This window comes from Xenopus laevis, chromosome 1S (genome assembly GCF_017654675.1).
Source record: "Xenopus laevis strain J_2021 chromosome 1S, Xenopus_laevis_v10.1, whole genome shotgun sequence".
In the NCBI taxonomy this organism is placed as follows: Eukaryota; Metazoa; Chordata; class Amphibia; order Anura; family Pipidae; genus Xenopus; species Xenopus laevis.
Window position 1 is genome coordinate 183,690,020 of NC_054372.1, and position 142,932 is coordinate 183,832,951.

Below are 142,932 nucleotides of genomic sequence, written 5' to 3' on the forward strand. Positions count from 1 at the left end.
TTCTGATTTAGTTACACACTTAATTCACTTACAGCCAGCAGGAGTATTGAATTTTCACAGACGAAGGCAGGAAAACAGCAGCCAGTAAAAAAGAGAAAAGCCCCCTGAGTACACAAAGTACTAGAGAATAATGGAACCATTTCTTCCCTGATAGAAAAATAACAATTACAGCACAATTGCTCCATAAAGAAAGTGGGGCAGCAGACAGGCAAGAACACTCGCTCCTGAATCTATATAATATGGTGAAGCAGAGACAATAACACAATGGTTTGGAAGGAATTTTAACATAACATGTTTGCATCCTTTTTGTAAATTTCCTGCAGAATAACTATGCTGCCTGAGAGGAAGCCAGGAGGAGCTGACTGTAGCAAATCTATAGGGAGCTCCAATAAAGTGGCCATTTTTAAAGATGATATTAAAATTTAGCCTAAAAACAGCGCCATTTATTATTTATAATTACTTACAAGATTTTCTTTATTTTCTTATATGTTTCCTTTAGTGTTTCTATTGGAAAGACACAAAAATAAAATAAAAAGCTTCAGTTACCCTTTAAAAGAAGTCATGAAAACTCACAATTAAGGAATTTGTATAATTTGTACGACATGTTTTGCAAAGTGTTTAATTTAGTATTCTAATTAGAAGCTATGCAGCACATCTCATTCACATCAGTCCCTGTCCCAGTGGAGCTTACACTCCAAAGAGTGAAGTTCCGCCACTAGAGTGAAATTCCGCCACTCTCCATTCATTTCTACGGGATTTTGAAAGGCGTATTTATCAATGGGTGAAAGTGAAAAATACGCCTATAAAAATCCCATAGAAATGAATGGAGAGTGGCGGAATTTCACTCTAGTGGCGGAACTTCACTCTTTGATAAATATACCCCTCAGGTTCCTATCACATTGACACAACATAAACACTAAGGTCTATTTAATTAAGATTCTGTGTGTTTTTGTGGTTCTAGCATCGTATTTTCTAGATACACTTTCATTAGAGAAGTTTCCCCCTGAAAAAAAAAAGGAGATTTTTTTATTTTATATTTGACGCTGCATTTCTGTGCCCTGGTAATGTGCGTGTATGCATAATTTTATTGATATACTGCTACTACATGTTACGCAATACTGCACAAACAGGGGTCAATACAATACAATAATAAAGTACAAATAAAAACAAAATACATTTACATTCAAAAAAACAAAGGAGGTCCCTGCCCCATAGAAATTACAATCTAAGTGGATGGCATCCCTATACTGCCCTAATGATCTATACGAGAACACATAGGGAGATTAAACCTGTTCTACTCTAAAGATTGTTTGTTATACTTATAATTAACAGTTAACATACTACACAATCCTGAAGTGATATAACTGTATATCTACACATTGGTGGGAACTGTAGACTTGTCTCTTCAACAGTACAGTATGTAGGTATCACTTCTGGTGCCCACCAAATCTTCCTTCTCAATATATGTCAGTTGTGCTGTACCAGTTCAGGGTCACTGCACCATTTAATGTATGCAGTTTCTTGATCTATTTTAGGATGAAAAAGTAAAGGGTAAAACTAAGTAAGCTTTATCAGAAAGGTTTATATAAATACACCAGTAAATCTTCAAAGTAATGCTGCTCTGAGTCCTCTGTCAAAAGAAACACAGCATTTCTTTCCTTCTATTGTGTACTCATAGGCTTCTGTATCAGACTTCCTGTTTTCAGCTTAAACCTCCAGGGCTAGGGCTTGAGCATGCTCAGTTTGTTCCTCTCCCTGCTGTAATCTTATATGGCAGCTGCTATTCTAAACAAACAGAGAGAGTTTCTGGAGCTGTTTACTCAGGTATGTTAAAGCATTCTGCACAATACAGTGTTGCACTAATCTATTGTCAATAAACTGTCTGTGGAGCATTCCTTCTTCTTTAAGGAGGCCACTGCAGAACTAAATGCACAGTGATAGTTTCAGTATAAATATCTATAAAAATCTGCTTGCCAGCGGGTTCTCTGGTGGGCAGGTTTTATGCAAATTTGTGCCACCAATGGTACTCCTCAAGCCTACTGGTGGGTATCTGGGCTGTATTCTGGTCTTATGTTGCCCTATGCACTGGACCTCTTCATGCCTATCGGAGAATGCACAGTGATGTTTCGGCAAAGGACTTCACGACCCTACCAGGGTCGCCATTGTAAGCTATAATTTTTCTGGGCCCATCCTTGACCCCACACCACAGTAAAAAAGCCGAAATGGACGTTAAAAACCCATTGGTGGCCACGCCCCCCTACAAGTTAAAATAAAAAATGTTGGTCATTTTCTGAAAGCACGCAAACAAAACAGGCTTTGCTCAAAATGCTTTTATTCTTGTTTAATAAATGTTCGACTTGTAACAATGACGACATCAATGTATGAATGTATATTTAAATCTGTGACGAGACTTCAATAAAAAAACAAATTTCAAAAAAAAAAAAAAAAAATGTTGGTCAGGGGCCCCCATAACAGTTAAAAAAAACTTCACAAGCTGGCTAGTAGTGATGGGTGAATTCCCTTCGCCACAAATTTTGCAAATTTCCCACGAAATTCACGAAAAAAACATTGGTGGTCAGATGACCCATAGAGAATGAAAGAAAATTGGTGGCCAGGCTCCGCCTTACAAGTGGTGTGTGGTCAGGGCATAATAGAAATTAAAAAAAAAAAATATTGGTGGCAATGGACCTATAGAGCATTAAAATATTACATTGGTGGCCCAGGGTTTAATAAAATTTTAAATAAAACACATTGATGTTCAGTGGAACTTACCTCAAGTTCTTCTTCCGTGTCCTTCTTACTTCGGCTCCTTTAGTGGCTTCTGGACTTCTTACCTCGGGACATCGGCGTCGGGTTCAGCTCGTGCGCTGTCAAGGGAGGCCCAGCTAATTCAGAAAGAGCAGCACAGTCGGGCCCGGTATATCAATACCCCCGGTGTCTCCGTGATGCCCCCTACCCCACCACTTCTGCAGCTGGATTTTGTGGGAATATATTCGGCAGCATTATATCTGGCTCATATCGAAAGGATGTGTAAGTACCAAGCTGAGAAATCTTTTTCCTACTGTGCAGTGGGTGTGGGACAAACGCAATGTGCTTTATCAGGTAAGAATATATACAATATTAGTTTCAATTAGAGAACTGCAGGGGTTGTTTTTTTGGTGACACACATGCCCAACATGACCCCCTTTACAAGTCCTAGTAAACTCCACCCGTCCCCAGTGTAAGCAGGCCCGGATTTGTGGATGTATCCCAGATATAGCCACACGTATCTGTCAGCAAACTAGGTGCTTAGTTATGGACCAACTTTTTGGCACTGCATTCCACCTTGGTGCTTGCATGTGTCTAAATAAATACAGACAGGTTTGGATTTGTGGCGAGGCGTAGGACGGCAAGATTTCCGCATTCTAAAGAGCACTGAGCGCATGGGCACGGGGATGGGGGGTGCGTGTGAAGGCAGGTGTGTAAGAACTGGCTGCATTTCTTCCTGCATTCGGATGTAGTGAAACAAAGGAGAAATCCACCATAGCATATGTATATGATTATACAGTAGAACCCCCATATTACATTTTTCAGGGGACCAGAGAAAAAAGGTGTAAAAGCCAGGAAAATGTAAAATCAGGGAAATGTAATATGCATAATATATAGGTGGGACCACAAAACAACAATGGTAAATGAAGGAAAACCTAAAATCAAGGGATGTAAAATTGAGGATTTACTGCAGGAGTGCCCATACTTTACTAATGCGGGGTCTACTTCTTATGATCTACTTCCATAATAGCATTTTTAACATTCTGTACCATGGAAAATATTACTTAAATAGTATATTGATTTATGAAAGAATTTACATTGGTATATTTATTAAACAACTATTTCTTATGTAACTTTAAAGGGGTTGTTCACCTTTGAGATAACTGTTAGTATGATGTAGAGGGTGATATTCTGAGATAATTTGCAATTGGTTTTCATTTTTATTATTATTGAAGGGTTTTGAGTTATTTAGCTTTTTATTCAGCAGCTCTTCAATTTGCATCTTAACCAATATGGTAACTAGGGTCCAAATTACCCTAGCAACTATGCATTGATATGAATTAGAGACTGGAATATGAATAGGAGAGGGCCTGAATAGAAGGATCAGTAATAAAAAAGTAACAATAACAATAATACATTTGTAACTTACAGAGCATTTGTTTTTGAAAAGGGAGTCAGGGACGCCCATTTGAAAGTTGCAAAGAGTCAGAAGAAAAAGACAAATAACTTTAAAACTATAAAAAAATAATAATGAAAACAAATTAAAAAGTTGCTTAGAATTGGCTGTTCTATAACATAATAAAAGTTACCTTAAAGGTGAACCACCCCTTTAACATAATAAATATCTGAATGAAAAGCTTAAAATAGGTGGGTGATTTAGACAAGCTGTTTGTTGAAAGTGTCTTGAGATCTACCCCTGATTTACTGTATATATAGTTGATACAAAGATATTTGTAACATTTTGTTCTTACAAGATTGATATGTAGTATTTTGTATTGAATAGTGTTAATTAATGTTTCTACTGAATTATCTGACACAATGCACTATATTTTCCGTTGTAGCGCATGATAATTGTGGGTGTGATGATTGAGAGTGGGGGTATTTAAGTTGGTTTAATGTTGTAGTTGCACATCCTGGTGACAGTCCCTAGTGGACCGAAACGCGTAGATATCTGAACCCGTTGATCTATAGTAAAGACTTGTTCTAATTTTACGTTTGCCGTGAGTGCTTTCATTTTCCTATGAATATTTTCGTTTTCGGTTAGCACCCGGCGATTATTCTGAAGGCGAGGTGAGTGCCGGTTCTCAGCATTGTTTATTTGGTAAATATATATTTACTATATTTACCAAATAAACACCCAAGGGCACATGTCTAGGCGTAGCTTTAGGTGCCTCTGATTTCTAGATGGTGCCAGCAAGGTACACGCTAAGAGGCATCGAAATTTAAAATACAAAAAAACTTTTCTATTTTTTTCCCCCTCTAAAGCAAGCTTATTTAGGTAAAAGAAAACTGGAACTGAGTAGTCGTTTTCCAGATCCATTTTAAAACCTGCTATATATATATATATATATATATATATATATATATATATATATATATATATATATATATATATATATATATATATATATAGCTGGGAGGGGTGGGAGCTACAACATGGAGCTGGTCACTGCTCCTGTATAACTATAACAAACAAGGGAAAGTTGTGCTCACCACTATTTTTTAAAACCATTAGGCGGGGGTGCAATGAGGCTGTGACCACAAAAGCTCCCACCCCTCCCAGCTATAGTCAGCTGATCCCACTGGTGTCTAATAAAAGGGCAGCCAAGTATGGGGGTTTACTTTGAAAGCAGCAAGTAAGTTGCAGGTAAAACTTAGTCCCTTTGTAAAATGTATAATGAAGCAATAGAATTCTTAATGAATCAGATAAAATTGAGCATAGGACTGGCCAGATATGGGATGACTTTGACGTAGTTGGCCAGCTTAAATATATTGCAATATATGGACAAACAATCCCTGTGTTGTTTAAAGGGTAAGGCATTTTTTAGTAGCAGTATGCACATAATGTCTCTGTCTTAAATATATTGATAATGGGTTGAGTGCAGAGGACTCTTGTAGTTGACTATATGTATTTTGTGGTCACAGCCTCATTGCACCCCCGCCTAATGGTTTTAAAAAATAGTGGTGAGCACAACTTTCCCTTGTTATATATATATATATATATATATATATATATATATATATATATATATTATATACCTTTTATATACCTTTTCATCAAGAAGAATGGCAATTGCCGCATGTAGAACACTTTGCATGCTATGATTTGGCTTCATTGCAGGAAAATCGATAAGAAGGCATTTTGCAGCAACTAGCACTTTACTTGTAGCAATCCCAATTCTTCTTGATAATCTGCAATATTTTGTCTTCCTAAAGGTCCTTGAAACAGTGCTTGTTAGATGAGAACTTGTTTTGGATTAGTCCCAGATAACAGATAAACATATTAAGAAGGGAGTTTGTCTGGGGATTAGCACAAGGGACAATCCTATTACATAGACTGGAGGCAGGTCCAAAGTTCTGCAACCGGAGCTAGCACTCTGATGAACTAGGATAATGCTAATGTGTGTGATCAGCAAACACAGACTTCTCCCTGGAGCTTAATAGCTAAAATATTCACCTTTGTTCAGCATAAAAGTGTATTACAGCACAAGCACCCTTGGCAGCAGTGTTTTTTGGACTTTTCTCTATTGCCCCTTATGGGGCACAACCTTTGGTCAGGCACCCTTAGTTCTTAACAAGGAGGAACTATGGCAAATAAGTGTAAGCTCCCTGATATTCATGTGCCTGTCATGCTCACCCTTTAGAAGTGTCAGAAAGCGAATATCTTGATTGTGAACATTACAGTTTCCTGGGATGAGTTATGAGATTCTTCCTGCTGCCTAATTCTACATTAGGGATGCACCGAAACACACTATTTTGGATTCAGCCAAACCCCCGAATCCTCTGCGAAGGATTCGTCCGAATACTACGGATGCACCGAATCAAGGATTTGGTTCGGGATTCGGCCTTTTTCAGCAGGATTCGGATTTGGCCGAACCGAATCCAAATCCTAATTTGCATATGCAAATTAGAGGCAGTAAGGTAAATTGCGTGACTTTTTGTCACAAAACAAGGAAGTAAAAATGTTTCCCCTTTTAGAAAAGACCGGCACTCAGGACTCCATGCAAGCAGGCCAAGCCCTGCGTGTTTAATGCAACATAACGTTTCAGGGGCGCCCCCGAAACTTTACGTTGCATTAAACACGCAGGGCTTGACCTGCTTGCATGGAGTCCTGAGTGCCGGTCTTTTCTTTTCTAACAGTGTTAATCAAGGGCTGCCGATCCCTTTTAAATGAGCACCGAACCAACTGTGTTTTGAGAGGCCAGGGTGTGCTGGTGGGTTTTTGGAGATTGAAATGTTTTCCCCTTCTCACCCCTAATTTGCATATGCAAATTAGGATTTGGTTCGGTATTCGGCTGAATCTTTTGCGAAGGATTCGGCCGAATCCAAAATAGTGGATTCGGTGCATCCCTTTCCGAATACCGAACCGAAGGGGAAAACATTCTTTACTTCCTTGTTTTGCGACAAAAAGTCACAAGATTTCCATTCTTGCCCCTAATTTGCATATGCAAATTAGGATTCGGTTCGGCCGGGCAGAAGGATTTGGCTGAATCCGAATCCTGCTGAAAAAGGCAGAATCCTGAACCAACACCTGGATTCGGTGCATTCCTACTCTACATCATTTACCCTTTATTTATAGATTGTGTCAGGTACATCAGTCTAATCCTACAATCACCATACCTCCCAACTGTCCCATTTTTAGAGGGGCAGTCCCTCTTTTGACAGCTCAACACGCAGTCCCTCATTTGTACTGGAAAGTCCCGTTTATCTCTGCACTAAACAGGCAGAAAAAGAAACAATGTTTCTAACTTAATTGGCTATTAACAGAGAGCCCAGAACAGCCAGAGCACAAGATAAGATACTTTTGTAATAATTTTGAGATAAGCAAATAAGTAAAGCTGGCCATCATCGTACGATCGGACTTTCCCATCTCCAGACCTGCCACTAACCATTCAGATCAAATAAAGTAGTAAAAGAACAGATCAGCCGATGTTCTGCCCCTGACAGCAATCGTACGAAAGTTATGTCTGACCAAAGCTGGTGACAGTCTCCCACTGAAAATCGTACGATCAGCAATACATGCAGAGAAATTATCGGCAGCCGACAGAAATGTTTTAATCTGGCCAAACAACCGATCTCCGCCGGACGAAAAACGTTGGGACTCTCCACACACGGTCCGAAAATCGTACGAATCCTCGATTCGTTCGATCAGATCTTTGCGTCTATGGTCAGCTTAATTGTAACAATTTAAGATAACAGATCCCTTGGGAAAGGTTAGACTCACAGCTTAAAGGGCAATTCACCTTCATTAGCAAAACTGTAATAACTGAAGAAAAACCCACAGAAATATGTTCAAACTTTCATAACCTGACAAATGTTGTAAAAATAACATGGTAATTAGGGGGTGTGGCCACAAAAAGGGGCGCGGTCAAAATGTCAACATGCTACGTGCGCCAACTTTTTTTTTTATTTCCAAAATATTGGGAGGTTTGCAATCACTGTATTATAAGGCCAGTTAAACTTCCTGTATAGTTTTAAGGTATAGGGGGCATTCAAATCACCCAACAGAAACCCACAAAATCACAGGGGAAACATACAAACTCCTTACATTCTGCCTGGGCTGGAATCAAACCTGGGACCCGGTACAGCACCATGATCTGCATTGTAGTTCTGCTTCATTAACATAGTACATAGTAACATAGTAACATAGTAAGTAAGGTTGAAAAAAGACACATGTCCATCAAGTTCAACCTTTTTTTTTTTTTTTTTTTTTTTTTTTATTAACTACCTATCTGCCAGTTGATCCAGAGGAAGGCAAAAAACCCATCTGAAGCCTCTCCAATTTGCCTTAGAGGGGGAAAAATTCCTTCCTGACTCCAAAATGGCAATCGGACTAGTCCCTGGATCAACTTGTACTATGAGCTATCTCCCATAACCCTGTATTCCCTCACTTGCTAAAAAGCCATCCAACCCCTTCTTAAAGCTATCTAATGTATCAGCCTGTACAACTGATTCAGGGAGACAATTCCACATCTTCACAGCTCTCACTGTAACAAACCCCTTCCGAATATTTAGGTGGAACCTCTTTTCTTCTAATCGGAATGGGTGACCTTGTGTCAGCTGGAAAGACCTACTGGTAAATAAAGCATTAGAGAGATTATTATATGATCCCCTTATATATTTATACATAGTTATCATATCACCCCTTAAGCGCCTCTTCTCCAGCGTGAACATTCCCAATTTGGCCAGTCTTTCCTCATAGCTAAGATTTTCCATACCTTTTACCAGCTAAGTTGCCCTTCTCTGTACCCTCTCTAATACAATAATGTCCTGTTTGAGTGATGGAGACCAAAACTGTACAGCATATTCTAGATGGGGCCTTACAAGTGCTCTATACAGTGGAAGAATGACCCCCTCCTCCCTTGACTCTATGCCCCTTTTAATACAACTCAAGAACTTATTTGCCCTTGATGCTGCTGACTGGCATTGCTTGCTACAGCCAAGTTTATCATCTACAAGGACTCCAAGGTCCTTTTCCATAATGGATTTGCCTAGTGCAGTCCCATTAAGGGTATAAGTGGCTTGGATATTTTTACATCCCAGGTGGAAAGAGCTATGGAAAAAAAAAGCATATCTTAATGGAAAAAAAGTGAACAGAATGTTGTATTACAGTTAGTTTCTGTATTTCTGTGGGTTTAATGACGCCTTACCTACAGGGGAGGGAGAACACATGTAGAAAAGTAATGACACTTTAATGCATTGTTCAGCCTGGCCCTGTAATAATGCATAATAACGCATGTATCACTCGTCATTTTAAAGGTTGCTTATATAGGAATAATAGGCATGACTAAATTACCATCATAGGCAAGTGGTAAATTCAAAGCCTCCCACGCATATTGTCACTTAAGGTGGCCATAGACGTAACAATTACGATCTTTCTTGGAAAAGATCTTTCCAAGAAAGATCGTTCATTTCAATACACACGTGTAGAGCTCAATTGTCAGATATACAGGTAGATAAACGGGAAGAAACAATAGAATTCTACCTGTATCTGACGATTCAGCACTGGGCGATGTTTGGGTCCCTTCAAAGGCACCCGATCAAAATTTTCCGTCCAGCCCAATCAAGGAGCCGACCGATATCTTAGTCTTCTGCCAATATCGGCTCTTTTTCCACCATAGACGCAACGAATATCGGACGAAAATTAGTTTCGTACGATATTATCTGTGAGTCTATGGCCACCTTAAGGCTGTGGGGGTTAACAAAAAGTCTAACCACGTCCAACCCTAATCCACCCTCTTCCATCCCGTTCCCAGCCTGACCTTATGGGAGACAGCAGGGGGTGTTCTCTACATTTCCATGGGTGATGTGCTGTTAGAAAGAAGATGACCCTAGCAGACGATCCTAACTGTCATCTTCAGTTCAACCCAGCAAACTGCCATTCCCTATATACCTGCACCCAGCCCATCTCACAACACTGGAGAGACGGTGCTATGTAATTGCAGGTAAATCTGTAATTATCCATCCTTTCCTCCCCTTCCTGAACCACTCAACCAGGGTTGGACTGGGCCGGTGGGACACCAGGAGAAAACCAATAGGGCCCTGCCAGCCAAGGTCTACTCCCCCATCCAGTTGTCTCCTTGAGGTTTAAAGGAGAAAAAAACCCTTATTAAAAAACCCCTACCCCCATAGACCCCCTCCCTCCCCCCCCAGCCTAGCTGCTACCCCTGGCAAGTGCCCCTAACTTATTACTTAACCCTCGGTGCAGATTCAAGGATCGGAGTTCACGGCAGACATCTTCCGGGTCTTCGGTAATCTGAGAATGAGACCGGCGAATCCGTGCATGCACAGCTGGAGCAATTTCTCGGCTCACTATAACTGCGCATGCGCCAAAATTGACAGAAATTCCAGAAGCGCTGGAAGACGGCTGCCGTGAACTCTGATACCCAATTCTGCACCTAGGGGTAAGTAAAAAGTTAGGGGCATTTGCCCGGGGTAGCAGCTAGGCTGGGGGGGGGAAGGAGGGAGGGGGCTCTATGTGGGGTAGGGTTTTTTTTAATAAGGGGTTTATTTCTCCTTAAAGAAGGAAGGAGTAAGCTGGACATGATGTGATAGGACGCACAGTTGTTGGGGAGATTTACATCGGGAGGTCCTGGTGGTTGTGAGCACGACCCTTAGTGTTGCAGCTTTGGTGGCCCCCAATCCTTAACTTTATTCCACACCTGAACCAGCCTTTTAAAGGAGAACTAAACCCTAAAGTTAAAAAAAACCTACCCTACATAGAGCCCCCCCTCCACCCCCCCCAGCCTAGCTGCCCCCCCCAGGCAAATACCCCTGAGTCTTTACTTACTCCTCTGTGCAGATTCTGTCCAGCAGAATTCATGGCAGCCATCTTCAGCCGCTTCGGTAATCTTCAGAATGAGACAGACCCTTCGACAATTTTGGTGAGTTTCGGCGCATGTGCAGGAGTAGGGGGTGCAAATGGGCCAGGGCCTGCACCCCCGCAGGGCCCCCCCGGAAGATCGTGCGCACTGCAGCCGGCTGGAGTCGGCTGCAGCGGCACAGAAAAATCGTGCACACGAGGGTGGGGGCGGGCGGTCTGCACGGCTCGCACCAGGGCCCGCCCCCACCAAGTTACGTTACTGGTAGGGTAAGTAAAGACTTAGGGGCATTTACCCGGGGGGGGGCAGCTAGGCTGGGGGGGAGGGTCTATGTAAGGTAGGGTTTTTTTTAACTTTGGGGTTGAATTCTCCTTTAAACCCTCAATCTCTGTTTCCCCACCCTGATTTGCCCACTCTCCAAACTTGTGATGCCACCAAAATAAGAACCATGCACATTGCTAAACAGAGCCTCCTGTAGGCTGCCTAAAAAAAGTCCATAATTATACCAGCATATGATGCAGTACAGAAGAGCCAGCTCTTCTGGTCAGAACTCAGCCGTGTACCTACATCTAAAAGAAAAAGGACACACGTTTGAAGACTGCCAAATCCAGATTCTAGACTGGGAGAGCGACTGATTCAAAAGAAGGTGTTAAAGAAGCCATATATGTAAATTGAGAAAGCCAGTTGGATAACTGGTGAAATGTCTTTAAGAAAAAAACACAGCAAGTCCAGTTAATTTGGCTAATCTCCCCGAACTGCCTTCCCACCAGCTACAATGTAAATTGCTGGAGGCATGGCACTTTAAGCACTTAGTAGTCGCCCGAAGTTGCCTCATGAGGAAACTTTGGACAACTTCAGAAAACAAAGCGCTCCAAGTGCCATGCCGCCGGTGATTTACATTCTTGCCGGCGGGAAGGCAGTTTGGGAAGATTAGTTGCCCCGAAGAGAAGATTTGTCGCCGGGCGACTAATCTCCCCGAATCTGATCGTGTATCTCTGCCCTTTAAAAACCTTGCACTTTGTTTTCCCCTCCCATCCTACAAAGACACCAACCCAGCAATTCTGCATTTCAGGTATAACTTGGCCACCCTTCATTACTCCTTGACCAGTCCTGTTCAAACACCTTTCTTGTCCAATGCTGTTTTTCAGGTTGGTATGTTAAACCTTTTCAGGTGTTAACTTTAATTTGGGTGAAAGTTACAAGGAGCAGATGGCTGTGCTGTTACTGCAGGTGACTTAGTGAGTGGGATGCAAAACAGAGTTCAGACAATTCCCATTAATACGACCAGTTCTAGAACAATAACATTCTAAAGCTAAGAAGGTCAAGTGTAACAAACTATTGCCATGTCCAGAAGCAAGAAGTCATTATTCCTTTCTTTGGATTTGCCATGATTTGTGTAGGTCAATAAGATACAGCAGACACATTTATAGTTCACTCTCTTGGTGTAAAGCCCCGGCCCTCCCCAGAAGTGATGATTTGGTTCACTCAAAACTTGCTGTGACCTGCGGGTTGACCACCATTTTGACCATCATTGGAGGTTAGGGGTTGGTGCAGGTCAGACAGGGGAAGTAAACTCCTCCCAAAGATTTCTTGTATTAGAACTAGAGGCGAGAAGACACAGGTACAGGTTGGGTGTGGGTTCAACAGTGGCAACATTTTGTAGGTTAGGGTCAGGTACAGGCTGAGTTTTTGCTGACCCACACATCACTAGTCTACTCCCCAGTCCAGCATGGTGGTAAGATGTTTAGATATGGGGAATGCATACAATTTTATTGTCACCTCAAGACTGAGCAACGCAAAGAGGGGTTTAAGGGAAATGACAAATTAGATTAGGGGTCATTCACCTTTGAGTTAAAGAGATACTGACATCAGAAAATAGATTTTTTTAATATTTATCATAGCATTATCTTTGAATGATATTTATAATTTTGCCTGATGCTTTTACATTACCTTTCTTACCCCCTTTTTTCCCTATGAGGGGGCTGCCATATTTGTGCAGCAGGAGTCTGTTAGCTTTAGAAACTCTAACTGACAAGTTGAGAAGGGACAGTCAGGTTGGCAAAACAGTCAGGTTTAGGAACTTCATGTAACAATTACTTACAAAAGAGAACTATCAGTGAAAAATGATCAACATGACTTAGGGGTAAATTTTCATGTAGATAAATATTTTGAAATTACATTTTTTGTGTCACTATCACTATCACTATGTTATAGAATGGGCAGTTCTAAGCAGCTTTTCAGATGGTCTTCATTATGTATTTTTTGTTTATAGTTTTAAAATTATTTTCCGTTTTCTTCTCTTTTTAGCTTTGAAATGGGGATCTCTGACCACATCTAAAAAATAAATGCTCTGCAAGGCTACAAATGTATTGCTATTGCTACGTTTTATGCCTTGTCTTTCTATTTAGACCCTCTCCTATTCAGTGGTTGCTGGGGTAATTTGGTCCCTAGCAACCAGATTGCAGATATTGCAAACTGAAGAGATGCTAAATAACTCAAAAACCACAAATAATAAAAACCAATTACAGATTGTCTCAGAGTATCACTTTTTACATCATACTTAAAGTTAACTCAAAGATGAACAAACCCTTTAACTTCCTCTAATATTCTCTTTCATGGAGTTGCCTGAAGTTTCCACATCTTTGGGCTACTTTGGTAAGTAGCTGTATATGTTTCCCCAGCTGAAAATTGCATGCTAGCCTCTGGGAAAGCATTTGGAGAAAATTAGTCGCCCACATTAGAGGGGATTAATCACAGGGCGACTAGTCTCATTATTTGTCCCTGCTCTAAAGGTGAAGGAAAGGCATAATTACTCGAGGGGGGGTGCCAAAATATAAGGCACCCCCAATGGTTATAGTCACTTACCTGAGAACAAGGGATGGTAGCCCGTTTGTCTGAAAACTGTACATTTCTGGGGTACTATGGTTGGAGCCCCATCATGGGGGATGCACAGAGAGGCGACCTAGTAAAAAGTGGAAACCCCCTGACATATACTATGTCCCACCATTTTGTTGTTTGCCAACCCACACCCAACCCTAATCCACAAAATGTTGCCATTGTAAGACCCACACCTGCATCTCCCCTCATTATGCTACTTCTGTACCCCTCTGGTTCCAAGACAGGGAATCACTGAGAGCAGACAAATTGATGATTGTACTCCCCCCTCAGTCAGTCTGTCCCACACGTGGACCCGCAATGGACGTCCAAAATTCAACCCAAACCAGGTTTCAGGTCAACACTAGCTTTGCCCCATTCCCTACCTGGTTGCTGTGTGGTGTGCTAGACTGGTACAGTGTCAGACTGGCCCACCCAGATACCAGGAAAACTCCCAGTGGGCCCAGGTGTCAGTGGCCCTTTTGCTTCTAACCATTTGGCCTATTTCATGGTCATTCCCTGTTTCTTCATGAGGAACAAATGTGTAATGATGGGATATAGTAAGTAGTAAACATTGGTGGCAGGGGCCTATAGAGTATTAAAATAATACATTAGTGGCCAAGGGGTTAAATATAAAAAAACATTGGTGTTCAGTAGAACTGAACTTGTGGCTTCTGGTCTTTAGCTTTGACTCCGTTCGTGGCTTTGGGACTTCAACTTTGGCACCTTTTGTGGTTTTGGGTCTTTTTGCAGCTTCAAGATTCAGCTTTGGCTCCTTTCGTGGCTTTGGGTCTTGTCGTGGCTTTGGGTCTTGTCATGGCTTCGGGTCTTTTCGTGGCTTCAGGACTTCAACTGCGGCTCCTTTCATGGCTTCGGCTCTGTTCGCGGCTTTGGGTCTTCAGCGCCTTGGGACTTCAGGTCTTCCGGACTTCAGCGGTTGAACACGACTTTGGCACTGTCAAGGGGGGCCCGGCCATTTCGAAAAGTGGAGAACTGTCAGGCCCCACTTTAGGCCCTGACCAACGGTACCTGTTCCCCCCTGGCCCCTAAGTCCGACGTGCAACTAGACTGGTTAGAGGGAGGGAAGAGTTAAATTATGAGGGGAGACTGTCAAGGTTGGGGTTGTTTTCTCTGGAAAAAAGGCGCTTGCGAGGGGACATGATTACACTTTACAAGTACATTAGAGGACATTATAGACAAATAGCAGGGGACCTTTTTACCCATAAAGTGGATCACCGTACCAGAGGCCTCCCCTTTAGACTAGAAGAAAAGAACTTTCATTTGAAGCAACGTAGGGGGTTCTTCACAGTCAGGACAGTGAGGTTGTGGAATGCACTGCCGGGTGATGATGTGATGCTGATTCAGTTAATGACTATAAGAGGGACTTGGATGATTTCTTGGACAGACATAATATCAAAGGCTATTGTGATACTAAGCTCTATAGTTAGTATAGGTATGGGTATATATAATTTAATTAAAAGTAGGGAGGGGTGTGTGTATGGATGCTGGGTTTTCATTTGGAGGGGTTGAACTTGATGGACTTTGTCTTTTTTCAACCTGATTTAACTATGTAACTGGATTGGGAGACAATGTGTGTGAGAGTGAGTGAGTGGCGAGAGAGTGAGAGAGAGTGGACACTGGGGCTCATTTATCAACACTGGGCAAATTTGCCCATGGGCTGTTACCTATAGTCACCAATCAGTGATTAGCTTTTTAAAGCCAGCTGCAAAAAGAACAATAAATGCAGCAATCTGATTGGATGCTATAGGTAACAGCCCATGGGCAAATTTGCCCAGCATTGATAAATGTACCCCACTGTGTCCCATGTTGTTTACACTTTCCAATAAAATGTGCATCAGATATTGCCAAAGATATTACCTTCCTGTCATAAAAGCGCTAACACCTAATAATTAGCCTCACCAACCTGCCCAGGGTGTATCTATAGAGGAGACAGACCAGACCATGCGGCAGCAGGGGGGTCCAAGAGATATAGGGGGTCCTATGAGGCCTCAATTATTGATCAATTTCAACACGTATTTGTAAAAAAGGCCACTGGATATGTCAGGGGCCCAACAATGAATTTGCTGTGGGCCCAGCAACATCTAGTCACACTACTGAACGTGCCATAATGAATCCTAATGACTAAAATGAAATACAACTGAAACTGGCGGTTACATTCATTTAAATGACGGATTATGACCAAATACAATAATCCCTTCGGTGCCACATAGCGAACCCCACCCTGGACATCACTATTCTTCTCATGACGGAGCTGAGCTCGTACTAAACTTTCTACACGGTCTGAAATAACCCGCTCCCAACAAACATCCACAACCCAAAGCCACAATCTCTTCGTTGCCAGGCAACCCCCTCACTCCTCCATTCCATTCGCTGCGGCGCTCGCAGCCTACCTCGCCAGGAATCGGACGCGCCTTCCTATTCGCTGCCTATACCACAGAGCTACTTATGATTGGTTAACGCTCTCTGGCCACCCGAACGTCACTTACTCACACCATTCTATAGAGGGATGTCGAGAGAGGGGCTCGGGTTGGCTATTGGGGAGCGCTGATGGGCGGAGTTTAGTTAAGGCGTGGTTTCCTATTGGCTGACAGGCTGACGGAGGCAAGCTAGTATCGCGTGGTGGCGCGGCAGGGCTGTACCGGGGTTGGTATAGTTATAAACCCTATAGCGCAAAGTGAAGGCACAATCTGGATTGGGGTTGTAGGAGCAGCACAGCCAGTAACAGCACCACCAAAAGGTCAGTGTCAAAGTGTTTGACGGGATTACCCTTTAACATCACCTGCTCAAATAATATCAGTGCCTGGGGGGTTGTTGACAACAGGATTCATGTGATACACTGGCCAAGCTAGTGGCTGTCTGATTAAGATTAAATGTAGCTGCTTGCTGATGGCTACACTTGTTTCTGTGCTGCCATGCATCATAATGAAATGCTCATCAACACTTCAGGGTTGTGATTGTATGTGCTGTGGTGTTGGAGAGTTCCTGGCACTGCTCACACTTTGTGAACTAACTGCCCATATGCTTCCTGCGCTGTTTAACCATCCTGATTGTTGCACTGATGGTGTAAGGGGCTCCTTAGTTTGTATATAATCATTGGCTTGTTTTTAATAGGCAGCTGTATTCATCTGTAGCCCAGAGCTTTGCACAATGTGGCCCTCCAGCTTTTAAACCTGTAGCATCTGGTTTGCTTGGACTAAAGCCTTAAAAGAGTTGCTCCTCTTTAGATTACCTTTAAGTATCTGTAGCGAGTAATAATTCTGAGACAATCTGCAGTTGGTTTTCATTTTTTACTATTTGTGGTTTATCCGTTATTCTGTTTTTTTTGTATTCAGCAGCTCTCTGGTTTGCAGTTTCAGCAGTCTGGTTGCTAAGGTCCAAAATACCCTAGAAACCATGAACTAATTTTGTATAAGAGACTGGAATATGAATAGGAGAGGCCTGAATAGAACGATGAGTAATAAAAAGTAGCAATAACAATACACGTGTAGCCTTACAGAGTATTTGTTTTGAAAGCTTTAAAGAGTCAGAAGAGGAAAACTTACCCCTCGGTGCAGATTCAGTTCACTGCGCCATCTTCAGCCACTTCAGTAATCTTCGGAGTGAGACTGCGATTTGGGAATTTTTGGTGAGTTTCAGTGCATGCGCTTGTTGCGAAACAGAAAAATGCTCCAACTGCGCATGCACCTCCATGCCGGTCTCATTCTGAAGATTACCAAAGAGAAGAAGATTGCGCCGGGGAACTCTGATGTCTAAATCTGCACCGAGGGGTAAATAAAACGTTAGGGGCAATTGCCCGGGGTAACGCTTATGCTGGAGGGAGGGGGGTCTGGCTTCTGCTACCTTTCAGAATCCAATTCAAACTAATGACCCTGACATTCAAAGCACTTCATAATTCTGCCCCAACCTACATCTCTGAACTCATCTCTATATACTCACCCAACCGCTTACTTACCGCTCCTCTACTGACCTGCTACTAAACTCTTCTCTCATTAGCTCCTCACATGCTCGCATTAAAGACTTTGCAAGGGCTGCACCCCTCCTCTGGAACTCTCTCCCACGGTCTGTCCGACTTTCTCCCAACCTTTCTGCTTTCAAGAGATCTCTGAAAACGAACTTCTTTCGAGAAGCCTACCCTCACTCTGCTTAACTACCAAACGCAACACCACATACAATACCACATTTCTCACCCACCCACTCCCACACCTTGTGTATTACTCCCTTCCCTTTAGAGTGTAAGCTCTTTCTGCATAGGGCCTTCCTTACCTTTTGTACCTGTATTGATTGTGATGTATGTAACTCCATATGTTCATATTTAGTTTTATAATCACATTTACTTTACAGTGCTACGCAATATGTTGGCGCTATATAAATACATAATAATAATAATATGTAGGGTAGGGTTTTTTTAACGTTAGGGTTGAATTCTCCTTTAATGTCTAGAGATGTGGGATTTTATCCTGCACACCCCCAATCCTCTTCCACCCACCGTCCTTTTACAGACCCCCGATGACATCACAAAAAAGGGCGGGGCAGACTGGCACATGCCTATAAAACCGGAAGTTGCGGCCTGGGATGACATGCAGAAGAGTTCAAACCACCTGCGACGCGCAAATTGGGAGTGAGGTTAGCCCGATCCCACCCGCACGTCACTATTAAAAGGGTTGTTCACCTTTAAATAAACCTTTAGTGTAATGTAGAGAGTGATATTCTGAGTCAACTGGTTTTCCTTTTTTATTATTTGTGGTTTTTGCGTTATTTAGCTTTTTATTCAGCAGCTCTCCAATTTTAGCAATCTGGTTGTTATGGTTCAATTTACCCGAGCAACCATGCACTGATTTGAATAAGAGACTGGCATATGAACAGGAGAGGCCTGAATAGAAAGATGAGTAATAAAAAGTAGCAATAACTATATTTGTAGCCTTACAGAGTGTCTGTTTTTTAGATGGGGTCAGTGACCCCAATTTGGAAGCTGGAAGAAAAAGAAGGGAAATATTTAAAAAAAAAAAACTGTAAAAAATAAATAATGAAGACCAATTGCTTAGAATTGGCCAATCTCCTCTGCCCTTCTGGTTCTGACTTGTAAAACAAAGCAGCAGAAACCACTGGTTAACTGGTTATCTGATACATTGTTTCTACAGTCAGAACCAAAGGAGAGAAATATGAAAACAAAAAGAAGTTTGGAAGCATTGGCCTGAATGAATAAGTGAATGTTCTATGGGAAGTGACTTGTTCATTAGGCAAAAATATGTTTTTTATATGGATAAAAGATAAGCGTTCCCTTATCTTTAAAATAAACATTGCCAAAGACAGACTGCAATTTTAGGAAATGAAAATGCTTTTAACTTTTGTCTCGTGACAATGGCCACTGGGCAAGTCTGAAAGGCTGGGGATTTGCTAGTCGCAGCACATTTGACGGCTCGCGCATGCGTGGTATGGAGCCTTACGCATCCTGACGTCGCTTCAAGGGTGGGGCGTTTTATAGGCTTCAGGAGCTGCCAAATGAGTAAGACCCTTCAGTCATCTTTGTTAATGGGCTTTCGAAAACGCGCATTTGGTAAAAAATGGGCATTGCAAACGCCTTACATTTGTCGGTTAAAATACTAACGAGGGTTGTCTGTTTTTTGGCGTGTTCGCCAAAGTTAGGGTCGATAGTATCTGCTGTGTGCCCATATTAAAGATGGCGGGCACGGACGTTCGCACTGCTTACAGATAGCGCAGTCGCTTTTGGAGCGCATGCGCGAGCGGTTTCTGTACCGCTGAGCTGTGTGTGTGACCTCTCTGGATACTGGAGCGCTGGCCTGGCTTTATCAGCGGTAAGAAAGAACCGCAAGGGTGGAGCAGGGCAGAGGGAATTTGCGGGGCCCCTTCCAATATGTCGGGGCACATTGGTTTGGCGAGTAAGGTATTTAAAATCATTTTGTATGTATGTAAGTGGCAACCTGTTGCTTTTTATCTGGTGGAGGTTCTGCTGGTTAGACTGCCAGATAGTGGCCCAGCCTTTCTCTATTACCTGGGGCCCCAGCCTTTCTCTGTTACCAGGGGCCCCCAGCCTTTCTCTGTTACCAGGGGCCCCCAGCCTTTCTCTGTTACCAGGGGCCCCCAGCCTTTCTCTGTTACCAGGGGCCCCCAGCCTTTCTCTGTAACCAGGGGCCCCCAGCCTTTCTCTGTAACCAGGGGCCCCCAGCCTTTCTCTGTTACCAGGGGCCCCCAGCCTTTCTCTGTTACCAGGGGCCCCCAGCCTTTCTCTGTAACCAGGGGCCCCCAGCCTTTCTCTGTTACCAGGGGCCCCAGCCTTTCTCTGTAACCAGGGGCCCCCAGCCTTTCTCTGTAACCAGGGGCCCCCAGCCTTTCTCTGTAACCAGGGGCCCCCAGCCTTTCTCTGTTACCAGGGGCCCCCAGCCTTTGTCTGTTACCAGGGGCCCCCAGCCTTTGTCTGTTACCAGGGGGACCCAGCCTTTTTTCTTTTTTACCAGGGGGGCCCAGCCTTTCTCTGTTACCAGGGGCCATTTTTTCCCCTCTCGTCATTATAGAAATGTCACTATTCGAACTGTTGCACATACCCAACCTGAGCCCCTGCTGTTTAAAGGGCATGTAAAGTCTAAAATAGAATAAGGCTAGAAATGCTTTATTTTGTATACTAAATATAAACATGAACTTACTGCACCACAAGCCTAATCAAACAAATGATTTATGCTTTCAAAGTTGGCTACAGGGGGTCACCATCTTGTAACTTTGTTAAACATCTTTGCAAGACTAAGACTGTGCACATGCTCAGTGTGGTCTGGGCTGCTTAGGGATCATCATAAACAAAGCTGCTTGAGTTCTGCATGGCTGGGAAGTAAGGCGGGGGCTCCCCCTGCTGTTCATAAGTATGATTGTTTCCCTGCTCAGCAGTTAGGGACCATCTGACAATTCCTATCCACAGCAGTAAATGAAGGGAGAATTTCACTGCATACAGTCAGGTTTCTAATAAAAACGGTACACATTTTTTAATTAAAGTATATTGGAGATGGGTTTCTTTTTCATTAAGGAAAGTAAAAATGGGATTTTATTTCTTTGCCTTTACATGCCCTTTAACTACAACCCCCAGCAGCCTCCCTACCTGCCTTTAAAAGGAAACTATTGCCACAATAAAAATTGAATACAGGTATGGGACCTGTTATCCAGAACGCTCAGGACCTGGGGTTTTCTGGATAACAGATCTTTCCATAATTTGTATCTTTATATCTTAAGTTAAATCTTTTTTTTTTTTTTTTTCCACTAAAATTTCAGATTTTATAGTACAGATCTTGGCATTCAAAACCGTTAGTGGAATGTCACATAAGTTGGCAGTGCTGGTAGGATGCTGCCAGTTATCATTAAGATCAATAGAGGGGGCAAATTGCTGCCCACGCTTCAAGTTAGAAATCACGTGGCCGGGTTCTAAGGCAGTGCTGAGAGCTTTAGTTTGCCAACAGCACGAGGACATTGGTGGATATGGCTCATTGCTAATGACATAGAGTTATTTGCTTTTTCATAGTATGATGACTAAATACTTCAATGCATCATTGAATCATAGGCAAGTATTGTGCTCAGAATACACTCATTGTACAGATGATTAAGAAGTTTACTCTTTATGCCTGGAAAGAATTTGGCAGCACTGCCTGTTCCAAAACATTTTCAATTTTTTTAAAGGGGTAGTTGACCTGTAAATTAAAATTAAGTTTGATAAGACAATTTGTAACTAGTCAGTTTTTTTTTGTAGTTTGTTTTGAACTATTTAGGTTTTTGTTCAGCTGCCCTTCAGTTTGAGATTTCAGCAGCTATCTGGTTACCAGATACAATTTACCCTAGCTACCAGGAATCGGTTTGGATGAGAGATTAAAGGAGAACTAAAGCTTAACTAAAGAAGTAGGCTAGAAATATTTTACATTATGTTTTGGGTTTATGTACCAGCCCAAGGCAACCACAGCCCTTTAGCAGTAAAGATCTGTGTCTCCAAAGATGCCCCAGTAGCTCCCCATCTTCTTTTCTACTGATTCACTGCACATACTCTGTGCTGCTGTCACTTACTGAGCTTAGGGACCCACTCACAATATACAGGACACATAGAATAGAAATGTCACAATATAAGGCTGATTAGTAATTAATACAGATAATTACTACATGGCAGCACAGAAACCAGTGCAATTGGCATCAGAATTTAATAATCAGCAAATCTGTAGCATCAGCTTATATTACAGGGGAAGCTCATTTTCTGCTGGATAATTAGTGACGAGCCCTAAGCTTAGCTTCTCAACAGCTGCTCAGAGCCCACTGAGCATGTGAGTGTCACAGACACTTTCCAAGATGGTGACCCCCTGTGACAAGTTTGAAGTCCTGGATCATTGCTGCTATTGACAAGCTCAAACTTTAGGCTGGTGCAGTAAGTTCAGTATATAAACTATGGCATTTTTAGCCCTATTCATTTTTAGGGTTTAATTCTCCTTTAAAGGGTCAGGGCACTCAGGGAGATTAGTCACCCAGCGTCAAATCTTCTTTTTCGGGGCAACTAATCTCCCCGAACTGCCTTCCGCCGGTTAATCAGAGCGATTCGTTTTCCGAAGTTGCCTCACAATGAAACTTCAGGCGACTTCAGAAAACGAATTGCTCCGAGTGCCATCCTGCCGGCGATTTACATTTTAGCCGACGGGGAGGCAGTTCGGGGAAATTAGTGGTCCCGAAGAAGGAGATTTGTTGCTGGGTGACTAATCTACCCGAAGCGGCCTGTGTGCCCTGACCCAAAAGTTGACTAGGAGAGGGCCTGAATAGAAGCTGTACACCAACCCAGTGCATCCCCATGGTTCCCTCTCTTGCAGCCTCTCTATGCAGTAGACTTGTGTTTTGTTGGAAGTCATTGATCCCCTATTTGCTTCTTATTTTCAAGGTCAGCCATCATGCCTGGATCCCTTCCTCCAAACGGTGAAAGCTCTTGGCCCAAAGACGTGGGTATTGTTGCCCTAGAGATTTACTTCCCGTCCCAGTATGTCGATCAAGAAGAGTTGGAGAAATTCGATGGGGTCAGTGCTGGAAAATACACCATCGGCTTGGGACAGTCCAAGATGGGCTTCTGCTCGGACAGAGAAGACATCAATTCTCTGTGTCTCACAGCGGTGCAAAGACTAATGGAGAGGAACAATCTGTCTTACGACTGCATAGGCCGACTGGAGGTGGGAACAGAGACAATCATTGACAAGTCCAAATCTGTAAAGACTGTCCTGATGCAGCTGTTTGAGGAATCGGGGAACACCGATGTGGAAGGCATCGATACAACAAACGCATGTTATGGAGGCACGGCCGCTCTCTTCAATGCCGTCAACTGGGTGGAATCGAGTTCTTGGGATGGTAAGCACTTTGGGGCTGAATTGAAAATTCAAATCTTTTTTTTCAAATTTTTTGTTTTATGGCCCCAACTGTCAAATTCGACTAGGGAATTTGATTTGTTTGTTTTTTTAAAAAATTTGAATTTGATTTTCAAGATTTAATCATACTCTGGCCATTTTAGAATTTCACTATTCGCCATCTTAAGGGTAAGGGCACACCTGGCGATTCGGGCAGATTTAGTCGCCTAGCGTCTAATCGCCTCTTCTTAGGGGGCTAATCTCCCCGAACGACTTCCCCCTGTCTTCCGCCGGCTAACAGTAGTTTTTTTTAAAAAAACTACTGTCATCCCTAACCGGAATGCGGGCTCTATTAGCAAGCACCTTTGGTTGGGGGGATAATATTTTTACCCAACAGGTGCCCTTTAAGGCACAAAATGTTTCAATGTGCACAATATATTGATAATGGGTTGAGTGCAGAGGATCTCATGTATTTGTCTATGTGAATGTTGTGGTCACAACCTCATTGCAAACCCACTTAATTTAGTGATGAGCACAACTTTACAAATAAACCTAGATTTAGTTACAGCCAACAGTTCATGGGGCTTAATGGTAATAGTATAGGCATACACAGTGTATTTAGCAGCTAAACCAATTACTGTTATAAAAGCTTTACTAGCTGCTGATTGGCCACAATGATTACGGGAGCAGTGCCAATATTGCTGGGTGGATCCCAGTCCCACTCTTGAGCGTCTGATGATTCTATTTGCACTTATTTCTTTTGCTGCTTTTTGTTTTCTTTCATTTTCCAATGCCTGTTTACCTTACTCTTTTGGCCTTAACCTTATGTCATGTCTTCTGCTTCTGGTCTTAGTGTGAGCAGGAGGCACATTGTGTAAACTTGTACATTTTATAGACTCCATGATCAAAGCAGACTCTAGAACCTGAGCATTTGAGAATTGCTTTAGTGATTACATGAGTAATTCTATGAAATACCCACAGACTGTCCATTTGTTTCATATGCAGCACAGGATCATTGTAAGCAGTGACTTATGATAGATTTAAACAAATCCTTGCTTTTTTTTATTCATAGGACGCTACGCGCTTGTGGTTGCTGGAGACATCGCTGTGTATGCCACGGGAAGTGCCAGGCCAACCGGAGGAGCCGGAGCCGTTGCCATGCTCGTGGGGCCAAATGCTACTTTGGTTTTTGAAAGAGGTTAGACCCCCTTCTCATTATATTTTATATTGCCTTTCAGATGTGGCTCAATTATGTGTGAAATATGCTAATTTAAACAGTAACTGTGTACTAGAACTAATCCTGGAACTATAAGTTTCAGACGATAGATAGATCGATAGATAGATAGATGGATAGATAAGAGAGATAGATAATATATAGGCAGATAGAGAGATGAGATAAGATATATAGAGAGAGATAGATGAGAGAGACATTGTAGGCAAACTATTCCAACTCGCAGAGACTGTACAGAAACCATTCCCCCGCTCCATGATAATACTGTCTTCCCTACTCCCAAGGAGGGATATACCCCATCACATTGTACAGAATATCATTGCAGAACTGGCAGCCAAAATCAGCTCCATACCAAACACACAGCTGGCACAGCATTCCCCCATAACCCCCCATCAGCTGTATCATGAGAAACATCTGAACAAACAAGGAGTGAGAGCCTTCTAGCAAAAGAAATAAAGGATATTGTCCTGAACAGACCTCACAGGCCTGGCACAAACCATATCAACCCCAACGCAGAACCAACAACTATAGTCAGAAGACCTCAAACCTTATCAATGACAACCCAAAACAGAAACAGTATCCAAAAGGGGTATCACAGAGATGGCATGAGTATAGAAAACCACCTCCCCAAAACTGGTCACAGAGGATCCCTCATGCTAGCAACATGGAGGAGATAAGACACCTCCTCAGCATATTCTGCAACAAACTTATGTGATTAAAATTTAAAATAACAAACCGACAGCAATAACCGGTTAGAATCCGATTTGACCCATGAAATTTAGCTCATTACAAGGTATACATGGATATATAATGAATTCACTCAAAATTAGTAGCTGGAACATCCAGGGTCTGAATGGTTCAGCCTTTGGATGAAAAGTAAATGATCCAGACTTTAAACAGAGACTTTATGGCATTGATATACAGATCCTCCTGGAAACATGGGCCCAGGCAGAGGATGAATCCTTGGTACCCACTGGCTACAGGGAGTTTTTGGTTCCTGCCCTGAAGAATAAAACCAACAAGGGAGGTTGCACACTTCCAGTCCCTGGGTCGAGTGATCATATATGGAGACCTCAATGGCAGAACAGGCAGAGAGAGACTACCTGACCCCTGCGGGGAATACTTACATACTGGGTTCTGCACAATGCTGCCAGGAATCAGTACTGACCCAAAGAAACCACTATGACAGCACAGTAAACAAAATGGGGAGTACTGGAGAAGTACAGCACAACATAGGCACTGCCCATTAACCCAAACAAAAGAAAGGTAATGGTTTTCCAAAAGAAGAATAAACAAAGCAAAAATCCCTCCTTCATGCTAAACAACTGCACACTGAATGGCACTGACAGCTATACCTATCTTGGCCTAGAAATCAGCCAATCAGGAAGCTTTAAACCAGCAATAGCTGCCCTAAAAGACAAGTTGTGCAGGACCTTCTATGCCATCAGAAAGACACCTGTACCACCTTAAACCACCGGTGAGAGTCTGGCTTAGAATCTTCAACAGTGTCATCACTCCAATCCTCCTCTATGTAAGCGAAGTGTGGGGTGCTGTCACTTACCCAGACCAATCCAAATGGGATTCTAGCCCAACAGAAATATTCCACCTGGAATTCTGTAAGCACCTTCTCCAGGTCCACAGGAGCACCTCAAACTCTGCCTGTTGCGCTGAGCTGGGCAGAATTCCCCGAATGTTTGCCATACAGAAGAGGGCGCTCTCATACTGGGCACACCTACAGAACAGCAGCCCCATGACCTACCACCATAAAGCCAGGCTGAACAACCAGACCCAGGGCAAACCATGTGCCCTTAAAACAACTCCTCAGTGCCCGGTCCACACAAGACTCCCACCAACTGACAAAAGGCCAAATAACACAAAAAATAAACAGTCAAAAGTCAGAGGAATACGTCTCTGACTGGAGGAACGAAATATCAAATTCCCAGAAACTTTCTATATACCAATCACTGGGGAGAGAGTACAGATTGGTCCCATATCTGGAAAGGCTACAGAACCTCAAAGACAGATCATGAGTATGTACAGACTGAGTGCCCACAACTTGGAGGTAGAACTGGGACGGCACAGACAGACCTACAGACCCAGAGACAACAGACTGTGCCAGTGATGTGACCAGGAGGCAGTGGTGGATGAGGCCCACATCTTGCTACAGTGCCACAAATACTCCGTACCGAGGGACACCCCCTTCCAGAGATTCTCCCGTCACATCCCAGACACATTCACATCCATAAAAGAAGAGAGGAAACTCCACTTCCTACTGGGAAAAGAGACACTGACAGTAACAATAGCTGCACAATATGTAAACTGAGAGACCAGACTTTCCCCAATTCCCATAAATTGCCCCCCTAACCCCACCCATTTCACCCCTCTATCTGCTTTGGCAATGCTTAATGTACTTGGTCCTGCCAATAAAGCTCATTAGATTTGATTTGACAGATAAGAGAGAGATATATAAGAGAGATATATAAGAGAGATAGATGAGAGATAGATGAGAGATAGGTAAGAGAGATAGGTAAGAGAGATAGGTAAGAGAGATAGGTAAGAGATGTGTGTGTGTGTGTGTGTGTGTGTGTGTGTGTATATGAGAAAGAGATAAGATATAGATAGAGAGAAAATATATAGATGGGGAGAGAGAGAATATAGAGATTAAGAGAGATAGAGATAGATAAGAGAGAGAGATGAGATATAGATAAAGAGATGCATACTATGCAATAATACAATTATTTTTTTTCACACTGAAGGACCCTTGGTGCTGACTTTTGATTTGTGTGTGTGTATATCTGAATGTATGTTTATGTAGAACTAGAGGTTTTTATTATCTTCACATTGCCATTTGATTTTTCTAGGTCTGCGTGGAACACACATGCAACATGCCTATGATTTTTATAAGCCAGATATGGAATCGGAATACCCCGTTGTTGATGGAAAGCTTTCAATACAGTGTTACCTCAGCGCATTAGACCACTGCTACTCTACGTACCGCAAGAAAATCCATGCCCAGTGGCAGAAAGGTCTGTTCCAAAGATCAATCGCTTCTTGCTCTCTCTCTTCATAAACCCCATTTAATCTCTCCATAACAAGATGTGTGCTGATGTATCATTTGCTTTCCTTATTCCAGAGGGAACTGAGAAACCCTTCACTTTGAATGACTTTGGATTCATGATCTTTCACTCGCCGTACTGCAAACTTGTCCAGAAATCCTTCGCTCGGTTGCTGGTGAATGACTTCATCAGTGATTCCAACCCAAATACTGAGAGTGGAGTGTACGTTGGCCTGGATTCATTTAGGTAAGAAATAGCATTTCTTGTATGTAGACCCTTAAATCTCGTTACAAAATTGGAATAACAAAAACACGTAGGCAGATTTAGAAAGCCCAGTTATCCTGAAATAAATTATGTATAATTTTCCTAGGTAAAATTAATCCCCTCCCCCAGAAATTCCAATTTGATGTCTGACTGACAGGTGTAGTAATAGCTAAAGACAAATTCAGAAAAATTAATTTAAAATGCCCCGCAAAAGACAAACTGTCCGTTTTAAAGACGAATTCAGAAAAGTGGATAGAGATAGATGTTTGAGAATTTGATGGGAAATCCAAAACTTTTATTTTGTCTCAATGTCACTACTTTTATGAATTCCCCCCAATATGGCTGTGGAGTTGAAACCCAGGAACTTCTCTGGAAGGGTTCAGAGAGAAATGCTTTATTTTGCATTATTATATTGGGATTTGTATCAGAAATATGTTTTATTATCTTAGATCAAGCGTCTAAATGCTGCTAAAACAAAAAAAAAAATTGCCTGGGAAGCTTTACTTTTCCTTTAGATAATATATTCACTCAATTTGCTTATATTGATTCATTCATTAAACTAAAACTAGTAATATATCACAAGAGTGAGTTAAAAACTTTTTAAATATCAAATTGTACAAAATACACTTATTTCGTTTTATTAATGAGGTTTTTACTAGGGATGCGCCGAATCCACTATTTTAGATTTGGCCAAACCCCCGAATCCTTTGCGAGCAATTCGGTCGAATACCGAACCGAATCGGAACCCTAATTTGCATGTGCAAATTAGGGGTGGGAAGCGGAAAACATTTTTTACTTACTTTTTTTTGTGACAAAAAGTAACGCAATTTCTCTCCCCCATCCTAATTTGGATTTGGTTTTGCCGGGCAGAAGGATTCGGCCAAATCCTGTTGAAAAAGGCAGAATCCCGAAACGATTCCTGGATTCGGTGCATCCCTAGGTTTTACACCTTTAGGGTTAGACAAAAACTTGTGCCCTGACTATAAAATGCTAATCCCTATTAATATGATAATAATTCCCCAATGGGGCACCTACAGGAGGTGTGAAGTGAAGATTGGGTGAACCAAATCAGAGCAGATTATATTACAATTGATCGGACACAGGGAAGAATTATACTGAGCTTTACTCTATTTTTAAAATGTCGGGAGAAAATGTCATTTAAAATGTCGTATTTGCTCCATTTTTATGTCGTTTGAAAGACCAATTCCTACAAGTGTCTGTAAACTGACTTTCACTAAAAACTGAAAAGTGGCGGTTGAGTCGGAATTTAGTCGGATTTCTGTCTGTGAATATGGAGAAAGTATTTTACTCCAGTTTACCGCCACTTTTACTCCAAAAATTATCTCTCTCCACTTTTGAGAATTCCCCCCCCCCATTGTGTTGATCTTATTTTTGTTCTATGTGACCAGATATTTCAATGTTGATTTTTTCACAGAGATTTAAAGCTGGAAGAGACTTATTTTGACAGAGATGTAGAAAAGGCATTCCTGAAGGCCAGCACAGAACTTTTCAATGAAAAGACTAAAACATCTCTGCTGGTGTCTAAGGAAAATGGGAATATGTACACACCGTCTGTGTATGGATGCCTTGCCTCTGTGCTTGCACAGTAAGTATATGTCTATATATAAAAAATACATTATGTTTAGGTAGTCAGGTTTTTGTTTACGTAGTGTGTGTGTATATAAATTAGGGATGCACTGAATCCACTATTTTGGATTCAGACGAACCTCCGAATCCTTTGCGAAAGATTCGGCCGAATACCAATCCGAATACTAATTTGCATATGCAAATTAGCGGTGGGAAGGGTAAAATATTTATACCTTCCTTGTTTTGTGACAAAAAGTCACGCAATTTCCCTCCCCACCCCTAATTTGCTTATGCGGATTTGGTTCAGTTTGGCAGAAGGATTCTCCGAATCCTAATCCTGCTGAAAAAGACCGAATCCTGGCCAAATCCCGAACTGAATCCTGGATTCGGAGCATCCCTAATATAAATTCATGGTTGACACAGGTTCAAGACAAGAGATGCAAAAGGGCAATATTTACTTAAGTATATATTCGTTTGGCAAGATTCTTTCATATGTCACTTAATTTGATATAAACTGTTATCTGTTGCTTAAGTGTTCATTTTTATATTATAAGATTATCCATTTCAGCATTTCCAATAAATTGTTTTTGTTACAAGGTTACAGTCATTATCCTCAAATATGCCGTTTCTCATATCCTAGTGCTTCCATTTGTTTTATCTCATTTTTTGCACGGCTGTTGAAAGCAGTGTCTTATCTATTTCTAGTCTCTGCCCTAATGGCTCAGACTGATACAATGTTGCAAAAGTCTTGGTTCCCCAGCAGCAAAGACACTAAGGGGCACATTTACGAAGGGTCGAATATCGAGGGAAAATAAACCCTCGAATTCAACCTTCGAGGTAAAATCCTACGAATTTGAATATTGTTCAAAGGATTTTAATCGATCGATCAAAGGATTTTTAAAAGTATGTAGTCTAACTTTTTTTTAAAGAGACAGTACTTCGACTATCGAATGGTCGAATAGTCAAACGATTTTTAGTTAGAATCGTTCGAGTCGAAGGTCGTAGTAGCCTATTCGATGTTCAAAGATTTACTTTGAATCCTTCACTCGAGCTTAGTTAATGTGCCCCAAAGTGCGTCAGCTGCCTTGTCTTACATTGTATCAACAGTCTGATCCACCAGGGCAGAGAATATAAAGGGACAGACGCACTGCTTTCAGTAGCAATACACATATAAATGATAAGGATAAGTAAACCTTTAAAATAATGAATTTAAAATTGATGAGGGGCTATTCTAAGCACTTTTGAAATTTACATTCATTATTTATTTTTCTATTATTCTAAGATATTAAGGGATACATGTACTGTTAATAAGAATGAATTTTGTTACAACAGCGCCACCTGCTGGTCATTTTCTGACCAGTCTGACCACCAAGTAGTCAAGGAAGTTGTTGAAAAAGGCTGCTCTGATGTTCTTCTGCTTAGAAATAAAATTAGAAACCCTTCTCAAATCTTTCCTAAGCAGAAGAACATCAGAGCAGCCTCTTTCTTTCTCCTGACAACTTCCTTCACTTCTGATCAGAATAGTCGGAAAATGACCAGCAGGCGGCAGAATACAGGCGCTGTATCCTTTAATATCTTGGAATTAAAGAAAAATAAATAATGAATGTACATTGCAAAAGTGCTTAGAATAACACTCTCATCAAATTTACATTCACTTATTTTAAAGGTTTCCTTATCCTTTAACAATCATAGAAAATGTGTAATGAATGTATATGGGAAAGTTGATTAGAATTGTGTTTTCTTTAATTGGGCAACGTTTTTTTTTTTGGTGGGGTTGACTTATCCTTTCAGTAACAACTGCATTTATAAATAACTTGGATAAATGTGCTGCTTAGAACTGTAATTTATTAGATGCATTTTTTTGATAAAAAGATATTTTAGGTGTTACAGCCTCTTTAATCTGTCAGACTAGCCTTGCTGTTGTCTGTATTATGTTTATTTCTCTAACTCGTTGCTTTTTAATCTCTTTTCCCCAGGTATTCGCCTCAGCAGTTGGCTGGACAAAGGATAGGTGTGTTCTCCTATGGCTCAGGCTTTGCTGCCACTTTGTATTCTCTGAGAGTTTCACAGGACGCTATGCCAGGTAAGAATTTACACTTGTAGCCATTATACACTGAATTAAATTTATTTTATGGTACCATTAGTAGCAATTAGTAATAAAATATATATATATGTGTCTTATTATTGTAAACCTGTCTGTGGTGTAACATCATTTATTATGTTGGGGCAGGTGGCATTCTAGAGTTATTCTGTGCCACCTTTTCTTATTACAAGCAAGGCCAAATAGAACAGTGGGGTACTTTTAGAAGGTGCACAGTAGATAACAGATAAGTACTACTATAGTTTATATACACAAGCTGCTGTGTAGCCATTGGGGCAGCCATTCAAGCACAGGATACACAGTAGATAACGGATAAGTTCTGAAGAATCCCATTGGATACTACAGCACATTATCTGTTATCTGCTGTGTATCCTGTGAATTTTTTCCTTTTTCAGCTTTGAATGGCTGTTCCCATGGCTACACAGCAGCTTGTTTATATAAACTATAGTAGTACTTATCTGTTATCTACTGTGTATCCTGTGCTTGAATGGCTGCCCCCATGGCTACACAGCAGCTTGTTTATATAAACTATAGTAGTACTTATCTGTTATCTACTGTGTATCCTGTGCTTGAATGGCTGCCCCCATGGCTACACAGCTTGTTTATATAAACTATAGTAGTGTTTCTGAAGCAAAACCACCAGTTTTTCCAGTTCAGCACAACAGTACATTATATTTTCATTACTTTAGGAAACTTTCATTTTATGGTGTTATTGTTCCTTCAACTCTGTTTTTGCATCTGTGCTCTCTTAATCAGTCGCAAATCTTTGGAATTTTGCACACTGTTTATATACATGTTTTTTTCCCCCTTTTTAGGTTCTTCCTTGGACAAGTTGACTTCCAGCTTGTCGGACCTTAAAGCAAGACTTGACTCCAGAAAAAACGTTTCACCCAGCATCTTTGCTGACAACATGAAGCTCCGGGAAGACACACATCATTTAGGTACAGATCAGACTTGCCAAGATAAGGCTCTCATGAGACCATATGCTTTCTTTCTTATTTTTTCATCCTTCCTGAAGTAGCGTTTGGAACACTGTTGTGCTAAAAGCCCTATTTATGTTCAGAACTGCAGCAAATGTTAAAGGAGAACTGAAGCTTAACTAAAGAAGTAGGTAGAAATGTTGTACATTATGTTTTGTGCTTCTGTACCAGCCCAAGGCAACCACAGCCCTTTAGCAGTAAAGATCTGTGTCTCCAAAGATGCCCCAGTAGCTCCCCATCTTCTTTTCTGCTGATTCACTGCACATGCTCTGTGCTGCTGTCACTTACTGAGCTTAGGGACCCACTCACAATATACAGTACACATAAAATAGAAATGTCACAATATAAGGCTGATTAGTAATTAATACAGGTAATTACTACACGGCAGCACAGAAACCAGTGCAATTAGCATCAGAATTTAATAATCGGCAAACCTGTAGCATCAGCTTATATTACAGGGGAAGCTCATTTTCTGCTGGATAATTAGTGACGAGCCCTAAGCTTAGCTTCTCAACAGCTGCTCAGAGCCCACTGAGCATGTGAGTGTCACAGACACTTTCCAAGATGGTGACCCCCTGTGACAAGTTTAAAAGTCCTGGTAAAAGGAGGATCAATCTACAAGCATATAGACTGGATCGATTAAAAAGGGGGTCTGACTTACGTCAGTATATGAAATGTATTAAGAAACAAAACTGGATGATTACCAGCACGTACTTGACTAAAAAATTAGAATTACTAATTAATATTATATCACCTAAAATTAATTTAGCAGCTTTATATCTTTGGTTTTTGTTCAATGTTAATTGAAAAGTGCTAGTGCAATAAGTTAATAAAAAATAATTACAATTCTGCTTTTGATAAAGTGCTTGTGTGCTGTACTATTAGTGAGAATCAGAGTTTACTAGAAAGCTTCTAAATCTGTAATTATTATTTCATATCTTAGAGAACTCCTTAAATTATATAAGGTTGTAACCCAGTGACAAATTAATAATTTTATAAAGTGCTAAAGTGCTAATATAATCAATATCAATTCATCCAGTAAAAATTCATAATATTGCTCCAATTGCTCAGAAAGTAGGAAAAGGAAAAAACTTAGATGGTGGAGAAGTCCCATTAAAAGTTTGAAGTCCTGGATCATTGCTGCTATTGACAAGCTGAAACTTTAGGCTGGAGCAATAAATTCAGTGTATAAAATATGGTATTTTGTCACATTCATTTTTAGGGTTTAGTTCTCCTTTAAGCCAATAAACACCAGCCCACTGTGGCTTACAAAAAAATAATCTACGTTACTAAACAAAATGTCTGATGACAAACAATGCTAAGCTGTACACATCGCTAAATATAGAACAGTCGGCTTCCTTATGAACCACCTATTTCCCATAAATTTTCTTCTCGGAAACCCTTGTGATGAAAGGGTCCTGAGTGAGGAAACTCCCAATACAGTGTCTTTGTAGCATGATCTCTAAAACTTCTATTGTTTTTTTCCCCCCCACAGCTAATTATGTTCCTCAGGGGTCGGTGGATGATCTGTTTCCAGGTACATGGTATCTGGTCCGTGTTGATGAGAAGCACAGGAGGTTCTATGGCCGCAGTTCACTCATGAGAGATGGACCTTTAGATGCTGCACCTGAATCTGTTCACTCAAGCACCGCTAATGAGGTACTAGTCTAACCCATCTCTTCTTCTCATTATTTGAGCCTTTCCTTGCCCTTTAAACAGGATATCTTATGCAATTTAAAAGAAAATAAGTTAAATAAATGTAATCTGCATTTGTAAAGGGAAGTGTTTGATCAATTCATATACATCATACCTGCATCTGTAAATAGATAGATAGATAGATAGATGAGAAAAAAGACCTTGGAGTGCGGTTTCATTTTGTTATTTGCATACCTGTATATAATCTCTACCTATCTATATTTATTTTTATTTTTTTTAACAATTATTTTTATTAAGCTTTGTTTACCAAATTAAACCAACAAGGAAAAGAAAAAAGAAAATAAAACTATATATATATATATATATATATATATATATATATATATATATATATATCTATCTATCTAGCCACAAACCGGTGCACTCAAAAATCCTCGTTGGTCACTGCCCAGGTGCTGGTTAGAAATAATACACAAAGCTGCAAAAGAACCGCACTCACAGGACTTGTCCAAAGTGTACAAAAATAGAAAATCTTTATTTCGACGTTTCGGCTCTAAACTCAAGCCTTCCTGAAGACGGCTTGAGTTTAGAGCCGAAACGTCGAAATAAAGATTTTCTATTTTTGTACACTTTGGACAAGTCCTGTGAGTGCGGTTCTTTTGCAGCTTTGTATATATGTATATATATATATATATATATATATATATATATATATATATATATATATATATATATATATATATATATATATATATATATATATATATATATATATATATATATATATATATATATATATATATATATATATATATATATATATAAAAATAGGCACTGTGATGTGAAAAATAAAAACATTTTGAATATTTGAGAAAACAGTGTGCTGGTCCTTTGCAAAATTCTTTTTGGATTGTCTGGTCCCCTTGCTAAAGGCTCAGGGCGGTGCACCTGGGCCTCTTCCCTCATGTGGCGAGTAATCACTTTTCTACCTGGAGACCCTAAACTTCAGATTTATTATTTGTATTTTTAACCTAATCATGACACTATTTTTAAAGAGGCAATATGAGCCCTAGGCTTCATCCTACTCTTTGTATATTAATACACTTTTAATAGTAATAGTCTTCATTGCCTCTTTTCCTTTTTAAAGGAATTGTTCAGTATAAAAATAACACTGGGTAAATAAATAGACTGTGCAAAATAAAAAATGTTTCTAATATAGTTAGTTAGCCAAAAATGTAATGTATAAAGGCTGGAGTGACTGGATGTTTAACATAATAGCCAGAACACTACTTCCTGCTTTCAGCTCTCTTGCTTTCCACTGATTGGTTACCAGGCAGTAACCAATCGGTACAATCCGACAAACAGTGATGCGGAAACGGCGGAGCTCACTCAAAATGCTCTCGCTTCTCCTCTTTGATCGCAGCTCTCGCGATAAACCGGCTACTTCTCTCCGACTGCGATCTCAAATACTCGCTCGCTTGTGAGAGCGCTGATCAAAGCATTTCTAGGAGAACGGTCAGATTAATAACAAGTTGGCTTTATTGAAGCTGAGCATGTAGGCACAAACATGTTATACAATTCATACGTGCGCTTCAATAAAGCCAACTTGTTATTAATCTGACCGTTCTCCAAGAAATGCTTTGATCAGCATACGGAGTAACCAATCAGTGACTTGAGGGGGGGGGGCACATGAGTCATATCTGTTGCTTTTGAATCTGAGCTGAACAGTTATGTCCCATGTGGCCCCCCTTCAAGTCGCTGACTAACTCAGAGTTAGAGAGCTGAAAAGCAAGAAGTAGTGTTCTGGCTATTATGTTACACATCCAGTCACTCCAGCCTTTATACATTACATTTTTGGCTAACTAACTATATTAGAAACATTTTTTATTTTGCACAGCCTATCTATTTACCCCGTTTTTATTTTTATACAGAACTGTTCCTTTAAAGGGCATGTAAAGGCAAAAAAATAAAATCCCATTTTTACTTTCTTTAATGAAAAAGAAACCTATCTCCAATATACTTTAATTAAAAAATGTGTACCGTTTTTACAAGAAACCTGACTGTATGCAGTGAAATTCTCCCTTCATTTACTGCTGTGGATAGGAATTGTCAGACGGTCCCTAACTGCTGAGCAGGGAAACAATCATACTAATGAACAGCAGGGGGAGACCTGCCTTACTTCCCAGCCATGCAGAACTCAAGCAGCTTTGTTTATGACGATCCCTAAGCAGCCCAGACCACACTGAGCATGTGCACAGTCTTAGTCTTGCAAAGATGTATAACAAAGTTACAAGATGGTGACCCCCTGTAGCCAACTTTGAAAGCATAAATCATTTGTTTGATTAGGCTTGTGGTGCAGTAAGTTCATGTTTATATTTAGTATACAAAATACAGCATTTCTAGCCTTATTCTATTTTAGACTTTACATGCCCTTTAAGTGTTACTGTACAGTCCTAAGGAAGTCACCCTAAGTTTTAGGAAGCGTCTAAGATAAACGTTACCTCTTGATATTTACATGTGTAATTTCCTTTTGTCCACGGCAGCATTTCCCAAGCCCTGCTAAGAAAGTCCCCAGAATCCCTCCGGCAGCAGAAGCCGAGCCCATCTCTGTTACCAACGGGGGGCACTGATCTTCCCTTTCAGAGGCCAAAATGGAAGCATCCACCTTTTTGCATTCGTGTAAATGGACTTTTCTTAATTGCAGACCTGAGAAACCTGTTGGGATTACATTGCCAGTGCAGAAAGGCTTTGATTTCTGCAAAATCTTTGCATTTTGATCTATTGAAAAGGGACAGCAAGATAGAAATGGAGATGTGTATTAAATTGTTTTAAAAAAAATCACCGTTTCAACTGGGTAAATGTTACTGTACCCAGCTGTAATTGGGTAACCACTATACTAATTTGCTGTCTGTGATTGGATGGCACTAAATACCTCTAAGACTTGATCTCTCACTCGGTTGCACTAGTGCAATTAGTTTGAGCCAATCATGTTCTGGATCACTGCAGCAATGGCCGACACACATGAATTAGTACATCATGGGGCACTAACTATGTACCTCTCACATTTCGTATTTATCACGGCTGCCTCGATGCTTGTTTAGTCTGTCGGCATGTACAGAGTTGTTCTATTTCATCCATCTGAAGCTTTTTAAGATCAAGTTGGTGCTAATGGTATGGGCTGAAGCCCAACTAATTTGTAAAGAAAAATGTAGAGAAAATAATATAAAATGTAAACTTTTTTTAAATTTATTTGTTAAAGTGTATAATTTTTTTTTTGTCTTTAGAAATCTAAAAGGAAATTTAAAGTGGGTTTATTAGCAGGTAACCTTTTTCTAGTGCCGAGCCAGTGATATCTACAACATACACTACAATGGAATGGGATTTTGGCACTTACAGTGGGGGGGACCCTGTTATTTTTTTTCCTGCGTTTGTAAAATACTTCTCCTCACGCCCTGCGACTTTTGTACAGTTACAGTTTTGCTAAGGAATTCTCTAAACAAATGTACGGTTAAATGATAGTATTGCGTCCTGAGGATTCGTGATGTCACGTGACCGGATGTGTGACAATGGTTCAGTCATTTAAGCCGATTCCTTCCATTCTGAAGGAACAAAATGAATTCTGTAAGTAATGGAAATGCTTTAAAAAAAAAATATATATAATAAAGTTTTCCTTATGGTGCAGAAAATTCCCTTGGTCATGTGTCTTCTTTGTTCTTTTAAAGATATATTTAATGTCTGGGTCCTTTCCAAGACTGCACCGTATTTAAGGTCTCACAGTGGTTTCCAGCTGGCTGCTCATCCGCCATATTGTCCCTGTCCGACAAGTGAAAACTAGTCAGAAAATCACACGAGGCTTACCCTTGTCTGATGAGTCTCCATAGTTCTGCTGTATGATCCAAATATGTCAGCCTTATTTGCCCCACAGGGGTAAGCAAATCAACCAGAGACCTTGTCCAAAGAGCAGATCTCACTGTATATGGCTTGATTTAAGGTGAGAATTAGGGCAAACTCTCCTAAATACAGCCCAAAGCCTATTTTAAATGTATTTTGGTATGAAGCTGTAAAACAGTGCTGTTCAACTTGTGTAGCCCCCCCCCCCCCCCCCCACACACACACACAGAGCCTGCTGTGACTGCTTCCCTTGTTAAAGCTTTCACAGGTGTCAGTACTGAGATCGACTGGCCCCTAAATTGTTTAACCTCAAATTCAGACTGTAATCTCTTGCATTCCCCACTGGAATACAGGTGCCTACAATGCAGGATTTTACAGTTTGAATTTGAGTTAAAACAATGTAGTGGGTATTGTTCACAGCTGTAACACCTCTACTGTTTACACCACTTAAGCCTGTACTGTTCATACCTCAGAGCCAATCTGTAAGCGCCCACATTGTTTGCCTGTTCGCACTCTCGGACAAACTGCTGGAGGGTCACCAACATTGTATTACTGTATGTAGCACAGTATGAACTGTTCATCAAAGCTTCCCGGTCTCCTGCTGTATTCTGCCTGCCGTATGCTCCCTGTGTGTCATTCTCTGCCTCCCCTATGCTCCCTGTGTGTGCCATACTCTGCCTCCCCTATGCTCCCTGTGTGTGCCATACTCTGTCTTCCCTATGCTCCCTGTGTGTGTCATACTCTGCCTTCCCTATGTTCCCTGTGTGTGCCATACTCTGTCTTCCCTATGCTCCCTGTGTGTGCCATACTCTGTCTTCCCTATGTTCCCTGTGTGTGCCATACTCTGCCTCCCCTATGCTCCCTGTGTGTGCCATACTCTGCCTTCCCTATACTTCCTGTGTGTGCCATACTCTGCCTTCCCTATACTTCCTGTGTGTGCGTGCCATACTCTGCCTTCCCTATACTCCGTGTGTGTGCCATACGCTGCCTTCCCTATTCTTCCTGTGTGTGCGCCATACTCTGCCTTCCCAATGCTCCGTGTGTGTGCCATACTCTGCCTTCCCTATGCTCCCACATCCTCTCTCACAACCTTCTCAATCCGTATCTGACAAAGCTCCAATAAGATTCAAATAAGGGAGGCCGCAATTTTGTCCCCGTACAGAGGCCACAAACCATCATAAATGAGGACTGAATAGAAATGGCAAGGCATTCCAGTCACTTGATTGTTCCCATTGGGTGAGCAGCCAGAATAACGCTGAATGGTATGGAGATAAATATATGAACCTTTTGCTGGAAAGGTGCGTTCCCCACCCCCTAGAATCCGTATTCCCAATCAAAGAACAGCTTGTCAATAATAACATGAGCCTCAAATTGTAGTAAAATAGTGATTTTATACAACATGTTCTTTAAAGAGAAAAATAACTGCAAGGCTCTCAATACAAACTGCATTCAGCTACAATAAGTGTCTTTATTGGAACCACCCAGCACTACGGCAAATACTCGGAGTTCTCAGGCGAAACGCAGAAGGGGTTCATACGTTATTATGTCACTATTCAATAGAAAACATGATCCTTCACAACAGAGGTGCCCAGGCCTTGGCCCCTGCAGTTATTCAGAACTACAATTGCCCATCATCCTCTGCAAGTCCGGGCTGGGAAAGCACAAGGCCAAGAGTAGAGGGGCATCAGAGTATTACAGGATCAGTGGGATAAATAACATACGTGCCATTACAAGAAGCTAGTGTTCTCCTATACAGTATGGGATAAGGAAATGACCGTAAGGAATAGGCCAAACTGCCATCGTTACCATTTAAAGGGTTTGTTCACCTTTAAATTAACTTTTAGTATGACGTAGATACTGATATTCTGAGACAATTTCCAATGGGTTTTAATTTTTTTCTATTATTTGTAGTTTTTGAGTTATTTTAGATTTTTATTCAGCAGCTCTCCAGTTTGCAATTTCAGCAGTCTGGTTGCTAGGGTCCAAATTCCCCTAGCAACCATGCAGTGATTTGAATAAAGACTGGAATATAAACAGGAGAGGCCTGAATAGAAAGACAAGTAATAAAAAGTAGCAATAACAATACATTTGTAGCCTTACAGAGCATTTGTTTTCTTTTTTAGATGGGGTCAGTGACCCCCATTTTAAAACTGAAAAGAGACAAAAAAGGGTAAAATTGAATTTAAAAACTATAAATAAAAATTGAAAATGAAGAATAACTGAAAAGTTGCTCAGAATTGGCCATTCTATAACATACGAAAAAGGAGCGGTTCACCTTCAAGTTAACTTTTAGTATGTTATAGAATGGTCAACTTTTCAATTGGTCTTCATTATTTATTTTGTATAGTTTTTTAATTATTTGCCTTCTTCTTCTGACTCTTTTCCTAAACCTCCAGCATCAGCTTCGCTCTTGGGGGCAGATTCACTAACAGGCCAGCGTCAGCTTTGCACCCCTCGCACCACTTTGCCAGGCGCAAATGCGCTACGTATACTCTTAATTCACTAAAATGCAAAGTTTCGTCACAGGCATCGAATGCAGGCGACTTTCTGCTAGCATTATTTCGGCAGTGCGAGCATTTCATAGAGAAGATGCGCTAGCATTCATTTGTGCCTAGCGAAAATTCGCTAGTGATCTTGCGCTTAGGTCAATTTGCATAGGGCAGGGAATTAAAAATTGTATGGAAGTCTTTATTATAAATGTTGCTGAAAATGTTTAAGTTATCGGTTTTTATTAAAAACCTTAAAGGACCTGTAACATCAAAATTATAAAAAAATTCTTCAGTATATATTGAAAAAAAAACACCAAGGCAAATTAAACTTTAAAATTGCAAAGTCTTTATTAAGAAATAACTTACTGAAACTCCGCTTGCGCTCCTCTTCAGAAAGCAATCGGGCGATCCATCGTGCAGCACTCGATTTCTCCTCCCTGCCTTCTTTATAGGAGATAGCCAGGGAGGAGAAATTGAGCGGCGCACAATGGATCACCGCTGTGTCGCCTTTTCTAAAGAGGAGCGCAAGCGGAGTTTCTGTAAATTATTTCTTTTTGCAATTTTAAAGTTTAATTTGTCTTGGTGGTTTTTTTTTTTCAATGTATACTAACAAATTTTTTTAAATTTTTTTTTAATGTTACTGGTCCTTTAATAAAGACAAGAGAGTTAATATAATGCCCTACACATGAGCCCACTGTAAAATGAATGTTCCATATGTTATGAAATGTCTGGAGAAAATCGGTTACCCAAAAAAGTAAGTTAGGACTTTTGCAGCCAATCCCACTTCAAAAAAAAAAAAGGAAAAGTCGCCAGCATTTTTTGGAATGTTAATGCATTTTCGGGAAACAGGATATGATGGAAGTGACAGAAGATTGAGGAAGATTTAGCTGCTTTTTAGCACTTCGCCTGGTCTAAGGTGGTCAATTTGGGTGAAAGAAGTAACGTCACTTTAGTGAATTTGCGGAGTAACAATCGTTCGCCAGAGCGAAAAGTCGCCAGGCGATAGAGTGTGAATGAATGCTAGTGATGGTTCCGTTCGCTAGGGAATTGTCGCCTGCGCCTGTAAGTGAATTGGCGATGTCCCTGCGGGTGGCAACGATCACAAAAAGTCGTTAGCGTTAGCCACTTTGCCCTTTAGTGAATCTGCCCCTTGGCTTCAGCGTTGCATTTAATTAGTCTCTTCTTTCCTATCATCCAGGATTTGGTGACTTTGAAATAAGGTGCCCCGGGAGTAGAAGAATGGCTCAGTCTAATGATGTAGTTAACTTTCCTTCTCTAGAATTTGGCAGGATATCGTCTGACACTGGAGGAAAGGAGGTTTCACCATCAGCAGAGTTATAGTTCTTTTTACTGTAAGGACAGTCAGATTATGAAGCTTCCTGCTTGTAGTAATGATAAAATATATACAGTACGTAACTGAGGAATGATGAAACCCTTGCGTTGAAGCGCAGGACATTTATACTGCCCCTCTGGTGTTGGGAGAGTCCCTGATGCTGTGCAACAAATGTTCAACATTAGAGATCATTTACATGAAGAATGAAGCCAAGATTCCTGGTGCAATTTCTGCTCCATAAGCCGAGCTCCAGATTCCCCCCTAGCACTCGCAGCTCCTCAGTAGCGTAGGTGCCTGCAATGCATTGCAAACCAGATATATTAATAGCATGCAGCATTAGCACTGACTCTATTCCCAAATAAGCACATGTGCAGTTATACGAAGGGTCCCAGCTTACATGGCAAAGCTCAGGGGATCAGCGAGACATTTAGAAGCAGCCTCTATTTAAACTGCACTTGTTTTGGTTATTTCGGCACCATTACACATATTGGCAGTCAAAACCGCATTGAATATCCTACATTTTTCCAAACATGCAAGTGCATTGCAAGCTACTGAAGCAACAGACGCCATGATGTCAGCCAGAAAATGCAGAATTCCAGATCTGTTCAGCTGGGTTATTGTTAAAGGGGAACTATCACGAAAATAAAAATGTAATATAAGCTTCATCATACTGAAATAAGAAACTTTCTAAATACAATTCTGCATTGTTTCTGAAATAATCAAGTTTATGTTCACTATTCCTCTCTCAGCATCTGTTTCTCTTCATTCTGTCTTCATGCAGCAGTTGGGTGTCAGATATTCATTGACAGTTAGATCTTATATATCTTATAGGGGGGCTTCCTTTCCTAGCAGATGTATTAGACTCACTCAAATACCTGATTCCAGTACAAACAAAATCTATCAAAATAACTGCTTTTGGCACAAATTCTGCATGTAGAGAGACATGATGTCTGGTGATTTTAATAGAGTGAGCTCTAATACATCTTCAATGTTAAGGAGCCCCCCTATAAGTTATATTGGATCTAACTGTCAATGAATATCTGACACCCAACTGCTGCATGAAGAGAGAATGAAGAGAAACAGATGCTGAGAGAGGAATAGTGAAAATAAACTTGATTATTTCAGAAACGGTACATTATTTTAAATTGATTGCATTTAAAAAAACTTATTTCAGTTATATTTCGTTTTCGTTTTCGCGATAGTTCCCCTTTAAAGGGGATATTCACCTTTAAATTACATTTTAGTATGATATAAAGAGTGATATTCTGAGACAGGTTGCCATTGGTCTCCATTTCTTTATCGTTTGTGGTTTTTGAATGATTTAGCTCTCTGTCCAGCTGCTTTTCGGTGGAATTTCAGCAGGTATCTGGTTGCTAGGGCCCACATTACCCTAGCAACCAGGCAGCCATGGGAATGAGATCCTGGAATATGAACAGGATAATAAATAGGAAATAATAAAAGTGCAGCCTCTCGGAGCAATGGTTTACAGGGCCAGTGAGCCCCATTTGAAAGCTGAAAAGATAATAAACTATAAAGAATAAAAAAATTAAGACCAATTGAAAAGTTGCTCAGAAATGGCAACATACTAAAAGTTAACTTGAAGGCGAATTACCACTTTAACTGGAGCCATTGGCCCTGCTGTAGCGACGGAGCAGAATATAACTTCAGATGAAGAAGCAGATAGTTCCAAGCGCTTTGTTAAAATGAGGGCTCCCTAACAGAACTTATAAATAAAGGAGCTCATTTTAACATTGTTATCTGAGCTAATAAGCAGGTATTTTTGCAAAGCAAACCAACCCCCCCCCCCTCAAAAAATCCCAACTAGAATGTGAAAAAGTCTCGGAAACAGGTAGAAAAAGTCAAAGGCAATTTATACATTTACGGCTAAATATATAAACTCTGATAACGTTGATAAAATCTCTTTTACCCAGTGGGTCTAATAATGAAAGGACTATTCATACTCTTTATAGAGTTTTCATAACCATCCGTCACTTTCAGACTAAAATTCTTGGGGTACAACCAGAGAACCTGAGAAAAGGGGCCAGAACTCTACATGTTTTTACTGCTCTGTTCTTACTTTGCATTCACCTCCTAACTCCCTAATTCCATTGTTCTGCCATATAATGTTTCTTCTCCCTCTTATATGCTCCATCTTTTTTGTCTTTCAACCATTCTCCGTTTTTCTTCCCATACTTTCATTTACGCCCTTCCCTTCTGCCTTTTCGACTCCTTCTGTGTTACTATTATTTTACCTTTTCCTCCCCCTCGTCTAAATCTTCCCTTCTTTCTTAAAGGGATACTGTCATGGAAAAACATGTTTTTTTCCAAAACACATCAGTTAATAGTTGGGGCTAGACATTTTGTCAGTTTCCCAGGTGCCCCCAGTTATGTGACTTGTGCCTGCACTTTAGGATAAAATTACTTTCTGGCAGGCTGTTATTTCTCCTATTTAATGTAACTGAATCAGTCTCAGTGGGGCTTGGCTTTTAGGGTAGGGACACACGGCGCGATTTCGCCGCGATTCTGCGCTGCGCGAGTTGTCGCTGCGGTTTTAAGCGGTTTTTAAGCCGAAATAGCTTTGTTAACTTTGGCGCTGGCGTCAATGCAAATCGCGGCGAAATCGCTGCGCTAATTCACATGCGGCGATTCTTTTTCTATTGTCGCCCGAAGTTGCCTCGCTGGGCGTTTCCGGGCGACAGTAGAAAAAGAATCGCCGCGTGTGAATTAGCGCAGCGATTTCGCCGCGATTTGCATTGACGCTAGCGCCAAAGTTAGCAAAGCTATTTCGGCTTAAAAAACGCAGCGACAACTCGCCCAGCGCAGAATCGCGGCGAAATCGCGCCGTGTGCCCCTAGCCTTACTATTGAGTGTTGTTCTTAGATCTACCAGGCAGCTGTTATCTTGTGTTAGGGAGCTGCTATCTGGTTACCTTCCCATTGTTCTGTTGTTAGGCTGCTAGGGGGGGGAGGAAGGGAGGGGGTAATATCACTCCAACTTGCAGTACAGCAGTAAAGAGTGATTGAAGTTTATCAGAGCTCAAGTCACATGACTGGAGGCAGCTGGGAAATTGACAAAATGTTTAGCCCCATGTCAGATTTCAAAATTGAATATAACAAAATCTGTTTGCTCTTTTGAAAAATGGATTTCAGCGCAGAATTCTGCTGGAGTAGCACTGATGCGTTTTGAAAAAACATGTTTTCCCATGACAGTATCCCAAGTATCACCCCAAACCCTTGGCATTCATATTCCTATTTCTATCACCTTTTGTTTCTACACTTTCCTTCATTCTTCTAGTTTTTCTTCCCATTTGCTATTCTTCCATCTTATTTCTACTATTTCTCTCCTCTGCACAATAGAGCAGTGGGACCCAAGGTGTGAGGTTTGAGCTTGAAATCCTCAAAATGCTCTGTTATCATTGCAGAGACATGCCCCCAAGTAACATGAGTGTGGTTGCACTTATAAGATATTAATATTTATATAAAGATAAAGATATTGATGTCTATGGGTCAGCTGGAAGGGTCATTAGTGCTCAATGAACTTCTAATTTCTTGATAGACCAAAGTCTACACTATCCCATTGGACTTCCCCTTCCGCTGCAATGGAATATCTGTCTTAGATGAACTTCAATATCATTTGGTCTAAACCTTCTTCTATATGTTAGTTACACTCTCTTGCAGATTTCCCATCAGGCCAAGGCTGCTCTGAGCTGTAGTTCACATTGGCTGAAGATCAGCAAGTTTCCCACCCCTGCTATACACACTTATTCCCTCTGGAAAGGCACTTTCACACTTACCTGTAAATCACTTTGGTTAAATATAGGGCATTGTTTTAGCTCAATAGCAAAAATAAACTGCTTGGGATATAGGGCATGTGTCTTTACAGCAGAAAGCCTGGGGGCCCAGGGTCAAACATTTGTATCTTAGTCCATGACCCACAACATACTGCCCTGCTATTTTGTATTTCTTGGCTTTCATGTATACAAAATGGTCATCATGGAGCCTAGGAACTTGTCAGCTCATATAATGTTCTTGCATTACTGGTGCATCATTTCTCCAGCTACTGTTAACTACAAGTGTCAGCTATAGTGAGCTACAGCTCCCCTGCAACCTTGCCCAAAATTATAGGTCAACCACTGCTTTTGGTTTAACACTTGCTGCACAATATAACGCTGTAACCTGTATCGTGGCAATGCACCTGAAATAAGTTGGTCTTCAAGGCATTTACTCTACTGGAGAAACATCTACTGACTCTTATTGCTGAGGCTGGATACTAACTGCTCAGAGTTACAAAAGATTGTGACTAAATGGTGCAGAAGAAGTGTAAGGTACACTGCGTGATTATTTTGTGTCTAAGTGATTGTGTTGCTGGGTAAATATGGTAACAGAGCTTCATTGAAAGACACCAATGGCTTCTGAAAAGCTCTAAACTGTATCAGTCAATAAACTTGACTTTTCCCCAGACAATGTTCACACCTACCAATTTGTACTTAGTGACTGTATACAAATGCTATTACTTGGCACACCAAATTCACTGATGGACTTCACCTTCCACCAAATTTTTTATAAACAAAAATTTTTGGTGGTAACTTAGTCCTTGAAAAAAAAAACCCCAAAAAAACAAGCTGTCAATATCATAAAAGGCATCAAGTAAAATATAAAAAGTTAAAAAGTGCCCAATTATTACACAAAGCAACACAGTTTATAAAATTGTACAAAATTTAGAAGTATGCCTTATTTCCCGCTGTGTCCTGTGAGGCCTCTTCATGTACTTTTCTTTTGGTTCTGGGTTTGTGATGATGGGGACACTCTCCACCGCCCTCTTCTTCTGGACCCTGTGAAGAACAATCCTGTATATTCCAGTTATGGGGCTGCGGGAGTCTTTCCCCCGATTGTTAATAACATGTTCTTCTGTGATGCCCAAGTTATCTAAAATGTTCTTCACCTCTGAGTCTTCATCCTTGAGAGGGTTTCCATCAAAGAGATGCTTTGGATCAAGTTTTATGGGTTCTAATGGTTTAGGGTATTGTATTCCATTCATCCATTCGCTGTTTATGATGTAATCGACGCTACACCTGTCTGAAGGGATGGGCTGTAGCATCCCCTTAATTAGTTTCTGGCACGGTTCCGACACATAAGGAGGAATGGTGTATGTTCCATCGAGAATGCACTTTTTCAGTTTGGCCACGGTATCTGCTCGGAATGGCATACTGCCGGTCACCATGAAGTACAGGAGAATGCCCAAAGCCCAGATATCAACAAAAACACCAATGTAGTGTTCATCGCGAAAAAGCTCAGGAGCAGCGTATGGCGGAGAGCCACAAAAGGTGTTTAGGGTTTCATTCTTTTTGCTTATTGTGCTGAATCCAAAGTCCCCCACCTTTACACAGGTGTTACTGGTGTAGAACACGTTTTCAGCTTTCAGGTCTCTGTGGATAATTTGGTTGTCGTGCTGTGGAAAAAAAAATCTAGGGTTAGTGAGATTTCCGTGCCGTGTTTTAATTTTATATGCAAAAGTGTTGGCCAAGTACACACTTGAATATATATGGAAACCAATATTAAAACCATTTGTCCTGAGGATGTTCTTAGGGGAACTGCCGGACTAGACTATCAATATGAGTAATATCTCCTCATTCCTCACTGGATATTGAACTTATTTAAAACATATTTGACTGGTATCTCAATAAATGTTGTCTATATGGTTTGTTATTGGTTTTTATTTGTGACTTTTATCAACTTTGTGCCCTTCACTACTTGGTTTCAGCCAGGCCACTACCAGAAGAAGTAAGTGCTTCAGAAAAATGAATTTTGGGGAATACAGTTTCATCTACAATGTAGATCAGAGATCCTTAAAGGGATACTGTTATGGGAAAACATGTTTTTTTTTCAAAATGCATCAGTTAATAGTGCTGCTCCAGCAGAATTCTACACTGAAATCCATTTTTCAAAAGAGCAAACAGATTTTGTTATATTCAATTTTGAAATCTGACATGGGGCTAGACATATTGTCAATTTCCCAGCTGCCCCAAGTCATGTGACTTGTGCTCTGATAAACTTCAATCACTCTTTACTGCTGTACTGCAAGTTGGAGTGATATCACCCCTCCCCCCACCAGCAGCCTAACAACAGAAAAATGAGAAGGTAATGAGATAGCATCCCCCTAAAACAAGATAACAGCTCCCTGGAAGATCTAAGAACAACACTCAATAGTAAAAGCCAAGTCCCACTGAGACTGATTCAATTACATTAAGTAGGAGAAATAACAGCCTGCATCCTAAAGCGCACAAGTCACATGACTGGGGCAGCTGGGAAATTGACAATATGTCTGGTTATATTTCAAAATTGAATATAACGAAATCCGTTTGCTCTTTTGAGAAATGGATTTCAGTGCAGAATTCTGCTGGAGCAGCACTATTAACTGATGAGTTTTGGAAAAAAACATGTTTTTCCATGACAGTATCCCTTTAATCTACATGTAAGGCCCCAAATATGGTTCCCCATGTAGTTATTGGTGGGTCTCCATGATTCCTCCTTTAAAGGGGGACTATCAAAAAAATTATGAATCTGTCCTGAGGATGTTTGTAGGGGAACTGCCGGGCTAGACTATCAATATGAGTAATATCTCCTCATTCCTCACTGGATATTGAACTTATTTAAAACATATTTAACTGGTACCTCAATAAATGTTGACTATATGGCGTGTTATTGTTTTTTATCCGTGACTTTTATCAACTTTGTACCCTTCACTACTTGGTTTCAGCCAGGCCACTACCAGCAGAAGTGCTTCAGAAAAAAGAATTTTGGGGAATACAGTCTCATCTACAACGTAGATCAGAGATCCTTAATCTATAGGTAAGGCCCCAAATATGGTTCCCCATGTAGTTAATGGTGGGTCTGAATGATTCCTCCTATAAAGGGTAACTATCACAAAAATGAAAATTTTAAATAAGCTTCATCATACTAAAATATGAGTGTCAGATTCTGATGGACAGATACATATCTTTTAGGGGAGCTCCCTTTCCTAGCAGATGAATTAGAGCTCACTCAAATAACCGACTCCAGCACAGACAAACTCTAACAAAATAACTGACTTTGGCACAAATCCTGCATGTAGAGAGACAGGAATTTCTGTTGACTTTAATAGAGTGGGCTCTAATACATTTTCTAGACAAAAGGAGCCATTATCCTAAAAAATACATTTAAATCTGTCATTAAAAACCCTGTATGAAGAGAGGCAAATGTTGAGAAGGGGATAGTAAATAGTGACTTGATTATTTCAGAAATGATTCAGAATTTTTAATTGATTATATTTTGAAAATGTCTTATTTCAGTATGATGAAGCTTATATAACATTTTAATTTCCCCGTAAAACACCTTTTTATATGAGAACGAAGTTATTGAACCACAATACATTTCTGGTCCTTAGATAATTATTGGATTGTGAAGCTTATTTTGCAGCTTAATTTGGGCATGGACATTTATTGTTTATAACAAAAAGATTATACCAGATAAATAGAAGAGGAATTCTACCTAAAGTAGGGCTGCATATATTCCAAACGCTGCACAATACATATTGGGTATCTTAGCATGTATAATATGTAGAAAATGCTACAGCTCAAATATTAATGGGATGAATTTAATGGGAAATCTGTCTTGCATGCATTTAAGCCTAACCCAACATGGAGGTTCTATTTAATGTCAATTATTTGGAAGGCTGCCACTTTATCTCTTGACCTCATCTTTTAAATACCATCCATATATAAAATCTACAAGCTTGGGGTAAAAATTGGTTCCTTTATGTTGAAAGGGTGGAGTTAATGCTTTATAATAAAATAAATACAGTTTTATCAATTAAAAAAATCTGATTTTCATCACAAGAACATTAATATAAAGGGACTCCTTACCATATGCTTGACAGCAGACAGTATCTGAGAGAAGATGACTTTACTTTCTGATTCCGATAATTTTCCATCAGTGTTAATTTTGGCAAACAGCTCACCACCTGCCGCATACTCCATCACAAGGTGCAGCTTAGACAAGGTCTCCACGACTTCATAGAGTCTGATCACGTTGGGGTGGTGCAACTTCTCCATGCTGGAGATCTCCCGGGACAACAGGCGCTGGGTTTTTTGGTCCAACTTGGTTTTATCCAGGATTTTTATAGCAACCTTTTCTGAAAAGAGATAATACAATATTTAGTAGAGAAACTATTTGCCTTGAGCATTAAAGGGATACTGTCATGGGAAAACATTTATTTTTTTCAAAACGCATCAGTTAATAGTGCTGCTCCAGCACTGAAATCCATTTTTCAAAAGAGTAAACTGATTTTTTTATATTCAATTTTGAAATCTGACATGGGGCTAGACATATTGTCAGTTTCCCAGCTGCCCCAGTCATGTGACTTGTGCTCTGATAAACTTCAGTCACTCTTTACTGCTGTACTCCAAGTTGGAGTGATATGACCCCCCTCCCTCTCCTCTCCCAGCAGCCTAACAACAGAACAATGGGAAGGTAACCAGATAGCAGCTCCCTAACACAAGATAACAGCTCCCTGGTAGATCTAAAAACAACACTCAATAGTAAAAGACAAGTCCCACTGAGACTGATTCAGTTACATTAAGTAGGAGACATAACAGCCTGCCAGAATGTAGTTCCATCCTAAAGTGCAGGCACAAGTCACATGACTGGGGCAGCTGGGAACCTGACAATATGTCTAGCCCCATGTCAGATTTCAAGATTGAATATAAAAAAATCTGTTTTTGAGAAATGGATTTCAGTGCAGAATTCTGCTGGAGCAGCACTATTAACTGATGCGTTTTGAAAAAAACACGTTTTCCCATGACAGTATCCCTTTAACATAAATCTCAATGTATTCCAGTGCAACGCAGCTAACACAAGGTGCAGGGAGTTAAAGGGATCCAGGGAATTTCTACTTGCCATTATTAGTTGCTACTTACTCTTAGCCAAATCAACTGGATTCACTAAATCCAACTAATTTGAATAAAATGATGGTATGTAGAAAATCCCACAGCACCCTTATGATGAATACTCTTAGGAGGAATGACTACACGTAGTAGTGGGATATTTTGTGGGTCAAAACCCAAATAGCAGAGCCCAAAATAAACTTGTGACCCCTTCACTGAGGGATCCAAATCAACTGTTGTTTTCCCAGCCCTACACTCACTTGAGTTTAAAACACTGCAATTTAATAAACTCCTACTGGGCATATAGCCCTAAATAGCGAGGGACCTAAAAGTGCAGCTGGGGCATAAAGAAAGCTGATGTCAATTCCCTTGCCTATTTTATCTGCTGGTACATTGTCCATTCTCACCTACCAAGCAACTAAATGGGGGTAGACAGACTTATATGTAGACATGTTATGGCAAATTTGTATCTTTCTAGCTACAAATTCCATAATCTACATCAAATGAAATGGCAGGTTGTTGTACACCAGGATTCCAAATGGCACTTTCCAACTGTCTCCAGAAGGTGTAGTCCTGTCTCCATGGAAAGGGTTTCCAAACCTGGAGTTTAATTTAATAAAAAAAAAATGGCAAGTGCACCGCTCATAGTAAATATTATATCAACCAATCCATCGGTAATGTTTACCGGTCACCTGTTTGAAAGCAAACATCTTAAATGGTTGTTATGGGTTACAAGACTTTTTTTTTCCAGGGACAAGAATGAAAGACTCCACAGATGATTTCAGGGACATGTATGCCAAATATCACAGGGCCGTCCTGCATCGCTACTTAGTATTTAATTCAGACGCAGACTGTACAATACCAAATTCTGTGCATCTAAGTGTTTATGATTTTTACCTTTAGTCAGGACGTGAATACCAAGCTTCACTTGTGAGAAATTGCCGCTCCCTATTTCCCCACGCATTCGGTAAAAGCCAATTCTCTTTCCGAGGGTCAGTTCCTTGACCGTCTTTTCATCACGTGACATGTCTTGGGTGAGCTTTTCTAAGGGCGTGAGCTTGCACTGCTTCCCTTCTGAGTCCTTCTCATAGCACTCAGATCGGACGTAGTCCTCCAAGCTCTCCTGCCGGTTCCACCGGGCATACCTCGCATTGCCCACCCCCCCTCCATTCATGTACATCGCTGTCATGGTCAACATTTGGACTGCGGTCGTGCACCGGGCACATAGACAAAATGATGAACTTGATGGACTTTTGTCTTTTTTTCAACCCAAATAAACGATATCCTATATAATCAGGTCTTGGTTAGTCAAGAAAGCACAGATTTTTCAAAAAGCAGTTTGAGAAGAAACAGAAAGATGTAGTCCTTTAGGATTTTCTACAGTGTAAAATATCTCTTGTTTACAATTCAACAGTAGAAGTTGGTTTGTCAGTCCGGCACAATAATAGTGCACAGATGTGCTCACGTTGGGGTTGAAGCAGCTCCTCTTGGATGTTTGATCAGCACAACAATTACTTTCCCCCTTATCTGGTTCATCCTTCAGAGGTTTCCTCACACCTAGTTCTTTGTATCCAAAGTTCTATGTGGTGCAAAGGGTATCCAGCCTGAACAAAGGATCCAGTGATTATGTGGACGATGGCTCAGCAGGCAAATAAGTTACAGCCTGGCTCACGTGGTACAGCTGCAGGATTAACGGCAATGTCACTTTAGCTTCCTTGACAATGACAAGTCTGCATTAAACACTTGAGCCTTCTCAGAAGATGCCCAGACGTCTGGTTTCCCTGGAGAGAGATGCGAAGAGTGTGAATAACACCTGGCAAAATCACTTTCTCTCAGATGCTGCAACTGCAAAACCAACTTCTTGTTTCCTTAAACTAATAATGACACCACATGGCTGTGTTACAAACTCACTATATGATTAAGGACATATTTGAACCACAACTGCTCAGAAAACAGGACATCAACAAATCCCAGAGCGTTCACCCCAAATGTCACCTTTGGTTCTATAGCTGAATACTTTGAGCCACATTTAGCTGCAGCCCCACTGTCTGTAAGCCTTATATATATATATAGCACTACCTGCAAATCTTTTATTCTAAATTAATAATATAGATGGAGGTAACAGGCAATAAAATATAGACATTATCATGCCAAAGATAAAATGCACATGAAAATACATTTTTTAAATGTCTATCGATCTCTCATCTATCTATCTATCTATCTATCTATTATCTATCTATTTATCTATCTATCTATCATCTATCTATCTATCATCTATCTATCTATCTATTATCTATCATCTATCTATCTATCTATCTATCATCTATCTATCTATCTATCTATCTATCTATCTATCTATCTATCTATCTATCTATCTATCTATCTATTATCTCTCTCTCTCTCTCTCTCTCTCTGTCTTTCTCTCTCTGTCTCTCTGTCTCTCTCTCACTCACTACATCTATCAATCTATCTATCTATCTATCTATTATCTATCTATCTATGTATCTATCTATTATCTATCTATCTATCTATCTATCTATCTATCTATCTATCTATGTGTCTGTCTGTCTATCTCTCTATCCAGTGTCGGTCGGACTGGCCCACCAGGATACCAGGAAAATTCCTGGTGGGCCCAGGTGTCAGTGGGCCCTCCTGCTTCTAAACATTTTGCCTATTTCATGGTCATTACTAATTTCTGTATGGGAACAAATAGGCTAAATAGATATAAGGATAGATCATAGTATATAAAGAAAAAAGGCACATAATTTGGTATGGTCGCTTTATCGACGACCTCTTATTTATCTGGGATGGTCCACTTGATTTAATAATGGATTTTCACAATTATTTAAATGATAATAGGCTTAATTTAAAATTTTCTTTAGAACACCACATTAAGGAGATCATTTTTAGGTAATAGAGACCAGGGCAAGATTGATTCTGAGATTTTCCGTAAGCCCACAGCAGGAAATACTATACTGAAAGGCAATAGTTGCCACCCACAACATACCTTATGGAGTATAACATATAGCCAATTTGTACATTATCGCACAACAGTCAGGCTAGCTCCTTCCACATACAGTCAAGGGAATTGTCTCAAAGACTGCATAGAAGGGGTTAATCTAAGGACCTCATTAATAACTCCTATGATAAAGTGAATAAACTAGTCCCAAAAAGGAAATATACAGATGGAAGCTTATATTAAGATTTTGTGATAGTTCCACTTTAAGGTTCCTGTGGGTATGCCTGTGCCATCATAAAGGACATGGGGGTAACGTAATAACAGGTACAACACAAAAATAGTGTCTAGTGACCCACCTCATCCAATCAGATGTTTACTTTTCAGCAGACCAGTGAATGTTCCCCAAGAATTGGCTGCTATTGTTTTTCAGTCATTTAATTTTTGTAGCCTTCTAGGTTGGAATTGAATCTGCAAGCAGGTTGCTAGGCTCTATTCCTTAGCAACCAGGCATTGTCTGGTAATTACGGGAGGCATAAACAGGAAAATAAGCTATGAAAAAAGTATAACAACAAAAATGTAGTGTATAATTAATCTGCTTTCTGGCTGCTGGAAAAACTGACCCCAACAACCATTTATAAAACATACACAGGATATAAATATCAATGTGCCAAAAGCTAAATTGCATCATTTTATGTGGTTTAGTTATCAATCAAACATTCCAGCAATTTCTGCTCCCGGGGACCTTGGACTGACAGAATCAAGGCAGATTAAAATGAAAATTTCCTCTGTGTTTTCTAGTAAAGTGCAATAACTGAAAGAAGACAGATTAAACAGGGGGATGTGCCAAGGAACCCAAGGTAAGTCAGATTTCTCAAGGAGCCAAAGAGTCCAGTTAAAGCACAAGAGGATTAGGTTTATGTAAAGCATCTAAGAAACAAACTAAATCTTGGGCATTTGATTTCTAGATTAGGTTTCAAGTTCCAAATGCTTCCATATTGCTCTGCTTTGGCTGAAGAATTCTTCATAGGCTCCTGTAAAACCTCAGCCCTTATAACCATCAAAATATTTCATTTATGTGAAGTCTACCTACTTCTACCGAATAAATCATTATGTCAGCTTCTGCCTATATGTATAAAGAAAAATAATAGAGATTTTTGATTAGAGGGGTGCTATTCTCTTTACAATTGTGCCAACTCAAACATGCACCTTGTTGTGCACCATGTTCTGTGCCATTGTAGGCAAATCTGGTACAAATTGCAGAGCCGGGTATGAGAGCCCCATATTAAATAGGACAGGCAGTAAATCATGGCCCTCGATGCCACCTTTGAATCTTTATATTTGCAGGCGACTACTATAGTTTATATAAACAAGCTGCTGTGTAGCCATGGGGGCAGCCATTCAAGCACAGGATAGACAGTTGATAACAGATAAGTACTACTATAGTTTATATAAACAAGCTGCTGTGTAGCCATGGGGGAAGCCATTCAAGCACAGGATACACAGTAGATAACAGACAAGTACTACTATAGTTTATATAAACAAGCTGCTGTGTAGCCATGGGGGCAGCCATTCAAGCACAGGATACACAGTAGATAACAGACAAGTACTACTATAGTTTATATAAACAAGCTGCTGTGTAGCCATGGGGGCAGCCATTCAAGCACAGGATACACAGTAGATAACAGATAAGTACTACTATAGTTTATATAAACAAGCTGTTGTGTAGCCATGGGGGCAGCCATTCAAGCACAGGATACACAGTCGATAACCGATAAGTACTACTATAGTTTATATAAACAAGCTGCTGTGTAGCCATGGGGGCAGCCATTCAAGCACAGGATACACAGTCGATAACCGATAAGTACTACTATAGTTTATATAAACAAGCTGATGTGTGGCCATGGGACAGCCATTGAAGCACAGGATGCACAGGATGCACAGTCGATAACAGATAAGTACTACTATAGTTTATATAAACAAGCTGCTGTGTAGCCATGGGGGCAGCCATTCAAGCACAGGATACACAGTAGATAACAGATAAGTACTACTATAGTTTATATAAACAAGCTGCTGTGTAGCCATGGGGGCAGCCATTCAAGCACAGGATGCACAGTAGATAACAGATAAGTACTACTATAGTTTATATAAACAAGCAACCAATCAGATCTGTGCTTGTTTTGAATAAGTTGTGGATTGACTAAAATCTAAAGGTGAGAAAGAATAAAAAAAAAGTGTCTCTTAGTCCCTCTCCATCACCCGTGTGCTTCTCCGCTCAAAGTGCTCTGCAGTCAGATGGACAATGTTCACAGTGCATCTAATACATCCCATTATCATCAGGATGGGAGTTAGAGAAGAGAGGCACCAGGATATGCATGAAAGCCAAGTCTCCCCCTTCTGTAGGGGAATATGATATAAATCAGGTTTGTATGTCCTATGGTGAACTACAACTCTCAGTAACCCAACAGCCTTTGACAGGTGCTGGGTAGACATAGACCGGAAAAAAACCTCTTATACTACAAACTGCTTCTGCTCACATTCAGGTTATCGCCCACTCTACTCCACTGCTGGTGCTGGCAGTTGTGCTGGAATTCCAGGTAACGATGCAGCACTGTGACTATAAAGACATGACATATAGTGTGCAATGATATATACTGTTTATTGAGTGTTTAGCTCTTTACCTTTTTGCATCAGGCCACAATGAGACTGCTCTATTGGCAGGTTAGCCTTGATCCTATTACAGTACAAAGGAGCTTAGTCTGTCTCCCTGTCTGTCTGTCCTGCCCAGTTCTCCTTTCACTTCTCAGGTCTGTGCAATATATCCAGGTAAATCTCTCTCACAGTCTATAATCTAAAGGACTTTTACTAATTCCTGTTATTATTGCCTATGAATTCTTCCAGTTGTGCTCCAGGCTGACTGCATGGGGTGGGTATCAGGGACACTGAGCTCAAACAGCGTCTTCCAATCACTGGATCATCTGGGGCTCATTTAATAAACTTAGGGCTGAACATTGGGGTCTTTAACCGATGACACTGCCTAGTGTAGGGATATTAGACTCATCCTTAACTATCTTTTTAGAAGCTGGGGCCCTCCAACTCTTAAAAGTAACAGTAACACCAAAAAATAAAAGTGTTTTAATATAATGATAATATAATGTAGTGTTGGCCTGCACTGGTAAAACTGGTGTGTTTGCTTGAGAAACATTACTATAGTTTATATAAACAAGCTGCTGTGTAGCCATGGGGGCAGCCATTCAAGCACAGGATACACAGTAGATAACAGATAAGTACTACTATAGTTTATATAAACAAGCTGCTGTGTAGCCATGGGGGCAGCCATTCAAGCACAGGATACACAGTAGATAACAGATAAGTACTACTATAGTTTATATAAACAAGCTGATGTGTAGCCATGGGGGCAGTCATTCAAGCACAGGATACACAGTAGATAACAGATAAGTACTACTATAGTTTATATAAAACAAGCTGCTGTGTAGCCATGGGGGCAGTCATTCAAGCACAGGATACACAGTAGATAATAGATAAGTACTACTATAGTTTATATAAAACAAGCTGCTGTGTAGCCATGGGGGCAGTCATTCAAGCACAGGATACACAGTAGATAACAGATAAGTACTACTATAGTTTATATAAACAAGCTGCTGTGTAGCCACCGGGGCAGCCATTGAAGCACAGGATACACAGTAGATAACAGATAAGTTCTCGAGAATCACATTATATACTATAGAGCTTATCTGCTGTGTATCCTGTAGCCATGGGGGCAGCCATTTAAGCACAGGATACACAGTAGATAACAGATACATTCTCTAGAATCCTGCTGTATACTACAGAGGTTATCTGTTAACTTTGAATGGCTGCCCCCATGGCTACACAACAGCTTGTTTATATAAACTATAGTAGTACTTATCTGTTATCTACTGTGTATCCTGTGCTTGAATGGCTACCCCCATGGCTACACAGCAGCTTGTTTATATAAACTATAGTAGAGTCTCTAAAGCAAAAACACCAGGTTTACCAGAGCAATGCAACACTGCATTATGTTGTCAATTCTTTAAAACACTTTCATTTATTGGTGTTACTGTTCCTTCAACCACGAGCCCCAATATTACCCAGCACCCTGTTTCTTTTGCTAGTGTGAAGCCCCAGAGACAGATACGATTGGTTTGGGGAAAGTGGAAAAATCCATTTCTTATTATATGAACATAAAATGACTTCGGGTGGAAATAGTCATCAGAATTTTACAAAGGTCACACAGCTCAGGAGATGGAAGGAAACATGGGGAATAACTAAAATGGCTTGATTGATGTTTAGATTTGAAGATTAAACATAAACAAGTTGCTCTTTTATGTGTGAGGTGCATTGTATTAATTGATGCCATTTAAAAACAACCCTTTTCCCCATGACATTATCCTTTTAATAATGTTTTATATAGTTACATTAGAACAGGGCTAGTACTAGTATAACACATGAGATCTGTAAGGAATAATATTTGGGGCTTGGGGTCCCCAAGTAGTATCTCCGGATGCTTAACGCTATTTTCCAGCTCACAGGTTGGTACTTCAGCACAGCAGCCCTGCATTGCAGATGGTGCCCAGGTTGGAACTGAACTCAGAGCTGGAACCCTCCAGCTCTGAGTTCAGTTCCAACCTGGGCACTATCTGCAAGAAGTGTGTCTATTCTCCCCATGTCTTTGTGGGTTGCGTATAAGTGTTCTGGACTCCAACATTCCAGTTATATACAGGCAGGTTTATTTACTCAAGAATATTGACCCTAGTGTGTAAACTATGACAGAGACACAAGGCGCTATACTAAGGTGCAAGGGACCTGTATTTCACCTTTATTAAGTACAGGGCCCCCACAGTGCACTGATCCAGTCCCCATTTTTATGCCTTCAAAATCAAATGAACTGATGCAACTTGTGCAATACACATACAATCGTTACACTTTTGCACTCATCTTTTGGTGTGGGCTTATGCATTGGGGGGGAGCATGAAACATTTTGCACAGACTTTCAGCAGGTGCAACTATGCATAAAACATGGTGGATGTGCGGATTTTTTGCACTTTTCATAAATGTTGCATCGGGTAATAATATAGCAATTAAAAATTGTTGTTAAAAATATACCATAAAAGAGTGGAATATTGACTTTAATGGCCCAGGTTTGCATAAATCCATAATATATAGTATATTAGTAATGCAGGGATTCTGCACAGCCTGACCCAAACAAATCAGACCAAACCTTGCCTGACCGCTAAGTAAAATCTCAAAACTATTTTGGGTAAATAATGTTCTTTTCTCCAAGTAAGTGAATCACAGAAATACGTATTTTTGGCTCATGAGTGAACAGATGTTCTGGTGCTGATTCAAACCCAGTGCTTGAATATTATTGCAAATGATAGACAATGTGTACTCAGAGCTGGGCTTAATTGGTCAGCGAGTAAAGGGATAAATGTAGCAATTGTACTGGGAGAACCAATTTCCTTCACATCATGGCAGTGAGATTCAAAGCATTCCAAGAGACACCGTGACCCAGTACAGAAAGTTATTCCAGGAATATTTTCTAAATGTCTTTTTTTTTGTCTGTTTTTTTTTAAGGGTTCTGCCTTTTTGTACTGTGCCCATTTGTGCCACAATGTAGCTATGGAGACTAGAGAGTCCCTGCCCCCGAGTCACTTTGTTCTCTGCTGCTGCAATAGTTCCCTCATTTGCTATCCCACAGTCCCTTCCCAGACACTATTATCCCACTGTTACTATAGGCACCATCTCTCCCTACTATACCTGCTATCCCACAGTCACACTCCCTTCCCAGAGACTATTATCCCACTGTTACTATAGGCACCATCTCTCCCTACTATACCTGCTATCCCACAGTCCCTTCCCAGACACTATTATCCCACTGTTACTATAGGTACCATCTCTCCCTACTATACCTGCTATCCCACAGTCACACTCCCTTCCCAGAGACTATTATCCCACTGTTACTATAGGCACCATCTCTCCCTACTATACCTGCTATCCCACAGTCACACTCCCTTCCCAGAGACTATTATCCACTGTTACTATAGGCACCATCTCTCCCTACTATACCTGCTATCCCACAGTCACACTCCCTTCCCAGAGACTATTATCCCACTGTTACTATAGGCACTATCTCTCCCTACTATACCTGCTATCCCACAGTCACACTCCCTTCCCAGAGACTATTATCCACTGTTACTATAGGCACCATCTCTCCCTACTATACCTGCTATCCCACAGTCACACTCCCTTCCCAGAGACTATTATCCCACTGTTACTATAGGCACCATCTCTCCCTACTATACCTGCTATCTCACAGTCACACTCCCTTCCCAGAGACTATTATCCCACTGTTACTATAGGCACCATCTCTCCCTACTATACCTGCTATCCCACAGTCACACTCCCTTCCCAGAGACTATTATCCACTGTTACTATAGGCACCATCTCTCCCTACTATACCTGCTATCCCACAGCCACACTCCCTTCCCAGAGACTATTATCCACTGTTACTATAGGCACCATCTCTCCCTACTATACCTGCTATCCCACAGTCACACTCCCTTCCCAGAGACTATTATCCCACTGTTACTATAGGCACCATCTCTCCCTACTATACCTGCTATCCCACAGTCCCTTCCCAGACACTATTATCCCACTGTTACTATAGGCACCATCTCTCCCTACTATACCTGCTATCCCACAGTCACACTCCCTTCCCAGAGACTATTATCCACTGTTACTATAGGCACCATCTCTCCCTACTATACCTGCTATCCCACAGCCACACTCCCTTCCCAGAGACTATTATCCACTGTTACTATAGGCACCATCTCTCCCTACTATACCTGCTATCCCACAGTCACACTCCCTTCCCAGAGACTATTATCCCACTGTTACTATAGGCACCATCTCTCCCTACTATACCTGCTATCCCACAGTCCCTTCCCAGACACTATTATCCCACTGTTACTATAGGCACCATCTCTCCCTACTATACCTGCTATCCCACAGTCACACTCCCTTCCCAGAGACTATTATCCACTGTTACTATAGGCACCATCTCTCCCTACTATACCTGCTATCCCACAGTCACACTCCCTTCCCAGAGACTATTATCCCACTGTTACTATAGGCACTATCTCTCCCTACTATACCTGCTATCCCACAGTCACACTCCCTTCCCAGAGACTATTATCCACTGTTACTATAGGCACCATCTCTCCCTACTATACCTGCTATCCCACAGTCACACTCCCTTCCCAGAGACTATTATCCCACTGTTACTATAGGCACCATCTCTCCCTACTATACCTGCTATCTCACAGTCACACTCCCTTCCCAGAGACTATTATCCCACTGTTACTATAGGCACCATCTCTCCCTACTATACCTGCTATCCCACAGTCACACTCCCTTCCCAGAGACTATTATCCACTGTTACTATAGGCACCATCTCTCCCTACTATACCTGCTATCCCACAGCCACACTCCCTTCCCAGAGACTATTATCCACTGTTACTATAGGCACCATCTCTCCCTACTATACCTGCTATCCCACAGTCACACTCCCTTCCCAGAGACTATTATCCCACTGTTACTATAGGCACCATCTCTCCCTACTATACCTGCTATCCCACAGTCACACTCCCTTCCCAGTGACTATTATCCCACTGTTACTATAGGCACCATCTCTCCCTACTATACCTGCTATCCCACAGTCACACTCCCTTCCCAGAGACTATTATCCACTGTTACTATAGGCACCATCTCTCCCTACTATACCTGCTATCCCACAGCCACACTCCCTTCCCAGAGACTATTATCCACTGTTACTATAGGCACCATCTCTCCCTACTATACCTGCTATCCCACAGTCACACTCCCTTCCCAGAGACTATTATCCCACTGTTACTATAGGCACCATCTCTCCCTACTATACCTGCTATCCCACAGTCACACTCCCTTCCCAGTGACTATTATCCCACTGTTACTATAGGCACCATCTCTCCCTACTATACCTGCTATCCCACAGTCACACTCCCTTCCCAGAGACTATTATCCACTGTTACTATAGGCACCATCTCTCCCTACTATACCTGCTATCCCACAGTCACACTCCCTTCCCAGAGACTATTATCCCACTGTTACTATAGGCACCATCTCTCCCTACTATACCTGCTATCCCACAGTCACACTCCCTTCCCAGAGACTATTATCCCACTGTTACTATAGACACCATCTCTCCCTACTATACCTGCTATCCCACAGTCACACTCCCTTCCCAGAGACTATTATCCACTGTTACTATAGGCACCATCTCTCCCTACTATACCTGCTATCCCACAGTCACACTCCCTTCCCAGAGACTATTATCCCACTGTTACTATAGACACCATCTCCCCCTACTATACCTGCTATCCCACAGTCACACTCCCTTCCCAGAGACTATTATCCACTGTTACTATAGGCACCATCTCTCCCTACTATACCTGCTATCCCACAGTCACACTCCCTTCCCAGAGACTATTATCCCCACTGTTACTATAGACACCATCTCCCCCTACTATACCTGCTATCCTGCAGTCATACTCCCTTCCCAAAGGCTATTAACCAAATAAAATCTAGACAATGTTGTCTTGTGCACGTAGTGCAAAGCACAGACAAAACACAGTCCTATAAATAACATCACTTGCTGACATGCTGAAAATGACAACTTGCATACACACACACTACTGAAAGAAAACTCTGCAACTTGTGCACAATTTACCAGCACAGAGATTCATTTAATATTGTAATAGTGCAGGGCAGTGCATGTGGGGGGAAAATATTTGTGCATTTTCTACCCAAAGCTTTGTGCCTGTGTTATTAAATGAGCCCTTATACAGTATGTACAGTATATGTGTGGAAGCAGAGGCTTATGGGAGATGAAGGAGTTTGCATTAGACCGACTTCAGAGTAAAGGCTGAGATATACAATATCATAATGCATGTTATTCTTATTACCATTTCAAAGGAACCAACTGTTTGAATTATTGCTAGGGAACAAAATGATTCTGTATATGATGTAATTAGGCCAGTATGGATATAATTAGGTGTTAACATTGTCTCATGCATGCTGTATGCAAAATGATCAGGGGTTTGGTCCATTCTCATATGATGCAGCAATGAATATATGTCATTTTTACTTTGGAAGACTGAGACTTTAAAGAGGCTGTTAATCCTCAAACACCTTTTTTTCAGTTTAGTTGGTCTCAAATAATTCACCAAAAATAAAGACGTTTTCAAAATGACTTTCTATTTTCTGTTTGTGACTTAGAGTTAGCCATTTTATACTAAACGTTACCTTAAAGGTGAACCACCCCTTTAAGGGCAGAGACAGATGAGAAGATTTGGGAAGATTTAGTCGCAAGAAAACTTTGGGCGACTTCCGAAAATGAAGTGATACGAGTGCCATCAGCCGGCGATTTAGATTATAGCTGCTGTGGAGGCAGTTCGGGGAGATTATTTGCCCGAAGAAGAGGCGATTTGTCGCCAGGCGACTAATCGCCCCGAGTCTTCTCTTCTGTCTCTGCCCTTAAAGGAACAGTAACGTCAAAAAATAAAAGTGTTTTAAAGTAATGAAAATATAATGCAGTGTTGCCCTGCACTTGTAAAACCTTGTTTGCTTAAAGGAGAAGGAAACCTAGTTGGCGCAAAAACCCTCCCCCCTCCCGTGTGTTGCCCACCCTCCCCCCTGGCCTACCTGTCCTGCTGGGCATATGCCCCTAACTTGTTAAGATGGCCATAGACGCAAAGATCTGATCGTACGAATCGAGGATTCGTAGGATTTTCGAACCCTGTGTGGAGAGTCCCGACATTTTTCTTCCGGCGGAGATTGGTCGTTTGGTCGATCGGACAGGTTAGAAAATTTCTGTCGGCTGCCGATATCTCTGCGTGTATTGCCGATCGTACGATTTTCAGTGGGAGACTGTCACTAGCTTTGGTTGGACATAGATATCGTACGATTGCTGTCAGGGGCAGAACATTGCTGATCTGTTCTTTAACTAATCTGACTGGTAAGACTTTGATCTGAATGGTTAGTGGCGGGTCGGGAGCTTTACTTACCCTTCTGCGCAGGTCCAGTCTACAGAGTTCACTGACGCCATCTTCTTCCACGCCATCTTCTTCCTGCTTTGACCGGCATTTTGGCGCATGCGCAGTAGGAGCATTTTCGCCGGTATGGATCTACTGCGCATGTGCCAAAAGTCATGAAGTTTTCCGATTTCACTTCGTGACTTTTGGCGCATGTGCAGTAGATCGTACTGGTGAAATGCTCCTACTGCGCATGCGCCGGTCAAAGCAGGAAGAAGATCGCGTGGAAGAAGATGGCGTCAGTGAACTCTGTAGACTGGACCTGCGCAGAAGGGTAAGTAACAAGTTAGGGGCATTTGCCCAGCGGGACTGGTAGGCCAGGGGGGAGGAGGGAGTTTGGGCAACACACAGGAGGGGGGGGAGGGTTTTTGCGCCGACTAGGTTTCCTTCTCCTTTAAGAAACACTACTATAGTTTATATAAATAAGCTGCTGTGTAGCAATGGGGGCAGCCATTCAAAGGAGAAAAAGCTCAGGTTACACAGCCGATAGCAAATAAGCTCTGTCTGACTAATGGTGTTATCTGTTATCCATTAGTTAACCTGTGCCATATAGCCGTTTTTCAATTTCCTCCATTGCTACACAGCAGCTTGTTTATATGAACTATAGTAGTGTTTCTGAAGCAAACAGATCAGTTTTACCAGTGCAGGGCAACACTGCTTTATATTTTCATTACTTTAAAACACTTACATTTTTTGGTGTTACTGTTCCTTTAAGGCAGCTGTTAGAATTAATACAATAGTTGCTAATATTCCACATATGCTGCTGAGAAATGTATCAACTAAATATATCAACTACATTTAGCAAATTGTAACAGTTCAGATGCTCCTGGATCACAGACCTGCCAGACTGAAACACTAGAAACAGTAACATTAAACTTTATACTTAAGATAAAAACTTAACTATAAAAATGGTAAAAAAAAATAAAATATGGGCAGCAATTGAAAAAAGTAGTGAAAAAAGTGTGTGGAAGGTGAACAACCCGTTTAACAGGTATACTTTCTATTTCTGTCTGCATGGGACACAGAATATCTCTGCCAGGGGCAATCGTCTCTATATCCAATTGTTAATCCTGATATAATCTTCTCTTTAATGTGGCCCATTTGTATTAGGCTATAGCTGATGCTGCAATCCTGTCTTTCTGTGTCAGCATTTGACTTTGTCTTGTCTTCGATTCTAGAACAAGGTGCACTGGTTTCCCCTGTGAGATTAGTTCACCGACAAGATTCCCCTAAGCTTTCAGCTTGGTCACCTGAACGGCATTAAGTGTTTTATGCTAAATCCTGTCTCACCCAGGGTGTCTGATGTTCAAAGCTGCGTGGGTACCAGGTATAAGCGGATGTCTGGAACATCAGTGTATATATTAAAGGGATACTGTCATGGGAAAATATGTTGTTTTTTTTTAAAAAAAAAAACACATCAGTTAATAGTGCTACTCCAGCAGAATTCTGCACTGAAATCCATTTTTAAAAAGAGCAAACAGATTTTTTTAATATTCAATTAAATATATTGTCAGTTTCCCAGCTGCTGTCATTCATGTGACTTGTGCTCTGATAAATCAATTACTCTTTACTGTTGTACTGCATGTTGGAATGATATCACCCCTCTCCCCCCCCCCCAGCAGCCTAACAAAAGAACAATGGGAAGGTAACCAGATAGCAGCTCCCTAACACAAGATAACAGCTGCCTGGTAGATCTAAGAACAACACTCAATAGTAAGAGCCAAGTCCCACTGAGACACATTCAGTTACATTAAGTAGGAAAGATAACAGCCTGCCAGAAAGTGCAGGCACAAGTCACATGACTGGGGGCAGCTGGGAAACTGACAAAATGTCTAGCACCATGTCAGATTTCAAAATTGAATCCAAAAAAATCTGTTTCCTCTTTTGAGAATTGGATTTCAGTGCAGAATTCTGGACCTCTGCAGCCACAGGGTCTGCTTCCTTGTAGTTGCGCCCCTGGGTCTGTCCATGATTTATATCGCCATGTCTTTATTGTACTAGAAAAACATTTAAACATTAATCAAACCCAATAGGATTGTATCGCCTCCAATAAGGATTATTTATATTTTAGTTGGGATCAAGTAAAATATACTGTTTTATTATAACAGAGAAAAAGGGGAAAACACCCTAAAAATATTCATTGATTAAAATGGATTCTAAAGGAGACGGCCAACCTGAAATTTGGAGCTTTCTGATTAATAACATTAAACCACCGAAAAGAGAAGGGGCACAGGATATAGAATATGTTGATCACTCACTACGCAGAACAGCCCCTCAGCTGAGGGAGCGGATAAACCAGCAACATACGATAAAAGGGGTGTCGGGCTCTCAGATCAATTCCACAAGGGCCACCAAAAATTTTTTTAGAAATATAATGTTTATTGTAAATTCATTAAAAAAAACAATGTCTCCATTGGCCTTACGCATTTCATGCCCTCCAGGGCACTTAATCATAGGCCCATGTGGTTCACATGTTTGTGAAATGGTTGGGCTGATGAGAAACAAACCTGTAGCCAATAAAGGATGGCAGAGCTGACCAGGTTTTATTATATTATCCCTCCCCCCCCAAGATTTTTTTATAGACCCCCAACTAACAGGAAAATGTCTATGTGGCAGTGGCCTGGTTTTTATGGTTCCTATTAGCGCTGACAGTTTGCTTGTGCTGAGACCATCTCTGCTCCCGACATATGAACAGAAGTAACAGAAGTGCACGAGAGACTCCATAGAAACCATTTATATGTCAGTTCTTCAGCACCTGTACAATACTCAGCCATCAAAGGCAGCCGATGCTTCAAAGACCCAGAGCTCTCTTGATTCTAAATGCATCTGGGGATCAATATTAAATTAACAAGGCTTATTCATGGTTTGTTTTTCATTTGCGCAGCTTTTGTCATGTGCTCCCTATTTATCACGATCAGGTGCCGCTCTATGACTTTGAACTTCTTTTATTAGTGCTCGTCTCGTCTATTCATGTCATTTTGTGTATTACAAGGTTTATCTATTTCTGTATTTATTCATTTACAGTTTCTGTACTACAGGTGTGGGACGTGTTATCCGGAAACCCGTTATCCAGGAGGCTCAGAAGTACAATATGGCCAAATAATTACATTTTTTTTAAAAAAATTCAGTTTTCTCTGTAATAATAAAACAGTAGCTTGTACTTGATCCCAACTAAGATATAATTAATCCTTATTGGAAGCAAAATCAGCCTATTGGGTTTATTTAAAGTTTACATGATTTTCTAGTAAACCAGGTATGAAGTAGTAGAGTAGGTATGAAGATCCAAATTAAGGAAAAATCTGTTATCCAGAAAACCCCAGGTCTCGAGCATTCTGGATATCAGGTCCCATACTTGTATTACCATTTTTAATACTGTACTGTTTTGTCATCCGAGTAGAGTTGAGCAGTGGCGTAACTAGATATTACTGGGCCCCACAGCAAATAATTTTTCAGGGCCCCAAAATGTTTACTTGTTTTACCAATATTTATTGAAACTGTATATGAATTAGGGCCTCATGGAGCCCCTATAACTCCTGGTCCCCTGCAGCCGCAGGGTCTGCTTCCTCTGTAGTTACGCAGTTGTCAGCGGCCTTTTTATATAGGCTGTGGTGTTATTTACAATGATGGGCCGAATTTGTCCCATTTCGCAGAAAAATTATCGAATTTCCAGCGAAATTCTCGAAACGTCGAAGAATTTACAAAACGCAAATTTTGACGCCCACGTCAATTTTGGCGCCCACATAAAAGTCAATGGGAGTCCGAATAATGTTGACGTGTAACAATTTTGGCACAATCTAATAATCCAACGCACATCCAAATTTTTTTTGATGCTGGCGAATTTTTGTGAATCTATTCGGCGGTGGGGAAACACGGAAATTCGCCGCAAATTCGCGTTTGGCGAATTTATTCGCCCATCACTAGTTATTAAATTGCTCTCCAGTTTGCAGTTTCAGGAATCTGGTTGCTAGGTACCCTAGCAACCATTCATTGATTTGAATAAGAGACTGGAATATGAATAGGAGAGGCCTGAACAGAAAGATGAGAAATAAAATTTAGCAATAACAATACATTTGTAGCCTTTGGTTTTTTTTTTTAGATGGGGTCAGCAACCCCCATTTGAAAGCTGGAAAGAGCCAGGAGAAACATTTAAAAACTATAACAAAGTTGCTTAGAATTAGCCATTTTGTAACATACTAAGGGGCCGATTCACTAACTTCGAGTGAAGGATTCGAAGGTATAAAACTTCGAATTTCGAAGTTTTTTTTGGGCTACTTCGACCATCGAATGGGCTACTTCGACTACGACTACGACTTCGAATCGAAGGATTCGAAGTAAAAATCGTCCGACTATTCGACCATTCGATAGTCGAAGTACTGTCTCTTTAAAAAAAACTTCGACCCCCTAGTTCGCCATCTAAAAGCTACCGAACTCAATGTTAGCCTATGGGGAAGGTCCCCATAGGCTTGGCTAACTTTTTTTGATCGAAGGATATTCCTTCTATCGTTGGATTAAAATCCTTCGAATCGTACGATTTGAAGGATTTTATCATTCGATCGAAGGAATAATTATTATATACACAATTACTTTTTTGGAAACATTTGCAGCTTTTTTTGTTTGCTAGGCTGCCATAGAAACCAGGTGTTGGTTTGAGTGACAGTCTGGAACACAAATAGGAGAGGACCAGAATAGAAAGAAAAAAAAGGAACAAACTAAGAATAATAACCATACATAATAATAACCAATAATACAGAATCTATTTACTTTCTGGCTGTCAGTAACTGGCAAGGCAATAGTATTTTAAATAGAATAAACAGAATAAAATTGCTTGAAAATACAGGTATGGGATCAGTTATCCAGAATCCCATTATACAGAAAGCCCAGAATTATGGAAATGCTGTCTCCCATAGACTCCATTTTATCCAAATAATCCAAATTTATAAAAACCATTTCCTTTTTCTCTGTAATAATAAAGTAGCAGTAGCTTGTACTTGATCCCAACTAAGATATAATTCATTCTTATTGGAAGCAACACCAGCCTATTGGGGTTATTTAATGTTTACATGATTTTCTAGTAGACTTACGGTATGAAGATCCAAATTACAGAAAGATCCATTATTCAGAAAACCCCAGATAACAGAATAACAGGTCCCATACCTGTATCAATATGCAGAGCAAAGCAGTGGTTAAATGATCAGCAAACGGTTGGCTTTATTGAGATATTAGTGTTAAAGTAAGAACCTTCCAGACATGGGAGTACCCCTGTTTATTCGGCAAGAGAAGCCAAGCCAAACATTCCTTCTCTAAATCTATAAGCGGCCGGTTGAATGCCCGTTTAAGCACTCCGATTCCTGCCCTTACCTTGGACTAGTTAGCAGGGAGGACACCGTGTCCCCTTTCGGATAAACCCATCAAACATTAATAACGATAATCCGCTTCATCCTTCCTGCTGCTCTCCCAGCAGCCATTTGATGTGTCCATAGAGTAGCACTGGGCTGTGTGTCTCACTTGCCTGGGATTGAAGTGAGAGTTGCCCTGTTGGCTCATATTCAGTCTGGGCTTTTCCTCTTACAACTGCACAAAGCTCTGCTGTGTCTCTCACCTCACACCGCACCGACCATGGAAATTCACTGGGAATTAGACATTCAGTGTGAGAAATCTGGGCCTCAGCCATAAAAATACATTGAATTAGGGACTTGCAATCGACTGCCGTCCAGCTGTTGTTATAAATAAAACTCCCAGAGTCCCTAATAAACTCTGCTTATCTGTGGGATGCTGGGGGATGTAGTTGCACAATAGCTCCAGAAAGCAAGGTAGCCATTCACAAACACTTAAGGTGGCCATATACAGAGAGACCCACTCGTTTGGCGACCGGATCTCTACCCGATAGTCCCACATTGAGGTGGGCGATATCGGGTTGATCCAATTGTGGGCCCTAGGGTCGATGTCGAATTTTTAAAGAGACAGTACATGATAAATTTCGATATTCGAATTTTCGTGGGTTTTTTCAAATTCGAATTTGGACTATTCCTTAGTAGGGTTGGCAAATTATTTTGCCTTGTTTCACCGCAGAAATGACGCCCATAGACTTGTGGTTAAAAAAATGTCGCCGCGCGTCAACATTTTTTTTGACGCCCATAGACTTTAATGGGCGTCGGCGTCATTTCACCGGTGGCTAATTTTTGACGAAACAGGTCAAATTTGCCCAAGCCTATTCCCTAGTTGACGTACACAATAAATAGCTCTCAATTCGAATTTTTTTTATCTGCCCCATTGTGTTTACTTTCTCCTATTTAAATGGCCGCAGGTATGGGATACAGGTCTGAGTCTTCCCTGCGTCTGTTTTACACATAAGCAAAAGTCTTCCTCGTCATTTATTTGTAAAGCATCAGCAAATGAATGCACTTTACAATCATTTATAATGAACAGGGGTCTTAAAATAACTTTACAAACAAGGGTCACAGAGTAAAAAAAAGACCCTATTTGCAAGAGCTTACAATCTAAAGTCCCTTATGAAGAGGCTTTATGTGCCTTAAAAACCTGCTCACAAGAACCAGGGAGTTGGAAATTTCAATTTTTAGTTAATTTTTTCCTGTCTAGCTCAAGAAATTACAAAATCTATAGGTTTGTCATAAATAAAACATTGGACAATAATGTGCATATTTGAGAAAAAGTCCATATATCAGAAGGCAGAAGGGAAATGTACCTTGTTTATAAGTAGTAGGGATGCACCGAATCTACTATTTTGGATTTGGCCGAACCCCTGAATCCTTCACAAAAGATTCGGGCGAATACCGAACCAAATCCTAATTTGCAGTGGGAAGGGGGAAAACATTTTTTACTTCCTTGTTTTGTGACAAAAAGTCACGAGATTTCCCTCCCGCCCCTAATTTGCTTATGCAAATTCGAATTCGGTTTGGCCAGGCAGATTCTGAATCCTGCTGAAAAAGGCCAAATCCTGGCCGAATCCCGAACCGAATCCTGGATTCAGCACATCCCTAATAAGTAGGATTAACCCTTACTTTTGAAAGAAACTTATTGGCCAAGGTTATTATTCATACATTCTTATGTACAACTTGATCTACTGATCTACTTGATCTATTGACAGGACCGAGCTTTTCCATCCGGCCATGATCTGTTTCTTAGGCCTTCAAACTCTAACACAGCGTTTTTGGTTTCCGTTTATCTTCAATATAATAAATTATTGCGTGATAGATATGGGATAGATTTATTGCTAGAAAACTGAAGCAGGAACAGATATAAATCACATAAAATAAAAAAAAAACATGGAATCAAATTATTTAACAAAATAAAAAATAAGGATTCATTAAAAATAAAAAAAAATAATAGTTAAACAAGGTCAAAACCAAAAGCCACCATTTTTTCACTGGCCATTTGTAATTGTATTTTTTGTAAAAAAAAAAAAAAGAAAAAAGAAAAAAAAAGTTTCTCAGTTTCTTTATAGAAGAAAGTGATATAAAAAAAGAAACTGCTCCAATACAGTATGGGAGTATGAGGATGAAACAGAAGGGAAATATCTCTGATCATGTAACGGTGCTGGTATTTGAGATATTAATGAATCCAATCTGGTTACCTCTGTTCTGCCGCTCCCTGTGATTGGCTGGTGAGTATAAACACATCTGATAGTGGGCTCTGGAGATCAGTCGCAGGATACATATGAGCACCCTATAAACCATCGGTGTAGCAACAAACTATGTGTATTTAATACACCCACAAGCGTCTGCTGGCAAATGTTGCTAACAAACAGCTGCGGCAAACACAATAAATTCAGAAAAAAGCCATTTCATCAGGAGCGCTTGATAAATGAGTTGCATATAGGCACTAATAGAAAACTGCCCTTAAAAGTGATCTAAAGCCTAATTAAAGAAGTAGCTAGAAATATTGTACATTATGTTTTGTGCTTCTGTACCAGCCCAAGGCAACCACAGCCATTTAGCAGTAAAGATCTGTGTCTCCAAAGATGCCCCAGTAGCTCCCCATCTTCTTTTCTGCTGATTCACTGCACATGCTCTGTGCTGCTGTCACTTACTGAGCTTAGGGACCCACTCACAATATACAGTACACATAGAATAGAAATGTCACAATATAAGTATGATCAGTAATTAATACAGATAATTACTACATGGCAGCACAGAAATAATAGAATTGGTTGTTACCTAAGAAATTATTATTACTTACAGTTTACTTACAGTTTACCAGGGACGTACGATACTGGAGAGCTCAACCTAATTTTTTTTACACTCGTGGAAGTGTAGGGTGCTTAACCAGAACACCCTTCCCTTGTACAAGGGTACAAGAGGAAAAAATGATAAAGAGCCTGGAGGGGCACAAATTTTGCCCTTTTTGCTGATGTAAATGGGATAAAAAAATCACTTTTGACACAGTTCAAAGCAATGGTGTGCTTCCGGTTTTTTTCTCTGCTGTTTCCCAGTGAATCTCTTACAGTATTGGGTCAACATTTGAACCCCCTAAAGTGATGTTTGGCTGCTATGAGATCCTGTTCCGAAGTGGTTTCTTTCTATGACTGCATAAGCCCTTTAATGCCGGTATGTCCTTTATTTGAGTACTTAAGAGTAACTTCCAGCTTTAAGGCAGGAAGAATTCCCAATATTGGATTAGCTAGTTATGTAGAGCAGGAGTCAGTTACATAAATCTCTCATGATTTGCAGTTTATTCCATAGTGAGTTGTTATTATTTTCTGACCTCTGTTGTATGCGGCTCTCACAGGGCTTTGATATATTATATCCCCTAATGACTTGTCATTCTCTCATTAGCTGAACTAGAATATCCCTTTCTCTGGATCTGCTACCTATAGATACTGGATATCAAGAAAAAAGAATTAGTGGGGGCAAAGTGCAAATTAACTTCAGCACAAATAAGAGTAAATGAGCTTGAATATTGATAATAAACATGTTTTAAAAACTATTTTGTGCAAGACGTACATTCCTTGGACTGTTTTGTAACTATAAAATCTCTAAATAGACATAGAAAGAGAACTAAACACTCACCCTCCCTTTTTAACTAATGCAAGGCCCCCTGCCCCCTCCCCAATAATATCGCTGCACATGATCCACCTCACCAATGAATAGGGGTGATCCTGGGGCTACTGCCCCTCTCCTGCTCTGTGCTTAAAACATCAGCATTGGAGCGAGTCAAAGGGCGTTTCGCATCGTTAGTGCAATGAGCACAATATCGTTCTCTGCATTAGTGGAGCGAATGTTAAAACCTGGAAATGCAGCTCTTAAAATTACAAGGGCGACTTTTTGCTGCCCCTGGTAACCGGCTGTTCGCTGCCGTCTGAGGCAAGGTTCTCACCAGGAGCAGCCCCGCCATTGAACGCTAGGAAGAATGACACAGCCTAAAGGTATTGGTTTAGAAGACAAGGTACAGGGCTTAGGTCTCCTTTAAGGCACAAAAATGTACTGGTTTGGGTGGCAGGGTATTGTGGGATACTGGAAAAGTTATTTATCAGCTGGCAATTGGTTGCTATAGGTTACTAGACCTGTAACCTATAAAGATCCTGAAGGTGCATTTTTTTTATCAATATGGAAAACTCCCCTAAGGAAATGGAACAAAACCAGGCCATAAAGCCACACATCTTCATGGAAGTGTTCCATCCATTGACCAATCTATGTTGATGAACAATTTGCTCATGGGACCAGTAATGCCTGGAAACGAATAGTAACCCAGCCTGGAACAGTCAAATGCAGTTTTAATAGGCAAAGCAAATATCTGTTTGGTTGATTAAAGTTACTACACTGATACAAATGTGCAGCTACATTAGGAACTAATAGAACACTAGTCTGTATCAAATATTTCAAATGATTTCTTCTCTAATATAACTGCTGCTAGGTGTGCAGATATAGTCTGCAAGGAAGAATATACGGCTGGAACTGAGTGCAATTGCATTTGAACAACAGCTGGATGGGCCGCAGGTTGGAATCCCTCGATGGACTCGATTGCTTTGCTTGAACATGTCCAGATGGCAAACAAGCATTCCCCAGCGCATGATCATGAGCGCAATTAGTTACACAACTGACAATCCCAGCCTGTTGAATCAACAGCATTCTAATTCTGCTGGGAATATTGCAGGAATTCATTTTGGATAACTAGTTATTAAAACTGGAAAAAAATTAATTGAATGAATTTACAGAACAAAATATGCCCCCAGGGCAAAGCCTTAGCTCCTGTTAAGTCGGAACACGGCACGCTATGCATCATGCGAGTGCTACACTCTTTACTGTTAAGTAATATCATTGATTGGGGCAAGTACAAGAGGGGTGGTGAGCCACGTAAATAAATCCTGATCCTCCGAATATTCCAGGACCCATAAAAATCCACTGGGCAATACTTCCTTGAGCTTCTGGTTGGAAAGGCCTAGTCTAATCAGCTGGTTGCACTCCCAGCATCCCTGGACAGTTGAAGTCTAAATGGAAATGGACAGAGTTTTAGGAATACAAGCACCATCATTATTATTCACAACAATCCCATTAGTATTCTAAACACATCAATAAGCACACGGCTGGCAAATATCTTTTCTTAAGTTACCTTGACCAGTGCATTTAGAGAGCGGTAATGCAATGAAGAAGCCAATGTGAAGCAGATGATTTGCAAGAAAAAAAATTAATATTTGTGAGCATTTCCCTCTTTGTTGCACCAAGGCCATTGATCATCCCCTGTCCTTTCACATTTATATGTAGGATTGGGCAGTTTTCTTTCCCAAAACTTTAGTTGAAGTTCATTCAAGAGAAGGAGTGCTGAACCTTGAATGGATATACAGGAATGGGATCCGTTATGCAGAAACCTGTTATCCAAAAAAACTCAGAATTATGGGAAGGCTGTCTCTTATAGACTCCATTTTAATTAAATAATTCAAATTTTTAAAAATGATTTCCTTTCTCTCTGTAATAATAAAACAGTACCTTGTACTTGATCCAAACTAAAATATAAGTGATCCTTATTGGAGGCGAAATACTCCTATTGGGTTTATTTAATGTTTAAATGATTCTTAGCAGACTTGGTATGAAGATCCAAATTACAGATAACACCAGTTCTGAACATTCTGGATAACAGGTCCCATACTTGCATATTCCCTTACAGTAACAGTTATTATTATTTGTGAGTATTTTTCTCTTTGTTGCACCAAGTCCATTAATCATCCAAAAAGCTTCGAATTATGGGAAGGAGAAAGGAAAAATGATTTCCTGTCTCTCTGTAATAATTAAACAGTAGCTTGTACTTGAGCCCAAATAAGTTATAATTAATACTCATTGGAGGCAAAACAATCCAATTGGCTTTATTTAATTTTTAAATGATTCTTAGCAGACTTAAAGTTCCAAATTACAGAAAGATCCCAGATAACCCAGTTCCTGAATATTCTGAATAACATGTCCCATACTTGCACGTTGCCTTACAGTAACAGCGACTTACATAATAACTCTCAGCCCCATAGATTGTCTTGTATTTATTTTAACTTTGGATTTTCGAATTCTTCCCTCAACCAAATGTATAATGTGCAATTACAAGTAAGGCCATTTGGAAGATAGGAGTGTGCCTTACAGAACTTATCAGCAACTTGTTGCATTCGGTGCATTGTTTGTACTCAGCCCTACTGTATGTGTGGCCTATAGGAACTAGCTTGGCTCCACGCTGCTTACATTGGATTCCAATATAAACAGACTTGTCTAGAAATCTGTTTATAACTGAGCTCCTTTGTAATGTATACAGGAAATACTGTTCATGTTACTGGAATCTAAGCATCCTCCTACTAGAGCAACAACTCTAAAATAAAAGCACCGGCACCTGCAATCAAACATTATCTATATCCCCTTTATCCTTCCTAATATTTAGTATAGAATTATAAAGTGTTTTCATTCATAAGGTTGACATTTTGCCCCTACCACTTGTATAAGAGAAGAGTAAACCACACTGCTCTAGAAACTGACACTTGTGTTTTTCCACTATGTTGTTCTTACTATGGATGCACCGAATCCAGGATTCGGTTCGGGATTCGGCCAGGATTTGGCCTTTTTCAGCAGGATTCGGATTCGGCCGAATCCTTCTGTCCGGCACAACCGAATCCGAATTTGCATATGCAAATTAGGAACGGGAAGGGAAATCGTGTGACTTTGTTACAAAACAAGGAAGTAAAAAATATTTTCCCCTTTCAACCCCTAATTTGCATAGGCAAATTAGGGTTGGATTCGGTTCGGTATTCGGCCGAATCTTTCACGAAGGATTCAGGGGTTCGGCCGAATCCAAAATAGTGGATTCGGTGCATCCCTAGTTCTTACAACTGCCTAAAGGTAACAAAACAAAAGACAAAACATGTGCCATATGTTATTCTGAGCATTGCAATAGTGGAAAGGTTAGAACATGTGTTAACCTGGTTTTCTGACGGGCTACCCATGGTGGCTAACCAATCTTACTAGCAGAGAAGAGAGGAGGTTTTTAAGAGAATTACTGTAGATTCTTTATTTGTTCATTTCATACAAAAAGTTCTGATGATATTGCCTGAATAAAACTGCTAATTGCATCAAAACAAAAAGGAGGAAAAATTAAATACCTTCATTCTCAACCAAACACGTGGGCCTCTTCTTCAGGATTCACAGTGAAGCCTACCACATTTTGGAAATTCCATAGTGTCGTTATACCTCAAATTTGGGAACAAAGGGCAGAAGCTGTGACCCACAATGGCACAGATAGACTCTCTATCTGGATTTGTGCAATCAATGCACAGGCTCCCCGAGGATATAGCCTACGGGCCCAGTGTGATAAGGGGCCGGTCTAGCTTGTTAAAAAAAGATTTTTATTTCCTTTAATTTTTATTCTGTATATTTGAGATGCTGGGTCCGGCCAGGTGCACCAGTAGGTTTGCCACCTTTTCTGGAAAAAAATACCGGCCTTCCTATATTCTTGCTGTTTTTTCTTATTAATAACATTGGCATCAAGCATCATTTTTACCGGCCAGGTGGCAACCCTATGCACCAGCAGGGAGAAGAAGGCAGAAGTGCATCTGGATTGGTGCACAAACCTGTATTAATCGGCCTTTGATTGCAAGTATACAAGAAAACCCGTAGCTTCCCTTACACTGACCCCTCAGCCAGAGTTCCAGCATCTCTACATGTCATCAGAATTCTCATTTCATGGCAGAAAGATATTATTGTATAATTACTGGAAATTCTATTAACACTATCATTATATGGTGGAAACACATTTACGTATATTCCAATGCTGAGCAGAGCTCTTATGTATTCATCAGCAGAAACAGCATTCAACTCCTACACAGGACCCATTAAACAGCAGTATATTGCTATTGCTTTTCCATTCAAGATTTATTGGGCAGAGAAGCCTGAAATCTGAGAATATGAGAGAAAACCTATTAGTTTTCCAAATGTGGGCACAGCTTTATATGGTGGGTAAATAGGTGGGTAAATATTCTGACCGGCACACCAGGGAACTTTGCCCGTGGCCTGTAACCTTTGGCTGTTTTTTCATTTGTTGCTAAAATGCATTTGACACAAAACCATAGAGTCACAGATAGTCACCCGGGGCAAGACGTAAACCAGTGTTGGTAGGATGGGCCCATAAAGCAGATAAATACATACATGATTGACTTGGTAAAATGACATTAAGCAAACAATCCTCTATAACTATAATTGCTTATGGAAAAATCTACGTATCCCAGAAATCTCCCGATGTTCCCCCGCAAGGGTGCATGGGTGTTACCATCTGCGATTTCGTATAGGCATTTTTTTTTTGGAGAATTGAAGCCCATAGTTGTGCATTTTCTATCACGGGTGACAGTCATTGCCCTTACACACCAACTATGACCTTTCTAGTTGGACAATTAAGCCCCAAAATAGTGGGAGGCTCCATTTTTTTTGGAAACCCTCTACGTAAGTAATTCTAATCTCTATATCCCAGGCTGCACTTCTCTTTTCCCAAAAATACACCAGTCTGGGTTACTTTGCCTACTAATTTACTGTCCAAGTGGCCTTTAATTACCATCCAAACTCTTCTTAAAAGGGTTTAGACTTGGTGAATTATTTGTTTGTTATTATATTATTTGTATTAGCTATTCCTGTAGCTGTTTGAACATTTGGCAGCCCAGAATGTTTTTTCATGCTTGTGTTGCTCCCCAACTCTTTTTCCAACTGAATGGCTCATGGGTATAATAGGTTGGGGACCTCTGCCTTAATCCATGCTGCCATTTGGACTAAAGTGAAATACAGGTGCGGGACCTGTTATCCAGAATGCGTGGGACCTGGGGCTTTCCGGATAACGGATCTTTCTTCATACCTTAAGTCTATTAGAAAATCATGTAAACATTAAATACACCCAATAGGCTGGTTTTGCTTCCAATAAGGATTAATTATATCTTAGTTGGAATCAAGTACAAGGCAGTTTTATTATTACAGAGAAAAAGGAAATAATTTTTAAAAATTTGGATTATTTGGATAAAATTGAGTCTATGGGAGACGGCCATTCCATAATTCTGAATGGATAACGGGTTTCTGGATAACAGATCCCACACCTGTACTAATAATAATATCTAAATTAGAGATGCACCGAATCCAGGATTCGGCCTTTTCAGCAGGATTCAGATTAGGCCTAATCCTTGTGCCTGGCCGAACCGAATCCTAATTTGCATATGTAAATTAGGGACGGGTAGGAAAATCACAAAAGAACAATTTTTTCCACTTTTTCCATTCCTGCCCCTAATTTGCAATGCAAACTAGGATTCAGTTCGGTATTCGGCCCAATCTTTCACCAAGGTTCCGGGTGCCCCTAGGTGCGCTGTTATTCGTCTCCCCCATCCCCTCCCTTTTATCTGCTCAAATTTTCATCTGGACCAGAGCACTGGGGATTGGCGCACAGGATATTTAAAAAACGATAGTATCACCTGCTCACATATAAAGAAAAAAGGATATGGAGTATATTCCTCATGCAGCAATATGTAGGCCCTCATGATCCAGGGCAATACCTTGTCATGTAGAAGTGGCAGATAATGTAGTTGTAAGGGACCCAAGAATATCTGCTGGCAGCCCTGAGAACTGATACATCAAGGCAACAGGATACATAGAGATTCCCTACTAAGGAAAATAAACTCTTATTCTCTCCCTTGAGCATCAAATTCTATCAAATCCATCTCTGAGCTGATGAGCTAATTGCCTTAGAACATAATGGAATCACATGGTTTGACATGAGGCTCTTTGGTGGAACAAAGTCAGTGCAATCAGGATGGCAAATCAGGAATGTAACATTCTAATCCCCTGATCTCTCTGTAGTGTCCACAGCACAAGCACATGGGTACAGCAGCGCTGGTTATGTAAGAGGCACAATGTGATTATACAGTAGGGCAGATACACTGGTACAACGGGGGAACTCCGATACACGTTCTGATGTTATTAATAGGGTGTGGGGAAAGAAGTGGGCATAGAGAGCTGATTATTTCTATATATTTGTGATGGACACTTTGGCCTGGGCCTTTGTGACCTTTCCACAGATCCGGGCCTGACTTTGGCTGATGACAGTTTGGGAACATAACTGACTATGGCTAGATGTGGCAGTTTTGGCAGCCATTCTTCATAACTGGGATCCCATAACCTTAGCATAGTTGCTCTTTTTTGGCCATAGACGTCCAGATATAATTGTACGAATCCTCAATTCGTACGATTTTCGGGCCGTGTGTGGAAATTTTTCGTGCCATGGCGATTAGTCGTTCAGTCAATCGGACAGGTTAGAAAATTTCTGACGGCTGCCGATAATATCTCTGCATGTATGTCTTTTGTTGGACATAAACTTTTGTTTGTTTAATGGAAATGCAACATTATCAAAGGGGAACAATAAGGTTTCCCTCCAGTTAATACAGGACAATACCTTTCTGGCCCTTGCTGCTGCTGACTGGCATTGTTTGCTATGAGGATTTCACCTTTTCACCTATAAATAAACTTTTAGTACGGTATGCTGATCTTATTGCTCAGTGATTTGATTACATCATTCAAATGCTCCCCGTGTTTTACCTACATTGCACTCATTTAGCTTTTAATTAGCAGTATCAAACTTCCCGGCTTATTATTATCAGAGTCATGTATCTAGTGATGCCAAGGCAATGTCAGAGCAAATCTATAACACTGCTATTCATTGTAGGGAAATGCAGGGATTTTGCCTTAGCACATTCAATACAAGACCCTCTAGGGCAGCAGCTGTCAGACTTTTTCAGTTCAAGCCCGTCTTGGAGTTTCAGGCTTTGGTCAGGCTCACTTACGCTCATAACAAGGTTACAGAACACAGCAGTGTATCTGCCACAGTTCCAAGAATATCTATAGCAACAATAAAGTTTTAGCCTAAAGCTGGCCATAGACGCAAGGATCCGATCGTACCAATCAACGTAAAATCGGACTTCCCCATCTCCCGACCTGCCACTAACCATTCAGATCAAATAAAGTACTAAAAGAACAGATCAGCCGATGTTCTGCCCCTGACAGCAATCGTACGAAAGTTATGTCCGACAAAAGCTAGTGACAGTCTCCCACTGAAAATCATACGATCAGCAATACACGCAGAGATATTATCGGCAGCCGACAGAAATCTTTTAACCTGTCTGATTGACTAAACGACCGATCTCCACCGGACGAAAAATGTCGGGACTCTCCACACACGGTCCGAAAATCATACGAATCCTCAATTCGTACAATCAGATCTTTGTGTCTACGGCCGACTTCAATCTCATTCTAACTGACCCTCATGCCAGGCTTTTTAGGTGTACCTAGAATGTCAAAATGATATTCTAACTTGCCTTCAAGCACTCCCTGGAGAGAAAGCCCTAGAGTTCGGGAATCACTGCTCTAGGGGAAACAACAGATGCCAAGTTTGTTCCATGTCTAATGGTCTATTTGGTTTGTGATTCCAACTGCACTAGACTAATGAAAGGTAACGGTCGCTTGTTTGGGTCTATGGGTCACTGAACCGTAGTAAATATTGTGCGGGAACTACATTTTGCTATAAATTTCTATAGCTGTTTAGAATATTGACATTAATGAAATATACTTAAATATATATATTTTTATCTCCATAAAAGAGCATAAAAGCATTCTAACACTTCTGGGGTCGTGTAATGAAAAGGCGCAAGGTTTGAACGAGGTCTAGTAACCCATAGCAACCGATCAGTACTTAGCATTTAATGGCTACATGACTGTAAGTCAATATCCGATTGGTTGCTAGGACGTAACTAGACCTGGTGCAAAATTCAAGACCTTTACTACATTAGTCCATTCACTGCAGCAGCAGCTTAATGCTACGGGGTGTTGTAAACAGAAGGCTGAGAGCATGTCTACTGTCTTAAGGGTAAAGGTAGTAGGACATATAGAATAACAGGGGATCAGTAACAACCAATCAGCAGTTTATTAGGTCCCATTGCAGCGCAGTTAGACACCTGATTGGCAAGGTAATAAGTCAACTGGATTTTTTTCTGATTCAGCACAAGGCCACCAATCAGAGCATAACAGACCCCCAGGCAGACCTGTCAGGTGAGGGCCGTCAGTTGCCCGATATAGAACAGGGCAGGCCAATAAGCAACTGACTTAGTCTCTAGAGGTCAGCAGTTTATATTGACCCTGGTACAGGCAGCCTTAGGGCTCTTACAGACGAGCCTTTGTAGCTGCGCTCCCCTGCATTCTGGTTTCATGCGTTCAGCCGCAGGGGAGCGCAGGAGTAGACGCACTGAATTCTTTTCAATGGGACTGTACTCACACAGACGCATGTTAGCCGCGAACGCAGGAAAAATGCAACATGCGACGTCCCGACCTGCATTCGACGCTTACATGAGTACAATCCCATTGAAAAGTATTCAACGCGTCTACTCCTGCGCTCCCCTGCGGCTTTAACGCAGCTAAAAACGTTTGTCTGTAAGAGCCCTTACACAATAAAACCCATATAAACCCTCAGACGGGAGCCTATGCACTTTATGGACACTCTGCAGCCCTTGTACAGATTAGTATTTACCGGCTCTCTCATTATACAATGCAATGCACACAGACCAGCCAATTTATTGTATGCTGACAAACATTACAAATCGGGAATCGGCCTTTTTCAGCAGAATTCGGATTCGGCCGATTCCTTCTGCCCGGCCGAAGCGAACCCTAATTTGCATATGAAAATTAGAGGCCGGGAGGGAAATCATGTTACTTTTTGTCGCAAAACAAGGAATTAAAAAATGTTCTCCTTCCCGGCCCTAATTTGCATATGCAAATTAGGATTCGGATTCGGTTCGGTATTTGGCCGAATCCAAAACAGTGGATTCAGAGCATCCCTAATTACAAATAAACACCCTGTATGGAATGGCATATTGTAGCTCTGCACATTCAATTAATGAGGCCCAGGCCCACAAGGAGTCGTCTTCTGATCGATAAAGAAAAGGCATGACATTAGATATCTACACTATTAAGAGCATGGGTTGTCCCAGCACATAAGGAAGGAATATAGAAAAAGAGCATCAGGGGTTGCTGGGAAATTTAGTACTATTGGCATCACTAGTATTGCTGACACCAGCCTATAGTCTTTTTCACCAGGACACAACAAATCCAAACAATAAAGGGCACCAGCTAAAACAGCACTAGACTCCACCAATGGAAAAGACAGTAACAAACAAGGGAAAGTTGCGCTCACCACTATTTTTTAAAACCATTAGGCGGGGGTGCAATGAGGCTGTGACCACAAAATACATATAGTCAAATACAAGAGTCCTCTGCACTCAACCCATTATCAATATATTTAAGACAGAGACATTTTGTGCATACTGCTACTGAAAAATGCCTTACCCTTTAAACAACACAGGGATTGTTTGTCCATATATTGCAATATATTTAAGCTGGCCAACTACGTCAAAGTCATCCCATATCTGGCCAGTCCTATCTGGCCAGTAACTTGGTGCTTTCTTATTCTTATAGACTGGAGGGACCATAGAACCCGGCAATGAGAGCGAGAGAGAGCGTTGTATTACGCAGCCAACTGGCAACAGCAGAACCTGGAAGTATTAGTGATTCACAATTGAGATGTGGATTTTCACAGCATTGGAAGAGGTAAACAAACAAGGAGAACACAAACCAAATGGTGGGAGTTATGATGGAACTCACTGGGGACGACCATGAACACAGAAGGGTTAAAAGCCCCGCGGGTTGGCTCACTCATGGTGCCCTGTTAGAAGGGGTTCACACTTTCAGTAAAGCAGATGAACAACGTTAACATGTCGCCCCATCTAACAGACAATGCACAAGGATAATGCTTGCAGTGGGGCGACCCACCAAAATGCATTTAAAACAAGCATTTCCCCAACTAGGGGATCCTGGGAAATGTAGTTCTCCAACAGCAGACAACTATATAAATATATTTAAAGCCGGTATTTCCCAGGAAGCCTTACCTGGTTCCCCCTTTAGGCCTGAGATGCTCAGGTGGTGCCCAGGGGTGACCCCATAGGAAAGAAGCTGGAGCTGCTGCAGAGCGTTCATGTGCTGCTCATCATTATTTCTACTAAGGCGGCTGTTTTGCCATTAGCACAGCCATCCATTCTAGAAAAATAAGGGAGTATTCAGTGTGAATGGGAGAGAGGAGGTTGTCTGAGAGCACAAGCAGTCTCCATCACACTGCTCCCCCCTTCCCCAGGCTGGAAAGCGAATGGGCTTATTCTAGGAGGGGTCTGGGAGAGTGGCTTGGTTACCATGGCAGCCAGAAGGAATTAGGAGATGTGAGGCCAACGTTGCTATTTCAGGTAGAAAGTAAGGTGGATTTAGGTTCCGGAGAAGCCTTATCCTTCCTTAATCTGAAAGCCCTTTGTGCTTGAGCTGTTTCCTGACTGAAAATATACACAGAGCTTTGCTTTTTCTTCAGCTGCTGCTCCCTTGTTATGTAACATGGGGCTTTTAAAGGAGAACTAAACCCTAAAAATGAATAGGGATAAAACACCATGGTTTATATACTGAACTTTTTGCGTCAGACTAAAGTTTCAGCTTGTCAATAGCAGCAATGATCCAGGACTTCAAACTTGTCACAGGGGGTCACCATCTTGGAAAGTGTCTGTGACACTCACATGCTCAGTGGGCTCTGATTGGCTGTTGAGAAGCTAAGTTTAGGGCTCGTCACTAATTATCCAGCAGAAAATGAGCTTCCCCTGTAATATAAGCTGATGCTACAGGTTTGCTGATTATTAAATTCTGATGCTAATTGCACTGGTTTCTGTGCTGCCATGTAGTAATTATCTGTATTAATTACTAATCAGCCTTATATTGTGACATTTCTATTCTATGTGTCCTGTATATTGTGAGTGGGTCCCTAAGCTCAGTAAGTGACAGCAGCACAGAGCATGTGCAGTGAATCAGCAGAAAAGAAGATGTGGAGCTACTGGGGCATCTTTGGAGACACGGATCTTTACTGCTAAAGGGCTGTGGTTGCCTTGGGCTGGTACAGAAGCACAAAACATCATGTACAATATTTCTAGACTACTTTTTTAGTTTTACTTTCCTTGTCCTTTAATCACTTCTGCATCAGATGAGACAGAATATGATAAGGAAGCCTTTTGGCGAGTGAAGGGCAAGCCCATAGCCAGGGCCGCCATCAGAAATCACGGGGCCCCGTACGACAACATTTTCCAGGCCAAAAAAACGATTCAAAGGTAGAGAAACCTGTAAACACCCAATACACAGGCCAATAAGCTCATATACTCATTATAGAGGGGTAGAGATGACACCTTTTATTGGCCTTTGAATCAGTCGCCTTGGCTTTTTTTCTTTTTGTTGAGGGTTTTGTATTATTTTTATCACTTGTTCTACCACTCTCCGGCTTAGACTTTAAAGGAGAAGGAAAGGCTACATTTCAGTAAGCTTTATCAGAAAGATCTATATAAATACACAAGTAAACCCTCATAGTAATGCTGCTCTGAGTCCTCTGTCAAAATAAACACTGAATTTCTTTTCTTCAATTGTGTACACATGGGCTTCTGTAATCAGACTTCCTGTTGTGGTCACAACCTCCAGGGCTAGGACTTGAGCATGCTCAGTTTGCTCCTCTCTCCCTCCCTGCTGTAATCTGAGCCCAGAGCTATGAGGGAGCAAGGAGATACTCAGGCAGGAAGTGATGTCACACCAAGCTAATATGGCAGGTTTATCCTAAACAAACAGAGTTTCTAGAGCTGTTGACTCAGGTATGGTAAAGTATTCTGCAGAATAAATATGGTCTTATAGCTTGCACTATTGTGGCTAATCTATTGGCAATAAACTGATAAAGTAGCTTTCCTTCTCCTTTAAACTGCTATTTGGTTGCTATGGCGTAATCAGCCTAGTAACCAGACAGCACTTTTAGCATCTGAATGGAGGATGAATTTGTGAGAACACATGGAATGATGAGGTAGAACAAGGAAATTGAAGCCGCAAATTAATTGTAATGACTTTTAATCTACAGAAAATCGGATACCTGTAAAAACCATAAAAAAATTGTGACTGAATGGTTGTTGAGAAGCTGTCCATCTACAGCCTAGCTTAAAGGGGACCTGCCACCCAGACATAAAAAGCTGTATAAATGAAAAGTCCTTTTTAAGTAAAACGTGAAACCGAAATTCTTTTTGTTATTAAAACATCCATACTTGTTAAAAACTTGTTTAAAAATCTAAGCTGTCAATCATATATTGCCTGCCCCGCCACAATGTGGTTTCTTTGTTTATAGAGACTTGTTATTGACTTGATGATAAACCCCCGAAGAAGTCACTGATCTGGTTGACGAAACACGTTGGGTTTGAATCTACATTATTGTCTACTAATGATGGGCCAATTTCTCCTGTTTTACTTCCGCGAAAAATTTGCGAATTTACTGCGAAAAATTTGTGAAAAATCTTGAAATTTGAAAGTTTTCACTTAAAAATCAAGCAATTCAAACGTTTTCACTAAAACTGAGCAATTCGAAAGTTTTCACAAAAAAAATCTAGCAATTCTAAAGTTTTCACTAAAATCGAGCAATTTGAACGTTTTCACAAAAAAAATCAGGCGATTCGAACGGTCTCATGGAAAAATCAAGCAATTCAAACGTTTTCACAAAAAAAAATCGTGAAATCAGAAATTGACGCGAATTTTCATGGGAGATTCGTAAATTTATTCTCCGGCGGCAAAATGCAGAAATTCAACGTGAATTTGCGCGAGGCGAATTTATTCGCCCATTACTTTTGTCTACGATCTTGTAAGTGCAAAACATTTTGAAAAATGTATCATTTCAAAAAGAGATCTTTTATTTTGTCTTTTAAAGTACCAATGTGCTCGCATCATAGTTTCAACATTTTCAGGTTACCGTGCGGGAAAAACATGTTGCCTTGAACTGTGTGGTCCCCATTGCTGGTGTCAAAGATGGACTTAAAGGGGTTGTTCACCTTTAAATTAACTTTTAGTATGATGTAGAGAGTGATATTCTGAGACAATTTGCATTTGGTTTTCATTTTTTATTTTTTGTGTTTTTTGAGTTATTTAACTTTTCATTCAGCAGCTCTCCAGTTTGCAATTTCAGCCATCTGGTTGCTAGGGTCCAAATGACCCTAGCAACCATGCACTGGTATAGGAATAGGAGAGGCCTGAATAGAAAGATGAGAAAATAGCAATAACAATACATTTGTAGCCTTACAGAGCATTTCTTTTTAGATGGGGTCAGTGACCCCCATTTGAAAGCTGGAAAGAGGCAGAAGAAGAAAGCAAATAATTCAAAAACTATGAAAAAATAATGAATTGAAATTAAAAAGTTGCTTAGAATTAGCCATCCTACAACATATTAAAAGTTAACTTAAAGGTGAACCACCCCTGTGCATGATAACTCTTGAAAATCGAATGTGAATTTTTTTTTTTTTTTTTAAAAAAAAAAACTTGAATCGAATTTTAACAATTCCCTAGTCGAATTTGACATTTTTGGCCATAAAAAAACCCTCAGAAATTCGAATTTTCACTTCCACCCTTGATAAGGTTAAAGGGGTGGTTCATCTTATATATTAACTAAGAACTCAAATGTGACTATTCGTCGCCTTAAACCTGCCGAATTGCTGTTTTAGCCTATGGAAGACGTCATGGGATCAATTTGGAGTTGCAGCCTTCCTGACATTTTTTTGCGCATAAAAAACCTTGATTCGAGTTCTTGGGTTGATCCTATTCATCCAACTTTGAAAAATTAGATTTTTTTTTTTTTAATACATTTCGATTTCATGGAAGTTTTAAATAACTCCCATAAACTCAAGATTTGACCCTTGATAAATCTGCCCCTAAGTGTTTTGCTGGTTGCACAAATCAGAGCTGGAGGCTCAGTAGCCAATATAAATCTTTTAACCTGTTCGTTTGACTGAACAACCGATCCCCATGGCACGAAAAATGTCGGACACCCCACACACATTCTGAAAATAGTTTGAAATGAAGATTCGTACGATTTTTGGATTGTCGAGTGTATCTTTGCTTCTATGGCCAACTTAAGGGTGGTGCCACACGTAGCGTTCAGGGGAGATTAGTCGCCCAGCCACAAATCTCCATCTTCTTTGGGCGACTAATCTCCCTGAAATGCCTTCTCTCCAGCTAGAGTGTGAGTCGCCGGCGGGATGGCACTCGGAGCACTTCGTTTTCTGAAGTCGCCCGAAGTTGTCTTCTGAGGAAACTTCGGTCAACTTCAGAAAACGAAGCACTCTGAGTGCCATCCCGCCAGCGAAGTTGCCCGAAGTTGCCTTCTGAGGAAACTTCGGGCGACTTCAGAAAACGAAGTACTCTGAGTGCCATCCCGCCGGCAATTTAGATTCTAGATTTGCCCAAAGAAGAGGTGATTTGTTGCCGGGCGACTAAATATCCGCAAAGCTCCACATGCATCTCTGCCCTTAGGATCTAAATCGCTGGAGGGATGGCACTCAGAGCGCATTGTTTTCCGAAATTGCCTGAAGTTTCCTCGTGTGGCAACTTCGGAAAACTAAGCAATTCGTGTGCCATCGCCCGGCAATGTAGTTTCTAGTCGGCAAGAAGGCGGTTCCGGAAGATAAGTCGCCGAAGAGGTGATTTGTCGATGGGCGACTAAATCTCCCCGAATCTCCACGTGTGTCTCTGCCCTTAGGATCTAAATCGCCCGCGGGATGGAACTTGGAGCATGTGGTTTTTCTAAATCGCCTGAAGTTTCCTCGTGAGGCAATTACAGAAAACGAAGCGATTCGAGTGCCATCGTCTGCCAATTTAGATTCTAGCCGGCGGGAAGACAGTTCGGGGATATTAGTCGCCCGAAGAAGAGGCGATTTGTCACGGGGCGACTAAATCTCCACGAATCTCCACATGTGTCTCTGCCCTTAGGATCTAAATCGCGGTTGGATGGCACTTGGAGCGTTTCGTTTTCTGAAGTCGCCCAAAGTTTCCTCAAGAGCCAACTTCCGAAAACAAAGCGCTCCGAGTGCCATCCTGCCGGCGATTTCGATTTTATCTGGCGGGAAGGCAGTTCGGGGAGAAGAAGGCAATTTGTCGCCGGGTGACTAAATCTCCCTGTATCTCCACATGTGTCTCTGCCCTAAACTGTAAATCTGAAACCATTGTCAATAACAGTTTTTATCTCTGGGACAAATGATGATAAAGAGTTTTCTACAAAGACGACTGCATTTTGTGTAACGGTTTTTACACTTTCTGCCAGTGAGAAATGTATGAGAAGCGAACTGTGGTAGGATGTGAACACCGCTGAAAAGCTTTTAAACACATTTTCTCAATAAGTGTGACTTGCTTTCTTTCCCCAAGTTAAACGATTAGCCATTTCGGATTTAACAAAAAAATATAATTGAAGGAGACATATACCCAAACTGCAGCAGAAGCTTACATATATTTCATTTCTATCTGACCCTTCCGCCTCTAGACAGAAGAGCAGGGGGCACTCCTGTTACACATTCATAATATTAGGAAATCTTTAAAAAAAAATGTAAAATGCAGAAGAACTCAGAAGAGTACTTTTGCACTGTAATACAGGTAGATTTATTTGCCCTTTAAATAATTTCAGTCTGAACAGTTTGGTCAAGAGAAATAGTTTTAAGGAATACGGCCGTCCTTAAATGGGAACTATCGCGAAAATGAAAATGTAATATAAGCTTCATCATACTGAAATAAAAAACGTTCTAAATACAATCAATTAAATATTCTGCATTGTTTCTGAAATAATCAAGTTTATCTTCACTATCCCTCTCTCAGCATCTGTTTCTCTTCATTCTCTCTTCATGCGGCAGTTGGGTGACAGATATTCATTGACAGTTAGATCCAATATATCTTCTGGAGGGGCTCCTTTCCTAGTAGATGAATTAGAGCTCACTCAAATAACGGATTCCAGTACAAACAAAATAACTGCCCTTTTCACAAATTCTGCATGTAGAGAGACATGATGTCTGGTGATTTTAATAGAGTGAGCTCTTGTACATCTTCTAGGCAAAAGGAGCCCCCCTATGAGATATATTGGATCTAACTGTCAATGAATATCTGACACCTAATTCCTGAATAAAGAGAGAATGAAGAGAAACTAAGAGAGGAATAGTGAATGTAAACTTGATTATTTCAGAAACAATACAGAATATTTAATTGCTTGTATTTAAAAAGTTTCTTATTTCAGTATGATGAAGCTTATATTAAATTTTAATTTTAGTGATAGTTCCCCCCTTTAAAATAATATTCATTTTTCATCTTAAGTTGAAATTCAAATGAATGATTAGCTTGTCGGGTCCTCCAAATACAGTAGCTACTGCAAGGAAGTGCACGGATTTGGTTGCTATGTGACAGCTTTCCTTGCTACCTGAGCACCCAACTCATCCCTTTCACAGTTCCTGTGATGTCATAAGGGGTCTGGAATCTAACAATATCCAGGGACACATTTTGGACCCAAACAGCAGCTGTTTGTTGTACTGGAGCAGGATGTAAATATATCCTAAATCCATCTGCTACCTCTTCTACAAACTCAAGCCAAGCAGTGATTTCTTTTTCCCCACAGGGATGACCGGTTGGATATAGTCAAGTTTTAATATCATGAAATTATGTGGCTGTGAAAAAAGCTTCAATTGGAACTCAGGAAAATGCTGAATTCGGAATATCTGACAAATATACCTATGCCTTTTGTAAATAGGAGCAGCATGCAGTTCTTCACTCTACTCAGCAGTCGCTTCAATACGTGTAATGTGCAAGGTTTCTGCCCCCGTGTGGACTATTTGGTGAAGTTCTCCCTCTTCTGGCTGACAAGATCCATCTTGTACTTCGATGGCCTGCTGGATGTGTTGTATACTGGACTCGTCCAAAAGTTCTGCCTCAACCTCTTCCATGTGTATCTGGTTGATGTGTTCCACATGCACTTCCTCAACTTGTATTTCAGTGCCTGGCTCTATGTGTAGGTGTTCCACCTCAATGTGGCTCAGCTGCACTTGCGTCTGTAGATCCAGTATATGTGCCCCTTTTACCTGGTTCACCTCAAGTAGGTCTTGATGCAGGTGACCAACAGTTAACTGTGGAGGATCCACTTGCACCTGTATAAGCTGCTCTACAGGCACCACATGGACTTCTTCCACCTGTTCCACAAAAGTCATGGATGATACAGACTCAGTCTCTGTGGATTCGGGAGGAAGGACGACCTCTGTGACTATTCTCTCTGAGATGTTGTGAGCCTCTTGCAGATGTTTCCTTAGCTCGTTTCCTTGCATAAACCACATATCACAGAGGGTGCAGTGATTCGGCTTTTCCCCAGTGTGAAGCACCAGGTGGTCCTTAAACTGGTCCCAACAATTAAAGATACTGTTGCAAACCTGGGAACACAATATATTTACATTTTAACATGATGGAATGGAGACTTCTATCTACTCACATTTGTAAGCTCATCGTATTTCACTGCCTAACCCTCCCTTATGACATGCCAGGTTCTTAAAGGGGAACTATTGTGAAACTGTAATATAAGCTCTCTCAAACTGAAGAAAGCAACTTTCTAAATACAATCAATTGAAAATTCTGCATTGCTTCTGAAATAATCAAGTTAATTTTCACTATTCCTCTCTCAGCATCTGTTTCTCTTCATTATGTCTTAATGCAGCAGTTGGGTGTCAGATATTCATGGACAGTTAAGCTGGTCATAGACGCAAAGATCCGACTTCCCCATCTCCAGACCTGCCACTAACCATTCCGATCAAATAAAGTAGTAAAAGAACAGATCAGCCGATGTTCTGCCCCTGACAGCAATTGTACGAAAGTTATGTCCGACAAAGCTAGTGACAGTCTCCCACTGAAAATCATCCGATCGGCAATACACGCAGAGATATTATCGACAGCCGACAGAAATCTTTTAACCTGGCCGATTGACCAAACAACCGATCTCCATGGGACTCTCCACACGTGGTCTGAAAATCATACGAATCGGATGTTTGTGTCTATGGCCAGCTTAAGAGCCAATATATCTTACAGGGGGGCTTCCTTTCCTAGCAGATGAATTAGAGCTCACTCCAATAACTGATTCCAGTACAAACAAAATATAACAAAATAACTTTTGCACAAATTCTGCATGTAGAGAGACACGTCTGGTGATTTTAATAGAGTCAAATACAAGAGGTCCTCTGCACTCAACTGGTGTCTAATAAAAGGGCAGCTACGTTTGGGAGTTTTACTTTGAAAGCAGCAAGTAAGTTGCAGGTAAAACTTAGTCCCTTTGTAAAATGTATAATGAAGCAATAGAATTCTTAATGAATCAGATGAAAATTAAGTGTAGGACTGGCCAGATATGGGATGACTTTGACGTAGTTGGTCAGCTTAAATATATTGCAATATATGGACAAACAATCCCTGTTTTGTTTAAAGGGTAAGGCATTTTTCAGTAGCAGTATGCACAAAATGTCTCTGTCTTAAATATATTGATAATGGGTTGAGTGCAGAGGACTCTTGTATTTGTCTATATGTATTTTGTGGTCACAGCCTCATTGCACCCCCGCCTAATGTGTTTAAAAATTAGTGGTGAGCACAACTTTCCCTTGTTTGTTATGTGACCTCTGATACATCTTCTAGGCAAAAGTAGCCCCCCTGTAAGAGATATTGGATGTAACTGTCAATGAATATCTGACACCCAACTGCTGCATCAAGAGAGAATGAAGAGAAACAGATGCGGAGAGAGGAATTGTGAAGATAAACTTGGTTATTTCAGAAACGGTACAGAATGTTTAATTGATTATATTTAGAAAGCTTCTTATTTCAGTATGATGCAGCTAATATTACATTTTCATTCTTGTGATGGTTCCACTTTAATGTATTTGACTGGGAGCAACTTCAGTTGTACTGATCTGATAACTTCCCTGTATTAGCACTTCTCATACAGTCTAATGCACTCTTGTTATTGTCCTTATAATAACTGCATAGTTTCTATGAAGTCTAACCTGAACCACAGTAAAGCTGCATCCAGAGCGCACTGGATTTTCACTAGGGATGCACCAAATCCAGGATTCGGTTTGGGATTCGGCCTTTTTCAGCAGGATTCGGTTGAACCAAATCGGAATCCTAATTTGCATATGCAAATGGAGAGGGATATCGCGTGACTTTTTGTCACAAAACAAGAAAGTAAACAATGTTTTTCCCTTCCCACCCCTAATTTGCTTATTGCAAATTAAGATTCGGTATTCGGCTGAATCTTTCGCGAAGGATTCGGCCGAATCCAAAATAGTGTATTCAGTGCATCCCTAATTTTCAGCAGGAAAAAGTTGAATGGATTCTGTCATTATTTTTATGGTGTATTTTTCAGTTCTAAATTACACTGTTTACACTGCAAATAATTCACACTACCATGTAAAATTTCATTCCTATTCCAACAAGTGTATTTTTATTTTAGTTGTAATATTGGTGTGTAGGTGCATCTCAGGTCATTTTGCCTGGTCATGTGCTTTCAGAAAGAGCCAGTGCTTCACTATGGAACTGCTTTCTGGCACCTATTGTTTCTCCTACTCAATGTAACTGAAGGAGTTGCAGTGGGACATGGATTTTTACTATTGAGTGCTGTTCTTAGATCTACCAGGGTGCTGCTATCTGGTTACCTTCCCATTGTTCTGCTGATGGGCTGCTGGGGGGGGGGTGATATCACTCAAACTTGCAGTACAGCTGTAAAGACTGACTGAAGTTTATCAGAGCACAAATCACATGACTGGGGGCACCTGGGAAACTGACATGTTCAGGGGCGTAACTATAGAGGAAGCAGACCCTGCGGCTGCAGGGGGGCCCAGGAGGTATAGGGGCCCCCCGAGGTCCTAATTCATATACAATTTCAATAAATATTGGAGAAACAAGTCAACCTCTAAACATTTTGGGGGCCTGAAAAATAATTTGCTGTGGGGCCCAGTAATATCTAGTTACGCCACTGGACATGTCTAGCCCCATGACAGATTTCAAAATTAAATATTTAAAAAAAACTGTTTGCTCCAGATTACAGTGCAGAAGTCAAAATATAGAGAGAAGGCGCACACCCATTAAAGTAAAGTGAGGGGTGCTAATCCATAGGGGACTCCCCATAAGGGTCTCCAGACAAGACTATAAATACTCAATGTAATTGATAGCACACCCAATTTCAAAAAATAATAGAAAAATGTATTACAAAAAAGTAAAGAAAATACAAAAACTTATACAAAAATAATGAATAATATAACAATGAGCCCAACGCGTTTCAACCTTAAGGGTCTTCCTCAGGGGCATAAATAGACAAAAAAAAACAAAAAGGCAGAAGTCTGCTGGAGCAGCACGAATGCATTTTGAAAAAAATATGTTTTCTCATGACCGTATCCCTTTAAAGAAGCTGCTAATGCAAGAAAAGAGCTGCTAAAGAGGATCCAGTGTAAAGCAGTCCTAATAAAGAGCACAGATATACTGGAATTAGCAACACAATATAAGAGAATGTGAGAAAAGAGAACTAGAATAAAGGGAGTAAATCAGAATGAGCAACAAAACATAACATGGTTCTCACTCACCTGACATTCATACAACTTCTTCCTTCCCTTTTTGGCACCAACACCGTACTGACAAGCTGACAGGTGACACTTTAGAGTGCTGTTTCTAGCAAAATGCTCGTGACAGTTAGGGCATTCAAATGGTTTTTCCCCTGTGAGAAACAAAGCAGATCCATGAAAGGCATCAGTTAATATTAACAGCACAAGGGCCAATATTATTACAGGAAACACCAAACCAATGTACAGGAGTGGATTTCAATTCCCAGTTCATCTGCAGGCGGTCATTTGTAATTATTTGGGGTCATGTGTGATTCTAAACCAATTTTTTTTAGCTGTTCCCTACCTGACTGGTCTAAAGTGCAGTGCAAGGATATCAGTTAATTCCTTGAAGTATTAAATAGATACTGATAATTAAAAAGCAGTAATTAGAATCAATTAAAGCACCAATTCATTTAAAATTCATAAATTAGCTAAATAAATAGTAATGCAAAGGAACTAAAGTGCTGTGCAATGAATAATTAGAGAAATTTGATTTCCGAATATTTTCAATAGCTAATTAACGAGAGGAGGTGATAATTATAATTTCACGGAATCAATTATAAAGCCACTTGCTCAGATTAAAAAGAAAGGACAAGAAAATGATATAAAGAATGGTGGAGTTGTTCCAAAAGCTGCTGCCTGATAATTTCGATCCCTGGGACACCATAAAGCTGGAGAAGGTGGGATAACCGTGACTGTGGTCTCGAATTTTATATTGCCCTAAACTCAGCTGAGAAGAACTAAATTAGCTTGAAAGCTGTTTAACATACAGGTGTTTATTACGAGCACAACTAGTGATATTTTGTAAAAATTGATTTCCCAACTTCAATGTATTATTATACATGAATAAGGAGTAAAGGTCCCCATAGATGCAAAGATTTTTCTTGCCGAACGACCGATTTTAGCGAAGTCTGACCAATGGAATCCCAGAAGGCCCATAATAGCCAGAACACTACTTCCTGCTTTTCAGCTCTCTTTGTTTCCACTGATTGGTTACCCGTCAGCAACCAATCAGTGACTTGAGGGAGGGGCACATGGTTCATAACTGTTGCTTTGGAATCTGAGCTGAATGCTGAGGATCAATTTCAAACTCACTGAACAGTTATGTCCCATGTGGCCCCCCTTACAGTCAATGACTAACTCAGAGTTAGAGAGCTGAAAAGCAGGAGGCAGTGTTCTGGCTATTATGTAACACATCCAGTCACTCCAGTCTTTATACATTACATTTTTGGCTAACTATATTAAAAACATTTTTTATTTTGAACAGCCTATCTATTTATCCAGTTTTTATTTTCACACTGAACTGTTCCTTTAACATTTGAACAAACGAACCTGTGGTTTTTTTTGCAGGAAAAAATATATATTTTGAAAGCCCCCAAATTAGTTAGAATAATATTTCTTTAAAGCAGAAGAAAAGGCTATAATTAAGAAAGCTCTATATAAATACACCAGTAAACCCTCAAAGTAATGCTGCTCTGAGTCCTCTGTCAAAAGAAACACCACATTTCTTTCCTTCTATTGTGAGACTTCCTGTTTTCAGCATAAACCGCTAGGGCTTGAGCATGCTCAGTTTGCTCCTCTTTCCCACTCCCCCTCACTGCTGTAATCTGAGCCCAGAGCTATGAGGAACAGGGAAAGATTTAGGCAAGAAGTGATGTCACACCAAGCTAATATGGCAGCTGCTATCCTAAACAAACAGAGAGCTTCTAAAGCTGTTTACTCAGGCATGGTAAAGTATTCTACAGAATAAATATAGTGTTATAGATTGCACTATTGTAGTTAATCTATAGACAATATACTGCTTCCGTAGCTTTCCTTTGCCTTTAATAAGAAGTTAATTACAAGTAAAGAATGAGTGCCATTACCTGTGTGCTTACGCAGATGCTCTTTGAAATGTCCAAAGTGATCAAACTGTTTATCGCAGTACTGGCACACGTGGATCTTTTTGCCCGGTCTCGGCCTCTTGTTGGCCGCACTTTCGTCTAGATGGTAACAGGTGAGGTGCTGCTTCAAGGCAATCTCTCGTGCGTAGCTTTTATTACATATTTCACACTTGAAAGTGTCCGAGGAGTGTGATTTCATATGTTCCTTGAAATGGTAAAACAATTTAAATGAACGATTACATTTCTGACAATGGAACATGTTGTTGACATGTGACAGATGAACCTCCATAATGTCAGCGCCTTCTACCTGTTTGCCGGTGGCATCGCTTTCATTGCTACTCTCCTCCTCTAACTGCCGTTTCCTTTCCCCGTGGCGGTATTTACTGGTTATGTCAGCCAGGAGAGCCAGGGCAGAATCATCGGATGTATCGGTGCTTTGGATGTACTTGATGGACTGCTCTGCGATAGCCACCTCTTCCATGGTTGCCACATTATCATCTAGTTCAATCGTTTTTTCACCTATTTCTACTTCGATTTCCAGCGGTTCTCCCTCTGAAGCCGGTAATGTTTCTGCGAGAACTTCTGAAGATTCCGCAATCTTCCACTTCTTTATGCTGTCTGTGCTTTCAGTTTGGTCCCCCGCCTCAATTAGAATACTTTCTTTGTTTCTAAAACAAAAATTGATGTTTGTTTACAACATTTCAGGGTTTACTTACTAAAAATCATTGGATTAAACGACAACCTGCCGAGTTCATGTACAAGTCAATGGCAAAGGTCCGCTGAGCCATATGGAGATGTTAATTAGGGATGCACCGAATCCACTATTTTGGATTCGCTGAACCCCTGATTCCTTTGCGAAAGATTCGCCAAATACTGAACCGAATTCGAATTTGCGTATGCAAATTAGGTGCAGGAAGGGGAAACATTTTTGACTTCCTTGTTTTGTGCCTAAAAGTCATGCGATTTCCCGCCCTTAATTTGCATATGCAAATTAGGAGTTGGATTCGGTTTAGCCAGGCAGAAGGATTCGGCCGTATCCTGCTAAAAAAGGCCGAATCCTGGATTCGGTGCATTCCTAATGTTAATAGCCTTCCTGACATTCAAGGTTTTTTTGGGAGAAAAGCTCAATTCGTACAAATCGAATACATATTGAAGACGATTACAATTTACGGGTTAGAACCATTTGATCGAATATTAGACATTAGAATTTTTTCTTATATAACCTCCCAGTCGAATTGTGAATATATTCGAATTGAAAAAAATTCTCATGAATTCGAAATTCGACCTTTGATTAATTGGCCTCTAGGGGTTCCTATTTGTTAGGCATCCCATCAGTGACCTTTTTAACCCTCGTCAGTGTTCCACATTTCTACAAAAAGCAAACAGGCCCAAGCTAGTTTTTTGCAGAGCTGGCATCGCTCTGATCATTAGTCAGACTAGGCACAAGCACATTACTGAACATTTCAAAATGATTCTGTGCTGTTCATAAGTAAGTCTAACTAGAAACAGGGCATATCTGAGAGGCTGGGTATAGACAATGACAACAAAGATGGTGAGGTTTTTTTTTGCAGGAGGCCTCCACCTGTGTTGTCCAAATAAATGTATTTGAACTTTTAACCACCTTTTGGTTTATTATTTTTTGTTTTATATACCGTATATACTCGAGTATAAGCCGAGTTTTTCAGCCCCAAAAATATGCTGAAAAACTCTACCTCGGCTTATACTCGGGTCAAGCGCAAAAACGGTCGACGTTGTCTAAGAATAGTCGCCGGCGCCTAAGAATAGTGGCCGGCGCCTAAGAATAGTCTCCAAGAATATTCAACGGCGTCCAAGAATGGTCGCCGGCATCCAAAAACGAGACGCCGGCAACTCCAATGGGAGCAGAAACCCTCAATTTTTTGATTGAAACTTACCAGAAGCTGCTGCATTTTTCACCCTAGGCTTATACTCGAGTCAATAAGCTTTCCTAGTTTTTGGAGGTAAAATTAGGTACCTCGGCTTATACTCGAGTATATACGGTATATGTTTTTGATATATATATTTTCCATTATCTTTGTTGTTGTTCTATAAACATGCACTCATAGACTGGGATGAACCGTGAGTAGTGTTTCCTCGATTTATTCGATTTATTTTTGTTTTTGCATTTATTACATTTTGGTAGAGCTTAAACTGGCATTTTGCACCATTCTTCTGTAATTGATAGACAATGACAGCCTACTCTTAGAAAAGTACCCTATGCTAGTGAATTTTTTAAAGGAAAACTATACCCCTCAAACAATGTAGGTCTCTATAAGAATATATTGCATTAAACAGCTCATATGTAAAACCCTGCGTTGTATAAATAAACAGTTTTCATAATAATATACCTTTTTAGTAGCAGGTGCCATTGGGTAATCATAAATAGAAAATTGCCATTTTAACAATGAGGGCCGCCCCCTGGGATCCAACGAGTCACGGTGCACACAAACAAACCATACATGTTGGGTCACATGAGCCAATTAACTGAGTTATTCTGTCTTTTGCTTCCACACTTCTTCCTGTTACAGTTAGAGCTGCAGTATTTCTGGTCAGGTGATCTCTGAGGCAGCACACAGACCATCACAAAATGGTGGTTCAAGGCAAGAGATGTTTTACTTAAATATATATATCGGTATGACAAGATTCTTTAATATGCCACTTAATTTGATATAAACTTTCTGTTGCTCAAGTATTCATTTTGGGGGTATAGTTGTCCTTTAAAGAAGAGAAACGTCAGTCTAGAAAGAGTAAGAGGTAAGTGATTATAGAGTCAAATTAGCACAGACAGTGACTGTCCCTTTCCTTTCCAAATAACATGTGTCCAATTCTGTTATTGCACAAGTAAGATTTCATCAAACAACAGACAGTTATAGCAGCAGTCAAGTTTAGAATTTTCAGGTGCCTGGAGTACCCTCATGTCAACAACAAACCAGCAATTGTTAAAACAATGGACAGTACATCTGCTGTAATTCCATCAGGACTTAGATGGCTTCACATTCAATAAAGTAGGTGTATGTTTTCTTTTACTCTTGTACTATTATGACTAGTTCCCTAGGTTAAGACATCTCTGGAACGATTGCTGCAATAAGCAGCACTTAAAGGAGAACTAAAACCTAAAAATGAATATGGCTAAAAATGCCATGTTTTATTTACTGAACTTATTCACCATCTTGGAAAGTGTCTGTGACAATCACATGCTCAGTGGGCTCCGAGCAGCTGTTGAGAAGCTAAGCTTAGGGCTTGTCACTAATTATCCAGCAGAAAATGAGCTTCCCCTGTAATATAAGCTGATGCTACAGGGCTCATTATTAAATTCTGATGCTAATTGCACTGGTTTCTGTGCTGCCATGTAGTAATTATCTGTATTAATTACTAATCAGCCTTATATTGTGACATTTCTATTCTATGTGTACTGTATATTGTGAGTGTGTCCCTAAGCTCAGTAAGTGACAGCAGCACAGAGCATGTGCAGTGAATCAGCAGAAAAGAAGATGGGGAGCTACTGGGGCATCTTTGGAGACACAGATCTTTACTGCTAAAGGGTTGTGGTTGCCTTGGGTTGGTACAGAAACACAAAACATAATGTACAACATTTCTAGCTACTTCTTTAGTTAGGCTTTAGTTCTCCTTTAAAGATGACCTGCAGAAGCCCAGTGAGAATGTACAGTGCCACAGACACAGAGGAGAGGTAGTTGCTATTGTACTCTATATTCTATGTGCTGGTACAGAATACACAACACATAAGAAATATTAATTCTTTATATTTATTTAGTTAGCCCTCAATAAACAATCACAGGTGTAATTCTTCTCCGTTTCTGTACCTGAATTCAAGTGCTTTGATGGCCTCGTGCATCTGTAGATATTCTGCGGCTTTCCATATGTCGCTAGCCTCCTCCTCATCTTGTATCATCAGTTTTGCTGTGTATGTGAAGTCGATCAGGTGGCGAAAGGCGGCATTGCTGACACCTGATTTGCAAAGAAGCACGAATACCAGTGTCATTTTTACCATACAGGAAATGTTGTTGATGTGCACATTGTTTTAACGGAGTACAGGTATGGGATACATTATCCGGAAACCCATTATTCAGAAAGCTCTGAATTATGGAAAGGCAGTTTGCCATAGACTCCATTTTTTTCCCAATAATCCAAGTTTATAAAAATGATTTCAGTTATCTCTGTAATAAAAAAACAGTAGCTTGTACTTGATCCCAACTAAGATATAATTAATCCTTATTGGAAACAAAACCAGCCTATTGGGTTTATTTAATGTTTACACGATTTTCTAATAGACAAGGTATGAAGATCCAAATTACGGAAAGATCCATTAACCCCAGGTCCCGAGCATTATGGATAATAGGTCCCATACTTGTGTAAATTGTTTTTTTAAGTACAGAAATATTGTCATTGGTTTATATATAATGTTTTACTTCCAACAACCGCTAGTCATGTTTGATCATGAAGAGGGAGTAAACTTACAGTGTTACCAGATATAATATATATAAAATACACAAAAGCCATGAATATCCTGTAAATTATATCCTTATAAACGGTGAGTTCTGATGTCATCAGTTATAAACGGTGAGTTCTGATGTCATTTCTGTCACGACTCACTGAAATTTGTGTATTATAATAAATAAAGTACTCCCAGTTGTAAAATATGAGGATATTAGAAATTACCTTGGAGTTCCATAACCTGTATTAAAACACTCGGCCTTCTGCCTCGTGTTTTTATATGGTCATGAAACTCCTCGGTAACTAATAATATCCTTATATTTTACAAGAGGGGGTACTTTACTCACTTTTTTTACAGTCGAACTTAAGACTCTATGTGAAAATAAGTTGAGTGAATGTGAAATGTGTAATTGCTAGTTTATAAACACTTTGCACTTTACTCCTTGACAACTCTACTTCTGTAAAGGAGAAATTTTATGTGGGTCAAATTAAATATTGGCCACTCCCCTATGTTGGTGCACAACAGCCCCCTACATTCCAGTGATATCACGGTTCAAACCGTATAAAATCCATGGGAACCTGAATGGGAACCTATAGTGGCAAGTAATAAAAGGAAGTAGAAGGATGTCCTGCCTCCTTGATGGAGGGAGTAAGGCAGCAGGACTCCTGTGTGGCGCGTGTCTCCCATACGCATAAGAGTTAAGCAATGCAAACAGTTACTTACATTCAGTTAACAGTTTAGATGATTTAACTTAGGTTGCATTAAAAGAGCAACAAAGAATGTAATACCTTCAATTTCCACTAATGGCTCCTGAGTGAAATCTTGAAAGAACTTATAGAAGAAGTGACTGCATGCGGCAAGAACGGCCTTGTGAGCTTTAAACTGATGACCTGGTCACGGCAATTCAAAGAAGAGATGATTAAAAGCGTGATACAAAAACTCACCAACTGAAATAAGTAAATGAATACATAACAGGAAGACACATGATTACAAATGATCACACTAGGGATGCACAGAATCCACTATTTTGGATTCCGCCGAGCCCCCGAATCCTTCACGAAAGATGCATATGTAAATTAGGGGTGGGAAGGGGAAAACATTTATTACTTCCTTATTTTGTGACAAAAAGTCATATGATTTCCCTCCCCTAATTTGCATATGCAAATTATGATTCAAATTCGGTTAGGCCAGGCAGAAGGATTTGCCAAATCCGAATCCTGCTGAAAAAGGCCGAATCCCGAACTGAATCCTGGATTTGGTGGATCCCTAGTGATTTCCCTCCCCTAATTGCATAAGCAAATTAGGATTTGGTTCGGCCGGGCAGAAAGATTCGTCAAATCCTGCTGAAAAAGCTTGAATCCTGGCCGAATCCCGGATTCGGTGCATCCCTAGATCACAGACATGTTATAAAGTGGTGGAAGCAACATACATACCATCCACTATTAATGTGATGTCTGTAAACTGATCGAGTTCTCGCTGTTCATTTAGTCGGTCCAACATCACTTTGTAATGGTCTGTGAACTCCTGAATGCAGCCCATCGTCTCCTCTGCTTCCATACCGGGACAGCTTGTCTGAAGTAACAAAAAAGTAAACTAGAATTCAAGCTAGATCTATTTCACCTCCAAAAAAAAGACAATGCTACCTACAGTTTTCATAGTTAGTAGTATGAGTACAGGATTTATAGTTAATAAAGTACCCCCTATTGTAAAATATAAAGATATTATAAGTCACTGAGGAGTTCCATGACCATAAAAAACACGAGGCAGAGTGCTTTTATACTTCTAATATCCTCATATTTTCTAACAAGAGGTACTTTATTTACTATAATACACATTTTTAGTGAGTCATGTGACTAGAATGACATCACTACTCACCGTTTATAACTGATGACATCACTAGTGACCTTTTTTAAGGATATAATTTACAGGATATTCGTGCCTCTAGTGTATTATAACACAATACCTTGTACCTGATAGTAACTAAGCTGCATGAATCCATATTGATGGCATACCAATCCTATTGGGTTTATTTAGGGTTTAAATTATGTTCAGCAGACTTAAGGTATGGAGATCCAAAGTACAGACAGATCCCTTATTCTGAAAACTTCAGGTCCCAAGCATTCCAGATAAGATCCTCTAGCTGAAGTTGGGAAAGAGAAGACAATGTCTACTAATTCAATTATTTGCTCAAGTACTAAGGTGCAGATTTGTTAAAGGAGAATTCAACCCTAAAAGTAAAAAACCCTACTCCCCTACATAGATCCCCTCCCTCCTCCCCCAAGGCTAAATGTTACCCCGGGCAAATGCTCGGTAATGTTTTACTTAAACCTCGGTGCAGATTCAGGCATCAGAGTTCACGGGCGCCATCTTGAGCTGATTCGGTAATCTTCGGAATGAGACCGGCGCTTCAGCAATTTTCGTGAGTTTCGCAAAACAGAAAATTGCTCCAACTACCCATGCGCCGACATGCCAGCCTCATTCTGAAGATTACCGAAGTGGCTCAAGATGGCGCCCGTGAACTCCCATGCCTGAATCTGCACCGAGGGGTAAGTAAAACGTTAGGAGCATTTGCCAAGGGTAACACTCAGCCTGGGGGGGAGGAGGGTCTATGTAGTGTAGGGTTTTTTTTTTTACATTTAGGGTTGAATTCTCCTTTAAGAGTCGAATAGTAAATTTGAATTTTCAAATTTTTTTTGGTGTCAAAATTCACACATTCAAATCTAAATTCGAATCTGAGATTTATCACACCTCAACCATGGAAACAGTTCTACTTCAAATATTCGACACCTAAAACCTGCCAAATTCATTTATAAGTCAATGGCAGAGCTCTGTTTAACCTTTTGAAGATGTTAGTAGGCTTTCTGACATTCAAGGTTTTTTTTCGGAAGAAAATTCGATTAGAATTTCGCTCGTATTCCAGTCGAATACGAATTGGATTTTTGGCTCGTTCCCATTCGATGGAATTTAAGACAAATCTTTATTTTTGTGAGTACATTCAAATTTAAGTAAATTTAAGTAAAACAAATTCATATACATTCAAAATTCAACCTTTGATCTGCCCATAAGTGTTTAATGGTTTTTACACACACATCATGCCAAATATATTTTTTAACTTTCCCTGTGGTTCCTCAGCGGAATCACTCAAGCAATGGCACTAGATTAAAATAAAATAATTTTCCCCTAAGGCACATGTGTGAGTCTAATGGGCAGATTTATCAATGGTCCAATTTCTAAGTTATGTGAATTTTTTTTTAACTCTAATAAATTCGACGTACTCACAACTCTAATGGGAGGTTATTTAAAGGGCATGTAAAGTCTAAAATAGAATAAGACTAGAAATGCTGTATTTTGTATACTAAATATAAACATGAACTTACTGCACCACAAGCCTAATCAAACAAATAATTTATGCTTTCAAAGTTGGCTACAGGGGGTCACCATCTTGTAACTTTGTTATACATCTTTGCAAGACTAAGACTGTGCACATGCTCAGTGTGGTCTGGGCTGCTTAGGGATCGTCATAAACAAAGTTGCTTGAGTTCTGCATGGCTGGGAAGTAAGGTGGGGGCTCCCCCTGCTGTTCATAAGTATGATTGTTTCCCTGCTCAGCAGTTAGGGACCGTCTGACAATTCCTATCCACAGCAGTAAATGAAGGGAGAATTTCACTGCATACAGTCCGGTTTCTTATAAAAACGGTACACATTTTTTAATTAAAGTATATTGGAGATAGGTTTCTTTTTCATTAAAGAAAGTAAAAATTGGATTTTATTTTTGTGCCTTTACATGCCCTTTAAAGGGGACACGTCACCCAAAAAAATTATTCAAAATCCTATTTTATCACATTAGTCAAGCAAAATGAACTTTAATTACATTGTATACATTTTTTAAATCTTGTTTCCTTCAGTCTGGGAATTCATAATTATAACAAGCAGGCAGGAGCCATTTTATGGACACTGTTATTAAGACAAGTCTTGTATCATCTCAGAATCTTGTTTGTGCACCAGAATGGGGGACCTGATCTCCATCCCCATGCCCTGGTTACACTATTAAAAGGTGAAGAGAACTGGGGAATGTGGGGAGAGCAGTGACATCTAGGATGTGCTGAATGGAAAGTGAAAGTAATTGTCTGCCCTGCCTCTATGCCAAGGCATAGAGGAAAGGAAAACAATATTTGATTGACAGATGAGATTTTTAAACGAGTTTACAACTATGAATGCTTTAATAAAGAATAGAAATTGGATTTCATGTTTAATTTGAAAATGACTTATTATACAGCTTTTTGTGTCTGGGTGACAGGTCCACTTTAAGAAAAAACCAGAACGTCTAATATTCATTCTCATATGAAGGACCCAAAAATTTGAATGGAGTTTTCCTCCAAAATAAAAACTATCAGGGAAGCATTTAACATCTTCAAATTGTTCAACAGACCTCTGCCATTAACTTCTACATGAACTTGGCAGGTTTTAGGTGGTGAATATTCGAATAAGAGCTGTTTCCAGGGTCCAGGTGTGATAAATCTCACAATTCTAACTCGAGTTGGTGGTTTAAAATTCGAATTTGTGAGTTATGACCAAAAAAAAATAATTCAGATTTGAATTTACCATTCGAACCTTAATAAATCTGCCCAAAGTCTGCGCTAGGAAAGGTGAGAGAGAATGCTGCCTTACTCACTCATTTTTGCTAGGAACAGCATCAACCCAGAGAAATAAACTTAGCGACTGGATTGACTGGCAAGTGTTGAACACATTGGTGCCCCTCAGGGAATCTGGTTTTCTTGTCCTTTAAGGTGGAACCTCCTTTCTTCTAACGTCTCTGGAAGACCTTGTGTAATCAGCGAGTCCCCTCACATTTATAAACAATGTAAAAACCATTTGAACAAGTCACATAGAATGGCAGACCGCTTTTATCACACAACTTGGTGCTCAATTTGTTGCCACCAGAACCCAACAGCAGCGACATCTCAAAACTCAAGAGATTCCAGACTTAGAATCATTCCTTTATTAATGGGGTTGTTCACTTTTGAATTAACTTTTAGTATGAAGTAGAGAGGGATATTCTGAGACAATTTGCAGTTGGTTTTCATTTTTTATTATTTGTGATTTTTGAGTTATTTCGCTTTTTATTCAGCACCTCTCCAGTTTGCAATTTCAACAACCTGGCTGCTAGGGTCCAAATTACCCTAGCAACGATGCATTGATTTAAATACAAGACTGGAATATAATAAGGGGAGGGAATGAATAGTAATAAAAAGTTACAATAACAATACATTTGTAGTAGTGATGTGCGGGTCAGGGTTTACCTGACCCGCACCTGACCTGCTCCAACCCACGCCTGCTTCTGGGGGTCCTTTTATAGACCCACCCTGCCGAAGACATCACAATGACGTCACAAAAGGGGCGGAGATCAGATGCGAGACTATAAAACTGGAACCAGGAAGTAGGATGCCGGCATTTGAAGGTGGCGGGCGGCGAGAGCAGCAGAAGAGCTCAACCCGCACCTGCCCACGAGGTCGACCCGAACCCGCCGGTATCGGGTCGGCCCGCACATCACTAATATGTAGCCTTACTGAGCATTTGTTTGTTTTTAGATGGGGTCAGCGACCCCCATTTGAAATCTGATAAGAGTCAGAAGAAGAAGGCAAATAATTCAAAAACTATATTATTAATAAATAATGAAGACCAGTTGAAAAGTTGCTTAGAATTGGCCGTTCTTTAACATACTAAAAGTCAACTTAAAGGTGATCCACCCCTTTAAGGGAATAAAATAATGTGGGTTAATCATAATAAAGGGAAGATTCTTTTCAATCCAAAGCATTTGGGTGAGATTTCCCAGCAAGCATAGGAATGCTGCCCCCTATTTTCTCCACAGTAGTGGAAACCCGACATGGGACTTTCTCTCTCACTCTGAAGCAGCTAACAATAGAATGGGAAACCAAGTGGACAAAACTAAACAATGAGTATATAGAAATATGGAAATAACTCCAGTGACTCATTATGATGTTCATGGGGAACCACAAGGGGCAGCGCTTGAACCTCACCTTCCCTCACTAAGTGGCTGCTTCCGCCAGCTTTATCAATGGTCTCATCCCTCTCGTTGCCTATTGGGCGCCTGCCCGTCCATCATGTCAAGAATCTGACCAATCGCGTCCCCGCCTTAAACACCGGAAGGCCTGCTTCAGCTAGCCAGCGCCTGCCTCGGGACCGTGAATATGCAAAGGAGAACCGGGAGCTAAATTGAAACTGCAGTGACCCGTCCTGTAATGCGCACAGTTACTGAACCACATTGCTTGGGATTAACCCACCACCCGGAAACGGGCCTCTAGTCTCCCTCTGTTTATACTGCAGCGCCAGTCGGTCACTATTACGTCATCAAATCGCGCATAAAGAATAATCGCCCACCTGCAAGCAGACGGCGTTATAGCATGTGGAAGTGAGGGAGACGCGCCAGTCGCCAGTGACGCGGGGGAGAAGCTGTGATAGTTTTTAAGTCACTCACCGGCTAAAGCGAGATAGGCTGCCCGCGGCCTCCACCTCCTCCAGTCTGTGATGGCTGTGGGGGAGGGGGAAGGGCGGGCGCCTCAGCTTCCCAGCATCCCTAGCGCGGGAACTGACGTCACGCCGGCCTCTGACCTCCCTACTGAAGTGAAAGTGAAGTAGATGAATGAAGGGTTTTTAGTCTTACGGAGTGAAGCCAGCATCCAGGCGAGAATGTGAAACCTGAAGTTTGGTTAAAGATGCGGGTAGTGCTGGGGCGGCACCAAAGATGATATTCACTGGCCATTAGCTGTACAGGCTTTGCTCATGTTACTGTACTGACTTGTCATGTGATTCGCACTCCTTCCACTGCAGTATTGTCTCTCCTGTAGCTTCTACACTGGATAGAAAGGCAGGGAACACATACTGGGCGAGTTCAGGCCACCTCTGGTCTCTAGAAGATGAGTGCAAGTAAGGTAAAGTTTAACCACCCCAGGGCTTCCACTTGTCGCCCCTTGGTACAAAAGCCACTCAAGATGCAATCGCTAAAACATGCCCCCTCACAAGATTCGGTGTTCAGGACCCCTAGAAGCACACCTCCCAACATTTTGGAAATAAAAAGAGGGACAAAAAAGTAGGGATGCACTGAATCCTTCATGAAAGATTCGACGAACCCCTGAATCCTTCACGAAAGATTCGGACGAATACCGAAGCCGAATCCTAATTTGCAAATGCAAATTAGGGGTGGGAAGGGGAAAACATTTTTATTGTGTGATAAAAAGTCTCACGATTTCGCTCCCCACCTCTAATTTACATATGCCAATTAGGGTTCGGTTGGGCAGAATGATTCGGCCGAATCCTGCTGAAAAAGGCCAAATCTCGAACCAAATCCTGGATGCGGTGCATCTCTACAACAAAATTTTGTGTGCGTGGCGCGGTGACATTTTTGATCACGCCCATTTTGTGGCCACACCCCCTAATTACCATGCTCATTTTACTAGATTTGCCAGGTTATTAAAGTTTTTTCACTTATTACAGTTTTGTTAATAAAGGTGAAATGCCCATTAAGCTGTGAGTCTAACTTCTCCCAAGGGACTTGTTATCTTATATTGTTACAATTACTTATTTTCTTATCTCAAAATTGTTACAAAACTATCTTTGCTGCTGTGGCTGTTCTGGGCTCTCTGCCAAAAGCCGAATAAGTTAGAAACATTGCTTCTTTTTCTGGCTGTTCAGTGCAGAGAAAATCAGGACTTTCCATTACAAACGAGGGACTGTGGGTCAAAATAGAGTGTCCCTCTGAAAACGGGACAGTTGGGAGGAATATATATATATATATATATATATAAAAAACTCCGCAGGCAGACGGCACTTCTGGATAATTTTATTAGGAAAGAGGCTGCTGTATACTGCCTAAAAAAAAACATTGGTGACCAGGGCCCCTACATGTTATTAAAAAAAACATTGCACAGCCATTGAGCTCAGGTTCCTGCATCTTCAGCTTCCTGTGCTCTGATTCGCCGGTGAAGTGTAAATCCTGGTAAAGCCGCATGGGGATTGGATAAACTTGAGGGGAGATTCGAATTTTACCCATCCAATTACCATGTGTCTTTACTGGGGCTAACGCTTCAGAGCACAGGAAGCAAGATGCAGGCACCAGAGCTCCCACCCTCCCTTCTGAAGTCTGTTACTCACTGACCGCGGGCCTGGCTATCCAAGTAAGTTTAGCACGGCCGGACCCCCCTTAACTCCCCAAACCATCCAGGCCTGGGACAGCTGTAACGGCTCCTGTCCCCCCTTGATTGCCGCCCTGACCACTCCTTTTAACTGTCAGTATGTTGTAGAATGGCTGCTTCTCAGTAACCTTTCAGTTGGTCTTAATTTTTTGTTTCTTATAGTTTGTGAGTTATTTGCCTCCTGAATTTTCCCAATTTTTAAAAGGGGCATTAGTCACCCTAGCAGCCAAAAACTATTGCTCGAATTGTCCAGTGTTCTGTCCTATTTGCTACTCTTCTCACCATCAGCAGTCAGGTGCCTTCCCTCAGCCCTGCGCCCTCTTCTCTTTACCATCCCACTTGAAACGCTACTATAGTTTATATAAACAAGCTTCTATGTAGCAATGGAGGCAATTGGAATTGGGCTAAAGTGCACAGGTTAAATTGAGGATAAGAGATAAGCTCTATAGAATATAATGGTGTTCTGCAGAGCTTTTTTTACTTTCTTTACACAAAAAAACCTATTTCCAATATACTTCGATGTACTTGCTCTGACTGCTGCAGATATGAAACTGTAGGCAGCCACTGACTGCACTGCAAGGGAACAGTCACCCTTTCAAACTGCAGGGAAGCAATGTGCAGGCTTATTTTATGGTTTTTGCTTGTATAACCTGGCAAGCAGTTGTTAGGGTTGGACTGGAGGTCCGGGGTTGCTGACTCAGGGGTTCCCTGCCACAGCCCCTCGCATGCATGCGAGTACCTTCTTTTGCCGGGGCCAGAGAGGGAGGTCAGGGGCAGCAAGTGCAGGGAGCGGGTCTTTGCTGGTGGGCCCACATTAACTGGGGCCTAACAGTTTTTTTCCCGATGGCCCACCAGCAAGTAATGCTGCTCTGAGTCCTCTGTCAAAAGTGACACCACATTTCTTTCCTTCTATTGTGTACTCATGGGCTTCTGTATCAGACTTCCTGTTTTCAGCTTAAACCTCCTCTCCCCGGGCGTGAGCATGCTCAGTTTGCTCCTCTACCCCTTTCCCTTCTCTGCTGTAAGTGAGCAGGGAAAGACTCAGGCAGGAAGTGATGTCACACCAAGCTAATACTGCAGCTGCTATCCTAAACAAACATAGAGTTTCTTGAGCATTTTACTCAGTTATGGTAAAACATTCTACAGAATAAATATAGCATTCTAACTTGCACTATTGCAGCTAATCTATTGCCAATAAAATGCCTCCGCAGCTTTCTTTCTCCTTTAAACTGCATACAAAGCGGTCATTTTTTTCTCTTGCCTAGATTGGGGGACACAGGCACCATGGGGATGAAGATCCTGTTGCTAGGAGAAAGGACACTAAAAGGTTAAAGTGGCTCCTCCTCCTCCTGCTCTGGGCTTCATCCCCGCCTACCTCCTCAATCCTCAGTTTTCTTTAGTGTCCTCAGAAGGAGACAGCAAATTCTTCTGTGGGTGTAAAACACAGTACCAGCTATCTCCGCAGTTCATATCCCTGGAGTGGACAACTGGATAGCAGATTTTCTCAGCCGAGAGACCTTAGATCAGGGAGAGTGGAGCCTACACCCAGAGGTTTTTTCAACTGATTCTGGCAAGGTGGGGCACTCCGGAAGTAGACTTAATGGCATCCAGGTACAACAAGCGGCTTCGGAGGTTCTTCACAAGAAGCAATGACCCTCTGGCCCTAGCATTGGACTCACTGGTGGTTCCGTGGCAGTTTCACCTAGCATATGTCTTCCCACCACTGGCACTTCTGCCAAGGGTAATCAAGAAGGGTAGAAACCATTCTAGTGGCACCCTACTGGCCACACCACACTTGGTTCGAAGAGCTCATAAGTTCATCAGTGGACGCACCATTCCACCTTCCAGACAGAATGGATCTGTTATCTCAGGGACTGATCCTCCACCCGAGTTCACCATGGCTGGCTTTAACTGAAGCATGACACTTGAAGCCATAATCCTAGCCAGAGTTCCAAAAACGGCCATACCGACCTTACTAAGGGCCAGAAAGCCTGGCTCCGCACGCATCTACCACAGGGTATGGAGGACATTCATATCCTGGTGTAAATCTAAAGCCAAAGACCCACAGTCCTGGGACGAAAGTAGCCTATTGTTATTCCTTCAGGAGGGTTTAGAAAAAAGGGTTTGGCGCTCAGCTCACTGAATGTTCAGGTATCAGCCTTATCTATCCTTTTTCAGCAGCAGCTTACAATGCTGCCCAACATCAAGACCTTCCTACAGGGAGCATTGAGGATGATACCTCCATACCGTCATACAATCCCTCCCTGGGATCTCAATATGGTACCTTCTGTATTGCAGGAGCAACTGTTCGAGCCATTGGATCAATTCCATTACCTCTGCTGACTCTTAAGGTAGTTTTCTATTAGCCATCACTTCGGCTAGACTAGTTTCAGAACTAGCAGCTCTATCCTGTCGTCCACCATTTTTGATTTTTTACAAGGACAAGGCGGTGTTGAGACCTACCCTGGATTTCTACCTAAGGTGGTGTCAGAGTTCCATCTTAACCAGGACCTGGTGGTTCCTTAATTTTGTCCTGAACAAAAGACAAATTTGGAACAGTGTGGTTCGTTCTCTCAGAACATACACCGGGGCTACCAAGAGTAGAAGGAAGCTAGACAACCTCTTTTTCTTTCCAGATGGACCACGGAAAAGTCTTAAGGCATCTAAGGCCACCAATGCAAGATGGATTAGGTCAACAATCTTGAAGGCCTATGAGGTACGAGATAAGGCCACACCCTTCCGGGTTCAGCTCATTCTACTTCTTCACTCAGCACTTCTTGGGTGGTTCGCCTCCAGGCTTCAGCAGAACAGGTCTGTAGGGCTGCAATGTGGTCATCCACACACACCTTTTCCAAATTCTACAAGGTGCATACATATGCCTCAGCCGAAGCGAGCTTCGGCAGGAAAGTGTTGCAGGTGGTTATTCCCTGAACACTAGGTGTAAAAAGTCCCGCCCTCATGGGTAGCTTTGGGACGTCCCCATGGTGCCTGTGTCCCCCAATCTAGGCAAGAGAAAAATAGATTTTTGTACTTACCGTTAAATCCTTTTCTCTTGTCCTACATTGGGGGACACAGGCCTTCCCTCCCTGTATTAGTTCAAGTTAATGTTAATCAGTGGATATCTTATATAATTTTTATTGTTCAAATACCAACAAGTTCAAACAGCAGGTGGTTCATACCGTGCTTGGCTTGCATTGGGGAGGTGCTCCTTCTCTTCACATGGGCAATTGGTAGGACTCGTCATCTCTTCTTCGGTCAGAAAACTGAAGATTGAGGAGGTAGGCGGGGATGAAGGCCAGAGCAGGAGGAGGAGGAGCCACTTTAACCTTTTAGTGTCCTTTCTCCAAGCAACAGGATCTTCATCCCCATGGTGCCTGTGTCCCCCAATGTAGGACAAGAGAAAAGGATTTAACGTTAAGTACAAAAATCTATTTTTTTACTAAGGTATTGATTGGTTTCTTTTTGAGAAAAGAAACTAAAACATGGATTTTATTTTTGCCTTTACGCCCCCTTTAAATTGAACTGTAATAAATAGAAACGTTCAAGTAATGCAACTGTGTCAATTGCCTTTCTGCCTTATCTATCTCTGAGGGGAAACAGTTTAAGTCAAAAAGCAATTGCAAACTTACTGGCCGTTTACTCAATTGGTGCCACACAATCATGGATCCAGAGGGCCTCACTTTTAAGCAAAGCTTTACAAAAGTCCGCACCTCTTGCTCTAATGAGACATGCTCTGTTGGTACACACGTAACAGCACTAGGGTTATGTTTAGTCTCTGCCCAATGCTTGGCCACCAATTGCTGAGCAATATCCTATTTTCTATTTTTTTCCGCTCACTTTTGATCCAGTGCCACCTTGATGCTGGGCCTATACATCTCAATACTTTCATTGGGAATGTATTGAGCTCTGTTCTTCATGGGGGGGGGATCCTAAAAAATTAGCATTTGTATTTTGACTTTACTTTCATTTGTTTAGAGCAAGTCAACCACAGTGATAACCTGTGCCCAGGGCTCGCCAGGAAACTTTTCCGTTGCCCACATCTGAGAAACCTTGAAAGCTTAGATTAGGTCAACCACAGTGACAGCCACAGTGTATTAGAGTGAGCTCTAATACATCTTCTAGACAAAAGGAGCCCCCCTATAAGATATATTGGATCTAACTGTCAACGATTATCTGACACCCAACTGCTGCATGAAGAGAGGATGAAAGAGAGAATGAAGAGAATCAGATGTTGAGAGAGAAATAGTGAAGTTAAACAGTTCAGAAACAGTACCGAATTTTTTATTGACTGTATTTAGAAAGTTTATTTAGAAAGTTTCTTATTTCAGTATGCTGAAGCTTATATTAACATTTTCCTTCATTAATAGGCCCAATAGTAACTCTAGCTGGGCTGGCAGCTCCTTCATTTATAGATACAGGTATTGGACCTGTTATCCAGAATGCTCGGGATCTGGGGCTTTTATATCTTAGTTTGGATCAAGTTCAAGGTACTGTTTTATTATTACAGAGAAAAAAATAAATCATTTTTGAAAATTTGGATAAAATCGAGTATGGGATATGTTCCTTTCCTTAATTCAGAGTTTTCTGGGTTTCCAGATAACGGATCCCATACCTGTATATGTAACTGAAACTGCTATTGGGAAAAAGGTCCAATCACCAAAAGCAACCAATCAGCAGGGAGCATTTAGTGGACAAATATCTCACTGGTTGCTGTGGTGTATTGGGCAATCAGTGCAATTAATTACATATGGGGGCATTTAATTGTGCTTGGATAGAGCTCTGTATATGTTGCTGTCCAAACAGGCAGGAGCAGCGGCGGCGGGATGGCTTTAAGGGCTTGTGGTCTAATAATATTCCGGAGATGCAAAGCGGGAATCTCAGCTGCTGCCATGGATGATATTGAGTTCCTTCTCCTGCAGACTTCTTACGGGGAACACCACTGGACACCACCAAAAGGTAATAGATTTCAGTTTGGAAAGAATGAAAATGTGATATCAGGAAAGAACCAACTGCCCCAGCTCCCTCCCAATACCATTACATAGGCATTTGAATGTCTTAAAGGAGAACTGCCATCACAATGCTGCAGGGAAAAAAACTGTGAAACCTCAATTTTCATCCCCTGATTTTATAAGTTTCCCCTCATTTTACAGTGTTTTTGTGGTCCCATCTATATAATATGCATAATACATTATCTGGATTTTACACCATTTTATTCTGGTCCCCTGAAAAACTTTGATAGGGGTTCTACTGTTTACGGGAAATCATGTTTTTACATATATTTCCCCTTTAATTTATAGTCTACACCAGGGCTGCCCAGACTTTGTTACCCTGGGATCTACTCTCGACACCTGGCCCTCATCAGGAGATCTACCTTGATAGGGGGGATCTGCAGAGTAGCCCTCCATGCTCAGCCCAACGGCCCTACTCTCCCTCCGTGCTGCTCCTCTCCCTCCCTCCCTCCGTGCTGCTCTTCTCCTCTCCCTCCCTTCGTGCTGCTCTTCTCCTTTTCCTGCCCTCCCTTCTTTCTGTTCTTCTCCTTCCCTTCATGCTGCTCCTCTCTCTCCCTCCATGCTGCTCCTCTCTCTCCCTCCATGCTGCTCCTCTCCCTCCCTTAGTGCTGCTCTTCTCCTCTTCCTCCCTTAGTGCTGCTCTTCTCCTCTTCCTCCCTTCGTGCTGCTCTTCTCCTCTCCCTCCCTTCGTGCTGCTCTTCTCCTCTCCCTCCCTTCGTGCTGCTCTTCTCCCTCCCTCCATGCTGCTCTTCTCCTCTCCCTCCCTTTGTTTTGCTCTTCTCCTCTCTCTCCCCCTTCGCGCTGCTCTTATCCTCTCCCTCCCTTCATGCTGCTCTTCTCCTTTCCCTGCCCTCCCTTCTTTCTGCTCTTCTTCTCTCCCTTCGTGCTGCTCTTCTCCTCTCCCTCTCTTCGTGCTGCTCTTCTCCTCTCCCTCTCTTCGTGCTGCTCCTCTCCCTCCCTCCATGCTGCTCTTCTCCCTCCCTCCATGCTAAATTGGTTAGAGGGATGGAAGACTTAAATTATGAGGGGAGACTGTCAAGGTTGGGGTTGTTTTCTCTGGGGAAAAAGGCGCTTGCCAGGGGACATGATTACACTTTACAAGTACATTAGAGGACATTATAGACAAATAGCAGGGGACCTTTCTACCCATAAAGAGGATCACCGTACCAGAGGCCTCCCCTTTAGACTAGAAGAAAAGAACTTTCATTTGAAGCAACGTAGGGGGTTCTTCACAGTCAGGACAGTGAGGTTGTGGAATGCACTGCCGGGTGATGTGATGCTGATTCAGTTAATGCCTTTAAGAATGACTTGGATGATATTTTGGACAGACATAATATCAAAGGCTATTGTGATACTAAACTCTATAGTTAGTATAGGTATGGGTATATAGAATGTATGTAATAGTAGGGAGGGGTGTGTGTATGGATGCTGGGTTTTCATTTGGAGGGGTTGAACTTGATGGATTTTGTCTTTTTTCAACCCAATTGAACTATGTACTATGCTGCTCTTCTCCTCTCCCTCCGTGCTGCTCTTCTCTTCCTCTCCCGTCCTCCCTTCATGCTGCTCTTCTCCTCTCCAGCCCCAGATCTCAGGCTACCAAGAATATTGCCGGGATCTACTGGTAGACTGAGATCGATGTTCTGGGCACCTCTGGTCTACACTGGAAGTCTGTTCCCTGTATCTCTGATTTCCCTGTGTCCTTTCCAGTTTCCCATTTGCCAGTTCTATTTTTGTATTAAGTGTAAAACTGTTACATTTTCAGGCCACGTGGACCCTGGAGAAGATGATATGAGCACAGCCCTGAGAGAGACGGAGGAAGAGGCCAGCCTGGACTCCAGCCACATCAAATTGGTAAAAGGATTCTGCAAAGAACTGAATTATAATGTCCGAAACAGGCCAAAAACAGTCATCTACTGGCTTGCGGAGCTGAAGGACTACACCACTCAGGTGAAGCTCTCCAACGAGCATCAGGACTTCCGCTGGCTCCAACTGGAAGAGGCCTGTATATATGCCGGGTACCAAGATCTGAAAGACACCCTGAAGGAGGCGCATCACTTCTTTCTCAATCAGGAAACAGAACCCAGACAGCAGTAAAGGGGTGCTATCCTCCCCTAAAAATGTTTAAAGGGACATTTATGGCAACAATAAAATGATATATATGTGAGTTTTAGTAAAAATTTTTGTAAAATGTTTCTTTCAGATGTTGTAATATTTCTATCTGTTAGTCAATACATGTCTGCCACTTGGTAAGACCAGACCTTAGCAGTCATCCTCATGGCCATTGAAAAATGTTTAGTGTTTTTCCCCCTCCCACGGATTGAGAAATATACTGAGGCGTCAAAGTGATAGAAGCTACCTAGTGTGCCAATTAAATAATTAATAGGGATGCACTGAATCCACTATTTTGGATTCAGCAGAACCCCCGAATCCTTTGCGAAAGATTTGGCTGAAAACTGAACCTGAATCTGTAACCTAATTTGCATATGCAAATTAGCGGTGGGAAAGGAAAAACATTTTTACTTCCTTGTTTTGTGACAAAAAGTCACGTGATTTCCCTCCCCGCCCCGGATTTGCATATGAAAATTAGTATTCAGTTCGGCCCGGCAGAAGGATTCGGCCGAATCCTGCTGAAAAAGTCCGAATGCTGGCCGAATCCCGAACCGAATCCTGGATTCGGTGCATCCCTAATAATTAATGAGGCAGCCAGGTATAACCAGAACTGTATTTTAAGTGAAACATATTGAACCCTTTTATATCCCCCTGCCAGCAGTAAGGTTCTTTTACGGGTTTTTGGGGAGAGTGGTGGGACCTTTTGAATGGGTCAAACCCATCCATGGAGTATGTGAATTACAATATTTGTATAAAACAATTTGTCTTTGAATGTATTGCTTAAAGGAGAAGAAAAGGCAATTTATTATTGGCGGTGCCAAAAGTTAAATGTTAAATCTACCGCTCTCCCGCCTCTTCACTTTCCTGCACTGGTGGTGCTGGCTCTCCATCGACCCAGCAAGGTCCCTTAGCAACAGTAGAAGATTCACGGATTTGCACATGGATTTTACACCATGTGCAGGGAGGTTGAAAAATCAATAAAAACAGGGGCACGTCCCGACTGCAGATAAATAGTGTGTGCGGATCTGTGAATCTTCTACTGGTGCCAAAAGTTGGGGGAGGAGGGAAGGGTTTTTTATTACGGGTTGAATTCTCCTTTAACCAGCAGCCACTCCACTGGTGATGGGATATTTCTCTTTCTCCACCATGCAAGCTTTTCTCAATTCTTCCAGTTCATGTACCACACAGCCTCTGGACTCCACTCAGAAATGTTTTTCACTTGTTGAGCCCATAGCCTCTGCCAAACCTTTAGATATGCAGCAACCATGCTCAGGTTCTGCCAGCCCAGGTACCACACAGCCTCTGGACTGCACACAGACAGGGTTTAAACTTGGGGAGGCCACAGCCTTTGCCAAGGCTTTAGATATGCAGCAACCATGCTTAAATTCTGCCAGCCTACTGGAACAGCACATAGATAATTTGATTGGTAGGGCCGCAGCCTCTGCCAATTCATAACACTCTTCCGAATTCCTTGACTCCATAACATTTATATATCTGGCTGGATAGTGCCGCAGCTCCTGCCCAGCACAGGTTCTGTTGCCACAGAGGAATTGATTGCATCCAGTGGGATATCACCTTGATTTGCATTGCATGCCCTAACAGTTCCCTGGTCACTTGGATAACAAAATAAAGTTGTTTGGGAGGCTTTCTGTTCCTCCCCTTCCCAGCACAGACTGTATTGTGGGGTAACTGCGAGTTTTTGGGACCTACAGGACCCAGGACTGGATGTGCCTGCTAAAAACTTCCCTCAACCTACACTCACTGCTTCCTTGCGTCGTTCTTCACATATCATGATAATCTCTTCTGACAATTGACTTATTGTTATTGCTTTGTGCTCTTTGCATTGTTGGAAAGTTTTAAAATGTATTTTTTATGCAATTTGTCTCTATCAGGGAGTCACTAAGAGCATTTTGACGTTTCCCTCCCCGTGATACTAAAGGATAACAGAAACAACAAATATGTTTAATAAAATGTATTTTATTGGCATCAGTAACAAAGAAGAAATACATTTAACACATTGAAATATACAAAGTGCTACATACATAGGTGTGTATATAAGGAAATATACTTGGATATATGCAGCGCTGTAAATTTAAGATGTATCTGGAATCATCTTCTTTTGCCTTTGGTTTCCGCTCATATAGTGTAGAAGATAAGCCAGTGTTGCCCAGGCCCAAACAAACCATGCTAAATGCCGGGTTTTAACTAGCAAAAAATGTAAAACACGTAGGATTTGGGGATCAGTGCCTGGCCAGCATACTACCAGTTATGAGCTACTCTTTAAAAGTAACACATTAAAAACTCTGATAGATTTCGGTTCATAATATTGTATAGAAATGAATTATTTAAACATGCAAAAAATTATGGTAAAGCTCCAGGTAATTAAAAAATTCAAACATTCTGGTCACCAACAAGTGAAATTTAATGTCCAAGTGGAATAAAATAACCAATTGCCATAGGGGTAGATTTATCAAGGGTCGAAGTGAATATTCAAATTTCAAGTTTTTTTATGGCCAAAACTGTCAAATTCGATTTGTTTTTTAAAAAATTAGATTTTTGAAATTTATCATACACTGGCCCTTTAAGAACTCAAATGCGACTATTCGCCACCTTAAACCTACCGAATTGCTATTTTAGCCTATGGGAGACGTCCTGGGATCAATTTTCAGTTGTTTGCTTCCTGACATTCGGAGAAAAAACTTGAATTCGATTCAAATTTGATTTGAGTTTGCGGGTCGATCCCATTCACCCGAGTTTAATAAATTGCAGTTGGTCGAATTTCGAGTTCATGGGAGTTTTAAATAACTCCCATGAACTCGAAATTCGACCCTTGATAAATCTGCCCTTTAGTGTTAGTCCAGCAGCACAAGTCACTAACATATTCCTATAGCAGGCAAAGTATCCGCAGGAGGAGACTAAGGGGGTTATTTATTAGTATTTATAAGTCAGAATGGTAAAAACTCAAAAAAATTTAGTTTTTTTTTTATATAAAATCAGAATTGTTAGTGGAAAAAACCTCACATTTTTCAAAACATTTTTATACCCCGAGGATGCAAAAAGTTTGAATCTGAAAATACTCCATCTTCAACCTGTCGAGGTCCTTTAAAAATCAGTGGCAGAGGTCCTATTTGCAATTTAAAGATTTTATTGTCTGTGCTGATATGATAAAAGGAGTCTTTTTGTCTTTTTTGTGCGAAAATCCAAAAAAAGTCATGGTTTTTCCCAATCTGATTTTTTAGTGTTTTTTTTTAAAGATAAACAAGGGTAAATCGTGAATTTTAGTTTGGTTGGACTTTCTTATTGAAAACATCATAAAAATTTGGATTTTGCTAAATAACCCCCTAAAAGTGATACATCCCAGTGGCATAACTATAGAAGAAGCAGACCCTGCAGTTGTAGGGGGGCTCGGGGAAAAGGGGGGCCTGGACTGCTGGGTCTGCATTCTCTATAACCAACAGGAACCAGGCGGGGACGCAGAGCATGTCGGCATGGGGTGGATAGTGGGCATAGTCTGGGTGGGGAGTGAGCGGAATCTGGGTTGGGAGTGAGCGGAATCTGGGTGGGGAGTGAGCGGAATCTGGGTGGGGAGTGTGCAGAGGCGGGAGGATGGGGATCGGAGTGCGTTGGGTTGGGCCCTCAAGATTTTTTTGCAGGGGGGCCCGGCACACTCTAGTTGCAACCACAGACAAATAAAAATATCACTGCTCTGCTTTATGTGAAATCATTTAGGTTTATTGGAGGGAGCCATCCTGGATGACCTTGCCAAGCACTTGGTGCCAGTCTTATAGATCCTGCATCGTAGGAAAGCTGCTAGACCTACTGTACCTATCTACTGTTTGGTGACATTTATATACTGGAATGAAGGAACTTTTAGGATGTAGGTGACTCTGAGCTATGGTCCAAGTGAACCTGTGAAGCACATTGCTACTCCAAGGAGTGGTCCAAATATGATCTGGCAGTTTGTGCAAGGATATAGAGAAGCACATTTCTTGCCCTCTTGCTTGTGAGAGTGATGAAGAGCTCAGCTGTGTGTAATGCCATAAACTCATGGGTGCTGATCTGGATATATAAACGCCCATTATTTGTGTACAAAGAACTTGGCAACATATAGCAGGACTTAAAAATAAAAAGTAAAACATATTATTTGTAATTGAGGGCCCTTAAGACTAAAATTAGTGTGCCGTGATTTTTAAGTAATCTGGTCCAGAATATATGATTTGCCAAATAACTATGCTGCTTCAACATTATCTTTGAGAGACACTAGATGGCGTTAGTGACTTAGGGGGTTGTTTACTAAATTCTGAATGCAAAAATCCAGAAAAATTCACGATTTTTTTTTTTTATAAAAAAAAAAAAATCACAAATTTTTCGGGATTTATTAAACCCAGAGGATGGAAAAGTCTGAATCAGAAAATCCACCATCTCAGACCTGTCGAGGTTGCATATAAGTCAATGGGAGAAGTCCCAATGATTTTTTGATGTGCGCTGGGTTTCGTGCAATACTCTGAAGTTTTTGGAGTTTTCGGGCAAAAAGCATAAGAAATCTGAGTTTTCGGGTCAAAAATCCGAAAAATACAGAGTTTTCAGGTGAAAAATCTGAAAAAATGGAAATCAGATTTTTTTGCCGCAAAGCAAATTATCGGGCAAATGTAATAATAAATAAGCGTAAAAAACCCGAGCAGATTTGATCGGAGTTTGTAGCAGAAAATGTTGAGATAAAATCGGACTTTTAGACCTACATTGTTTGGAGGTTCAGAGTTCCTTTAAACTATAAAATAAGTGGCTAATATAATAAATGTTTTTATATTTGCTACTTGTGTAGTAACCCAGAGCAACCAATCAGCAGGTAGCATTTGCTGGTCAACTGCTTGAAAAGAAACATCTAATTGTTCAGCATGGGTTAATAGATGTGGGTACACCCAAGATGCTTATTTTGTAGATTAATAATTTTTGCATAATTTCTTTTCTTTCTTCTTTTTTTTAATCTATTGCGCAATGCTCATTATGTTTCATAGTGGTATTGCTTGACCTATAGGCACAGTAAAATAGAGTTTAATATACTGTATATATAATGTGGAAATTCCAATGGAAAGATTTATACATATAGACAAATACAAGAGGTCCTCTGCACTCAACCCATTATCGATATATTAAGGACATTGAAACATTTTGTGCCTTAAGCTACTTGCAATATATGGACAAACAATCCTTGTTTTGTTTAAAGGGTAAGGCATTTTTTAGTAGTTTAAGGCACAAAATGTCCCAATGTCCGAAATATATTGATAATGGGTTGAGTGCAGAGGACTCTTGTATTTGTCTATGTGTATTTTGTGGTCACAGCCTCACTGCATTTATGGGGTAAATTCACTAAAGGTCGAACAGTGCCACAGTTCTGTCACGGCAGCCGAATGCTGGCGAAGTTTCGCTAGCGTAAATTCAGTGCAAGCATTTCATAGGGAACTTTCGTTAACGTTCATTTCTGCCTAGCGAAACTTCGTTAGTACATTTGCACTTAGGTCAATTTGAATAGGGCAGGTACATATAGGTCATATATATGTCGTTATTAGAGATATTGTTGCAAATGATTGAAGTGGCCACTTATTATTAAAAATGTCCAAGGAAGCAAAATAAAGACAAAAGATCCTCTAATGCCCTAGACATGAGCCCCCCCTAAAACAAATGTGGCATGCCCCCCTTTTTAACAGTTACAACTTGTGGGGGCACATTTACTATTGGTCGAATATCGAGGGATAATTAACCCTCGATATTCGTCCATTGAAGTAAAATCCTTCGACTTCGAATATCAAAGTCGAAGGATTTACCGCATTTCGTTCGATGGAACGATATAAGGAAAAATCGATTCGAAGGATTTTAAACCATTGATCGAAGGATTTTCCTTCGATCAAAAAAAGCTTAGAAAGCTTATGGGGACCTTCCCCATATGATAACATTGATGCTCGGTAGTTTTTAGGTGGCGAAGTAGGTGGTCAAAGTTTTAAAGAGACAGTACTTTGACTATCCAATGGTCGAATAGCTCAATTCGAAGTCTAAGTCGTAGTCGAAGGTCGAAGTAGCCAATTCGATGGTCGAAGTAGCCAAAAGAATCGATGTATTTTTTATTCTAATCCTTCTCTCGAGCTTAGTAAATGTGCCCCTTAAAGTTACCACTTTAAATCTGGCAAAAAAAAACTCTCGCGAAAGAGGTAACGTTCTGTAGAATTCGCACTTTAGTGAATTTGCAGATTAACAATTGCTGGTCTGAGCGAAAATGCGTCTGGCAAAAGGGCGCAAAATGTGTTAGCGATGCTCTATTACGGTAGTGAATTGTCCTCTACACCTGTTAGTAAATAAGCGATGTCCCTGCGGATGGTATTTATGTCGAATTTTCGCTTGCGACGGCCACTTCGCCCTTTAGTAAATTTGCCCCAAACTCTAAGTCAAGCACCTTACTGCCCACATGTTACACATTAAGGGTCTATAAATCTTAGTTGATATAATTTAGGGGGCACAAAATAATTGGTCCAACAATGACTCTTCATAAGAAAGGTAATAATCCACTACAATCATCTCTCGGATGTTTTATTCACCAGTAGGTCCTTCCAGCGCATGTGAGGCCATTTATTCAGATTAAAAGAGGGCAGTTCCATCGTAAAAGGATATTTAAAGTGAGAGCTGTGACGTTGTGGAATTCTCTCCCTGAAGTGGAAGTCTCATTTAAAGAGCAAATGTCGCATTATAAACATAATCTAAATCAGTTTCTATTGTATCTATCAAACAAAATAACTCTTTTTATATACTTCATAAATTATTTAAATCTTATTTCCTTTTGTTTCGGGATTCACAGTCATAGCATGGAGAGTGCATTGGGGGCAGATTGGAGGAGGCAGGTGCAGAAAAAATAGGGACCCCAAATTTACCAGCCAATACATTACCAGTAATTTGTAATTCCTGCCCCAGAGTTGGCTGGCATTTTATATGATAGACCTGTGGTCTCCAGCCTTTTACCTATGAGCCACATTCAAATGTAAACTATGTTGGGGAGCAACACATACACAAAAAGTTCCTGGGTGTAAATAAGGGCTGCGATTGGCTATTTGGTAGTCCCTATGTGGACTGTCAGTCTATAGGAGGATCTGTTTAGCAGTACAACTGGGTTTTTTGCAACAAAACTTACCCCCAAGTCTTGAATTCAAAAATATGTCCCTGCTTTGAGGCCAATGGTTGGGGATCACTGTGCTAGACGATGAAATACCAGCCAGATGGAGTGACCTGGGAGAGTGCCTGCATTGGGGTAAATTTTATTTGGAGGGACCATGTCCCTGAAGTTATTCCACTTGCTGCTACCCCCATCCATTGCTCAGCCATTACCCTATGGAGACCAGCCCCAGCATATGGGAACCATTAGTACATATGGTCTAGGAAGTTTTCTATATTTGCATTTGGCACTGAACTACAAAGACCAATTGGATCAGAGCTGGGCTTACCATAGAAATAGTTATGTGCTGTTATATATTGGGAATTTTAATGGCAAATGAAATTAAGTGGGGCTAAGTGCAAGGTAATGTATCGGAGCCTGATCACTGGCAAGTGAATTAATCTTTGTTAATGCCATGTTTATCCCCCGTTTGTACTATTACTGCATGGCAATAATGCACAGCACTGTAAATTCAGTAAATAAATATATACATACGTAACCCTTATAGAACATTGACCTTTTATAATACTATGCAATACCACTAGGTGGCAGTGTAACACCTTCTGTTGCTCAACAGTATGAAATCAATCCATCTTCATTCCTCAGTAAATTATACTGCTTTATGGGGCTTCTGGGACATGCTAAATTATAGGTCTGACCAAAGCTGCTACTGTATATAATTATACCACCTCTTTAGTGCTCCCCTACTGCTCTCTGTGTCACTCTGGTCGATAAGGTTTCTTTTATATATGATCAGTGGCTCAGTGGTTAAACAGGTTGGAAACCCCAGTCTGATTCTTGTAGCCATGGGATGCTGCGCACGTTTATTAAAGGAGACATATATCATAATTAAAAACCTTTCAGATCTTGTAGGCAATAAGGAATAATATATGGTGCTGGTTTTACTTTGGGCTAAAAATTTATTTTCTCTTTAAAGGGATACTGTCATGGGAAAACATGTTTCAGTTAATGCATCAGTTAATAGTGCTGCTCCAGCAGAACTTTGCACTGGAATCCATTTTTCAAAAGAGCAAACAGATTTTGTTATATTCAATTTTGAAATCGGACAAAATCTCATCTTGTCAGTTTCCCAGCTGCCCCCAGCCATGTGACTTGTGCTCTGATAAACTTCAGTCACGCTTTACTGCTGTACCGCAAGTTAGAGTGATATCACCCTCCCCAGCAGCCTAACAACAGATCAATGGGAAGGTAACGAGATAGCAGCTCCCCAACACAAGATAACAGCTGCTTGGAAGATCTAAGAACAACACTCAATAGTAAAAGCCAAGTCCCACTGAGACTGATTCAGTTACATTAAGTAGGAGAAATTACAGCCTGCCAGAAAGTAGTTCCATCCTAAAGTGCAGGCACAAGTCACATGACTGGAGCAGCTGGGAAACTGACAATATGTCTAGCCTAGGGTTGCCACTAGTAGTTCTCGGTAATTTGTAATACCCTTAAGAAAAGCCCTTGACCTTCGGTGGAAATGTACCTTTTCTTCATCTTCTGGGCATCGTGCGACGTGGCCCCGCCCCCTTTTGCAACACAATCCCTCAACTCCACCCCCTTTTGCAACACAATCCCTTGGCTCCACCTATTTTGTGGCACAATCCTCAGCCCAGCCCCTTTTTGCATCACGCCCCCACCCCTTTAGTTCCCACCCCCACCACTGGCCGGTAAGTTTTTTTTTTAAAAGTTGGCAACCCTAGTCTAGCCCCATGTCAGATTTCAAAATTGAAAATAAAAAAATCTGTTTGCTCTTTTGAGAAATGGATTTCAGTGCAGAATTCTGCTGGAGCAGCATTATTAACTGATTCATTTTGGAAAAACATGTTTTCCAATAAAAGTATCCCTTTAAAAAAATAGCCCCTATATTGGAGCTCCCTATAGATCTGCTATGTTCCCTGTCTGAGTTTTAAGGAGGGGTGGGTGTGTCCTAGTGGTCCCTTCCAGAAGCACAGTAGGGGTGGGGTAACCGATCCCAGCCCTGCAGTCACACGAGCAAAGACAGGCTTCAGTTCCCTATCAGGTCAGCTTACTGTGCAGTGTTCATAGATCAGGAACAAAGAAGGGCAGATGCCTAAATACTGTTATTTCTGGGCCTCCCAGTGGTCCAAAATCCTGCTTCCCTAACTGTGAGCACTTTTATATGGGATCATCTATATGGAACATTCGCTGCTCCTGTGTTCTGGCACTTTTACTTCAACTACGGGCTGCAGGTAGTAGGAGTCCTGTGCGGGTCCATTTTTTGGAAACAGTACCCAACCCGTACCCGCAACCCGCATTCTTACCCGCTTGGACCCGCTACCCAACCTGACCAGCAAGTACCTTATCCGCAACCCGGACCCGCTGACCATCAAGAATCAGGAAGTGCTGTCATTGTAAACCGGAATTGATATTATCGGAAGTAGGCTTGATCAGAAAAAAGGAGAAGACCTGCCGCCCGACCCGCGACCCGCAGAACCGCTGACCCGCATCTATACCCGCACCTGGTACTTCTACCTGCAACCCGCAGGGTACTGCAGGTTTTTGTGGGTAACCCACAGGTACCTGACCCGCTGCAGGATTCTAGCAGCAGGTTGATCAGTGCTGATATACAGTCTTGCCCTGTTGTACCCATCTGTGTATGTCACTCTTTCTCAGGGTCACTAAAAAGAAAAGAACACTGAGCCAATTAGGGTTTCCCCCCGTTTTGTTTTGACCCGGACACACCTGTTTTCAGAAGGGTCGCTGGGTCTGAACTGCTTGCCTGGTTTTCCAAATCTGGGCAGGATTCCCCTAGATTGACACAGCGTTCTGCAAATCGTCGGCATCACCCCCGCCCCGCAATGGCATCACCCTTCCCCTGATGTTATTACTCTGTGACGTCAACTACAGACGGGGGGACAAGAAAATGTGGCAACCCTAGAGCCAATGCTGCATTGACATGCACTCCATTTATGTATCATTATTGCTATAATAAAAACTAGCTGAAATCACATCACAATCTTGTTATTTGCAGCCAATTGTTTTATTTCATTTCACAATCATAATCACACAAACCCATTTTCCCTTAATCCGACTCCCATTCCAATAAGACAGCACAGAAGGTTTAACAATGCAGCGCTTTCCAGAGATGAATTATGTTGAGCATAAACAGCAGCAGCTCCTAAAATCCGGTTCAGCATTTCTGCCGGTCGATAGTTAACCCATCTCCAAATTAGATTAACCGCTGAGCTGAGCCCTAGACTAGAGCAGCTAAAAGGGACAGTGACACCAAAAATATACATCTTTAAAATACATTTTTCATTGATGTACAATGCGTGAATACCCTGTGCCTGTTATAATGAAATCCAGCGTGTGGTTTGGAATGGAAAGAACCTCTGGCCAGCACTGGATTCACATACCCTGAGAGAAGATGAAGGGGGAGAGGAGCAGCAAGTATGGAGGCTATAATAAATAAATGGTTGTGGCTGCAACATAAACATTAAATAATAATACCAATAATAATGGGGAAGCAGTGCCCATCATCAGAGTGTTATGCGGGACATATTCACTAAAGGGACCTGTGAAGGCTTCACCACACTTTGCGCCTCTTTGTCAGCCGTTAATTCGCTACCACTATGCTAATTTACAAAAATGCGAAGTTACGTCTTGGCAGCCAAACACTGACGTAGTTTTGTTAGCGTAAATTCGTCAGTGCAAGAATTTCATAGCGAACTTTCGCTAACGTTCTTTCTTACTCTTATGCTTAGGTCAATTTATGTAAAAAGGGAGGGTACATATGGGTCATATATATGTCTTTATTAATTATTAGAAATGTTCAAAATGAAGACAAAAGATCCTCCTAGACATGAGCCCACCCTATAAAAAATGTGGCACACCCCTCAAGAGAGCATTTTTTGGCTAATGTTCAAAGCCCATTTGGCAAACTCACTGGGATTCTTAGTTGTCACAATGGTGAGGGATGAACTGCAATTTCTGTCCTTATTATCATTAATCAGAGACGGCATAATAATATTTTCTTTCTTTCATCACAACAGTAATGAAAATCCCCGAGAACTGAGTGATGCTATAACCCTTTAACACTGACTCACGCTGAGTTTTATAAGCTTGTTATCCGCCTTCCAAGCAGGCTCAACTCCTGGCACACAGCAGCGTGTACAGCTGTTCTCTATGAGGAATCTGAGCCTAAAACATTTTAATGTGTGTACTGAGAAGTACACAGAGAGCCATGGTCTATGCAATAGGAAGAAAATCCACATTTAAAAATATTTCAGGGGAGCAGACCCTTTCCTTGTTTATATGCAGAGCAGAAATAAATCCTGGGAAGGAAACACAGTTTTGGGCCTGAAATTTCCATTTTTATATAGGGATTGTCAGACCTTTTTAGTTTAAGTCCTCCTTGAAGGTCCAATCTTTGGTCAGGGCCTCCCTTAGCTCATAACAAGGTTACAGATATAGGAACATTTCTGTGTACCACGAGTATCACTCAGCGTTCCAGGAATATCTAGGGCAACAAAACCTGAAACTGGTCCTCAAACTGGACTTTTAGAATATTTTTAGTATATTGGAGAGCATATAGGCCAGTGATCCCCAACCAGTAGCTCGTGAGCAACCCCTTGGATGTTGCTCCCCAACCCCCTTGGATGTTGCTCCCCGACCCCTTGGATGTTGCTCCCCGACCCCTTGGCTGTTGCTCCCAGTGGCTTCAAAGCAGGTACTTTTTTTTTAATTCCAGGCTTGGTGGAAACTTTTGGTTGCATAAAAAACAGCCGTATTTTCTATAGAGCTTTCTGTAGTCTGCCAGTCCACATAGGGGCTACCAAATAGTCAATCACAGCCCTTCGTTGGCATCCTCAGGAGCTATTTTCATGCTTATGTTGCTCCCCAACCCTTCTTACATTTGAATGTGGCTCATGGATGAAAAAAGGTTTGGGCTTCCTGATATAGGCACTCCTCCTAAATCTCCCCCTAAATGTCCTCAGGCCCAACAATTGGGGAACAAATGCTATAGGCTAAAACTCATCCACTGGGCTTTAAAGGACAAGACACACATTCACTGGGGATGCCAATGTGTGCATCACCCAGTAAATATAATTACTTACTTTGGACCTTGGGCCAAACTAACACATTGCCTCCCCCAGTGAATTTGCAATGACTTGTCCTTTAAAACACAGCCAAGGCAAACCTCTATGGAATTCTGATCAGCATATGTAGAGCCAGGGAAGTGAATCCACAATAAAATCATTTAAGCGAGGAGACCCTCTGCATGCAAAGTAGATGGGATTCTGGGGAGGGAACCCCGTTTTGTTCCTAAATATCCATTTTCTGGTTGAAAGGCCTTTAGAGGAGAATTCAACCCTAAAGTTAAAAAACCCTTACCCCCCTACCCTACATAGACCCGCCTCCCTCCTCCCCCCAGCCTAAGTGTCACCCCAGGCAAACGCCCCTAACGTTTTGCAGATTCAGGCATTGGAGTTCGCGGGCGCCATCTTCTTCTCTTTGGAAATCTTCGAATGAGACTGGTGTTGGAGCAATTTTCTGTTTCACGACAACTGCCCATGCTCCAAAACTCACAAAGATCTGCACCGAGGGGTAAGTAAAACATTAGGGGCATTTGCCCGGGGTAACACTTAGGCTGGGGGGAGGAGGGAGGGGGATCTATGTAGGGTAGGGGGTAGGGATTTTTAACTTTGGGGGGAGGAGGGAGGGGGATCTATGTAGGGTAGGGGGTAGGGATTTTTAACTTTGGGGGGAGGAGGGAGGGGGATCTATGTAGGGTAGGGGGTAGGGATTTTTAACTTTGGGGGGAGGAGGGAGGGGGATCTATGTAGGGTAGGGGGTAGGGATTTTTAACTTTAGGGATGAATTCTCCTTTAACACCAAAGTCAATAAAAAACTAAAGAGCGTAAGTAATCAACAATAATACAGAACAACAAACACATGTGCAGTAAAAACTCATTAAATATGGAACCTTTTAACAATCTTTACATTCTGAACAACCATTATCGAATGCTAATAAAGAGCCACAGTAAGAGCAGATACTGATTTCCAGCTCGTGAGCAGAAGGGACCCATATTAGTAGCAATTTCAAGCAACGCAAACTTCTCTTCCCCCAGCAGAGGTGGTATTTCTATATTAATTAACAGACAGATCCAAAGGACACATTTATTAAAAGCAGCAGCAAGACATCATTAAAGGCTGAGGTTTATGAAGTGTTTGTTGCTTGACAATCTCTGGTGCCCATTGAAAGGTCAGACTGATCTGAACATAACATTTGATGATGGCAGGTTAGGGTGCCATTTGGACGGAAATTGGAGAGAAAGAGAGCAGGCAATGAACATTGGAATAAGAACAGATACTGTATCTGCAGCACAGACACTTTTGTCTAAACTCAACTCATAAAAAAGCCATTAACCAGACGAGGTTGTATCTTGGTATTTAGCTTGTTAGAAATGTTTCTCCATGTGGGTAATGCTGACCAGAACAGACAATACGATTTGATGGTAACTAAGCTGCATAAATCCATGTTGGCAGCAAATAATTCTCTGCAATGTTTCTATATAGCCTTAAACTGGGTCTACCCGTCCTCTGCCTTGTTCTGTAGAAGCGAGTTGTGCAGCAGGGTTGTCAGATACTTTGGATCTTCTGCTCAGTGATCACCGACACTGGCCAGTCAGGTCTTATTGGCACCCATACAGCCCAACTGTCCCGTTTTTTTCGCAGGACAGTCCGGATTTTGACAGCTCAACCCACAGCCCCGGATTGTTACTGACATTTCCCGACTTGCTCTTTGATCTCCTGCACTAAACAGCCAGAAAAAGGTTACAACGTTTCTAAAACTTAATTGGCTTGGCAGAGAGCCCAGAATATGTGGCAGGTGCACTTTGATATTTTTCAACAATTTAAGATAAGCAAAGAAACAATTGTAACAATTTAAGATAAGCAGGTCTCTTGGGGAAAATGTGACTTGCAGCTTAAAGGGCAATTCACCTTCATTAGCAAAACTGTAATAACATATAAAAACCACAGAAATGTGTTCAAACTTCCACAAAAATGTGATGCGCTCCGCACGCCAAATCTTTTTGTCCCTCTTTTTATTTCCAAAATGTTGGGGGGTATGGTCATCAACTGCACACGCTGCGATGAGAACCTTAAAGCAATACCGACACGTTCCTATAAAGATCATATGAACTGTCAATATCAAGTCGTTTCTGCACCCGGAATAGCCGCCCCCAGCCCTGCGAACCTTTGCGCAGCCGACCTGCTGACACAGCTAACTATCCTTCTGCCATGCTTCCGTGACACTGAGCTGGGGGCGGAGCAATCCTTCCATTGGCTGAAATCCTTTTTTCATTTGTAATTAGCCTATGGAATAGCATCCTCATCAATTGTACATTCACTTATTTTAAAGGTTTACTTATCCTTTAAGATTTAGTTCTTTCTTTTAATAGAACGGACAGTGGTGTGACTGGGGTGCAATGGTGCTGGTGCAACACAACATTTTCATGCAGGGCCCCCCTGCTTAACACCAAAAAAAGTTTATTTTCTAAATTCCAGCATGTAAATCTACCTCTACAGTTGGCATTGTGAAATGGCCCCTATCATACTCCTTTTATTGGGAAAGATTGGTTTTTTTGGGGGTCACAAAGCAACCTATACATGAAATTGTGCTGTTTGGGAAAGGCAAAACCAATCAAATAGCAAAAGCTTATTTTACTGATGATTCTGTTCACAGTTATATTGCTCAGTATGACGGGAGAGATGGAACTGAGCAGGGAAGCATCGGGGGCACTTAGTTAAAGGAACAGTAACACCAAAATTTTTTTAAAGTTATGAAAATATCATGTACTGTTGCCCTGCACTGGTAAAACTGCTGTGTTTTCTTCAGAAACACTATTATAGTTCATATAAAAAAGCTGCTGGGGAGCAATGGCGGACATTGAAAAACGGCTATATGGCACAGGATAACTAATGGACTAATTTTTGACGTTACTGTTCCTTTAAAGTGAACAAACAGCAGGGGGCGCTCAGGTTTATAGTCTTCTAGGATTCTTGCTGGTTATGATCGCTGTAGTGTGAAGTACATTTCTATGATGAAAGCTGGCGCCTCATTAGCTGAAAGCGAGGAAATTCATAGCTGACAATGATAAACAGCAGCTCGTTGTGATCCAATTACGTTTGTGTCAAACACCCCAGCAGTTTCTCTGAATTCATTTCTTTCTTTATTAAATAATCAGCTTTTTACACTTTCTGCCGCTTTCTCATTCTTGATTCACAGAAATGCACAATACAGTCTTTCTATCCCTAATATCATCTTTCCGTGTGCCAGAGTATCCGGTTAGGGTCTGGCCACACAGGCAGATTTGGGGAGATTAATCGCCAGGTGACAAATCTCCTCTTCTTTGAGGCGACTAATCTCCCCGATCTGCCTTCCGCCGGCTAAAACGTAAATTGCCTGGGGGCAGGCACCCGGAGCGCTTTGTTTTCCGAAGTCGCCCGTAATTGCCTCACGAGGAAACTTCGGGCTACTTCGGAAAACGAATCGCTCCATATGCCTGCCTCCAGGTGATTTACATTTTAGCCGGCGGAAGGCAGGGGGAGGCAGATCGGGGAGATTAGTCGCCGCGAAGAAGAGGAGATTTGTCGCCTGGCGACTAATCTCCCCGAATCTGCCCGTGTTGCCAACCCCTTACTGCCAGTAAGTGCAATATGTTCTGTATCCAATAGTGTGTCAGCTTTAGCAGGTGGAGCGCTCCAGCAGGTGACACATGGCAGCTTCTTATATGGCCTCGGAAATACCAGCCATTATTATACTCTTGTGAATTGATTTTTATTATACAGGTATTTGACCTGTTATCCAGGGACCTAGGGATTTCCGGATAATAATTCCGTAATTTGGATCTTCATACCTTAAGTCTACCAGAAATTCATGTAAACATTAAATAAACCCAATTGGCTGGTTTTGCTTCCAATAAGAATTAATTATATGTTAGTTGGGATCATGTAGCTACGGTTTTATTATTACAGAGAAAAATCATTTTTAAAAATTGGGATTATTTGAATAAAATGGAGTCTATGGGAGAAAGCCATTCTGTAATTCGGTGCTTTCTGGATAATGGGTTTCTGGATAAGGGATCCCATACCTGTACTACAAATATCTCTTTGTTTACAGGGATAAATATAATAGGGTCTACAATAGGGTGTTTTTTTCTCACTCCAAAGCCAGTGGGCATTTTTTCTCATGTTTTTTCTCACTCCAAATGCTTTGAAGTGAATGGACATTTCTTTTGATGAATTTTTGTCATAGTTTCACAAAAAAATCCAGCAAAATATGGAATTTCTCTAATTCTATCAACTAAATTGTCACAGAGACAAAAAAAAGTCGCCATAAGAATAAACAGCCATTGACGTTAATGCATTTGACAAAAAAGTCGCTAAAACAAAAAAGAGAAATCGCTAATTTTTGGGCGAATCGAAACGTGACAAATTCACCCATCACTAGTGAAAACTCAAATGGTATGTTTTTTTCAGATTATTTTCCCAAATCACTTGATTTTTTGGGGATTTTTGCACAAAAAGTCTGAAATAGTCAGATTTTCGGCCTAATTCCAGCACAGACCACAGAAACTTCTAAATAGGATAGGGACCTCTCCCATTGACTTATATACAACCTCAGCAGGTCTGAGATGCCAGATTTATGAATTTATTGCAACCTTGGGGTATAATAAATCTCAAACATTTCGAGCTTTTTTCCACAAAAAAATTCAGATTTTCTAGTAAAAAAAACTAAAATTTTCCCTAAAGTTTTAAGCATGTTGTGAAAGACAAATCTGGAAACTGTTTAAAAGACAAGTTCACAGAAGTGGAAATAGAGGTTTACGAATATGGCGGGAAATATAATACTTCTTTATCCACTTTTATTTTGTCTCAATATCAACACTTTTGTGAATTCCCCCCAAGAATTCGGATTCATTTCAGCTAAACACTTACCATCTATTTGTCAATTAGAATTTGTGATTTCTATAATTTTTTTCAGTTTGAATGAATTCGAACACTTATTGAACTCAAATGTTAGTTTTTTTATAATAAAAATGAAAATAGAAAAAACTCAATTGAATAAAAATTTGTATTTTAGTTTTAAAAAAACCCCAAATAAAAAACTCAAAAAACTCTACATGAAAAAATCGCTGCATTTTGCCTAAGACGGCTCCCATTATGTTCTACATGAACTTGCAAGCTTTTAGATGCCAGAGTTTAATATTCAATGTTTTAATTTTTTTTAGCTTAAAGGGCATGTAAAGTCTAAAATAGAATAAGGCTAGAAATGCTGTATTTTGTATACTAAATATAAACATGAAGTTACTGCACCACAAGCCTAATCAAACAAATAATTTATGCTTTTTTAAGTTGGCTACAGGGGGTCACCATCTTGTAAATTTGTTAAACATCTTTGCAAGACTAAGACTGTGCACATGCTCAGTGTGGTCTGGGCTGCTTAGGGATCATCATAAACAAAGCTGCTTGAGTTCTGCATGGCTGGGAAGTAAGGCGGGGGCTCCCCCTGCTGTTCATAAGTATGATTGTTTCCCTGCTCAGCAGTTAGGGACCATCTGACAATTCCTATCCACAGCAGTAAATGAAGGGAGAATTTCACTGCATACAGTCAGGTTTCTTATAAAAATTATTAATTAAAGTATATTGGAGATAGGTTTCTTTTTCATTAAAGAAAGTAAAAATGGGATTTTATTTTTTTCCTTTACATGCCCTTTAAGGGCTGCCCTTCAGAGCACAGATTGGGGCATTATGTTTTCTGCCAAAAACACAGAACAGCAATGGTTGTCATTTAAAATTATATTAAATTGTTACTGTTCTCAATGTATTCCCTTAAGTAAATGCACTAAGAACCACCCTATGTGGCTTCATAGAGAAGTTAATAAGACATGAAGAGAAAGACATTTAAAATATATAGGTCTGTGAGGAAAGAATCTGCATTTAATGAATATAAAACTATAGCAAATGTTGTAAAACATAAATTCCGGAAGGCAAAGATAGAAAATGAGGATTGCATTACAGCAGAGGCTAAGACTAACTCCAAATCTTATTTAAAGTGTATTAATAGTAAAAGATGCAGGTTGAGAGTGTGGCTCCTTTAAATAATGGTACCAGTATGGTTGTAACAGATACTAAAAAGGCAAATGTGCTAATTCAGTTCTTTTCTTCAATGTATACAATAGAGGAGTCAGAGTTCCCATGCTCACTTCATAGCTGGACTGTTGGCTTACCCCAAACTATTCAGGGGCTGACTCAAGATATGGTACATAAAACTTTACTAAAAATTCATGTGAGCAAGTCACCAGAGCCATATGGAATACACCCTTGGCAACTTAGAGAGCTTAGTTTGGCTTTAGATTGGCTTATATTTCTAATTTTCTCAGAATCCTTTCATATTGTATGGTACCTATGGATTGGAGGAAAGCTGAGGTCATTACTATATTTAAAAAGGGATTGCGATCTCAGCCTGGCAATTATAGGCCAGTCAGTTTGTCATCTGTAGTGGGCAAATTATTTGAAGGCTTGTTAAGGGATCATATTAAAAATGTCGTCCTGGTGAATGTAAAAAAATTCCTTCCTGACCCAAAAAGGGAAATTGGACCAGTCCCTGGATCAACTTGTACTATGAGCTATCTTCCATAACCCTGTATGGTTATAGCTGTATGGTTCCAGCTGACACAAGGTCACCCATTCCGATTAGAAGAAAAGAGGTTCCGCCTAAATATTCGGAAGAGGTTTGTTACAGTGAGAGCTGTGAAGATGTGGAATTCTCTCCCTGAATCAGTTGTACAGGCTGATACATTAGATAGCTTTAAGAAGGGGTTGGATGGTGTTTATCAAGTGAGGGAATACAGGGTTATGGGAAATAGCTCATAGTACAAGTTGATCCAGGAGTCAGAAGGAATTTTTTCCCCATATGAGGTAATTTGGTGATGCTTCCTCTGGATCAACTGGCAGTTAGACAGATTTTATATGGGCTTAAAAGGTTGAACTTGATGGACGTGTCTTTTTTTCAACCTAACCTATTATGTTACAATGTTACAAGAAAAGTAATATTTTGGAAAAATCATATATTGAGTCAACAGAGAATCATGTCCAGGGCTGATTTTAGAGTTGGAAAAACCCTAGGGCAAAACCGATTTTGAAGGGCCCCAACTTGTAACTGTCTGAAAAAAGCTAATCACTGACTGGTTGCTATGGGTTACTGCCCAGGTGCAAATTTGCCCAGTCTTTATAAGTGATCCTCTGTGTGTCTCTCCCAGTTAGAGCTGCTGAGAGACTGACCAGCCTGGGTTAGGACTACTGATTAGCCACCTGAGGCTAATGAAACCCAGCTGGTCAGTACCGTACTCTGCTACAGGGTTATTTACTAAACTCTCTCTGGTCAGAGATTTAGGGCTGAACTCCACAGGGCGATTTGGTACGTTGCGTCGCACGTCAATGAAACACAGGCGACTAGTAGGAGATGCTGAATATAATAGAAGTGATGGAAACATCGCAGGTGCAAACTACATGTATCCGGCACGACTATCGGTTATGAACGCCGCACACTGCGTCTTCATCTGATAGTCGTGTTGTGTGTAGTTTGTATCTGCAATGTTTCTATCACTTACATTATATTCGGCACCTCCTACTGGTTGCATCATACCAAATCCTTCAGTGGAGTTCAGCCCTTAAGGGTAAGGACACACGTGGAGATTCAGGGAGATTTTGTCGCCTGGCTACTAATCGCCTCGTCTTTTGATCAACTATCTCCCTGAACTGCCTCAGCGTTTTTCCCCATAGGCTACAATGAAAAGTTGCCTGTGTTAATGCACACACGGCGATGCGTTTTCAATAGTTGCCTGAAATTGCCTCACTGAGGTTCTGCTATGCCATGGCGATCAGCCGATCGCCGGGTCAATCAAGGGAGATAAATACCCCCAGAACTCACAAACAGATGGCACAGGGGCAAGTACATGTATAAATACCCCCAGAACTCACAAACAGATGGCACAGGGGCAAGTACATACATAAATACCAGCAGAACACACAAACAGATGGCACAGGGGCAAGTAATTGTACAAATACCCCCAGAACTCACAAGTACAAGGCTGCAGACTGCAATAGATAGGGCTTTCCTTCCTTCGTTTTCTCCCGCGCTGCAATCTGTGCTACTGGCCAATCAGATGCTCCCTGGCTGCTCTCTCTCTCTGTCACAGCTGAAGTAATATGATCCGGCAGCACCGTGACAAGGGAGGGGAGAGCGAGCACCTAGGGAAGGAGCTAAAAGAAAACTCTGCTGCACAGAAGAAAAATCTTCGAGGGATTGCGACAGAAACCACAGTAATCTGGGGCCAATGCACGAACAGGTGGAAACTTATGTGCACAGTCCCAGGGGGGGGCACTGCCCCCTCTTGCCCCCCTCTGCGGATGCCCATGCAGATAAGTACTACTATAGTTTATATAAACAAGCTGCTGTGTAGTCACGGGGGCAGCCATTCAAGCACAGGATATACAGTAGATAACAGATAAGTACTACTATAGTTTATATAAACAAGCTGCTGTGTAACCATTGGGGCAGCCATTCAAGCACAGGATACACAGTAGATAACAGATAAGTACTACTATAGTTTATATAAACAAGCTGCTGTGTAGTCATGGGGGCAGCCATTCAAGCACAGGATGCACAGTAGATAACAGATAAGTACTACTATAGTTTATATAAACAAGCTGCTGTGTAGCCATGGGGACAGCCATTCAAGCACAGGATACACAGTAGATAACAGATAAGTACTACTATAGTTTATATAAACAAGCTGCTGTGTAGCCATGGGGGCAGTCATTCAAGCACAGGATACACAGTAGATAACAGATAAGTACTACTATAGTTTATATAAACAAGCTGCTGTGTAGCCATGGGGGCAGTCATTCAAGCACAGGATACACAGTAGATAACGGATAAGTACTACTATAGTTTATATAAACAAGCTGTTGTGTAGCCATGGGGGCAGTCATTCAAGCACAGGATACACAGTAGATAACAGATAAGTACTACTATAGTTTATATAAACAAGCTGCTGTGTAGCCATGGGGGCAGCCATTCAAACACAGGATACACAGTAGATAACAGATAAATCCTGAAGAATCACATAGCTTAACTGTTATCTGCTGTGTAACCGGAGAGAGAGAACGAATGTGTTATTGAAGACTGGGAAATCTTAGCTGAGTGAAACATGAAAAGTCTCTTTCTTTTAGTGTTAGAATATGTTGAGACAGAAAATTTGGCAAATATCATAATATGCATCATCAGCAGATAGTTGTCTGTTGTTCTTGTTTATTCTGGCACAGACATTATCACATGACTCCTCTTCTAAACCTCAACTGCACGTAGGATAAGCGTAGGCACCATTCATCTACATGTTTATGCAGCACAAGTAAGAGCATATAGCCACACAGTATATAATGAACTCTATTCATCCGTCCAGTCTGATTTGATTATTTGTTGATTATTTGATTTCTTTTTCCTGTTTCATTTCCCACGTCTTTTAAGGCAATGCAATTCTTAACTCACTGTGACAAATCTATATCTTTGTCACAGTTAGAAGTTCAGTGGTTCCACTAATGTTCACACTTCAGACTCCTGTTCCAGTCCTGCACAATATATAAATATCACCCGCACGTACTAAAGGGGAACCTTGCTGTACACATATATATATATTTAAAAATAAAATTTTATTATGGTATAGGATCTGTTATCCAGAAAGTTCAGGACCTGGGATTTTCTAGATATGGGATCTTTCTGTAATTTGGATTTGCATACTTTATTTCTTCTAAAATATAATTAAAACATTAAATAAACCCAACAGGACTGTTTTTTCTCCAGTAAAAATGAATTAAATCTTAGTTGGGATCAGGTACAAGGAACTGTTTTATTTTTACAGAGAAAAAGGAAATAATTTTAAAAAATGTATTACTTAATTAAAACAGAGTCTAGGGGAGATGGCCTTCCTGTAATTCAGATCTTTACGGATAATGGGTTTCCAGAAAACAGATGCTGTCTTGTGGGTCTTCTTATTTGTATATCTGCAATCTCATAACAGTTTCTAACAAATGCATCTAATTATAATTGCTATCTAATAATTTATTCGGTTTAAAAAAAAGGGAACATGTCCATAAACTAATCTCCATTGCAGTGTTTAGATATCGAGGCAGCCATATTTGACTGGAAGCATATTGCACATATCAGAATTAATGGCACCAGACCAATTAACTTGTAGGGCATCTAAAGCTGCACACATGTGTGACAGAATTGTGAAAATATTCAGTGGTGTACCACAAATGATCTTTGGGACCACGATTATCCATTTCATGTCTAGAAGGGGTGGCCCTCTACTTGCTGTTCAATAACACCTTCCACCTACCTGTTGTAAAACAGTGAGACAGAGACCTACTCAATCCCATGTACTTGATCTTCTTTACTATGAAATGCCACCTGAATATATTAGACCCCACTGCTGCTTACTTTGTAGAAAATAAATGACTTTATTCTTTCTGCAAATGTGTATTATTCATCTTTGTAATACATACTAAACTCAATACTGTATCCTTCTCTGTTAGAAAATGCGATTACTGCTGTTTTTCCTGGTTTTAAATGTCCTCTTCTGCCCCTTCTGCGAGGCTTCTCTCTTACCCAGTGTCGGACTGGCCCACGGGATACCAGGAAAACTCCCGGTGAGCCCAGGTGTCAGTGGACCCTCTTGCTTCTTACCATTTGGCCTATTTCATGGTCATTCCCTATTTCTTAAGGGGCTTAATAATGGAAGAATATAGTATATTATATTTTAGATAAAAACTAGAAAAATGAAGAGGTTGAGTGAGGAGCGTAGGAATAATAGTTTGGAAAGTGGGTTCACAGTCTAAGGTTTTCTGGTGGGTCCCTGCCATCCCAGTCCAACTCTGCTCTTACTGGCCATAAACTGGCCATAAACAAGTTTGACTGGTTGTCCATCTGTTCATTGGTGCAGTTGTCTGAAGATGGAGATCTGATGGAGAAGAAATTCAGATTTGCCAATGCCAAACCCAGAGAAGATGCAGAAGAAGACACACACAATTAAAGGGGACCCGTCACCCAAAAAAATTATTCAAAATCCTATTTTATTACATTAGTCAAGCAAAATGAACTTTAATTACACTATATAAATTATTTGAATCTTGTTTCCATCAGTCTGGGAATTCATAATTATAGCAAGCAGGCCGGAGTCATTTTGGGGACACTGTTATTAAGACAAGCCTTGTATCTTCTCAGAATCTTGTTTGAGCATCAGAATGGGGGACCTGATGTCCATCCCCATGTCCTGGCTATACAATTAAATTGTAAATAGAACAGGGGAATGTGGGGAGAGCAGTGAAATCTAGAAAGTGCTGAATGGAAAGTGAAAGTAATTGTCTGCCCCGCCTCTATGCCATTGGCATAGAGGAGGGGCAGACAATATTTGATTGACAGTCGAGATTTTTAAATGAGCTTACAACAGCTAATACTTTAATAAAAAATTGAAATTGTATTTCATGTTTAATTTGAAAAGGACTTTTATTATACAGATTTTTGTGTCTAGGTGACAGGTCCACTTTAATCTACTCTACCAAGATGCATTAGAGGTTGGGCAGTACTAGTACCAGCCTGGCTATGGAATAAAAGTCTTGCAGCAACCTGAAAACATACTGAAAATAAATTTAAGCCATATCAACTATTTTGTAGGTTTTACCAGCTATATGCTAGGGCTACAAGGCAGTTGGCTCCCACAACATCACTACTAGCATCCTGATTTGTTTCATTTTAATGCATAGATACCAATGCTTGTGTTATGTGGCCACACATGGGTTGACGTTAGCTGTCGGCTTGGTCACTGCTCACTGAGTCACCATCTTATTAGCCAGTGTATGTGGTCAATTAGCAAGCTGGTCATACATGTCCTCTCATCAGCTAAAGCCACCATTAGGCTGATCTGATCATGTTATAAAAAGGCATTTGAAGATCAATCAGGAGAAGTCTATATCAACAACGCCTCTCCCAGGCTTTTCTGACCAGACAACCGGCCAATCATAGTGAATACTGGACAGACCATTGTTTTGGCTGAAAAGCTAACATTCGACCGTGAACTATGGATCACTGGCCCATGGCCTGCAGTACAGATTACCATTGTAGGGATTAAAGGCTGTGAAAAGTCACTTGTCTGAATCATTTGAAAATACATGACTTTTGCTGTTAGATATTAAAACCTATTCTCAGCAGATCGCTGCTATCAGTAAACTCATTCAACTCAATGTGCACAAAGTTCACACCATCGCTACGATCTTTGAGTTCACTAGATTCTTATATTTATAACTGATACTCTTCACTTCAGGCAGAGAATCATTTGCATCAACACCCCTGGAATTTAAGGCCAAAATACTAGAATGGACAAGATGATTTTCTAAGAATTACGCTGGTTTAACATTCCATATTGCCACCATAATGCTGTTAAAACTAAACTGTAATCTAAAAAAAATAACAACTGTTTAAAGAGGATTATCCCTTGTCAGCAAAGACTGGGACTTGTATAACGTTTAAAGTCAACTTGCTGACTCCTTTGGCAAACATTTGCTCCACAAAAATGAATTTACTTTTCCTTGGACTCTTTATTCTTTGGTGCCTGTTTTTGCAGCGACCGGGTTCTCAGGAGATTGTGTTTAGAATGTGTAGACACGGGAAATATGCCACTGTTTATATTTATCAGAAGGCCACACAATGTTACACATTTCCCTTTGTCATTCTTCATCAAGGAGTTTGTTTAAAGTCTGCAATGTCCCATGTAATTGGATCATATGAAGTGCTTCCCCTTACTCAAATAGCTGGAGGACTTTACAGCTTATACCTCACCTGGGACTAGAATACAACACCAGTAAAAACTGCAATCAGTTTATGGAATGAATACTAAAGGGGACCTTTACCCTTCCTATAAAAACAACACAACAGTGAAATAAGGAGGAGGGAATGAACTTGTCAAATATGATCAAATAATGAACACAAGATACAATATATCAGGTATCAGGCATCTGATACTTTATATCAAGGAGAGAGGTGTCCTTCTTCTGCATTTCTTTGCTGCTTTTTATGGGATTTATCCATTTCGTTAAAATTGATTGATATTTTTTTTTATTTTTTTGTTGTGTTGTTGTATTATGATCCCAGGTGCTACATAAGCTCTACAACTGTCCATAGATGTCATTGAATTGTATTGTTTATCATGAAATTAGTGCTCACAGCTTGGCATAGAAATCATAGATTGTATTGTTCTGTTATATTGTGATGGATTATCAAGGCTCCACAGCAAATTAATTTTAGGGCCCAAAACGTAACCAGAGGTTGTGCTTTTTTTTACCAAAATATGTTAAAATTGCTCATTATTTAAGGCCCCCCCTGCAGCCGCAGGGTCTGCCGCCTTTGCAGTTACACCCCTGCTCATCTTCATTTTAATATGATGATGAACACTTGCAACAGCACTATTTAATATGCTACTTTTCAGAGCTGTATTAGAATAGAATTCATTGAATTATGGATAAACAAGACATTTTATTATCTTTACTCTTATATAACACTATAAATGACTAGAACTAGATATTATTCTAGACTATGCTCCCCGGCTCTCTGAGCTTGCAAAATATAGTACAGGTATGAGACCTGTTATGCAAAATGCTCGGGACCTGGGGTTCTCTGGATCTTTCTGTAATTTGGATCTCTATAACTTTAATGTACTAAAACATCATTTAAACATTAAATAAACCCAACAGGATTGTTTTGCTTCCAATAAGGATTAAGTATATTTTATTTGGGATCAAGTACAAGCTGCTGTTTTATTATTACAGAGAAAAAGGAAATCATTTTTTTTAAATTTTAATTATTTGGATAAAATGAAGTCTATGGGAGATGGCCAATAGGATTGTTTTGCTTCCAATAAGGATTAAGTATATCTTATTTGGGATCAAGTACAAGGTACTGTTTTATTATTACAGAGAAAAAGGAAATCATTTTTAAAATTTTTTAATTATTTGGATGAAATAAAGTCTATGGGAGACAGCCAATAGGATTGTTTTGCTTCCAGTAAGGATTAAGTATAGCTTATTTGGGATCAAGTACAAGGTACTGTTTTATTATTGCAGAGAAAAAGGAAATCATTTTTTAAAAATTTAAATTATTTGGATAACATGGAGTCTATGGGAAATGGACTTCCCAGACAGAGCTTTCTGGATAACGGGCTTCCGTATAACAGATCCTATACCTGCATAATAATTAAAAATAATAATTGCTACTTATGTATCCAAATTGTTTAACAAAACTGCACAAAGTGTTGACATATTTGAGCCCATGAAGTGACACCGGCCTTCCACCCTAGTGTTGATATATGCAGGAAAAATGGCAGTGATAGTGTAAAATGCCATTTCTGAGTGAGTAGGCCTAGATGGTAGAACAGGTAGGCAGGTAGGAGTGGGTTATAGTCCCATGTTATTCTTTCAGAAGAAGGCAACCTCCAGATTGTAGAAAAGATAGAGTGATAAAATTCAATTTATTGGATCTCCTTCTTTGAGAAGGATAGAGGTTCATCATTGAGAGTGAGGGGTGTTATTGGCCTCAGAGAAGAAACCTGTGAGTGATATTTTGGTCAGCCTATATCTAGAGGGTGTTGTAGCAACATAAGACAAGGCTGAATAAATGCCACTGGCATGTTGTCTATTTTATATGGAACTGTGGGGCCGATGATTCTCCCCTTCAGTTTCCTTTCCATATTTTTCCAGAACTAAAAACATTAAGTCAAGTTTCTAAATAGTATGTTGGCTCCCACTCTTGTCCCTAACAAATCATTAGCAACTCAGTGAGGCGTTATCTCATAGTTTACTTTCTTTCCTACTACAGACAGAAAGAATTTACAGTTGAATCTCTTTCTGCTTGTTGGCTGCTCTTATCTTGAATTGCTTCATGGATTAACTATAACAAGGCTGTTCAACCCATGTGTCTTGAAGG

The 142,932-nt window shown here is 40.8% G+C and overlaps 4 protein-coding genes across 12 annotated transcripts; 2 read left to right on the plus strand and 2 right to left on the minus strand.

Annotated features, from left to right (window-relative positions):
• Positions 1-16,549: 16,549 nt before the first annotated feature.
• hmgcs1.S (3-hydroxy-3-methylglutaryl-CoA synthase 1 S homeolog) lies at positions 16,550-37,884 on the plus strand. Of its 4 annotated transcripts, none has more exons than XM_018237783.2 (10): positions 16,550-16,701; positions 22,870-23,327; positions 24,396-24,521; positions 27,416-27,580; positions 27,688-27,856; positions 29,310-29,480; positions 31,438-31,544; positions 32,378-32,503; positions 34,038-34,201; positions 36,742-37,884. In XM_018237783.2, exons 2-10 carry the CDS (start codon positions 22,880-22,882, stop codon positions 36,826-36,828), a joined length of 1,563 nt encoding a protein of 520 aa, XP_018093272.1. In that variant the 5' UTR covers positions 16,550-16,701; positions 22,870-22,879; the 3' UTR covers positions 36,829-37,884.
• Positions 37,885-41,327: 3,443 nt separating this feature from the next.
• On the minus strand, positions 41,328-83,986 carry nim1k.S (NIM1 serine/threonine protein kinase S homeolog). Of its 2 annotated transcripts, XM_041580580.1 has the most exons (5): positions 83,398-83,985; positions 51,729-52,612; positions 49,812-50,080; positions 46,641-47,359; positions 41,328-42,205 (listed from the first exon to the last, which is right to left on the minus strand). In XM_041580580.1, exons 2-5 carry the CDS (start codon positions 52,027-52,029, stop codon positions 42,190-42,192), a joined length of 1,305 nt encoding a protein of 434 aa, XP_041436514.1. In that variant the 5' UTR covers positions 52,030-52,612; positions 83,398-83,985; the 3' UTR covers positions 41,328-42,189. The 2 variants fall into 2 exon arrangements, with proteins under 2 accessions (XP_041436514.1, XP_018099988.1); XM_018244499.2 differs by lacking the exon at positions 41,328-42,205 and having other exon boundaries at positions 45,081-47,359; positions 83,398-83,986.
• A 5,975-nt stretch (positions 83,987-89,961) lies between these two features.
• On the minus strand, positions 89,962-106,970 carry znf131.S (zinc finger protein 131 S homeolog). Of its 4 annotated transcripts, NM_001096407.1 has the most exon segments (8): positions 89,962-90,780; positions 93,964-94,094; positions 95,847-96,069; positions 96,172-96,532; positions 99,704-99,848; positions 101,124-101,225; positions 101,769-101,907; positions 106,832-106,866. In NM_001096407.1, coding segments are annotated over 7 exon segments (1,734 nt in total). In that variant the 5' UTR covers positions 101,893-101,907; positions 106,832-106,866; the 3' UTR covers positions 89,962-90,132.
• Positions 106,971-107,147: 177 nt separating this feature from the next.
• LOC108707300 (bis(5'-nucleosyl)-tetraphosphatase [asymmetrical]) lies at positions 107,148-115,718 on the plus strand. 2 transcript variants are annotated; one of them, XM_018244500.2, is made up of 3 exons: positions 107,148-107,285; positions 113,353-113,501; positions 115,317-115,718. In XM_018244500.2, the coding sequence occupies exons 2-3, from the start codon at positions 113,369-113,371 to the stop codon at positions 115,646-115,648; spliced, it is 465 nt and encodes a 154-aa protein (XP_018099989.1). In that variant the 5' UTR covers positions 107,148-107,285; positions 113,353-113,368; the 3' UTR covers positions 115,649-115,718. The 2 variants fall into 2 exon arrangements, with proteins under 2 accessions (XP_018099989.1, XP_041436515.1); XM_041580581.1 differs by having other exon boundaries at positions 107,198-107,285; positions 113,349-113,501.
• Positions 115,719-142,932: the final 27,214 nt, after the last annotated feature.

Bases quoted from the DNA above. Each gene is read 5' to 3' on its own strand.
- hmgcs1.S (XM_018237783.2), top strand. From the start codon at position 22,880: ATGCCTGGATCCCTTCCTCCAAACGGTGAAAGCTCTTGGCCCAAAGAC. The intron at 23,328-24,395 runs GTAAGCACTTTG...TTTTATTCATAG, and splicing joins GGAATCGAGTTCTTGGGATG to GACGCTACGCGCTTGTGGTT. The intron at 32,504-34,037 runs GTACAGATCAGA...TCCCCCCCACAG, and splicing joins GGAAGACACACATCATTTAG to CTAATTATGTTCCTCAGGGG.
- nim1k.S (XM_018244499.2), bottom strand. From the start codon at position 52,029: ATGTTGACCATGACAGCGATGTACATGAATGGAGGGGGGGTGGGCAAT. The intron at 50,081-51,728 runs GTAAAAATCATA...ATCTCTTTTCAG, and splicing joins TATTCACGTCCTGACTAAAG to AAAAGGTTGCTATAAAAATC. The intron at 47,360-49,811 runs GTAAGGAGTCCC...TTTTTTCCACAG, and splicing joins TGTCTGCTGTCAAGCATATG to CACGACAACCAAATTATCCA.
- znf131.S (XM_018239689.2), bottom strand. From the start codon at position 101,892: ATGGAAGCAGAGGAGACGATGGGCTGCATTCAGGAGTTCACAGACCAT. The intron at 101,226-101,768 runs GTATGTATGTTG...TGCCGTGACCAG, and splicing joins CATCACATTAATAGTGGATG to GTCATCAGTTTAAAGCTCAC. The intron at 94,095-95,846 runs GTAATGGCACTC...TGTTTCTCACAG, and splicing joins GCATCTGCGTAAGCACACAG to GGGAAAAACCATTTGAATGC.
- LOC108707300 (XM_018244500.2), top strand. From the start codon at position 113,369: ATGGCTTTAAGGGCTTGTGGTCTAATAATATTCCGGAGATGCAAAGCG. The intron at 113,502-115,316 runs GTAATAGATTTC...TTACATTTTCAG, and splicing joins CCACTGGACACCACCAAAAG to GCCACGTGGACCCTGGAGAA.